The sequence below is a fragment of the Carassius auratus genome, unplaced genomic scaffold (genome assembly GCF_003368295.1).
Source record: "Carassius auratus strain Wakin unplaced genomic scaffold, ASM336829v1 scaf_tig00216072, whole genome shotgun sequence".
Taxonomy (NCBI): domain Eukaryota; kingdom Metazoa; phylum Chordata; class Actinopteri; order Cypriniformes; family Cyprinidae; genus Carassius; species Carassius auratus.
In genome coordinates, this window is record NW_020528393.1 from 2,711 (window position 1) to 117,854 (window position 115,144).

At 36.8% G+C, this 115,144-nt stretch overlaps 3 protein-coding genes across 3 annotated transcripts; all 3 read left to right on the plus strand.

The window, feature by feature from the left end:
- Positions 1-11,651: 11,651 nt before the first annotated feature.
- Positions 11,652-64,094, plus strand: LOC113097031 (NACHT, LRR and PYD domains-containing protein 12-like). Its single transcript, XM_026262266.1, has 21 exons — positions 11,652-11,730; positions 18,501-18,632; positions 19,506-19,562; positions 20,237-20,341; positions 20,937-21,038; positions 22,205-22,309; positions 22,610-22,711; positions 23,109-23,213; positions 23,391-23,507; positions 24,694-24,778; positions 25,236-25,431; positions 25,542-27,381; positions 27,523-27,693; positions 44,432-44,602; positions 58,288-58,461; positions 58,631-58,801; positions 59,177-59,350; positions 59,568-59,741; positions 60,809-60,970; positions 62,164-62,260; positions 63,576-64,094. The coding sequence occupies exons 2-20, from the start codon at positions 18,574-18,576 to the stop codon at positions 62,231-62,233; spliced, it is 4,140 nt and encodes a 1,379-aa protein (XP_026118051.1). The 5' UTR covers positions 11,652-11,730; positions 18,501-18,573; the 3' UTR covers positions 62,234-62,260; positions 63,576-64,094.
- A 21,029-nt stretch (positions 64,095-85,123) lies between these two features.
- Positions 85,124-102,692, plus strand: LOC113097030 (NACHT, LRR and PYD domains-containing protein 12). Its single transcript, XM_026262265.1, has 13 exons — positions 85,124-85,157; positions 85,237-87,061; positions 91,960-92,130; positions 93,804-93,974; positions 94,291-94,464; positions 94,624-94,794; positions 94,957-95,127; positions 95,316-95,486; positions 95,688-95,861; positions 96,744-96,917; positions 98,564-98,737; positions 101,503-101,673; positions 102,470-102,692. Exons 1-13 carry the CDS (start codon positions 85,124-85,126, stop codon positions 102,690-102,692), a joined length of 3,804 nt encoding a protein of 1,267 aa, XP_026118050.1.
- Positions 102,693-102,832: 140 nt separating this feature from the next.
- On the plus strand, positions 102,833-108,243 carry LOC113097032 (ribonuclease inhibitor-like). Its single transcript, XM_026262267.1, has 7 exons — positions 102,833-102,987; positions 103,953-104,129; positions 104,248-104,418; positions 104,599-104,772; positions 104,894-105,064; positions 107,028-107,060; positions 108,237-108,243. Exons 2-7 carry the CDS (start codon positions 104,095-104,097, stop codon positions 108,241-108,243), a joined length of 591 nt encoding a protein of 196 aa, XP_026118052.1. The 5' UTR covers positions 102,833-102,987; positions 103,953-104,094.
- Positions 108,244-115,144: the final 6,901 nt, after the last annotated feature.

A 115,144-nucleotide genomic window follows, 5' to 3' on the forward strand; every position in this document is an offset into this window, starting at 1 on the left:
CAAGCGATAATAGCGGGAAAAAATCTGACTGACTTTAAGCTAAAATCCACGAAAGCTTTGTTGTTCGGCTAACAGTTCACATGAACACTCACCAGCTCCTGGAGTGGTCAAACCCAAGGCAGAGACCCGTTAATGTCCATATTTTGACGGTGAAACGTTCAGAAAAGGGAAAGAAAGGAAAGAAATATGAATGTTTGAACAGTGTCACCACAACTCTCTCTAGCTCTCTTCACAGCATAAATGTGAGGTGACTGCGCGCCGTTCAGTGGCAGCGTTTTTTTTATTTATATTTTTGTTTTAGTTAAACCAAAGATATAATATATTTAAAGTAAAAGAAGTAATATTTGTACCCACCTTTGCATCTGACTGGTTCTTTTCGCATCTGTGTGTCTTGTTTTCTTCTTTCTCCAAGTGGGAAATAAAACTTGATCTGTGATTGGTCAGGTTTCGCGCTCATTTTTCTTTACTGTATTTAGATTTACAGTAAATTAAAAATACTGTAATTTAGTGTCGCCAAGAGGGTATTCCCCAAAATGTAACTTTAAAATACAGTAATATGCTGTATAACTGTATTACAGTAAAATACAGTTCATTTTACAGTTAAATACTGTTAAATTTACAGACATTTCTAACAGTGTATAGCCTTATTTCACAGACTAAAATAGTCGTTTGAATAAATCAGCATCTTCTTTGGCTTCAGATCTCCAAACTGTGCTCTCGTCTTCTCGCCTCGTCGGCGTCAATGCCTCTCGTTTACCAATGAACCAAAACCCTACTCTATAGTATGCTATGGTTATATAATGTTGGTAGCACCTCTTGACAGAAAGAATTACAGTTTGTTGTGACTGGGTCCATGGCTTTTTAATTTCATGAAAGGTAACTATGTAATTAAGATAACAAATAAATCGATGGCAGGGCAGTGTTTGTGCTTTTCATTCATCTGGTAGACTTCATGCCATATGATTTATTCCTAGCACTGATCTATAAAATCCCCTTTCACTCAGAGCACTGTAAAAAGAAAACTGCCATACACAAACACGTCCCAGGATTAATGCTGGTATGGGGACCTATGTTTCAGATCTCTTCACATATGACTGTCCCAGCACTGATCACTGTTGTGTCCTCTGCACATTTTAATGAGGGAATCTGAGCTGTGGATGGAAATTAAGTCATTAGTAAAAAGTGAATCCAGGACAGAGTTTGGGACACCACTGTGGTGCTCCAGTATTCAGGGTCAGATATCTTAGACTGAAAATCTGTGACTGAGTTCATCACTGTGTGTTTGTGTGAAAATGAAATAAGAACAATATCATAATTTAATGCTGTCATCATACTATTTTCAAACCAGTGAACTGCTATCAGATAGATTTCCCCATGAAGGCCTTGGTTCAGACAAATATGTACTCTCCAGAACAGGGCCTGTCCAGACTCTGTCTTTGACACTAAAACACTTGATTTTCAGTTGATCTCAACACTAAAACAATATTATATAATATGAAATAATGAATTAAATTGGTAAATGAATTACCTATGACCACTAGATGATATCCCAACTCCATTTGCTAATTTGAAAACGTAACACATTGTAACTTATGAATGATGTGGACTACTGGCCTCACACGATTTTTACAGAGGTGGCCAAAGTAAATATGATGCTCAGGGGGTCCATAAACCATAGAGGCGCCCCTGAACAGAGTATTAGTAGACTGGTCGGATCAGGGTTAGAATAAGTTGACATACTTGCAAAGTTACTTATAGTCAGTATTTGCTGGGAGACCATCACAATAAAGAGTTAGCAGATATTAATCAAACAGTCTACTAATATTTTAATGAGAGTTAGTTGACATGTAGCTGCAAAGTTACTTATTGTCAAACGAATGCTCAAAAGGGACAATCAGAATGAGGACACTAGAATTATATTGCTGAAGGGAAAGTATCAATAAGTGACATTAAAGTAATATAAGCTCAAGTTTATTGTAAAGTAAATGTAATGTAAAAGTCACAAAGATGCAGGGCTTAAGCAAAGGCATCTAAAGTCACTGATGTCAGTGCTGTTATCTGTTCAGTCTCTAGAGGGAGCTGTAGTTGTGTCATCTGCTTTAGCTGAGAGTTATACCCCCCATCAGACTTCTAAAGTCAAGCAGGCCTACAAATATTGATGTTTTAACAAAGAATCAGTTTTACTTGTTCAGAATAATAATGCTAGAACATTTTTATTAGATTTTTTTCAGGCAGCCCTAATCAATTATGAAACATTTTAACGAAAAACAGAAAATAATATTTGAAATCATTCCATACAGAATAAATACACAACTCAGTCTGTCATTTGAGTCAAATATCGCCTCTACCCTGCACTATTTTGTAAGTCGATGTGTGTTCAGTAAAGTATGTCAAATTGTTTGCTGAGTCCTGCTGTTATTTAACATCCATTAACATGTTTGCAAATCCACTTATGAGCCAGTGGTGAAATTGTAATTTTGTATCTCAATTTTGTTTTGTCCTGTAAATCCTTTTTATTTTATTTTATGTTTTATTTTTTATTTTTTTACAGAACTTCCACTGTCTCCTCAGGAGGATGGTGGTTTTCTAATTTTATCAATAAAGCTTTTACAATCCTTTCTGAGAGTTGTCATGAGTGAACTAATGTTAAAGGATTGAACCTTACTATCTGTGTCAGTCATTAACATGCTGACTCACCCAAAGCTCAATACTGTAACAACTTTATGCAGTTTCCTAAACTTTTAGACCTATTGTTCAATGCAGAACTCAGTTTCTTTTCAATTACATTAACATGCATGTTCACCCTCTCATCTAGACTGGGTCATAGGATCTCTAGAGTACAGAAGAAGAGACTGAGTAGCTGTGTCTCATCTAGGCTGGGTCCTCCGGAGGTCGCATTTTAAGGCTGCATACATCATCAGGGAAGTTTCATTTAAGAAAAGTAACCATTCAATTTCAAAGTAAAAAATAAGTTATAGTATTTTAAACCTCACAAGCAATAACAGTCAATTACTTTTCTTAAATAAGACATATTCAATTATGTATACAGCCTTCAGATGCGACCCTAAATGTTTGTGTATTTGTATGTGTGTGTGTGTGTGTATAACAGATTTTCTTCACTGGGGTCAATGACACATTGCTCTTTTGCTACAGTAGATCTTTTGTTGTGTCAGTGAATCTTGAGTGAACCCAACACTCTGTCACCAGTTTGTGGTTTGTCCCTCCTTGGACTTCTCTTGGTAAATTCACCTCTGCTGACCGGGAGCAACCCACCATCCTTACCGTTTTAGAGATACTCTGACCCAGTCTGGCCCTCTGACCAGCATCTCTTTATAACAGGTGTATGGAGTGTTTCAACAATAATTACATACATGTTAAAACAGCAAAACTGACAATAATCTCAGAATAATTATTTTTAAGTAATTTTAAACATTTCTTTCACAAATAAGAACCGTATAGTATTACACTGATGGGATCAGATGGTAATGCCATGATACTTTGTTGGCACCTTAGTACTTAGATGGCGCTACGATTATACTATGGTACAAAAACATAGTGATGTGATGTTTTATTTTCTGTAATATTCTTTATTATTATTCATTGGTGGCCAGTTGAATTAAGATCAGTAAAACACATTAGACTGGATTCACCTGTTGTCAGCAGGGTAGCAAATATATTTCACATGTTTTTTTATAAATATGTTTTATGAGACAAAACTAGTGTTAAAAGCATTGTTTCACAGACTGAAATTGTGATGGGTATTGAAGAGAGAGGACTCAAATGCGAGGGCAAAATGACAGTCTTTAATTAAACAAAGGAAAGCCACAGGAAAATCCAACTAAGGAGTACAACAGATGAGAACCAAGGAAGACCCGAAGGCTGGGTATAAATAACACAGGAAACCTCTGTGGCTGGAACGACCAGAAGGCTAGCGAGGCGGAGGCTTGACCGGGCTCAGGGGAGAACCGGGGATCAGAGCTCGCAGAGCGGGGCGGTCGCGGCGTAGAACAGCAGGTAAGGTTCTGTGGGGTGCAATGGGTGAGCACAGAGATGTACAGGTAATGATAGCAGAAAACTAACTTAACCCTGACTAGACAGGACAGGATAGGACAAGACCAATTGCTAACGTAGACGCCAAAGGCAACAGCTTCATTCGGAAGTAACAATCTGACAAAGAGACACGGGAACGAGAGGGTAGAAGTAGCCCAAATAACGAGGCAGGATGAGAACCAGGTGGAGGGGAAATTATCTTAATGAGAAGTGAAGACAGCTGTGACACAGAAGCGAAGAGCGAGGGAGACAGGAGGGGATAAACCAGCAGGGGGAGACAGAGAGAGAAAAAGAAAGAGATAGAGACAGGATCATGACAAGACCATGACAGTACCCTCTCCTCAAAGAGCGCCTCCCGGCGCTCCAGCGGGGAAATGCTGGCGAGACCGGAGGAAATCATCAATGAGCGAGGGGTCCAGGATATCCTTAGGGGAGACCCAACTCCTCTCCTCAGGACCATACCCCTCCCAATCGACTAAATATTGGTGTCCACGACCCCGACGCCGCCTATCTATGATTCTGCGGACGGTGTAGACCGGGGAGTCTTCGATACGAACGGCAGAGAAGGACGTGGGAGGGGGGGAGCGAGAGGCCGGTTTAATGCAGGAGACGTGAAACACCGGGTGAACACGACAAAGATTCTGCGGCAACCGGAGTTTGACGGCGACAGGGTTAACGATCTTGATAATGCGGAACGGCCCGATGAAGCGGGGGGCCAGTTTACGGGAGTCAGACTGGAGGGGTAAATTAGATGTAGAAAGCCCTCTGACCCGCGACATAGCGAGGACTCTTGACACGCGATCTATTAGCAGCCACGCACATGCGTCTCTTAGAACGACAAAGTGCGGATCTCACCCTCTTCCAGGTTCGCTTACAGAAAACCTTAAATTCGCCGTGTTTTTATGCCCTTTGGCATGATTAAATAAAGGCGTATAATGTCTCCACAGAGACGCCAGTGTTTGCACACGACACGAACATTGCAGGTTTTACTCTAGCACTACAAGCATGACGTGCATTTATATGGGGTAATCAGTTAACAGCAAGCGATAATAGCGGGAAAAAATCTGACTGACTTTAAGCTAAATCCACGAAAGCTTTGTTGTTCGGCTAACAGTTCACATGAACACTCACCAGCTCCTGGAGTGGTCAAACCCAAGGCAGAGACCCGTTAATGTCCATATTTTGACGGTGAAACGTTCAGAAAAGGGAAAGAAAGGAAAGAAATATGAATGTTTGAACAGTGTCACCACAACTCTCTCTAGCTCTCTTCACAGCATAAATGTGAGGTGACTGCGCGCCGTTCAGTGGCAGCGTTTTTTTAATTTATATTTTTGTTTTAGTTAAACCAAAGATATAATATATTTAAAGTAAAAGAAGTAATATTTGTACCCACCTTTGCATCTGACTGGTTCTTTTCGCATCTGTGTGTCTTGTTTTCTTCTTTCTCCAAGTGGGAAATAAAACTTGATCTGTGATTGGTCAGGTTTCGCGCTCATTTTTTCTTTACTGTATTTAGATTTACAGTAAATTAAAAATACTGTAATTTAGTGTCGCCAAGAGGGTATTCCCCAAAATGTAACTTTAAAATACAGTAATATGCTGTATAACTGTATTACAGTAAAATACAGTTCATTTTACAGTTAAATACTGTTAAATTTACAGACATTTCTAACAGTGTATAGCCTTATTTCACAGACTAAAATAGTCGTTTGAATAAATCAGCATCTTCTTTGGCTTCAGATCTCCAAACTGTGCTCTCGTCTTCTCGCCTCGTCGGCGTCAATGCCTCTCGTTTACCAATGAACCAAAACCCTACTCTATAGTATGCTATGGTTATATAATGTTGGTAGCACCTCTTGACAGAAAGAATTACAGTTTGTTGTGACTGGGTCCATGGCTTTTTAATTTCATGAAAGGTAACTATGTAATTAAGATAACAAATAAATCGATGGCAGGGCAGTGTTTGTGCTTTTCATTCATCTGGTAGACTTCATGCCATATGATTTATTCCTAGCACTGATCTATAAAATCCCCTTTCACTCAGAGCACTGTAAAAAGAAAACTGCCATACACAAACACGTCCCAGGATTAATGCTGGTATGGGGACCTATGTTTCAGATCTCTTCACATACGACTGTCCCAGCACTGATCACTGTTGTGTCCTCTGCACATTTTAATGAGGGAATCTGAGCTGTGGATGGAAATTAAGTCATTAGTAAAAAGTGAATCCAGGACAGAGTTTGGGACACCACTGTGGTGCTCCAGTATTCAGGGTCAGATATCTTAGACTGAAAATCTGTGACTGAGTTCATCACTGTGTGTTTGTGTGAAAATGAAATAAGAACAATATCATAATTTAATGCTGTCATCATACTATTTTCAAACCAGTGAACTGCTATCAGATAGATTTCCCCATGAAGGCCTTGGTTCAGACAAATATGTACTCTACAGAACAGGGCCTGTCCAGACTCTGTCTTTGACACTAAAACACTTGATTTTCAGTTGATCTCAACACTAAAACAATATTATATAATATGAAATAATGAATTAAATTGGTAAATGAATTACCTATGACCACTAGATGATATCCCAACTCCATTTGCTAATTTGAAAACGTAACACATTGTAACTTATGAATGATGTGGACTACTGGCCTCACACGATTTTTACAGAGGTGGCCAAAGTAAATATGATGCTCAGGGGGTCCATAAACCATAGAGGCGCCCCTGAACAGAGTATTAGTAGACTGGTCGGATCAGGGTTAGAATAAGTTGACATACTTGCAAAGTTACTTATAGTCAGTATTTGCTGGGAGACCATCACAATAAAGAGTTAGCAGATATTAATCAAACAGTCTACTAATATTTTAATGAGAGTTAGTTGACATGTAGCTGCAAAGTTACTTATTGTCAAACGAATGCTCAAAAGGGACAATCAGAATGAGGACACTAGAATTATATTGCTGAAGGGAAAGTATCAATAAGTGACATTAAAGTAATATAAGCTCAAGTTTATTGTAAAGTAAATGTAATGTAAAAGTCACAAAGATGCAGGGCTTAAGCAAAGGCATCTAAAGTCACTGATGTCAGTGCTGTTATCTGTTCAGTCTCTAGAGGAAGCTGTAGTTGTGACATCTGCTTTAGCTGAGAGTTAAACACCATCAGACTTCTAAAGTCACGTAGGCCTACAGATATTGATGTTTTAACAAAGAATCAGTTTTACTTGTTCAGAATAATAATGCTAGAACATTTTTATTAGATTTTTTTCAGGCAGCCCTAATCAATTATGAAACATTTTAACGAAAAACAGAAAATAATATTTGAAATCATTCCATACAGAATACATACACAACTCAGTCTGTCATTTGAGTCAAATATCGCCTCTACCCTGCACTATTTTGTAAGTCGATGTGTGTTCAGTAAAGTATGTCAAATTGTTTGCTGAGTCCTGCTCTGTTATTTAACATCCATTAACAAGTTTGCAAATCCACTTATGAGCCAGTGGTGAAATTAAAATTTTGTATCTCAATTTTGTTATGTCCGGTAAATCCTTTTTATTTTATTTTATGTTTTATTTTTTTACAGAGCTTCCACTGTCTCCTCAGGAGGATGGTGGTTTTCTAATTTTATCAATAAAGCTTTTACAATCCTTTCTGAGAGTTGTCATGAGTGAACTAATGTTAAAGGATTGAACCTTACTATCTGTGTCAGTCATTAACATGCTGACTCACCCAAAGCTCAATACTGTAACAACTTTATGCAGTTTCCTAAACTTTTAGACCTATTGTTCAATGCAGAACTCAGTTTCTTTTCAATTACATTAACATGCATGTTCACCCTCTCATCTAGACTGGGTCATAGGATCTCTAGAGTACAGAAGAAGAGACTGAGTAGCTGTGTCTCATCTAGGCTGGGTCCTCCGGAGGTCGCATTTTAAGGCTGCATACATCATCAGGGAAGTTTCATTTAAGAAAAGTAACCATTCAATTTCAAAGTAAAAAATAAGTTATAGTATTTTAAACCTCACAAGCAATAACAGTCAATTACTTTTCTTAAATAAGACATATTCAATTATGTATACAGCCTTCAGATGCGACCCTAAATGTTTGTGTATTTGTGTGTGTGTGTGTGTGTATAACAGATTTTCTTCACTGGGGTCAATGACACATTGCTCTTTTGCTACAGTAGATCTTTTGTTGTGTCAGTGAATCTTGAGTGAACCCAACACTCTGTCACCAGTTTGTGGTTTGTCCCTCCTTGGACTTCTCTTGGTAAATTCACCTCTGCTGACCGGGAGCAACCCACCATCCTTACCGTTTTAGAGATACTCTGACCCAGTCTGGCCCTCTGACCAGCATCTCTTTATAACAGGTGTATGGAGTGTTTCAACAATAATTACATATATGTTAAAACAGCAAAACTGACAATAATCTCAGAATAATTATTTTTAAGTAATTTTAAACATTTCTTTCACAAATAAGAACCGTATAGTATTACACTGATGGGATCAGATGGTAATGCCATGATACTTTGTTGGCACCTTAGTACTTAGATGGCGCTACGATTATACTATGGTACAAAAACATAGTGATGTGATGTTTTATTTTCTGTAATATTCTTTATTATTATTCATTGGTGGCCAGTTGAATTGAGATCAGTAAAACACATTAGACTGGATTCACCTGTTGTCAGCAGGGTAGCAAATATATTTCACATGTTTTTTTATAAATATGTTTTATGAGACAAAACTAGTGTTAAAAGCATTGTTTCACAGACTGAAATACTGATTTGAACACAACAGTGTCAGAGTGTATGGTTCTTCTAAGCTTGTCTCTTAGAGCAGATGACGTTCATGGAGTGCCTCCAATGACTAAGCATTAAAACATATATATTCTGCAACATTCATACAATAATAATGATAATAAAAGTAATACTAATAAATAATAATAAAATGTGCTTTTACTTAATGATTTTTTAAATGATGATGGTCAAATTTAAAATTATAATTATAATGTGTAAGATATTAACGTGTATTTCTTAATATTTTGATGAGTAGTCCCATTTAGGGTCACAATTCATATTTTCATAGTAATCTGGAAAAGTTTGCACATCTGGATCTGGGTGGTTCAGTGTAATGCAGTCCACACATAATTAGTAGACATCTTACCATCTTCCTGATTGGTTGATTGTAAGTTTGAATACTTGTTCTACTTTCTTTTTTCACCGTGATGGAGTCCTGTGTTCCACAGTATGTTGGAACATAAAGATCCTTTTCTGATTTTTTATTTATTTTTATTTCTCCATTCCACAAAGTGTTTCTGTTGTGCGTTCAACAACAACTTTAATGATACTGTTCGCTCTGTTCTTAAAAAGTTTTATAGCTTTAATGTATTAAAATTGGTTTCACAGAGTGAAGAAACTTTTACTTTTAAGTAACCTAGATATCTCCACGATGTGCATGTTTTCATCTGAAAGAAGTATTATTTTTTAGAGCATGTGTTCATTCACAATAGCTTGATCCTGATAAATACTAGACATTTATACAATATCTTTAAGATGTTTATGATTCAGATTGCATGATAAACTGCTTTCCGTGCTTTCTGATGTTTGTCAGATATACAACAGATGTTTTCAACATGAAGTGCTCTTTTGCAAACATCTTGGAGATGTAGGCCTCCGTGTCCTACTTTAAAATATTTAACAATAATCTTGCAATAATTAACAATGTTCATTAGTACAAAACAGTTAATTAATTGAATATAAATTGTATAACTTTCTACAATGCCATTTTAATATCACTATGATTTAGATGATAGTCAATACAAGAATACACATTGTTTCAAAGCAGATTCATAAACGAGAAGCAATTCTGCTGTAAAGCACCTCTAGAAATACATTATTCAGCTCAAGTCAGTTCAGTATTGATTCTGTTCAGTTCAATTACCATGTGAGTTTATTTCACCTACAAGCAGTTGAATTGACCTTCGTTCAGGAAAATAAATTCCATCATTGCGATTTGATGACTTTCCAAAAGAAGAACAAAAACAGAGGGATGGAGTATGGCAGTAAGAAGAAAGAAACATGTCCAAATGACTGTAACTCACTCCCTCAGGTCTGTAATAAATCACATTGACACTATAGCCTAGGCCTATCGTCATGTAATGTAAAATAATAATAATGTCTTAAGCATGCTTTAAATAATAATAATAATAATCACTAGATATAAATGCTGTGTAAATACATAATTGTCTTTGACCATATAACCTAAAAGTAGCTGAAAAAAAACGCAGATAGGACGTTTGAACAGATGAAGAATGAAGACAATAAATACAGTTGTGACTAAATGGTCTATCTCTATTCTTCAAGACATCGCATTGATATTTTTATATGCAGAATGTATATTTATAATGCAATGCTAATCAACATAGCTTTATCACTGTATAGAATATTATGAAATGATTTTGCCTCATTCTGTGATTCCATGTCAGATCAAAAAGAAAGTTATTTCTAACACTGGAGGTTGTAATTAAATTAATTTGGAGCATAAACATCATTAAATGTTTTTAAGAGCACTGTACAGCCCTCGAATGTCATCGGTATGTGTGTTGACTTGGGTGCTACACAGAAATAATCAGTCAGTATTTAACGTCAAAGTATACTGCAATTAGATAGGAAAGCATGCAGAGCTGGCCATTAATATTTATAACTCTACTTCAGTGTCAAACACTGATCTGTCTGCACAGCACCGCTTCAAGTTGAACAGACTGCCTGTTTGACGGGCCTTCACTGTTTTAGGCCTAGCACTATAAAAATAAGATAACTTGACTTTTGCTGTTGGAGCAAATGGTAGCACAAAATAGTTTTTGCTCCTTCATTCACAAAGTTCACCTTATTGCAGTTTACTCCTGAGCACTTTGCATACAATTTGTTTGTGATTATTCACTTTGAGCATGCACATTGAGATTTCAATTTGTCCTCCTTGAAGCCAGTGTTTTTTGCTGATTGGATGACCACATGATCTATTTTAGAGATCAGAAACGATTATAATAAACTGCTTCCCTATTCTTGAAATAAGTTTTTGCATTATTCACAAAGCTTAAAAAGCAAGCTGGCTTACATGTTAAGCTGGACTCATTTGAGGTTTATATAATAGAAACCGAAAGAGTTGAAAGCAGGCGATGAATCCATTCGTAGTTCAGAAATAATGGGTGGAAAAAGATAGATACGTAAAATACATGTTAATGAAGATGATGGCGTGAAATAGGTTACAAAACTGATCCTAGGAAAGAGCAGTTTGGAGGCGCCCATTTCAGTAAATCACAACCAGATGTTCCCACATATTAAAACAAAAACATTGCTGTTTGGTCAGGATATAGCCTACTGTATCAGAATTATAACGTCACATCTCATAGGAAAATGTATTAAGCTGACAGAATGATTTGGTAAAGATCTAACACAATTTTAGTCAAGACTCAAATGTGCTGCATTTTTTGAGCTTCAAAGCAACATGAGAATGTTGAAACAGTCAGTTAATGCCTAACCATGAACAAAGTCTACAAGCAGAAAATACCATAATTAAATGAATTGACATAATCACACCAAGTGACAGGGTCGTAAAGATGAGAAAGAGAAAGCATTCTGCACAGTGTTCTGGCTGCTGAAGACCGTCGTACTACTGCAAGTAAGTTTTAAGACGTCCTTGATTACAGTTAGTGGTATGTGAATGAATAGTTAATTATTATTATTATTATTATTATTATTATGTTGGCTTGGCAACAAGCCAACATACTGTTATGCTATTTAAACTTATTTTTATTTTTTTTATTTTTATGTTGGCTTGGCAACAAGCCAACATACTGTTATGCTATTTAAACTTATTTTTATTTTTATTTTTTTTATTATTATTCTTCTGAGAAAAAAATTCTGAACGCTACTCCTCCTAGGGCTTTAAAGCCACAAGCCCCAAACTCGGCAGACACCTGCGGGATAGAGGGGTGGTGTGTGCTATATCTTTTCAGAGTGATCAGACTTAAAGTTTTTTTTTTATTAATTTTTAAATGTAAAAATTGTCTGAGAAAAATTGCGCCCCTACAGTTGCAATGAGATTTAGGGGAGGGGAGCAGTCAGACGAGAGAAGAATCGCTGCTGCTCAGCTCAGGCTGTCTACACGGAGCCGACAACAAGCGAATTTATTCCTATTTAAGACATTTTAAAAACGCTATTGCACGCAATCCACACGTTAGAACACACCAAGAGCTAAATTGAGATGTTTCTGAACTGTTTAAAGTAATAACATGATATATTCGCGGCAGCCAACTGCTCGCGAGCTGGCGATGTATTTCTCTGAACACTTGAAGTACACATTTACAGCCTTTCACATTAAAACACTGCAGCGAAACGGCACAAAACAATTAGAAGAATATATTACACACAAGAAAATGAGTGTTTATATGTGCTTGTGAGATTTCTCTGTCAGTCTGAACGTCGCAGCGAATGCTCAGCGTTGCATAACATGGTAAAGCAGGGAGCTACACTGAGACCAAAAGGGTCGCAGGCATCACTGATTATTTTTGTACCTACTTATGTGTTATGCTATGATTTAATATGACCATTTATTAAAACAGAAATGTGTATTTTAAGAATATGTTTTATAACGTGCTCCGAGCATTCAACACATCAAGTTGGCTTCAGCCCAGCGCTGCGGGAAACTGATGGCGCGTGTGCACGAGAGAGAGCCGTGCGTCTCGCGGACAGGGACAGCAACACACTGACAAGCTAAACCAACATATGTTAATTATTATTACCCGATCGGATCTCATTAATACATTATGTCTCAGGCCAAAGAACCGAGAGAAAGACGAGAGAAATGAGCACTTCATCAGCAGCCCATATGACAGCGTAATACAGTTTATGAATACTGGAAGGAAAAAAAGTCAGGACAGCCTTTTAAATTAAAACAGTGCAGCGAATCAACACAAAACAATTCTAAGAATATATTATAGAGATCAAAATGAGTGCTTGTGTGATTTTTTTTTTTTGTCTTAGGTGAAAATAACATCCATCTCTCCAGCTTCAGAGGACAGTGGTCGGTAGATCGGTCAAATCAAGTACACGATTACTTCAAAATTCATAATAGCTTGACTTGAGAGTTATTTAGTAATTAATGTCAGGAGTGCAAAATAATAAATCCGTATTATGCCACATTTTGAATAGAAATTCACCACTCATTCATACTCAGTTACATATCTGATTAGTACATGGGTTAGGGCTCATTAATAATTTATTTCTGGGCAGAGAGCAGTAAAAAGGACGAGACAAGAATCACGGCTGATCAGCTCATTGTCTAAACGGAGCTCACAACGAGCGAATTTATTCTTATTTAAGACCTTTTTAAAACATGTTATTACTTTAAACAGTTCAGAAACATCTGAATTTAGCTCTTGGTGTGTTCTAATGGGTAGATTGCGTGCAATCGCCGATATAATTTAATTTGAAAAGGTCTTAAATAAGAATAAATTCGCTCCCTTGGTCGCAGCCTTGGTCTGCTCTGATCTTCATTTACAAACACGTCATTAAAATGAACTGTAACTCCATGAATACACAACGAAGAGACATGAGAGATATATCTATAGAAAGCTTGACATGTCTACTTTTAAACCAAACAAGTGCTGCCGAACAAATATTCTGTGATAAAGTAATCCATATCAAAACAACGCAATGTCCTTTTTTCACGTCTAATGTGTATGGAAGGCCAAGAGGGTCAAATACACGTGAAAAATCAGCGGGTATTTAACGTGTATTTCACGTGTTAAATACACGTGAAGTAAACGTTAAAAATCAGTTCGAAGAGGTCAATGTCATTGCCTGCTGAGGACTTGGGTCAAACCACTTCTGTGAGCTTAGAGGGCTGTACCATTCATAGACAGGCAACCACCATTTAACATGCTATAGATCAGCTTATTCAGCCTTATTATTTAGTCTTTTTTCTTTTCTGTTTTGTATAGCCTATAGAAATAATATATTTAAGTTTCAGTTTTATTAAAAAATTATTTTATAATAAATATTAATAAACATTTTGTGGTGATAGTATAAAGTTTATAAAAGTTACAGTATTTTGTAATGAAACAGGACTTTTTGTTTTGCTCTTGACACGTCTAAGTATACTATATATAGTGTCCCTTCTTAAATTTTTCAGTAATGTGTGATAACTTAAAATATGTTGTCAGTACTATTAAAATAAGATTAAATTGAATGGTATTTAGGAGATTATGGTTTTTGCATGACTTATTTTGCATTCAGCTAGACAACCCTGTCTTAGCTGTTATCATAGCTTAGGCCTTTTATTAAAAAAGAAAACAGCAATGGACCATGGAAAAAGACTGTTGCAGGTGTATTTTTTTATTTACATTACACTTACATTTATTCATTTAGCTGACGCTTTTATCCAAAGCGACTTACAATTGTTATATATGTCAGAGGTCGCACGCCTCTGGAGCAACTAGAGGTTGAGTGTCTTGCTCAGGGACACATTGGTATTTTATGGTATTATTATTTTATTTTTTTGCAGCGGGGCAACTCAAGAATGTTGGGCACACAAGTACTGTGGCTCTTTTGCCCCATGGCCAAGATGGCCAAGCCAACATCAAAGTTAGTTCACTAACTTTTAATTCTAGTTATTATTATTATTCTTCTGAGAAAAAAATTCTGAACGCTACTCCTCCTAGGGCTTTAAAGCCACAAGCCCCAAACTCGGCAGACACCTGCGGGATAGAGGGGTGGTGTGTGCTATATCTTTTCAGAGTGATCAGACTTCAAGTTTTTTTTTTATTAATTTTTAAATGTAAAAATTGTCTGAGAAAAATTGCGCCCCTACAGTTGCAATGAGATTTAGGGGAGGGGAGCAGTCAGACGAGAGAAGAATCGCTGCTGCTCAGCTCAGGCTGTCTACACGGAGCCGACAACAAGCGAATTCATTCCTATTTAAGACATTTTAAAAACGCTATTGCACGCAATCCACACGTTAGAACACACCAAGAGCTAAATTGAGATGTTTCTGAACTGTTTAAAGTAATAACATGATATATTCGCGGCAGCCAACTGCTCGCGAGCTGGCGATGTATTTCTCTGAACACTTGAACAAGCGAATTCATTCCTATTTAAGACATTTTAAAAACGCTATTGCACGCAATCCACACGTTAGAACACACCAAGAGCTAAATTGAGATGTTTCTGAACTGTTTAAAGTAATAACATGATATATTCGCGGCAGCCAACTGCTCGCGAGCTGGCGATGTATTTCTCTGAACACTTGAAGTCCACATTTACAGCCTTTCACATTAAAACACTGCAGCGAAACGGCACAAAACAATTAGAAGAATATATTACACACATGAAAATGAGTGTTTATATGTGCTTGTGAGATTTCTCTGTCAGTCTGAACGTCGCAGCGAATGCTCAGCGTTGCATAACATGGTAAAGCAGGGAGCTACACTGAGACCAAAAGGGTCGCAGGCATCACTGATTATTTTTGTACCTACTTATGTGTTATGCTATGATTTAATATGACCATTTATTAAAACAGAAATGTGTATTTTAAGAATACGTTTTATAACGTGCTCCGAGCATTCAACACATCAAGTTGGCTTCAGCCCAGCGCTGCGGGAAACTGAACTGAGCAGCTGATGGCGCGTGTGCACGAGAGAGAGCCGCGCGTATCGCGGACAGGGACAGCAACACACTGACAAGCTAAACCAACATATGTTAATTATTATTACCCGATCAGATCTCATTAATACATTATGTCTCAGGCCAAAGAACCGAGAGAAAGACGAGAGAAATGAGCACTTCATCAGCAGCCCATATGACAGCGTAATACAGTTTATGAATACTGGAAGGAAAAAAAGTCAGGACAGCCTTTTAAATTAAAACAGTGCAGCGAATCAACACAAAACAATTCTAAGAATATATTATAGAGATCAAAATGAGTGCTTGTGTGATTTTTTTTTTTGTCTTAGGTGAAAATAACATCCATCTCTCCAGCTTCAGAGGACAGTGGTCGGTAGATCGGTCAAATCAAGTACACGATTACTTCAAAATTCATAATAGCTTGACTTGAGAGTTATTTAGTAATTAATGTCAGGAGTGCAAAATAATAAATCCGTATTATGCCACATTTTGAATAGAAATTCACCACTCATTCATATTCAGTTACATATCTGATTAGTACATGGGTTAGGGCTCATTAATAATTTATTTCTGGGCAGAGAGCAGTAAAAAGGACGAGACAAGAATCACGGCTGATCAGCTCATTGTCTAAACGGAGCTCACAACGAGCGAATTTATTCTTATTTAAGACCTTTTTAAAACATGTTATTACTTTAAACAGTTCAGAAACATCTGAATTTAGCTCTTGGTGTGTTCTAATGGGTAGATTGCGTGCAATCGCCGATATAATTTAATTTGAAAAGGTCTTAAATAAGAATAAATTCGCTCCCTTGGTCGCAGCCTTGGTCTGCTCTGATCTTCATTTACAAACACGTCATTAAAATGAACTGTAACTCCATGAATACACAACGAAGAGACATGAGAGATATATCTATAGAAAGCTTGACATGTCTACTTTTAAACCAAACAAGTGCTGCCGAACAAATATTCTGTGATAAAGTAATCCATATCAAAACAACGCAATGTCCTTTTTTCACGTCTAATGTGTATGGAAGGCCAAGAGGGTCAAATACACGTGAAAAATCAGCGGGTATTTAACGTGTATTTCACGTGTTAAATACACGTGAAGTAAACGTTAAAAATCAGTTCGAAGAGGTCAATGTCATTGCCTGCTGAGGACTTGGGTCAAACCACTTCTGTGAGCTTAGAGGGCTGTACCATTCATAGACAGGCAACCACCATTTAACATGCTATAGATCAGCTTATTCAGCCTTATTATTTAGTCTTTTTTCTTTTCTGTTTTGTATAGCCTATAGAAATAATATATTTAAGTTTCAGTTTTATTAAAAAATTATTTTATAATAAATATTAATAAACATTTTGTGGTGATAGTATAAAGTTTATAAAAGTTACAGTATTTTGTAATGAAACAGGACTTTTTGTTTTGCTCTTGACACGTCTAAGTATACTATATATAGTGTCCCTTCTTAAATTTTTCAGTAATGTGTGATAACTTAAAATATGTTGTCAGTACTATTAAAATAAGATTAAATTGAATGGTATTTAGGAGATTATGGTTTTTGCATGACTTATTTTGCATTCAGCTAGACAACCCTGTCTTAGCTGTTATCATAGCTTAGGCCTTTTATTAAAAAAGAAAACAGCAATGGACCATGGAAAAAGACTGTTGCAGGTGTATTTTTTTATTTACATTACACTTACATTTATTCATTTAGCTGACGCTTTTATCCAAAGCGACTTACAATTGTTATATATGTCAGAGGTCGCACGCCTCTGGAGCAACTAGAGGTTGAGTTTCTTGCTCAGGGACACATTGGTATTTTATGGTATTATTATTTTATTTTTTTGCAGCGGGGCAACTCAAGAATGTTGGGCACACAAGTACTGTGGCTCTTTTGCCCCATGGCCAAGATGGCCAAGCCAACATCAAAGTTAGTTCACTAACTTTTAATTCTAGTTATTATTATTATTTGTAAATAATGTATTACAGGTTTTTTTTTTTTAATCCCTCTTTTTTTTATTGATGATGCGATATTGAACGTATTCTTACGAGGATACTCCACAGTTAGGTAAGAATGTGGTGAATGTTGCTTTAATGTCTTTCAATTTGTGTTAAAAGAGAATGTTATAAATCAGCTGTGATTAAATAGAATATTTCAGTTCACTTAGCTCAATAGCCTACATTTATATATTCAGCCATTTTGGGAGCCATTGAAATGAATAAAATAAATTGTGACGTAATGATCCAGAGCTAAATTTTTTTAAATTTGTTACATAAAAGTGAATGCAAAATATAGAAAACTGCACAGAAAGTTCAGTTCCCCCTCTGTAATATGTCCAATGCCGTTTACAGCTGTATATTATGAAGAATTGTCTGAAATACATCTTAACCTGACACTGTTTGGTTGGTCGCCGTGATTTTAGATCAACATAGCTGCCCAAAAATATAGACTTAACCCAATCCCCTACCCCTAAACATATCCTTACCCATAATTATACCCATATACCTGATTAACAAGAGTGTAGAAGCACCTAACCCTGATGACTGTAAGTCTAAAACATATATTTACTCAAAAGTTGTCCTTCAATTCTGATTGGTTGATCCAGGAACATGTTGTACTTGGTGAAATCACGTTCACCCTGTTTTGTTACACTAAATGAAATGTAATATTAACGTTAAGGTTAGTTTCAGAGCCCGGGTTTCTTTTTTTTACAGCTTGTTAGTTGCCAACTCAACATTTGTCATTTTTTTCACTTCATGTCCAGGTTGTGCTGAGCAGCTGAATGTCTTCAACACAAAGATAACAGTGCTGTTTTTCAGCCAAAGTTTAGCTTCAGTATGTCAGAGGAGCGAGGAAAGGACTCTCCATCTGAGATGAGTGTCTCAGAGGAACAGAGGTAAGACTGAGTCTGATTTTAATGAATCATTTTAAACACTACTTAAGTTTTAGTATTGCAGATATTTTACTCTACAGCCAAGTGTTTATCATAAAAGTTCAGAGAGATGGGTGAATAATGGGATAAAATCATGTGTTCTTTTATAATGGTCTATGAAATTCAAACACTTCTCTAGAGTCCAGGGTCCAGTAAAGATGTTGTTTGCAGCTCAGTTACTACTTTCATTTCTCTGAAACGAAAAGGCATTAGTCATGTCACAGCTATGCGGACAGTGACAACAGTCGGTTAGCTGAGGTATTTAAACATTGGGGATCTGCCAGGTCTCGGATCTGCGTGTTGCTTTGGATTAAAGTGTCTGCCAAATGATAATGACATTTCCAGGACAGTTTGGTGGTGATAATGTAAAAAAAGAAAATGAAAAGAAAAAGAAATTCCAGTCAAACTCATAGCAAGACAAGAATATTACGTTACTGCTATCATGTCAAAAAAATAATAAAGTTAAATAAAAAAACACTTAATATAAGTACCTCCTGCCATATTTTTTTTTCTTTCTCTTTCCTCTTTGTGTCATTAGGGAAAGATCAGACTTTGAGGTTCCCTGCTCTGAGTCTGTAAAGAGTGATCAGGTGAAAGATGATGTACCACTTTTCAATGAAGAAACTATCAAAAGGTATTTCACATATTTTTTTATTGTCAGACACACATAGACTGTGTTTGGAAGTATTTATTTTTTTATTTATCATAAAACGTTAGAGTTTTAGTAAAAATATGTATTTTAAACTTATATTTTTTTTTTAAATTGTACTTACTGTAATTAATCTGAATGAAGCCTCTTCAAATGAGACTGAGAAAACTTCTTTGTGTTATTATTAGTGAAAAATTGGGCCTTCATGTGTCCTTCAGTGATGAAACACCATCACAAGCTAAAAGGTATTTTATATGCTTTACATACACTATTTACATTCCTTCTGTCACGAATACGAACCCCGTGAGTTCCTCCAGAGGCCAGCAGAGGGTACCATCACCCGAATACTGACACCTACAGGCATCCAAACACTCACTTACACTGATACTCACTACATTACCCAACAGCCCCGTACCTTGGACTGATCACCGGCCAGGTGTTCCATATCAGAGACTGCCATATAAGCCAGACCTTTGCGTCACCTCATTGCGAAGTCTTGTTTCTAACATTTCTGAGCGTTCTACCCTGTCTTGCTATCCCAGTTGCCAAACCCTTGTTGTTTATCGACCCTAGAACCTTTGCTGCCTACCCTTGAACCCAGATTGTTATACGGACTGTGATACTTGCTTGTTACCCCGACCCACTGCTTGGTATTGACTACGATTCTGATATCTCTATTATACTGTGTTTGCTGATCCTGACCCTTCGCCTGTACGACTACGAGTGTTCTAATAAAAGCTTGCAAATGGATCCCATGTCGAGTCAGTCATCGTTACACCTTCACTGTTGTGTCTGTGATTGAACTTGACTGATTAAACAGAAAACCAAACACAACACATTCATCTGTTCAATAGTCATGAGAATAGCAATGCTCTTAATATGAGACTGAAGAAGCTCTAATAATATTGTCTCTTGTCAGTGAAAGATCAGGTTCACCTGTGCCCAGTTCTGTGTCTATGAGGAGTGACCGTTCAAAAGGTGATGGACCGAACTTCATTGAGAAAACTCCATCATCATCTAAAAGGTATTTTATGTTTTTCTTAATGCTGATCATGCATAAACTGTATGATGTATTTCAATGTTTTTTTTTTTTTTTATAAATAGTTTATAGTCAACAATGAGTCACAGTTGGTTTGTCAAATCTTTTCCAAATGTTTGGTTCACCACAATTTAACTTGCCACTAAGAAAATATTTTATTTAATTAAAAATAATATATAATTTAAAAAAAATCTGTAATAAGACCGTAATAATTTTCTTAAATTTTTGCTCTTGTGTTGTTAGTAAAATATCAGACTCACGTGTATCATTTAGCGAGGAAACACCATCATGAACCAGAAGAAATTTAACACGCTTTGTTACATTCAGTGTTTCATGTCTTTTTTAATGTTTATTAATACACTGTCTGTTATATACTGTATGTTAAAGCCAGAAACAATTTTCTAATGAAGACAAAGTAAACTGAAACCATTAATGTTTTCACTGTGTTGTATGTGATAGAACTTGAATGAATAATACAATGTACAGCTATACTGCATTTAATTACCATTTGCAACTCATCTTCAAATGAGGCTGAAATAACCCCTGTATTTCTTGATTTTTTTTTTCTTTGTGTAATTAGAGTAAGATCAGGCTCACATGTGTCCAGCTCTGTGTCTGTGAAAAGTGACCGGTCAAAAGGAGACGGACCAAATTTTCCTGAGGAAACACCATTTAAAAATAGGTATTTCATGTGTGTTTTTCGAAGCGTTTTACAGTGATCTCTAACATGGTTACTTCAAATGAAACAATAAATCAACATCTAAACCTTAGTTCATTCTCAATAAGATCTTCTGTAGACGTCAGAGTGGTGTGCTAAGACTGCTCTCCTCTGCTCGGAAGAATGTCGGGACCGCTCCAATCTCAAATCGGGGATATCCAACATGTTGGATTTATTTGGCCCGATTTCTTCTCGTGTGTCGTGTCCCCCGAGGACAAACAATCATGCAGCGTGTGGACTGTGGCGTGTAGCCAATCAGAAAGCGAGGTGACGAGGCGGTGAGGAAGTACCGGGAAACAAAATCAAAACAGCCGGCGTATATAATATAACAAATACAAATAAAGTCGATGGGCATAACTACATCCACAACTGCAGTCCACCAGAGTACATGGAAACGAATATATGAACGTTTATTTCAATGGTTATTAATCTGTGTAACAACATTTATATGAGATAAAACAACAACTTATCTCCATATTATGATATAGCAAGTATAGTCCATGCTCGCGTTGTCTCCACCTCTTTGATCATCGCCTTTTCTTGTTTTTCTTATGATTTTTTTTCGTTAAAAACAAAGCACAAACTATGGCCACTGCATCCTCTTCGTCCGCCATGATTGTTTACTCTGAAGTCACGTTTGATCTGGAGGGATTTTGCGAGATTTGCCGTCTGACCTGGGAATGCTCGGGAGTCAAATCGGTTCATGTGTGATGTGTTGATATTGCCGTGTGGCTGCACACCACACACTGAATGACCAAAACTGTTAGACCTGTGATCGCTGTGTGTGGGGTCTCTCAGGTTTGGAAAATCGGCCGACAATTTTAAAATCGTCCCGTGTGAACCAGGCCTTAATTGCTTAATTGCAATGTATATTTTCTTTCAGTGAACTCAACTGAATTAAGTTCAGAGTACTTATAACTGATAGTTTTTTCAACTTAAATGGTTTAAGGCAGTCGTTTTCCTCAAACAATTTGAGTAAACCTAATTTGTCAGGTTTTTAAGGATATCTGTTTACTCACACTGTAAAACCTGACAGGTAACTTAACTCAAACCGTTTGTTATGTGAGTGCTTGGCTAGCTGGAAGAATCTCCTGTAATAGTGTTTTTCTTTTTATTCTTTGTGTCATTAGTGTAAGATCAGGCTCACTTGTGTCCAGTTCTGTGTCTGTGAAGAGTGACCGGTCAAAAGGTGATGGACCGAACTTCAGTGAGAAAAAAACATTACCTTCAAAAAGGTGTTTCTTGTGTTTTACATTATGGTGATGTTAACTAATTCAGTGTGATGCATGTGATGGACCTTGACTAAATACAAGAATAAATCAGAGAGTACAATGTCTGCTTTATTCTTTATTGAATCCAAACTGGAGCTTTATTACAGTAATACAGTTACACAGGCAACCACAAGGAGGAACAAATTAGATCTTGCAACCACTTATCCATTTTATCTAATTTCCGAATCTATCTAATTTGCAACATTAGACTGAAGAATCTCCAGTAATAGTGTTTTATTTCCTGTCTGTTCTTTGTGTCATTAGTGTAAGATCAGGTTCACATGTGTCCAGCTCTGTGTCTGTGAAGAGTGACCGTTCAAAAGGCCACGGACCAAACTTCAGTGAGAAAACACCATGTAACAAGAGGTATATCATCTCTTCCTCCAACCATCTTACAGTGATCCATTGTTTATTTATTACTAAATGAAATCTGTCATCATGCATAACATACTGTGGAGAATTATATTGACTTATATAATTGTATTATTTAAGATTTGCGAAAATATTTGTCATTTGTCTTTTGCATTATAGTCATTTTATTTTTTTCTCATTGTGGTGCATATAACAGAACTTGATTAAATACAAAAATGAATCACAGAACATAATGTATTGCAAACTGTTTAATCTTTAATGAACATATTCGTTTAGTTACACAGGTAGCCACTAGGGTTCATACATTCACCATGGAAGTACAGAACAGTTTGTTTGCAACACAAGACCTCTTTACCTATTTTTATTTTACGTTTTTTTTTTTTTTCATTAGTGAAAGATCTGAATCGCATGTGTCCAGCTCTGTGTCTATGAAGAGTGACCATTCAAAGGGAGATAGACCAAACTTCAGTGAGAAAACACCATCACCTTCCAAAAGGTGTTTCATGTGTTTTATCATAAAACTGTATTTCCCATCAACCAATTTTCTGTGCTTATAAAGTACTGTAGGTAGCAGTAAGCAGCTGGTTTGGCAATGGTTTGATCATATGATATTAACAGCTGTGAACCTGTTATTTTTATATGTGATTTTCTTCTTTTTTTGTGTTTGGTTTAGTAACAAAGGACAAAAGTCCACAGTAAATATTGGTGCAGAAATCACACGGTGGGATGCTCTGAAAGCACAGAAGGGATTGAAGAGTGATGTGGAACTGGCAACTTTTCTTCTCAACAGGTGAAAACACAATATACCACAGTTGTTTTTTTTTTTTTTTTTTTTACAATAAATTACTAAATAAATGCATCTACTTTGCCAAAATTTGTAAAAAATAATAAGTCAAAAAAGTAACAGGTTTTGAATGTAATGTGCTTTTTGAAGCAAATTGATTATGTTCAGTGATCCATATGATCCGTTGGGGGAAGTCGTGGCCTAATGGTTAGAGGGTTGGACTCCCAATCGAAGGGTTGTGAGTTCTAGTCTCGGGCTGGACGGAATTGTGGGTGGGGGGAGTGCATGAACAGTTCTCTCCACCTTCAATACCACGACTTAGGTGCCCTTGAGCAAGGCATCGAACACCCAACTGCTCCCCGGGCGCCGCAGCATAAATGGCTGCCCCCTGCTCCGGGTGTGTGCTCACAGTCTGTGTGTGTGTGTGTGTGTGTGTGTGTTCACTGCTCTGTGTGTGTGTCATCACCTATATAAAGTATAACAACCTACACCTAGGTACAGGTTAACACCTGATGGCATTTCTTCTGGGCTTTTGAGTTACAACAAATGTGTTTTAGAAACACACGGTTATAACAGCCAGAGAAAAGACTAAGACAGAAATCAAGGGTCAAGAGGCCCAACTAAAGCAAACACTGATCTCTAACATGGTTACTTCAAATGAAACAATAAATCAACATCTAAACCTTAGTTCATTCTCAATAAGATCTTCTGTAGACGTCTGACAGAAATAAAGTCAGTCTGGTTATTAATAAGTGGAGCTGGTGATGCTGTTTGTGGGGTTGTTTAATCAGATCTTGCGAGATTTCATGTATTTTATTTCAGTTGATTTCATCTAAGTCTGTGTCTGAAGTCAGTTGTAGTAGTTCTTGTGTTTGTCTTCTTCAGTGATTCTGTTTGTTAACAGCAGCTGTTCATCACTAATGCTCAATCAGCACTTAGTAAATCAATTAATTACTTAATTGCAATGTACATCTTTCAGTGAACTCAACTGAATTAAGTTCAGAGTACTCATAACTGTTAGTTTTTTCAACTTAAATGGTTTAAGGCAATCGGTTTCCTCAAACGGTTTGAGTTAACATAACTTAAGGATATCTGTTTACTCAAACCGTTTGAGTTAAGTTTACTTGTCGGGTTTTACAGTGTGAGCCAATTGTATGGATTTTTTTTTAATCCATCTTTATTTTACTACCAGGGTTCAGTTTGAGAAATCAGACACAAACTACAAGAATTACCGCAACCGCAAGAATTTCAGAGAAAATCTCCTCTGGATCTTCAAGGCAAGTAGAATTTCATAAATACCACAATGAATGAATGAATGAATGAATGAATGATTTAACATACTAATAGGTTATTGTACAAATTCCATTTATTTTTTATTTAAATACTTTTTAAAACTTTACTCAATATAAATATTTTTTCTCCTCACTGATGTTCTAACAATCCCTCATTTAAATCTCAACTCAAAAATAAAATAGAAGACATGTTTCAGCTGTGTGACAAATTAATTTCAAGCACATTAACCAAGATACCAAAAATCATGTTGATTATTGAATTTGATTCATACAAGATTTTTTTGGTATCTCTGTTTGTTTGTTTGCATTCACCAACACTTTACCTTGCTAATAGTTTATTCTGTCAGTGCAGGGAAACTTCATGAGTGCATTGCTTGCCTGTCATATGTACTACACATACATTGTTTATATTTTAATATGTTTTAAATGTATTTGTTTTCAGGATCTTGAGAAAAAAATAATTGCATTTCTGAAGAATGAGCTGGGAAAGTTAAAAAAAATATTAAATAGAGAGAATACACAGTACTTTGTGCAGGACTTTATAGAGGAGATGCGTGATATCAAAGAAGCAGCTCTTGATATCACACTTTACTTCCTGAGAGATATGAAGCAATGTGAGGCTGCAGATGCTCTACAAGGTGAGCGGTTCATAGGCATAACAATTTTTCATTGTCACTAATATATAAAATATAAAATCTTGATGCATATCTTTTTTTTTTTTCTTTTTTTTTTCTTGTTTGTGTGTTAGATGAGCTGGTCCTCATTCATCAGCGACCACTAAAATCAAACCTGAAGAAGAAGCACCAATCTGTATCTGAAGGAATTGCAAAGCAAGGTGACTCCAAGATTCTGAAAAACATCTACACAGATCTCTGTATGACTCTGAGTGTTAGTAAACAAGTTAATACCCAAAATGAAGTAGGACAAGTTCAGGCTGCTGACAGGCGTCATGAATCACGAGAGATTCCAGTTGAATGCAAAAATTTGTTCGAAGCACCTGAACAAGACAAGGAGATCAGAACTGTACTGACAAAAGGAGTTGCTGGCATCGGAAAATCAATCTCTGTGCAAAAGTTTATTGTGGATTGGGCTGACGGTAAAGAAAATCAGGATATTACTTTCATATTTCCTCTTGCATTTAGAGAAATGAACTTAAAGGAGAAAGAGACACAAAGCTTGACAAGTCTTATACATCAGTTTTTCCCAGAGATAAAAGGACTAAACCTTGCAAGAAATGATAAATTTAAATTACTCTTCATCCTTGATGGTTTGGATGAATGTCGTCTTCCTCTGAACTTTGAGGGTAATGAAACATGTCGTGATGTAACCTCACAAGTCTCTCTGGATGTTCTCCTCACAAACCTGATCAAGGGAAATCTGCTTCCTTCTGCTCTCATCTGGATCACCACCAGACCAGCAGCTGCCAGTAAGATTCCTCCCGAATGTGTTGACCGCGTGACAGAAGTACAAGGATTCAATGATGCACAAAAGGAGGAGTACTTCAGAAAAAGATTCACAAATGTGGATCTGGCCAATGAAATTATTAATAATGTTAAACAATCAAAGAGTCTTTTTGTCATGTGCTACATCCCAGTCTTCTGCTGGATTACAGCCACTGTTCTCCAGAACATTTTAGAGGAGAAAAGAAATAATGATGTGAGAAATCAGGCTGATGAAGACTTCAAAACACTGCAGAAATCAAATACTGAAGACACTCCTAAGACTCTGACACAAATGTACACACACTTTCTCCGCTTTCAGATGCTGCAGAGCAGACGAAAATATGATGGACAATTCACACCAGATGTTTCCTGGGATAAAGACGCCATCCTTTCACTGGGGAAACTGGCATTTCAACAACTGCAGAGAAACAATCTGCTCTTTTATGACACAGATCTGGAAGAATGTGGTATTGACGTCTCTGAAGCATCTGTGTATTCAGGCATGTGTACCCAGATCTTTAAGGAGGAAAAAGGGATCATTCTTGGTACCACTTTCTGCTTTGTTCACTTGAGCATTCAAGAGTTTATTGCAGCCCTTTATGCACATCTGTTTCTAGACATCTGCAAGAAAAGTGTGTTTAATCAACATGAATCTACAGAACAAGAAGACAAAAATGAAACCATGATTGATTTGCTCCAGACTGCAGTGAACAAGGCACTTGAGAGTGAAACTGGACACCTGGACCTTTTCCTTCGCTTTCTTCTTGGTCTGTCACTCCAGACCAATCGTCCATTCTTACGAGGTCTGTTGACACAGCAAGACAACAATGACGAGAACTACAAGGAAATAGTTGAGTACATCAAGCAGAAATTAGAAGATAAGAAGATGTCTCCAGAGAGATCCATCAATCTGTTCTACTGTCTGAATGAACTGAATGATCAAACTCTGGTGGAAAAGATTCAGACTCAACTTAGAGAAGGAAGTCTCTCATCTTCTGATCTTTCTCCTGCTCAGTGGTCTGCTGTGGCCTTTGTGTTGTTGACATCAGAGGAAGAGATGGAGGAGTTTGAGCTTCAGAAGTTCAAGCAATCAGATGAGTGTCTCTTTAGGCTACTGGAAGTTGTGAAAATCTCCAAAAGAGCTGTGTAAGTAATATAAGTCATGTTTTTTTGCATCTGGAAAAAACATCACTAGAGTTCTTAATCATTCATTTAAATTTGGTGTTACTATATTTTTAAACAGTACTCAGAATACATTGTATTATGCTTTTTCCTTCTTTCTTTTAGGCTAAATGATTGTAACTTAACAGATGAGAGCTGTACAAATTTGGCTAAAGCTCTTGGATCAGATAACAATCTGATAGAGCTGAATTTGACCAAAAATAATCTACAGGATTCGGGAGTAAAGCAGCTCTGCATTGGATTGGAGAATATTATGTGTAAATTGGAGATACTGAAGTAAGTTGTGAGAACAGACAAATGCCATTATTTTTCTAGATTAGGGCTGTCATGATATTAGATTTTTCATATCAAAGTTATTGTGGCTATAAGAATTCACAATATCCTATCCTAGAAACCTTGGGGGAAAAGATATCAGTCATATTATTTTGTTAGAGTTTTTCTTATTCACCCAATGAACATAAGGACTCTGGCTTATTCTGTCTTCTTTGAAGCTCCTATGAATTAACAAGAGAGAAAATACTGTCAAGTTCAACAGAATGATGAATAAATATTAATGGCAACACTTTACAATAAGATGCCATTTGTTAACATGAATGTATTAACTAACATGAATGAATAATGAACAATACATTTATTACACAATTTAATAATCTTTGTTCATGTTAATATTAATAGTCTTTCATTGTTTATGTTAGTAAACAGTCCATTCATGTTTACAAACACAACTACGCATAATTAAATGCTGAAATTAACATGAAGTAAGATAAATATATGCTTTGGAAATATTGTTCATTATTATTTATGTTATTTATATATGTTAACTAGTGTAATTAACTAATGAACCTTATTGAATAATATTGAAGAATAACCACAGATGAGGCATTAAGTGCATCGCACTGCAAACCAACTTAAAATTTTACAGTTTAATGTTGCAATGTAGTCGTTCAGTTTTTCATGATAAAAAAAAAAAATATATCATTAATTGTTAGATTCATCTTCTGAATTCCTTTGGAGACAAACAGTTGTTGAAGGTCCAGCCAAAACCTTTATAGACGGTTTCATCGGGCGCACGCGCCTGGACCTAAGTTAACTTCCGGTCTGTGTTATATCGGTCAGGCTGCGGTGCCATCTACAAACGCAGTTAAAGCCAAGGTGATTAGTAAACTGAAGTTGGGCTCAGGTGGTTGTGCTGCGGGATGTGTTTCCCATACATTTATTTATTTTTGGAGACTCGCCACAATTTTGAAACTGATCGATTTTCAAAAAGGCTTCGTTAAATAAACAAGAGTAACGTAACATTACGTAACATACTGCATGTTTAATAATAATAATTCCTTACATTTATGTTTAAATATCAAAACGAGGCACAGTTGTTTTTATATCGCTGTATTTCTGAAGTAGCCTAGGACTTGCATGTTATATGCGTGATAAAGCCGCGTGTGAGCGTACCAGCTCTGCTTTGTTTACAGCTGTTACTGGGGAAACCTCTATTTCTCGCGCTTTATGTCTATGCTTTAAAACATCTCCTGCGGGCAAAGAATGAATTTGCATTTTCATTAAGTCCGCCTGATCCACGCAGCAAACATATTTTGTTTGTTATCAAAAAATATCTACTCTAGAGGGACTTGACTGTTGTTATTGATTCTATTTGGAGTCTACCGGAAGTTAAGTTAGGTCCACAAAAGCGCTCACGTGCATTAACGTTTGTTTATGTTGATGCCGTTGAAACCGTCTATACAACTTCACACAAACAGAAAAGATGATCCAAATCTTCAGGTTCATTTTCACAGAAATTAGAGTTTCCTATCGAGACACTACTCGCTGCAGACTGTAGCACAGTGACATTATGTTTACGGCACATGTGCAAAGTGACGTAAGGTATGTCCATAACATGCATGTGCATTAACATGGTGACAGCGCATGCGTGTGTAATTTGCATTGTGTCAGGACGTTAGTTGTTTTCACGTGGCGCGTGCATTAAAACGTATGCGCATACCAAACAGAAAACTCTAATAAAATGTAAAAGTATTAAAGAACATTAAGGTGTAAAAAGATGAAAAAAAAAAACAACAGTAAAATATAATACAGCAAAGAGCACATATCCATTATTTTAACCATGTTTTATCTGAGGTAAAATTATATGGAATTTATTCAGCAATATCTGTGTAGTATTTTATTTACAATATATTAACATTCAGTCGTCAACTCTAATAGTGCAGACGGTGAAATGTGTGTTATTAACAATTTGATGTGCTCGACTCGGGTTCGAATCTGCCTTTTGACAAAGTTTTTTTCCTCCCTTTTCAAATTTCAAAATCACATAATAAAAGCATTCATTTTCAATAAAAATTAAAGAAAAAATCTAAAAGTTGTGAGGGAGGGCTTTATTTTCCCAATAAGTTAGCATACATTTAATAATATGAATTAAATTATAATTTACACTCAATAAGTAATTACTCCATACTGTTTTATAATGTACTACAATACTGAGGTGCAGATAATTGCAACTATTTGCAATTAGTATTATAAATAGCAGAAAAACATGCTATTTTAACATAGTGTAAATATAATATATAGCTAGTTGCAATTAGTGCAGACAGCCACTGACACAGTGTAATAATAAAACCTTCATATTCATCCGGAAGAAGGAGGCGGGAACCAGCGGACAATCAAAATGAAGACTTTAATTACAAAAATAAACACAAAACAGAAATAAAAACCAAAGCATAAATAAAGCCCAGGCCTGGTCCTCTCTCCACTGTCGTCGCTCCAGTTTTATATCCTTCCATCTCCTCCGTGGGACTCGAGACCGGTGGGTCTCGCTCCTCGTTCCCACGTCCCTCGGCCCCGCCCCACTCGTCACATACCCCCATCGCCCCTCGCAGGCCGGGGGTACCCTCGAGACTGCGCTCTACTCCCCCCCTCAATCCAACGAGAGAGGGGAGAGAGGAAAAAAAAATTCAGGTTCCCAGACGCACTGCTGCTCGACCCTCCACCAGCTGGGTGATCTCCTCCACGGTGCCTGGCGGCGGCACTGGACAGCCCTCGGCGGATGGCACGACAGTCCTCCAGCTCCTCCGGTATTGAGCATCCGGCAGGAGTCGCCCGTTCCCTGTTCCTCCAGATACCTTCACGGAGGCAGCAGGCTCCGCCCCCTGGCGAACGGCGCCGACTCCTCCGCTCCCTCACGGATGGCAGCTGCCCCTCCACATCGCGGGCGGCCGGCAGCGAGCTCGCCCGTCCCCGGCAACTCACTCCAGCCCACCGCCTCGAGCGTCCATGGCGGCACACTCCTCGCCTGCTCGATGGCACTGCGGATTCATCACAGCGGCGAGGGTACTTCAGCAGTGCGTCCCTCCTTCTCCCGGGTTTCGGCACCACTGTAATAATAAAACCTTCATATTTGATCCGGAAGAAGGAGGCGGGAACCGGCAGTTCCTCGTTCCCACTGCCCTCGGCCCCACCCCACTCGTCACACACAGCCAGTGATTTTTTTTTTATGTTTTTATTTCAAAGAATATAACATAAAATATAATTACATATACAAATATACATTAAGACTATAGACATGACACCAGAAAGAAATTTCATTCTGAAATTCACCTCCATCACTGATAAAACAATCAGCCGAGGAGTAGCCCTCAAATTCTTTGAATGAATAAAGCCCATGCAGAACTCTCCTCCTGCCATTCCCCATACGCCCAGGTGGGCAGTCTTTAAATATCTTACTGCACCGCAGGCACTGGGTAAGAGAAAATAACACCCAGAACTCAGGTTGTATTGTGCAGACAGTGCACTCCAGTTCCCAGGTTGTCAAGTTCACAACACCCAATTTACATGAAAGGACAGACAATATTAAAACAATATTAAAATAATTTTGAAGAAAGGCAGAAGAGCCATACAAGCAAACATTTTAAATGTCTTTTTAAATATATAATAGGATGTTGTTAGAAAAAGTGTTATTTGCTTTGTCTGTAAAGTACCCAGGATATTTATTTTATAACCAACATTAGCATCAACTAAATTTAATTAGTTGATGTCAAAATTTAGGTCGGCTTGGCTTGAGAAAGCATAGCTTAAAAGTTTTAAGTTTTTTCAATTTGAAAATTTTATATTTGAGGGCAATACTGTCTATAATAGAAAAACAAAAACAGAACAGAATTTAAGAGGTAACACTTTACAACAAGGTGTCATTGGTAAACACTAGTTAATGTATTAATGAACATGAACTAACATTGAACAATAAATGTGTTACCGTATCTATTAATCTTTGATAATTTTAGTTAATGAAAAAGATTAAAATATGATTTTTTTATTTTTTGCAATGCATGGAAGTATCAATGGCATTACTTATATTAATAAAGTCTTTGTGCTCTATTTTAAGACATCTTTAAAGGTTCATTTTAGGTGAAATAAGACTTTTAAATAAGACCAGCACTTTGAATACTATATCATAAAACATGTCTTAAATGTTTGAAATCACACATTTGTAATGACACTCTCTATGATTAAAAGCCATTTACACAAACTCACATTTTTAAGAAAACAAAAGTAATTAAATGATTTTTGACATACTTCCACTGAATATCAAATCAACCATACCTTACGAACATCCGGAAGTGAATGAACCTGGACATGCGCATTAATGCCAGTCAGTACGGCATGCACGTGTATTTACAGTAAATACATATACGTTACTGCGCATCCGTGCATACGTGACGTACATATGTGATGTCACCGCTCTACATTCTGCAGCGAGGAGTACTTGGATATTTCTTGGGCTTGATAGTGACAGTGCTTCATTAGCTGCTTTTCCACTGTCGAGCCAGTGTGAGCCAGTGCTTTAATCGGGCCATGTGAGGCTAATAGCCTCGGGCCAGTAGCAGCGAGGCCAAAATAGCGCTGCGTTTCCACTGTCTTGCCAGAAGCTCCACAGCGCTTCACTAAAACCCGTTCTTTACACGACTCTCTGGAACAACGTCAGGCAACTTCATCATTTCAGCAACAAAGAGAAGTTATATGAAAACTAATAAGAAATAAGTCACTAGAACAAGTGCGATCACAAAACGAACATGATAAAAGTTGCCGTTTGTTTGCATGCTTTGTTAAATATTTAAACCCCAAAACATATTTTTTTTTTTTACTATAATAAATGATACACTGATCATAATGAATTAATTTATCAGGATTGAAAAAAAGTCACAGAGAAATAAACAAATAAACAGAGAGTCTGTTTTTGTTTATTTGAAGTCACATTAACCTATATGCATCACATATTTGAAAAAATGATAAGTTCTATATTTTTATAAAAGCTCCTGAACAAAAATATTAGGTTATTATTTTTTTTATGACATATATGCAGAGCGGAACTCTGGAGCCGAGATTTATGACGGATTAAAAAAAATTCTAAATAAATACACAATTGTGATACAGAATAAGAGTCTGATTTCTTCAAGTAGTCACATTTACCATGTTTACTATGGTAATGTTAATGCCTAGCTTGCAGTCTTTTGCATCACTTATGAATATTTCTGCCTTGTATGATGATTATAATCCACATCGGATCAAGTTATTTCAAGCACTCGCTGCTGACTTATTTAAAAAAAGTTTTAAGCTTAATAGCTGTCAGTTTTCTGAAATGATCTGTGGCACTGACACACTGCAGATGGGGAGAAAATCCACCTTTGTTCATAACCACTCCTCTAGCCCCAGCTGACCCTCTTTGGCCCAAGGTTTTCGTCGGGGCAAAAAAAACGGGCCATTGGCCCCAAGGAAGCACCGACGAGGCAAGATCAAGCTGGAAGTGACCGTGGAAATGCAACTGGCACTGGCAGACTCTAGCATGCCCGCTTTAACCCAACAGTGGAAATGCAACTACTGGGGCCATGCAGCCTGGGTTCCCTTTCAGTCGGTCACTCTCGTCACCACGCCAGTGACCGACTAAAATGGGATATCGCTTCGATAGACCAATCTACTTCGAGTGTAAACTAAATGAGCCAATGCACATTGGTATGCAAAGAAGGCAGCAGGTGCAATGCATACCAACTTATGGCTTTGGAGCCGAGCGTTAGTATCATTCTGCTCAACTGTGTCTGATGTGAACTACGAGTTCAGCATGCTTTCGGAAGCTTCGTGTTTGTGAGACAGCGCTTCAGCGGCGGTCATTCCTGTGTCTAGTGGATTGCACACTTCAGGCTGCACTACCCATGACGTGTTGTAAGCGGCCAATTCCCCTGTGTTCCTCAGCACTAAAAGAGCATTTCCTAAAGAGCAAATTTCTCTAAAAGAGCTTCATGGGTGTGTCTTTGTAAAGACGATGGATCATCCTTATAAGGAAGTTGTTTCACAAATGCGTTTTTGGGTGCGGTCGTTACCTGGCAATGGGTGATGGTCACGATCGCTGCCTCACGTGTCTGGGCGTCGAGCACCTTCGTGGATGAATCATGTTCTCACTGTGGGAAGATGACCATCTCGGAGCTGCGAACCAGGCTCTGCTACCTTCAGGGGGGCGGAGTCCCATTTCCGCTGCCATGATCTGGGGCTTGTTCTGGTGGCCGACAGACGAGAGCGTACCAGCATTATCCAGTGGGCCTCCTCCCGACCAGATGTCGATCTCAGCATCAGAGGGACAGCTGTCTGGTGAAGTTTTGGCTGCGCTGCCACCCTCCTGCAGAGGTGGGAAGTCCAGGGGCCAAAGAGTAAAAGTCCTGCCAGATTTTTGTTCCACCCATGAACTCACCAGCCGATTTCACCAGAGGAGGAACCAAGTCATTTCTTCCAAGTCACAAACGAGTCTTGAGTCAAATCCCAAGTCCTCAAAGAGTTAAAGTTAATGAGATAATTAAGTGACTATTGATTGTGCATTAGTGATGAACACCTGCTGTTATTGAGAATTACGGAGGATCAGATGTTGATGTTTTATTGGTTAAAATGATGCCAGCATCATGGAGATAAGTGTTTGGTTTAATTGTGCTCTTGACTAGGGCTGGGCGATATATCGAGCGATATGATCATGCGCATCTAATCAGTAAAGCTGCTTCCGTGATCACCGCTAAAATCGCCATCTCATAATTGGAGTGGCATTTAATAGACAGCAGAGGTGGGACTTGCAAGTCACAAGCAAGTCTTCAAGTCATATCCAAGTCCTCAAAGGGTTAAAGTTAATGAGATAATTAAGTGACTAATTAAATGATGATTGTGCATTAGTGATGAACATCTGCTGTTAACAATCAACATCACCGAAGTAAAGAGAAACACAAGAACTACAACTGAATTTAGCCACAGCCTTAAACTGTAAAAAAAAAAACACTATGTCACCATAATTGTGGTCAGGGTTTGCTTTAGGTAGTCTCTTGACCCTTTTACTAATTCAAAGCAATTTGGTTCAAAACTATTTCAATGTTGTTTTTGCAACAAACATGTATGCTTTGCTGAATCCAACCTTGTAGTGACAGATAATCTTATGCTTTTTCTGCTTATAACTCATGATGACTTGGACATCATGAGATAGTCTTCTTTGGATTGTTGACTGACATTCAGCTTTTACCAGAGTTGGGACTTTCAAGTCACAAGCAAGTCTTCAAGTCATATCCCAAGTCCTCAAAGGGTTAAAGTTAATGAGATGATTAAGTGACTAATTAAATGATGATTGTGCATTAATGATGAACACCTGCTGTTGTTGAGAATTACAGAGGATCAGATGTTGATGTTTTATTGGTTAAAGTGATGCAACCATAATGGAGATCAGTGTTTGCTTTAGTGGGGCTCTTGACCCTTGACTGTCATGTTAGATCTCTTTATGTAGCATTGCATGAGGTGCTGTAAAGCAGAGAGAAGAAATTAATCTGTATGTGATAAGTGGTCAAATTACAATCAAAATAACATTAATTAAATTAAGCATAATCAACCCAGTAAAACTACACTATGGGAAAAAAAAAATAAAGTAAGTGAATTTTAAATCTACTAAGTGAATACAAAATGTGAAAAACTTTACTCTGTAGACACACACAGACATCAAGAACCAGCATATGACTCTCAACAGTGGTGACAATCAACAAAATGTTGCATGCTGGGTAAAACCTTAGTAAAATCTCCCGTCACGCACTGCAGTATGAAAAATTGTCACCACTGTTGAGGATCGTGTGATAAGTGTGTTTGTCTAAAAACCTGAACTGATTGTCTCGTTTTGTGTCTTTCAACATTGAAGCATCGTGATTTTTTTTTAGTTTTTTTTTTTATTTCAGTTCAGTAATAGCTGAGTGTCAGTCTACTATCCAAAGATAAACACAATTTCATGATGTTCAGTCATCATGAGTTAGAAGCAGAAAAAGCATAAGATCATCTGTTACTGCAAGGTTCAACTCAGCAATGCAAACATGTTTGTTGTGAAAACAATATTGCAATTGCTTTGAATCAAATTGGTTTGAATTAGTAAAAGTGTCAAGACACTACTTAAAGCAAACCTTGACCACAATTATGGTGACATAGTGTTTTTTTCTTTTCAGTTGAAGGCTGTGGCTAAATTCAGTTGTAGTTCTTGTGTTTCTCTTTACTTCGGTGATGTTGATTGTTAACAGCAGATGTTCATCACTAATGCACAATCATCATTTAATTAGTCACTTAATTATCTCATTAACTTTAACCCTTTGAGGACTTGAATATGACTTGAAGACTTGCTTGTGACTTGAAAGTCCCAACTCTGATAGACAGAGCCGTAGATCGCTGACAAGCCACGCCATATCGCGTTCATATCAAAGGCGATTCATCTGCGATAATGAGCGCGATATGGCGTGGCTTGTCAGCAATCTACGGCTCTGTCTATTAAGTGCAACTCCAATTATAAGCAGGTGATGGAGATTTCAGCGGTGATCACAGAAGCAGCTTTACTGATTAGATGCGCATGATCATATCGCTCGATATATCGCCCAGCCCTACTTGCAAGTCACAAGCAAGTCTTCAAGTCATATCCAAGTCCTCAAAGGGTTAAAGTTAATGAGATAATTAAGTGACTAATTAAATGATGATTGTACATTAGTGATGAACATCTGCTGTTAACAATCAACATCACTGAAGTAAAGAGAAACACAAGAACTACAACTGAATTTAGCCACAGCCTTAAACTGTAAAAAAAAAAAAACACTATGTCACCATAATTGTGGTCAGGGTTTGCTTTAGGTAGTCTCTTGACCCTTTTACTAATTCAAAGAAATTTGGTTCAAAACTATTTCAATGTTGTTTTTGCAACAAACATGTATGCCTTGCTGAATCCAACCTTGTAGTGACAGATAATCTTATGCTTTTTCTGCTTATAACTCATGATGACTTGGACATCATGAGATAGTCTTCTTTGGATTGTTGACTGACATTCAGCTTTTACCAGAGTTGGGACTTTCAAGTCACAAGCAAGTCTTCAAGTCATATCCAAGTCCTCAAAGGGTTAAAGTTAATGAGATGATTAAGTGACTAATTAAATGATGATTGTGCATTAATGATGAACACCTGCTGTTGTTGAGAATTACAGAGGATCAGATGTTGATGTTTTATTGGTTAAAGTGATGCAACCATAATGGAGATCAGTGTTTGCTTTAGTGGGGCTCTTGACCCTTGACTGTCATGTTAGATCTCTTTATGTAGCATTGCATGAGGTGCTGTAAAGCAGAGAGAAGAAATTAATCTGTATGTGATAAGTGGTCAAATTACAATCAAAATAACATTAATTAAATTAAGCATAATCAACCCAGTAAAACTACACTATGGGAAAAAAAAAAATAAAGTAAGTGAATTTTAAATCTACTAAGTGAATACAAAATGTGAAAAACTTTACTCTGTAGACACACACAGACATCAAGAACCAGCATATGACTCTCAACAGTGGTGACAATCAACAAAATGTTGCATGCTGGGTAAAACCTTAGTAAAATCTCCCGTCACGCACTGCAGTATGAAAAATTGTCACCACTGTTGAGGATCGTGTGATAAGTGTGTTTGTCTAAAAACCTGAACTGATTGTCTCGTTTTGTGTCTTTCAACATTGAAGCATCGTGATTTTTTTTTAGTTTTTTTTTTTTATTTCAGTTCAGTAATAGCTGAGTGTCAGTCTACTATCCAAAGATAAACACAATTTCATGATGTTCAGTCATCATGAGTTAGAAGCAGAAAAAGCATAAGATCATCTGTTACTGCAAGGTTCAACTCAGCAATGCAAACATGTTTGTTGCGAAAACAATATTGAAATTGCTTTGAATCAAATTGGTTTGAATTAGTAAAAGTGTCAAGACACTACTTAAAGCAAACCTTGACCACAATTATGGTGACATAGTGTTTTTTTCTTTTTAGTTGAAGGCTGTGGCTAAATTCAGTTGTAGTTCTTGTGTTTCTCTTTACTTCGGTGATGTTGATTGTTAACAGCAGATGTTCATCACTAATGCACAATCATCATTTAATTAGTCACTTAATTATCTCATTAACTTTAACCCTTTGAGGACTTGAATATGACTTGAAGACTTGCTTGTGACTTGAAAGTCCCAACTCTGATAGACAGAGCCGTAGATCGCTGACAAGCCACGCCATATCGCGTTCATTATCGAAGGCGATTCATCTGCGATAATGAACGCGATATGGCGTGGCTTGTCAGCGATCTACGGCTCTGTCTATTAAGTGCCACTCCAATTATAAGCAGGTGATGGAGATTTCAGCGGTGATCACAGAAGCAGCTTTACTGATTAGATGCGCATGATCATATCGCTCGATATATCGCCCAGCCCTACTTCAAGTCATATCCAAGTCCTCAAAGGGTTAAAGTTAATGAGATAATTAAGTGACTAATTAAATGATGATTGTACATTAGTGATGAACTTCTGCTGTTAACAATCAACATCACTGAAGTAAAGAGAAACACGAGAACTACAACTGATAGCCACAGCCTTCAACTGAAAAAAAAAAAAAAAAAACACTATGTAACCATAATTGTGGTCAAGGTTTGCTTTAAGTAGTGTCTTGACACTTTTACTAATTCAAACCAATTTGATTCAAAGCAATTTCAATATTGTTTTCGCAACAAACATGTTTGCATTGCTGAGTTGAACCTTGCAGTAACAGATGATCTTATGCTTTTTCTGCTTCTAACTCATGATGACTGAACATCATGAAATTGTGTTTATCTTTGGATAGTAGACTGACACTCAGCTATTACTGAACTGAAGTAAAAAAAGAAAACAAAAAAAAAATCACAATGCTTCAATGTTGAAAGACACAAAACGAGACAATCAGTTCAGGTTTTTAGACAAACACACTTATCACACGATCCTCAACAGTGGTGACAATTTTTCATACTGCAGTGCGTGACGGGAGATTTACTAAGGTTTTACCCAGCATGCAACATTTTGTTGATTGTCACCACTGTTGAGAGTCATATGCTGGTTCTTGATGTCTGTGTGTGTCTACAGAGTAAAGTTTTTCAAATTTTGTATGCACTTAGTAGATTTAAAATTCACTTACTTTATTTTTTTTTCCCATAGTGTAGTTTTACTGGGTTGATTATGCTTAATTTAAATAGAGCTAATGTTATTTTGATTGTAATTTGACCACTTATCACATACAGATTAATTTCTTCTCTCTGCTTTACAGCACCTCATGCAATGCTACATAAAGAGATCTAACATGACAGTCAAGGGTCAAGAGCCCCACTAAAGCAAACACTGATCTCCATTATGGTTGCATCACTTTAACCAATAAAACATCAACATCTGATCCTCTGTAATTCTCAACAACAGCAGGTGTTCATCATTAATGCACAATCATCATTTAATTAGTCACTTAATCATCTCATTAACTTTAACCCTTTGAGGACTTGGGATATGACTTGAAGACTTGCTTGTGACTTGAAAGTCCCAACTCTGGTAAAAGCTGAATGTCAGTCAACAATCCAAAGAAGACTATCTCATGATGTCCAAGTCATCATGAGTTATAAGCAGAAAAAGCATAAGATTATCTGTCACTACAAGGTTGGATTCAGCAAGGCATACATGTTTGTTGCAAAAACAACATTGAAATAGTTTTGAACCAAATTGCTTTGAATTAGTAAAAGGGTCAAGAGACTACCTAAAGCAAACCCTGACCACAATTATGGTGACATGGTGTTTTTTTTTTACAGTTTAAGGCTGTGGCTAAATTCAGTTGTAGTTCTTGTGTTTCTCTTTACTTCGGTGATGTTGATTGTTAACAGCAGAAGTTCATCACTAATGCACAATCATCATTTAATAGTCACTTAATTATCTCATTAACTTTAACCCTTTGAGGACTTGGATATGACTTGAAGACTTGCTTGTGACTTGCAAGTCCCACCTCTGCTGTCTATTATATGCCACTCCAATTATGAGATGGCGATTTTAGCGGTGATCACGGAAGCAGCTTTACTGATTAGATGCGCATGATCATATCGCTCGATATATCGCCCAGCCCTAATCAAAGTACCACATTTTATTTTAAACCATGGACGCTTTTGGATTTAAATATTTAACAAACCATGAAAACAAATGGCTGCTTTTATCACATTCATTTTGTGATCATGCTAGTTCCAGTGACTTTCTGATTACTTTTCTGATAACTTCTCTTTGTCAGCAAAATGATGGGGTTGCATGAAATTGTTTCAGAGAGGCGTGAAAAGGGCAGGTTTTAGTGAAGAGAGAGGGTGGAAATGCATCATGATTTTTAGCACTGTGCTTCAGATCCAAGGCTATTGGCCCTGCCTGGCTCATTTAAAACAATGGCTTGCACTGGTTCAACAGTGGAAAGGCGGCTATTTATGATTGCTTATGAACTAATGTTGATGAATTATGACAATGTTTACTATGCAATATTTATATGGTAATTGGTTTTAGACAGTAAGTATGCATATTTTATTTTCCTTATCTGAACTTGAATGAGAATTTTCGTCGGTCACGGACGTGGCATCTCCATTCCTTCCTTCAGGGAACTAGGGTTCCCTTTCAGTCGGTCACTCATTCAAGAGATTGATGAATGGGATCTCTCAAAATGAGCCAATGGTACACAGAGTACCTTGGTCTGTGGAATTTGCATCCCAAACTCCACCCCGCTGAGTGGGTATGTAAGGAACAATGAATCAACTGGTGTTGGTGGTACGATGTTCCTGCAGCAGCTCCCGCGTTCCCCTGAGCGCTTCAACACCACTAAAAGAGCTATTTCCATTGAGCTAAAAGAGAACGGGCTGAGTTTGCATCTTTTTAAAAATGTAAATTTGCCAGTGTGCTTCTGGGTGCGGTCAATATATCGCTACTCGTGACGGCCACGATCGCTGTGTCACATGTCTGGGCTTTCAGCACGCTGAGACTGCGTTTGTGGATTGGTCATGTTCTCATTGCGGGGACATGACCATCTCAGCATTAAGATCGAGACTTGATTACCTTAAAAGGTATAGAGTCCCTTCTGCCACACCCCTTTATAGCTCCTCTTCTCATAAGGGGGCTACTTTGGCTGATGGTCAGGGTGATCTGAGGGCCACACCCCCCTCTCAAACGCCGCAGCCAGTTGATTTTCCGGATGAGTTCCCTGTACCCTCTCAGGCTCTTGACATCTCATTCGGGGTGCGGGAGGAAGACCTTATGTCAATCGCTGCATCACATCACTTCAGCTAGAGCCTTGTCACGCCTATGCTTTGAAGTGGAACCTCTTCGTCACTTGGTGTTCTTCACGTCGTGAAGACCCCTGGAGATGCCTGATCAGGTCAGTGATTTCCTTTCTTCAGGAAGGGTTGGAACGACGGCTGTCTCCTTCCACCCTGAATGTCTATGTGGCCGCCATTTCAGCTCACCATGACCCTGTTCAAGGTAAGTCTCTTGGGAAGCATGATCTGTTCATCAGGTTCCTGAGTGGGGCAAGGAGGCTCAATCCCCCTCGCCCTCAGCAAGTTCCCTCTTGGGACCTTGCAGTGGTTCTATCGGCACTGCAAAGGGCTCCCTTCGAACATTTGCTATCAGTAGAGCTAAAGTTTCTATCATTGAAAACTGAAATCCTGACGGCTTTGGCTTCGGTGAAGAGGGTGAGGGACCTGCAGGCATTTTCAGTTGACGAAGCATGCCTGGAAATCAGGCCAGCCAACTCACGTTATCTTGAGATGCCGTCCTGGGTACGTGCCCATAGTTCCCACCACTCCCTTTAGATATCAGGTGGTGGACTTGAAAGTGCTGCCCCTGGAGGAGGGAGACCCAGCACTGGCACTGCTCTGTCCAGTATGTGCGCTTCGCACCTACGTGGACAGAACTCAAGGCCTTAGGACCTCAGACCAGTTCTTTGTTTGTTAAGGCCAGCAGAAGGGAAAGACTGTCTCCAAGGAGATGTTATCCCACTGGATAGTGGATGCGATTGTCTTGGTATATCATGCCCAAGACCTGCCATGCCCCCTAGGGGTGAGAGCTCATTCAACTATGAGTGTAGCTTCCTCCTGGGCGCTGTCGACTGGGCAACACCAAACACATTTGCGAGATTTTATAATCTCCGTGTAGAGCCAATGTACTCCTGGGTACTCCCTGGGTCAGCCCTGTGTGGGACTAGGTGCCTCCATGCATTGGTATTCACCTTCTGGGCAAAACCCACGTGTGTATTTCCACAGTAAGTCTCTTCATAGCATGTGTCTTTCCCTTGGCAAGCCCCTTGCCAGCTCGTCGTTGAAACTTCCACCCTGCGGGCTGGTACCTCAGAGTTCATGTGTATCACCACCTCTCGGTTGATACCTGCCTTTGTAAGTCCTCCTACGAGCAGGCAGCATGCTAGCATACGTCCATTTGGAATATGCTACTCTGTATATTCTGTGTCAGCTTAGGCCCTCACTCGTGCTGACCTCACAACAGGGTGCTATCACTCATACGGATCACTGGAAGACAGCCATGTGGCATTTTGTAAGGGACCCCATTCATCAGTTTCTTTCTGACGCAACGTAGAATGTCACCGACTGAAAGGGAACGTCTAGGTTACGTATGTAATCCTCGTTCCCTGAAGGAGGGAACGGAGACATTACGTCCCCTTGCAACATTGCTGTTCCGCTGATCAGCCGGGTCACTGGGCTCGGCATCTCAGCGAAGACTTGAGTGCGAGTTGCTCACACTGCTCCTTATATACCTACTTCAGGGAACGAGGGTTACATACATAACGTAGACGTTACCATACGTAACCGAGACGTTTTTTGGCCCGATGAAAACCTTGGGCCAAAGCAGGCCAACTGGGGCTAGAGGAGTGGCTATGAACAAAGGTGGAATTTATCTGCATCTGAGTGGATCAGCGCCCAGTTCATTTCATAAAGTTAAAAGATAACACCAGCATCAAAGACTTTTAAAATAAGTTGAACTCAATAAAACTCACTTTCAGAAAGCAGGGAGTGTTTGAAACTTTTGTTTGAGATCCGGTGTGGAAACCCAATACAAGGCAGAAATAGGTATTTATAAGCGATGCAAAAGACTATGAATGCCAGTCATTAACGTTACCAGAAAACATTGTAAATATGTCTGCTTGAAGAAATCAGAGGTCAGCTTCACCATCACAATGGTGCATATATTCAGTTAAAATATCTGTCAGTCTCATCTTGAGACTTTCGCTCCACGTACATCATAAAAAAAAGCTCCCCCTGCTACTCAGGTTGTATTTTGATGGAAAAATTAATAGAATCAGACTAGACTGAATAAGTAGGCTTTTGTGAAATATCGGTTAATACACTTTATTTCTGTGTGAATAATTTGCAGTCCTGATAAATTCTTTCATTATGATCAAAGTATCAAATTTTATTGTAAACTATCGAATCTTTTGGATTTAAATATTTAACAAAACATGAAAACAGACGGCTGCTTTTATCACGTTTATTTTGTGATCGTGCTAGGTCCAGTGACTTTCTGATTACTTTTCTGATAACTTCTCTTTGTCAGTGAAATTATGGGGTTGCATGACATTGTTTCAGAGAGGCGTGAAAAGGGCAAGTTTTAGTGAAGAGAGACGGTGGAAATGCATCATGAATTTGAGCTCTGTGCTTCATATCCGAGGCTATTAGGCCTGCCTGGCTTGCACTGGTTCAACAGTGGAAAGGCGGCTATTTATGATTGCTTATGAACTAATGTTGATGAATTATGACAATGTTTACTATGCAATATTTATATGGTAATTGGTTTTATTTTCCTTATCTGAACTTGAATGAGCAGCCTGCAATTGTGCTGTAAAGAGTGCAGACATTTCAAAATAAGAGACACTGTGTATTTCAGGCTTTTTTCCTGGTCCTTATTTGTATTTTTAACTGAAATTATAAAACAAATATATTGTATTTTATATATTTTTATTTCATATAGTTTATAAGTTTTAGCCAAACCTGATATGATAAAATAAGCAAAACAGAAATAAAAAAGTAATGCATTACAGTTTAACTAAACCCTTTAGATTTTAGTCAACTTAAACTAGACTAAAACTAAAACATTTCAGATGACTAAAATATGATCTATGATTTTTCATTTAAAAAGATTATGACTAAAACTAAATCAGAATTTGCTGTCAATATGAACACTGCGTTGTGGTCACACAACTGTGTTAAAACACCTTATAAAAGCGATTTTTGCATAATAGGTCCCCTTTAATTTACATCTTTTGTTTGACCGATAAGGATGTTTAATGATAAAAATCATGGTGGTGTTTTTTTTCCTTTTTTTGTGTGGAAAAAACATGTTTTGTGGCCAGGCTCATATAAAAAAAAAAAACAAGGAATTAGAAACAGAAACATTACCCAACCCAACTAGCTATATGTTAGCCAGTCATAAGACATGTGCGAGACAAGACACATGTGACATGAGAGCATTAAAGACAAGTGGATTGGAAAATTAGTGGCAAAAAAATTATATTTATTGTAGCATCAGCATTTTGCCTAACTGCGGTAAAGTACTTATCTCTACTCACTTAATAATACAGCTGCACTACAACTACAGCAAATTTAAGAATGTCTATACATTTACAAGCTGTTTATTTTCAGGCTTAGTAACTGTGATCTAACAGAAGAAAGCTGTTCAGCTCTTGCTTCAGTTCTCAGTTCAGACTCCAGCAGTCTGAAGGAACTTGATTTGAGCATTAATAATCTACAGGATTCAGGAGTGATGCTGCTTTCTGATGGACTGAAAGATAAATGTAAACTGGAGAAACTCAGGTGAGCTGATGTTTGTTTCTTCACATTTATTCTTTCACTGCCAGCGCTTTTTTTAAAAAGTTGCCAGTCACCTCCAACAGTTTTTTGAACATTTTATTTTCACAATATTTTAATGGCCATTATACTATTTTGGTGTGAATATCACACAACAGAAGTTCTGCTTTTTAACAAAAAAAAATAATAACATTCTGTTTTTATCAACATTTTAAATCAAAAAGCAAACAGTTTAAACAGAATCATGTTTCTGCCAAATAGTATGCCAATGCTACAGCAAATAGTAAACAATGTTTAATGATCACATTATTTTAGATTTGCGTCATATTCTACTGCTCTTATTTGCTTCTGCATGTTTTGATACAGATGTTGAATACTCTTTGAGAAGATGTTTAATAGTGCCACCTACTGTATAACAGTGAATACATAGAAAGCCAAAAAAATTTCAGTAGCAGGAAAGAGGTGTTAAGAAACTAAGAGGAAGATGCATTTATTGTTCAGTTCATTTCCAGAATAATAGATTAATTAGCATAATGGACTATTTTCATTCCTGTTCTAGACTTTCAGACTGCAGTATCACTGAAGAAGGTTATAAAGCTCTGGCTTCAGCTCTGAGATCAAACCCTTCACACCTGATAGAGCTGGATCTCACAGGAAATGATCCTGGACAATCAGGAGTGAAGGAACTCAATTATTTACTACAGGATCCAAACTGTCATCTAAAGACACTGAGGTGAGATGTGATGAAATAATCAAAAATAAATGAAATGCAAATGAATAAATTACAGAAATATGGTAAAGAACACAGTCTGCTTGTTACACCAAAATCTTTCGCATTTTCAAATTGAATTCGCTTCCTCTTCTCATCTGCAGGTTTTTGGGTCCTGCAGCAGAAAAAGCCTGTCAGTATGTGGCTGGAGTTGTGGATCAACACCCATTACTTCTGAGAGAACTGAATCTGAGAGAACATAAACTAGACTTGAATCAGCTCGCTCCTCTACTGCAGGATAAACATTGTAAACTGAACAAACTGGTGTAAGTTTCACCACTATATGAAGATACATTTTAGTTAGTATTTAACCTGTGTTAAGTAAACCTGTAGAGTGTTTTTATCTATTTATTTGATAATTGAATTACCATATGGTGCTTTTATAATATTTCTATCATCCATTTTCATATATAATTTATGTAATAGTAAAATTAGGGTCTAAAACTGAAAATTAGTTTTCTCTTTATGCAGTCTGAATAATAGCTATATCACAGACAAAGATTGTCGTGTTCTGGCTGAAGCTTTACATTCAAACCCTTCAAATTTGAAAGAGCTGGATTTGACTGGGACCAAGCTCAGAGACTCAGGAATGAAAATCTTCTCGACTCTGTTTGAGAATGAACAATGTAGACTGGAAAAGCTTAAGTAAGTAAATCTAAACATATAACAAATGGACAGTGCTGCAAAACAATGGATTTCTGAAAATCTTATTAGTGAATAAAAGTTGTATGCATAGCTAAGATTTTATTCTCTTTTTTGTTCTCTGTTCTACAGGTTTAATAGTATCTGTATTACAAAAGAAGGTTGTGCTGCTCTGACTGCAGCATTTAATTCAAACCCTTCAAACCTGATAGAGCTGGATCTGAGTGAGACTTCACTAGGAGACCCTGGAGTAGCAGAAATCTCCAAACTACTGGGAAATTCACTATTCACACTAAAGATACTCAGGTATGCATGAAAGGCCTTTAGCTAAGAAATCCCTTAGTTACAAGTTTAAAGGTAACCTTAGTGAAACTTGCAATTAAGAAACATAAGGTCAACTCAAGGAACCTTAAGGCTGTCATTAATTATTATTATATAATTATTTAAGTGCTCCCTTAAGTGTTTCTATAAAGTCACTTAGTATAAACCCTTAAGGAAGGGTGACTGTTAAGACCTTTTTGCAACACTCTTAATGAGATCCTTTGCCTCAGGAGTTTTTTTTCCCCCTCTGGGATACCCTTAAGTCAGAATAGGACTTTTATACCTTGTAATCAAACTCTGACATTATTCAATGAATAGTTAATATATTTGGTTGTTTTTGTCTTCCTCAAGAATGTCAAACTGTAGTATCACTGAAGAAGGTTATGTAGCTCTGGCTTCAGCTCTGAGATCAAACACTTCACACCTGATAGAGCTGGATCTCACAGGAAATGATCCTGGACAATCAGGAGTGAAGCAGCTTCTTGATTCTGTAAAGGGTCCAGAGTGTAAACTAAAACTGAGGTAAGATATGATAAAAAAAATTATCAAATCATTCTTATTATTTATATTATTATTTATGGAAATATTATTTATTACAGTCTGTTGCATTAAAAATAATGAAAAATAATACAAAGTTAGCTGATATTTTTAGTAGTGAATTGAATTTAACTTGTTTTATCTTCTCTTCTGTAGGTTTTTGAGTCCTGATGCAGAAGAAGCCTGTCAGTATGTGAATAGACTTGTGGGTAAAAACCCGTTACTCCTGAGAGAATTGAATCTAAGTGGAAGTAAACTTGAAGACTCAAATTTGAAAAATCTTGCACCTCTACTGCAGGATAAACACTGTAAACTCAACAGACTGAAGTGAGTTTTTTATATCATTATATGCTCTGCAAAGCATCTTATCATTTCTAGAGACTGATCAAATGCTGTTATTGCTGTTATTTAAAGTTTTGAGGGCTTTTAGATGAACCATCATTTAGATGTATATTTGTTATTTTAGTTGTTTATGGCTAGAACAAACTAAAGAATGTTTCCTGTTTTTTTTTCTGTTTTTTTTTCTTTCTCTGCAGACTGAATAATAATAGTATTACTGAAGAAGGTTGTGCTGCTCTGACTTCAGCATTTACTTTAAATCCTTCAAACCTGACAAAGCTGGATCTGAGTGAAAATAAACTACAGAACTCAGGAATAGAAAATATCTGTAAACTGTTGAGAAAACCACAATGCAGATTGCAGAAACTCAAGTGTGTATTTTTATTTTCTGAATGTTAATACACATTTGTTAATGTTCCTTTAACCAGAATAATTGAAAATGAAATCAGTGGCTTAAATTTCAGTTTCACTACTTTGTACAGTTTATTTTTTCACACATCACTTATTTTAAATATCGTAATAAAATACTTAACTGAATTATTTACATGTGGTTTAGTTAATGTTGATTTCAGTAGTTTGTTATAATGCATGTTAAATCCGCTACTATCTTTGTCCAAACAAACAATAAACAGCTTATTTTTGTTTAACAGACTCTCAGACTGCAGTATCACAGAAGAAGGTTATAAAGCTCTGGCTTCAGCTCTGAGATCAAACCCTTCACACCTGATAGAGCTGGATCTCAGAGGAAATGACCCTGGACAATCAGGAGTGAAGCAGCTTCTTGATGTACCACAAAAAACAGACTGTAAACTAATACTGAAGTGAGTGTCTTAAAATTATTAAGTTCACTAATTTGGATGGACACTATGAATCAAATTCTCTTTATGCTCAAGGGGTCCTGGACCCCATCAACACCCACCCCCCCTCAATTCAAACATTGGTTAAAGCGCCACTTAGCTGTTAAAGGCAGCAAATACTTATAATGTTGTCACTGTGGGGAAGGCAGTATTGAAAGTATTATTCTGGTTGAGTACCATCTTTACGTACATTAGCTGGACTCTTTAAAGAGGAATCAAGCTACAAAAGGCATACAATTTTAAGATTATGTGATATAAATTGATATTTATTAAATTTTATTTAATCTATTTTGTTTAGATTTTTGAAAAGTCCTGCAGCAGAGCAAGCGTGTGATTATCTCACTGAAGTTCTGGGTAAAAGTCCATTATTACTGAAAGAACTGGATCTGAGTGAAGATAAATTAGGAGATCTGGATGGAGAGAAGCTCTCTGCTCTTTTGATGGACTCTCATTGCAAACTGGAGACAATGAAGTGAGTCAACATTATTTTATACATTATAGCTAATGTTTGTTTATTTATTATTAAATACTGTCTGTCATGTGTGATCCAATATAAAGAGATATTGGTCTGATGTATGTTGAAAAGGTGCAGAATAATAAAAAAAAAATTTTTTTTTTTGTTAAGGCTGAACAATTGTAGGCTGACAGAGAAAAGCTGTTCAGTTCTAGCTACTGTTCTCTCCTCCAAAACCATCCTGAAAGAGATGAACCTGAACAACAGTCGTCTGCTGAACTCAGGAGTCAAAGAGATCTGTGAGGGACTGAAGAATCCTGTGTGTGAGCTGAAGATACTTCAGTGAGTACATTTCACCAAGAGCTACACTCAACACAAAAATCCCATATCACATACTATATATATATATATATATATATATATATATATATATATATATATATATTATTTTTTTTTTTTTTTTTTTTTTGAAGACTCTGTAAGTGTGATCTAACAGAGGAAAGCTGTTCAGCTCTTGCTTCAGTTCTCCGTTCAGACTCCAGCAGTCTGAAGGATCTTGATCTGAGTAATAATAATCTGCAAGATTTAAGAGTGAAGCTGCTCTCTGATGGACTGAAAGAAAACTGTAAACTAGAGAAACTCAAGTAAGTTGATTTCTAACACATTAAAGGTGTCTGGATATTTTGTTTGTGCTCATATTCATATTTTTTTACATTAATTTGTACAAGGAACAAAATTCACTAGCTTTTCTTTTTAGCAGTTATTATTAGTCAAGTCATTTCTAGAATAACTGTTAAATCAGCTCAATGTAACATTTTAATTTCCTTTCTAGACTCTCTAACTGCAGTATCACTGAAGAAGGTTATAAAGCTCTGGCTTCAGCTCTGAGATCAAAACCTTCACACCTGATAGAGCTGGATCTCACAGGAAATGATCCTGGACAATCAGGAGTGAAGGAGCTCACTGATTTACTACAGGAACCAAACTGTAAACTAATACTGAGGTGAGATGTGTTGAAATACTTAAAATGTATGCAGTTCATTTAATTATATAAATATTATTTCAGAAATACAATATGTTGCTGCATGAAAGTTAAAGTGTTGTTATAATAAACTATAGGGGATTTAAGCATTTTTTTTTTTGATTGTCGTTGTACCTTAAAAGGTGAGAGCTGAACTGAATCCTGCTTCATTTTCTCTTCTGCAGGTTTCTGAGTTCTGAAGCAGAAGAAGCCTGTCAGTATGTGAGAAGAGTTGTGAATAAAAACCCATTACTTGTGAGAGAACTGAATCTGAGTAAACATAAACTGGACAGCACACATAAAGTGATTCAGCTCGCTGCTCTACTGGAGGATAAACATTGTAAACTGAACATCATTCAGTGAGTATATATGTGATTTTCATTTTTGTGCAGTTATGTGTCTTTATAAAATATTTTTCAAATGTAATATTCGTTTTGTGTTTCATTTTCATAAACTGTTGATGATTAATTCTTTTAATATATGTATTCATTTAACAGACACTTTTATCCAGAGCAAACTAGTCTCATACATGAAACTTCTGTAAATATAAGAGTAAATTTAGACCAATAATTCTGGCGTTCAGAATAATTCATCTACAATAAAAAAGAAAGTGGTTCATGCAGCTGATTTCATTTTTGTTAATGAATGAAATTTCTGAAATTTAACTTACTGGTTAACTAATTCATTTTGTTATTCTATTAAATTCCTGATCACCGTTTCAGGTGGAGTGAACTATAAAGTTTCAGTTTACTTGTTGTAGCCTAAGCAGTCACTCACCTTGCTCTAGCATCAGTTGTTTTGGCATCTGTCCACTTCCTCAACACCACCAACATAATACAAGTATATTGCAATCCACCCTTATCTTCTAAGCACTAGTAGTCCTGAGCGTATATCAGAGCTTGAGTTGAAGCCACTTTCTAGAGTCACAATACTTAGTGTTTGATACTAAAATAATGTTATCAAAATGCAACGTCATCGGTTCACCAGAAGAAAAAATAATGTTTGGAAATTTTAAACACTATTTACATGTGGTTGGAAGCAGAGAAATACACTTTCATGAATCCAATTTACTTTTATGACCAATTTATTATTTACAAATAAAATTAATTCTGCTTCTGTTTCATGAATGAGGCTCAATGTTATCAGCAACAATCAAAGATGCCATTGCTGAAAAGTAGGTCTTAAGATAAATTGAATAATAATTTCCTTTTTTTTTGGTTTTCTTTCTCTGCAGGATGAATAAAAACAGTATTACTGAAGAAGGTTGTGCTGCTTTGACTTCAGCATTTAATTCAAATCCTTCAAACCTGACAGAGCTGGATCTGAGTGGAAATAGACTAGGAAACAAAGGAATACAGAATATTTGTTTGCTTTTGGAAAATCCACAATGCAAATTGGAGAAACTGAAGTGAGTATTTTCTATTATCCTTTTTTATAGGTGTTTGTGTATTTAAACAATCTGTAAAGCATGAAATCCATGCCAAAGGGAGTTAATCTATCCAGTAGAATATGCCTGCTTGATTAATTGCATCATTACATGGACAAAGGCAAAGGAGTTTAAAATTGTAGATTTTTTTGTAATCACTTTTTGAGAGTAACTCAGTGGGAGCAATATTGAGTACAAATGTTTTTTTAATGCATTGATCAGTTTTGTTAGCTCTTCATGTACTCTAGGGGTTGTGCTTCTATATCTGCAACAATATTTAAAGAGCACTTGTAGCTTTTCTGAGATACATGTGTGAGTATATATTAGAGGTTGAACAACTTCTGATTTTTTTTTAAGTCGACTTTTATGTGAAGAAAGTCGAGTCAAAATCGTTTGTCATTAATGAAAAAATAAGTTTGGAGCTGTAACAAACCCCCTGTGCACAGCTATGGCAAATGACACAGTGCTGCCCACATGGCTATTGCTCCTATAACAGCCCATTTTCATCAGTTCTTTTGCCTTTGGTTCGCTTTATTTCACACAGATTATATCTCACAGTAAAGATTACATTTATATGAATGCATTAGTGAGAGCGATTGCATGTGTGAATTATTTCTACATGGCAGCATCTCTCTAGTAGTAGTGAAATTGTGGAATTTAGTTAAGAAATATATGCTTGAACTTTTATGTTTCAATGCTATTTTATTGAGAAATCAAAGAACAGCTTTGACAGTACATTTCTGCGCTGAATGATTCTGTGCATGAGTGATCTGCGTGTGACATACGAGCTGCTGTCTATAGCCTTCGAGTGTGCATTACAGTGAAGCAGCACATTAGATTAGAACAGCGATTTTTTTTTAGTTAAATTTGAGTATTTTTAACAATGTTTTTCAGTAGTACTGCCATAACTTCTGCTGTGTTCTCAACATCTTTTCTAATGGCTTCTTCTAAAATGGGTGTAAAAAGACGTATAAAATGATTGACACTCTGAAATGTCTCGCACAAGTCATGCTTGTGAATGTGGCTCAAGGTTGATAAGCTTCTTCCTGAGAGTCACTGTCAGACTTGTGCTCGGACTGATATGGCAAAACTGATACCATAGAAAGTTAATACTTTGTAAATGAACATAAAAGGGGCCCTTTAATATACTTTTTTAAATACATTTTTGATTAACTGAAACACTACTACTAGTGAAATGGTATTTTCAATTTATTTTTATTTTTTTAACTACTTATTGTAATCTTTAAATATTGTGTTCAATATTTGAAAATTCAAATTAAACAAGTCTTACTTTAGAATCATTAATAATATTATAATTTTATTACCATTTTATATTGGTATTTATTGTATACTTACCTTTGATATATTTTAATTTTAAGTTATTCTATTCAATTTTATTAAGGTAATTATTCTTTAATTTTACTTGATGCTTATTTTAATTCAGGGAACGAAATGGTTCTAAAAATAAGCAGATGTTATAATGGCATTTATTTTTTTCAGTTTTGCAAATATCAAAATGAAGGCACAAATGCACTTTTTGGAAGTTTTTGTGACAATATATTTTTCTATTTAGGTTTAGATTTTTTTAAAGCAACATTTTGCTTTATGGATTTGTATTTTATTTGGAGTAGAACATGCTGTTCTTAATATTAATCTCTTTTTTTTCCATTTACAGACTTTCAGACTGCGGTATCAATGGGGAAAATTACAAAACCTTGATTTCAGTTCTGAGATCAAGCCCTTCACGCTTGACAAAGCTGGATCTCACCGGAAACTATCCTGGAATATTAGGACTACAGTGGCTCTTTAAATTACTAGGGGGTGCAATGAGTAATTCAATAACAATCAGGTAATAAAAGCATTGAATTACTTCAAGAGACAGAATCCCACATAGCAACATTGTTTTGGCCCAGATCCGGCCCACATCTGGCACCCATGGAAAAAGGATCTGGCCCACATGCAGCGTGGACTGATGGCACTTGGGTGGACCGCTCCTGTTTGCCAGATTTGAGCCACAAGCAGGCCATAGCAATGCCACATGTCAGCCAAGAGTAAAGAAATTAACCAGAACTGGACCTTATCTGAGCCACAAAATCTGTGTATATATTAAATATGAAGTCATTTCAGCCTTAATAAGCCTGTTAACAAGCAGAATTACTGAAGGAAAGAAGAAAACAGAAAAAGAGATGAGCAGAAACACAATAATTACAACTGACTTCAGCCACAACCTTAGATGAAATCAATTGAAGATAAAAGAATACATTAAATATCTGGATATCTCACCAGAGGAGGATTAAACAACTCAACAAACAGCTTTAACAACTTCACTTATTACTAACCAGACTAACTTTATTTCTGTTATACATCTACAAAAGTTTTTATTGAGAATTAACAGAGGTTTAACTCTAATATGTGTCACCATAACAGTGATTAGTGTTTCCATTAGTTGCACTCTTAACTCTTATTCTTTCATTTGTCTTTTTTGGCTGCTGTGATGGTGTGTTTGTTAAACACATTTGCGGCATCAAAGAAAGCTAAAACTTATTTAGGTCAAGTGATGGTGGTTATCTGTTGATGTTTTTATTATCATCATGAAACAGGCTGATTTGCTTTTTTTAATCTAACAGTTGTTTCATTAATATATTCACATCACAAATCATGTGTTTCTGCAGCATGAGAACCAGCAATTTTACAACAATCAGTTAGAAGGTTTTAACGAACATGAAAAACTCAATTTATGATGACACACACATACATCAACAGTAAGAACATGAATCTCAACAATGGTGACAATCAAATGTGCCTTGCTGCAATGTATGCTGGGTACTAGCATAGTACAAAACTCCCAGCATGCATTGCAACATGAATAAATTATGCAGCTGAATTGTCCTATTATTTCATTTAATTCTTAATATTTTCTTATATTATTTGCTGTTGTTTAGTTGTGACTTAGTAGCTTTTCAGTTCTGAATTTATCAGTTTCTCTAAATATTTATCTCTAAATATTTCTGATTGTCACCATTATCGAGATTCATGTGCTGATTGTTTATATATGTGTGTGGCAGCGAAGTTTGATTTTTTTTTTTTAAGCTCATGTTTGTTAAAAGATTTTAATGGATTGTTATAATACTGCTGGATCTCATACGGCAGAAACACAAGGTTTGTAATATGAATGTATCATTGGAAAAACATAACTGTTAGATTAAAAGAAAAAAACATCAGTGAACCAGTGTACTTCATGATGATTATAAAACCATCAACAGATAACAGCCATCACTTGATATCATGTCACTCTAGCTTTCTTTGAAGCTGCAAATGTGTTTAACAAACACACTGTCACAGCAGCCAAAAAAAGACAAAATATATAATAAGAGTTAAGTGCCCAGCTAATGAAAACACTAATCACTGTTATGGTGAAACACATTAGAGTTAAACCTCTGTTTATTCTCAATAAAATCTTTTGTGGATGTCTAACAGAAATAAAGTCAGTCTGGTTAGTATTAAGTGTAGCTGGTAAAGCTGTTTGTTGAGTTGTTTAATTCTCCTCTGGTGAGATCTTGAGTGATTTAGTGTCTTCTTTTATCTTCAATTGATTTCATCTAAGGTTGTGGCTGAAGTCAGTTGTAGTTCTTGTGTTTCTGCTCTTCTCTTTTTCTGTTCTCTTTTTTCCTTCAATGTTTCTGCTTGTTAACAGGCTTATTAAGGCTGAAATTACTTCATGTTTAATATACACAGATTTTGTGGCTCAGATAAGGTCAATTTCTGGTTAATTTCTTTACTCTTGGCTGACATGTGGCATTGCTATGGCCTGCTTGTGGCTCAAATCTGGGAAACAGGAGCGGTCCACCCAAGTGCCATCAGTCCACGCTGCATGTGGGCCAGATCATCTTTCCACAGGTGCCATATGTGGGCCGGATCTGGGCCGAAACAATGTTGCTATGTGGGAAATGTAGTCAGCTGTTTGAAACATATTAAAGGGGGCATATTAGTTGATGTGATGAGTTGCTACAGTCACAAACTTGAATTTCATGAGACTGACAAATTTTGTGACACAAACAATCATTACAGTTTTGATAGATAATTAATTAAATAATTCATTAATTTATTCCCTAATTATGTATTTTCTCAGTAAAACTAAATGGAATTATAACAATTGACTTAAATATTACACTGGACCCATGATGAGGATGGGACATGCAAAAGGTACAAATTATAACAGTTATCTAATCTAAACTTCTCTTCTAATTTCTGTAGCTTTTTGAGTCCTGCTGCAGAGGAAGCATATGAGTATCTCTTCAATGTTCTGGGTACAAATCCTTTACTGCTCAAAGAACTGAATCTGAGCACAATTAAACTTGGAGACCTTGACTGGGAGAAACTCGCTGCACTTCTGCCAGACTCTCATTGCATAGTGGAGAAAATAAAGTAAGGGATTACGATTTTAGACAATACACATTTTCTAATCTATTAAGTGTGTCTCTGCAAACTTCTGTGATTTAAGGAAGTTATGGTAACTAGTGTTGGGCGATATGGTAATTTTTCAAATCATCATATCATGAGCCCGTGAGATCGACGATACACAATATTATTGTGCATGTGTGGAGCAAGAGAGAGACTCTTTGTTCTTGTCATAGTATAACTATTTGGTGTTTTAACCTGCGCAGGTGCGTGAGAGAGAGCCTATGGAATCACCAATAATAGAAAAAATATACTTTGAAACATACTGATAAACTAATGTTAATTATAAAAATACTGTTTTTAAAACAGCTAGTTCATATCGTCGGACACAACTGTCATACCACACGTCCTGTGACAAATGTACCGCATCTGCGCACAAATTCAGTTTCGAGCATCCAGTAATATAATCACACATGTCTTGTGGAGCTTTCGGAGAATACTTTCATTTGTCATTTTAACTGTTTGGAAACAGAGCGTAAATGTGTCCTTCAAACATTTATTATCCTGTTGCGCCCTCTATTCACTTGATAGGTCTGACGTCACGTAGTCCTGCTTCCATGTCCAAACGCTCTTTCAGATACCATGAGAAAACTAAAAATGGTGCTAATAAAAACTCACAATGTGATATAATACTACAGAGAAAGTTATTATCTTAACCTTTTACTCCATTCCAATGTCCCAGATAGCCAGACAATGAATGTGAAACCCCTAGTATATATGACTATCTGATAATAACAAATAATGCTGTTTTTGTGTTCAGGCTGAATAATTGTGAGCTGACAGAGAAAAGCTGTTCAGTTCTAGCTACTGTTCTCTCCTCCAAACCCAACCTGAAAGAGATGGACTTGAACAACAGTCATCTGCTGGACTCAGGATTCAAAGTGATCTGTGAGGGACTGAAGAAATCTAAGCTTGAAATACTAAAGTGGGTACATTCACACATCATGGAAACACAAACCATTACTTTAATGGCAGGAATATAATAATGTAGTACTGTATGATTTAGTTATTTGGACAAATTTGATCAGCACACACACACACACACACACACACACACATATATATATATATATATATATATATATATATATATATAGTTTATTATTTCTTAACATTTTCTGTAGACTCTCAAACTGCAGTATCAATGAAGAAGGTTATAAAGCTCTGGCTTCAGCTCTGAGATCAAATCGTTCTCACCTGAAAGAGCTGGATCTCACAGGAAATGATCCTGGACAATCAGGAGTGAAGGAGCTTGTAAATGTACTGCAGGGTTATTTGTGTAAACTGAGGTGAGTATTCTTAAAATACATTGTAGCAGTTAGAAAATGAAACCATTATAAAAAAAAATACAAATCTATTAAAGCTTTGATATGACTAAAGGGCCTTTTACCAGCTTGGGGAAAAATACTGATTGACTGGAAGCGATGTTAGTGTTTAATCGATTAACTAACCTTAAAAAAAATGATGGCATTGGCTAATTGTACATGGGATTGTTTGGCTTTTAGAAATTCTACTTCAGTTACAGTAGTGTTAAAAAATAAACAATACAAATATGATGGTGGTTATTTGGAGCTGATGAAGTTTAATTTCACATCAGATCTTGCAGCTTCTCTACACTCTTAAAAATAAAGGTGCTTCACGATGCCACCTTTTTTGTCTAAATGGTGCCATAAAGAACCTTTAACATCTTAAGAGTCTTTGTGTTTCACAAAAAGGTTGTTTGTGGCAAAAGAAGGTTCTTCAGATTATAAAAAAGGTTAGAAAGGGGGGTTCTTTAAAGAACCTTTGACTGAATGGTTCTTGGTGGAACCAAAAATGGTTCTTCTATGGCATCGTTGTGAAGAACCCTTTAAGCAACTTTATTTTTAAGAGAGTATTTCTTTCGCTGCACATACAGAAAAATGTACTATTGCAAGTTAAGCAATGGTATATTATTCTTGCGTCTTTGTTTTTCATTATTCTGCAATAATTTAGAGCCTGTATCACTATCCAGTCATAGGCTTTGTTTGACACTATATTGATCTGAACTTGCCAAAAAAAGAATACATAAATATTAAAAAAATTATGAAAACCTGAAATCATGGACAAGCACAAGTTTAGAGAAGTTTTATCATGTGATTTTCCATGTTTATGGAAAATTAAACTAGTTCTAAAATATAAATATCTTATTGCATGTAATGTTACTGTTATTCATCCTATGTTTCCAGGTTTTTACAAAATCCTGCAGCAGATGAAGCCTGTCAGTATATGACTAGAGTTCTCAATATAAAAGACCCATTAACCCTGAGTGAGCTGAATCTGAGTGAACGTAAACTAGAACTAAAGAATGTAGAGCAGCTTGCTGCCCTGATGCAGGATAAACACTGTAGACTCAACAAACTTCAGTAAGTATTATTTCCATTCATTGTACATTTACAATATCTTAAATCAGATGAAGTGTAATCACTGAATGTTGGCATCAAGTACCTCGTGTTGGTAAATTCTCCTCCTGTTCATCATTGTAGGCTGTGTGACTGTGGTCTAACAGAGGAAAGCTGCTTAGTTCTCGCTACAATCCTGAGAGCAAACTCCTGTCTGAAAGAACTTGACATGAGCAACAATAATCTGCAGGATTCAGGAGTGAAGAAACTCCAGAACGGATTAGAAAATAAAAACTGCACACTCAAAAAACTCAGGTGAGTAAAATGAAAATTTGATTTTAATAATTTATTTATTTATTTCAATAAAAGTAAAGTCAAAATCTTATTGTAGCGAACAAAAGAAAGAGATGTTTCTTTTTTGATAGAAAGACTAAATAAAATCCATATGATTTTTTTTTTCAATATAAAACAATTTAGCTATTAATTATAATAATATTTTTCCTGTAGACTCTCAAACTGCAGTATCACAGAAGAAGGTTATAAAGCTCTGGCTTCAGCTCTGAGATCAAACCCTTCACACCTGATAGAGCTGGATCTCAGAGGAAATGATCCTGGACAATCAGGAGTGAAGCAGCTCAGTGATTTACTACAGGATCCAAACTGTCAACTGAAGACACTGAGGTGAGATATGATGAAATGAACAATATACAAACTGCTTGTTTTTTTTTTATATTATTTTTTATATACAATATATTAAAGACGAAACAACGATTACTGGTAGTTTAAGCAGTATTTTACATAACGTCACAAAATATGAGTACTGAATTGAATCCTGCTTCAAATTCTGCAGGTTTTTGAGTCAGGATGCAGAAAGGGTTTCTGAATATGTTCCTGGACTTGTGGGTAAAAACCTGTTGCTGGTAAAAGAGTTGAATCTGAGTGATGTTAAACTAGGAGACACACGAGTGAATCAGATCGCTGCTCTACTGCGGGATAAACACTGTAAACTCAACACGGTGATGTGAGTATTTTACATGGTTTAGTATTGTAACTTTCAGTAGTGTAAACCGCATATTAACCAAAACACAATATAATGAAAAAGATGACAAATTACTGTCAGATATGTTATATCTGGATCATCTTGCCTGTGCCAGAAATGTAAAACTAGCCGAATTCTGACCTATAGCTTTAATTTGCAGGAGTACTGCATGTTATTACTTAGCTGAACTTCTCTATCCACCATAATGTGGTTTGATATCCAAATATAGATATTATTATTTCTGTAACTTAAGACAGCACTAGATTCAAAACTGAAAACATAGATAGGCTATCTAAAAATAAATCTATAAAAAATAAATCAGTTCTGATTCAATGTCTGTTCTCTCTCTGTCTTCAGTCTGTGTGGATGCAGTATTACAGAGAAACAGTGTCTCACCCTGACTTCAGCTCTGAAATCAAACCCATCACACCTGAGAGAACTGGACCTCAGTGGAAATAAACTAGGAGACTCTGAAGTGAAAAACATCAGTGATCTACTGATGAACCCAAAATGCAAGCTGGAAATACTCAAGTATGCAACTTTATGCTGTATAGAAGTTACAGTGTGATTAAAGTTTATAATTCTGTTGGCTATTTGAAACCATTTGAGCCAAAAATAATAGTGTTTATAACACTACAGCGTCTTGAATTTGCCTTTTAGTTTATACTAGCTGTTTTTAATTACATGCTGTAGCACTTCAGTAAGGTGGTCATTGTAGATTAACCCACTTTCCTTTTTCTGTCTTCAGTTTGTGTAAATGCAGTATTACAGAGAAATATTGTCTCAGCTTGACTTCAGCTCTGAAATCAAACCCATCACACCTGAGAGAGCTGGACCTCAGTGTGAATCAGATTAATAAGACAGGGGTGAATCACTTGTGTGACGTACTGAAGGATTCACACTGTAAACTGGAGAGATTGAGGTGAGGAACATTTGCATACAAGACAAAATAAATGTTTGTGGTATTTAAATGAATGAGATTGAAGAGGGTTTTTTTTTTTGTCTCATTGTTCCGAATTTAGCTTCAGAGGTTGTGAAATTACAGATGAAGGATGTTCAGCTCTGACTTCAGCTCTGAAATCAAACCAATCACACCTGAGAGAGCTGGACCTCAGTGGAAATCAACTAGGAGACTCTGGAGTGAAAAACATCAGTGACCTACTGATGAACCCACACTGCAAACTTGGAAAACTAGCGTTAGTAACATTCCATGCTACAAAATAGTAACTTCCTCATTAGTCATATGGTCATAATAGCTAATGCCCAGAAACTTTAGACAGCATTGAATTTCCACAGCCTGAGTTGTCTTCTCTAGTTCATCTGTCAGTGTCCATGATTTACATACAGGAAGAAAAAAATAACTGGAACATGAATATGCCTAGATTTAATTTAAGGGTGATGTTCTTGTCCCTTTATATTGGCTTTAGTCTTTAAGTGCTATTGTAGTCTGGGCTATCCTGGCCATAATTTCTGGTTTGGATCTCTAATCAGATATCAGAGGTATTTGAATTGAGACACTGATCCCAGGCACTGGTTCTGGATGGTTTGGGACAATCAAATCATGAAATAATACCCAAGGTTTAATGATGTATGACACGTGTACTCAAAGATCTGAGCTATTTTTTTTTTTCTTTTTTTTTTTTTTTTGTCTTCAGTCTGTGTAAATGCAGTATTACAGAGAAACAGTGTCTCATCCTGACTTCAGCTCTGTGTTCAAACCCATCACACCTGAGAGAACTGAACCTCAGTGGAAATAAAATAGAAAACACAGGAGTGAATCACTTATGTGACGTACTGAAGAATACAGCCTGTAAACTGGAGAGACTGAGGTGAGGAGCTCTGTATATTAGAGTCAAAATGAATAACAATCAGTTTAAAACAAGATATTTTATACTCAGTATTTTGTGAAGAGCCTGAATTTACAGTGTATTTATAGAAAGTTGTTTATTATTGATATTTCTCTTTCTCTGTCTGTCTGACTCTGTCTAGTCTAAATGACTGCAGCATTACAGATGTTGCTTGTTTGGCTCAGTCTTTGGATAAGAAGACATCATTACGTTTTCTAAAAGAGCTTGATCTGAGTAACAATACAATAGGAAACTCAAAGAAGCAGCTCACTGAGGTGCTAAAAGAATCAGGCTGTGAACTGAGGTGAGTAAACAGCACTTTGTGGGATTAAAGAGATCTACCTATACCTCATACATAGAAAGTCTTCCAAATATTTGTGAAAGGAACATGTTCATTAATCTTGATTAAATCGAGTTCTTGTGTCAGAACAACAATTTAAAATGAATTCGCCTGTTTCACCAAACTAGTAAAGCACAAACCTTGCCCCACAGCTAATTTCATTCAATCCACAGTCACCTGTCAAAATAATTTTGACTTCAGAAAAAATAATAGATGTATTCAGTCATGACAAACAGTAATGCTATCAGGATCTTCTATCAAGGCAATAATAATGGAAATGTTTGGTTTAGGTTTGGGTGTTAGTATTTGTTTAATCTTTGTTAAATAACACTGCAACTGACATAAAATCAGAGTCAAATCATTGAATCAGGCTGGGTTTGTGCTAAACTGGTATGAGGGAAATCACTTGATTAATAAAATGTTGAACACAAAGAAGGTCAGGATAGAAACCATGCAACTAATATACTATAAATAGCTTTATTAAATGTTTTAACAGAAGAAATCATTGTACTGAAGATAGACTGATAATTGTGGGCCGACTGTAGGAAAATGCTGCACTCCTGGTAAAATCAGTGCAGATACTAGGCTCAGCTCACAGTCGTCCACCATCACATGATCAATGTTTCTGTCTTTTCAGTCATGTTCAATATCATTTATTTTACTTTCAGTTACTGTACATTAGAAATCCCCAACACACAAATAGACTCCTTTGTCTAATTAAGTGCATGCTCCTGAGATCACATGTGCTAATAAATAACTTTTCATGTTCCGGCTTAGAGAGTTTTGAGTTCACAAGAGTCGTTTTTATTAGAAGTAACATGTTTTTGCTCCTTGACATTTATCATATGTGACTGTGGGAAACTGTGGGATGTAATATCTGTTTTATTCCTAATTTGTTGGAATAAATGTAAACCATACACTCATCCTTGTCTTTTCCCTTACAAAGACTGGATTTATAGATCTTTTTATAGTCACAATAACATAAAGACAGAAGTGTATGAATGTTATTTGAATCAGTCACTAGTCTGATCACAGCAATATTAATGTTAGTGTAATCTGTTATTCTGCCATTACTTTTCTACAAAAATGTGGTAACGAATTTGCAACTTGTTACAGCCAACACTGATTTTTTTCTGTTATCCGATTCCTTCTTACAGACTAGACCGTGAAAGCTTGCTCATAACTGGTCTAAAACGCATTGGTGGATGGTTTGGGTATTCAAGATGATGTACAAACAGAACCCTTCAACTACAGGTAAGAGATCCTCAGAAGAGCCTCACTATAGTACTGTGTCTATGAAGATAAAGTAATATGTGTGATGTGAAGTTTGTTCAGCATAATCTACAATGTACATAATGTATTCTTTATCTCTATGAGTTTTGTCTTTAAAAAACAGCACTGTGTAAGTTTGATAGGACATTTAAGCAACTTTAAAGGACTAGTTCACTTCTAGAATAAAAAAAATCCTGATAATTTACTCTAAAAACTAGTTTTTTTGAGGAAAGCATTTCAGGATTTTCACCATAAAGTGGACTTCAGTGGTGATCAAAGGGTTGAAAGTCCTGATTGCAGTTTCAGTGCAGGTTCAAAGGGCTCTACATGATCCAAGCCGAGGAATAAGGGTCTTATCTAGTGACACCATTGGTCATTGTCTAAAAAAAAATAAAAAATGAGTAAATTCATATGCTACTTTTTAACCACAAATGTTTATCTTACACTGGCTCTACTTCACGTATTATGTAATCACGTTGGAAAAGTTACTCAAAGTACCAACCCAGTGTTTATAATGTGATTGTGCAAAGAAAGTCAAACCCCCATTACAAAAAAAGTAAAACAATGATGTCAGATGATTTTGAAGTTGGAGGAGAAAATGAGATGGAGTATTTTGCCCTACCTTTCTGAACTGAACTACACAGACAAAGAACTAACCAAGTGTGACTGTATGCGCATCACAGATCTAGTGCGAGACAAACATTTGTGATTAAAAAGTAAAAAAAATAAAAATAAAAAAAAATAATGTTTTTTTTTAGAAAATGACTGATCATTCCACTAGCTAAGACCTTTATTCCTCGGCTGCGATCCATGTCGAGCTCTTTGAAGCTAAACTAGAACACAAGGAACGTGAGGAAACTGGGTGACGGAAAGTAAGGACTCCATGAAACAAACAGGCAGGGTAAATAGGCAGGGTAATGACTATGAAGTGAAGACATCTGAGTGCAATTAACAGGAGTGCAATTACTTTGATGAAGGGACAAGGCCTTGTGGGAATTGTAGTGCCTGAGGTGAGAACTAGTGGACAGCCGGGGAAACACAGACCAGACACCGTGACACATGGTGCTGAGTAAATGAACAGGACACTTTTATTCTGGAAGTGAACTAGTCCTTTAAATTGGCCTGTTTTAACTAATGTAGAGGTTATTTTACAAGCTTTTATTAGTTACTTTTTTATTATTATTAGGTTTAGACCTTCACATTAGACATTTGATTTGTTTTAATGAAACTAAGCTTATGTGAAATTACAGCTGTTGGTTTAGTGTTAATACAAATGGTCATTTTGTTTTATTTACAGGTTGATCAGAGAACAGATGTGTACAGTAAACAGGGGACTGGATCTTTAGTATAAATTCTTCATGAGTCATGTAGTGGACAATAGGATGGTAACACTTAAAATACACCTTCCACTCAACAATGAGGAAAGTTTCATGTCAATGTGATCAGGTTTATGTGGACAGTCAGGCAGTTTCCACCTAGTAATAGGATGCATTTCAAATGTGTCTCAGTTCAAACTTTGTCAAGACTCTCTCTTCTTGTTTCTTCCCCTCTACATCACTTTCACAGCAGTGCTAAGTGCTGTGTGTTAACAGTGCATAATACATAATGTTCATTTATTCAACAATCCTCCTTTATTGTATTTACAGTGTAAAGGGGAAATTCATTAGCTGGTGTGCCAATGTAATTCATAACTGGATACCAATGCTTTGAAATTGAATATGAATTGATATGGAATGTATTTCTATGTATTTCTATGTAAATAAATACTTTATACAAAGTTTTATGCACAGATGCAGCATTGACTTTAAACATTTGGTACAAGACCTGTATGCGACTGAGTATTTAGTGGATTCTTCTGGAGACTAAAGACTAAGAATTTTTAACTTGACACTGTTGTATCTATTATTTAGCGTGTCTCATTGTTATTTATAATTTTATTAAATGGTCAAATGTTATAGTAATTATAGCACTGTAAGCGATTTAATTCTGGAACTGGGCATCGATAAAACTAATGTCTGACCAGTTTTCATTATCAGTATATCGTATTTAGACATTAACATGAGCTATATGTGGCAGTAGGGTACATGCTTTAAAGTAGGAGAAAAATTTGTAGGATGTTTTTAAATTTCTGCGTAGAGTTATATTTAACATCCCTAGGATGTATATTTTTAAATATGAATTGTTAAGGTATGTTTTCCCCAACCTTTGGGGGTGTGGTTATGTTTTGTGTGTGTGTGTGTGTGTGTGTGTGTGTGTGTGATCTCTCTCATTCTCTGATTGATTAGCAGTATAAATTACTCACAGGTGGTGCTCATCAGAGTGTGTTGCAGAAAGTGTTGCTACAAGAGTGAACAGCGCTTGACAAAGCTCACTTCTCCCCTGCTCCAGACCCGTGTTGTGTTCCTTGGTGGTGGTGCAAAGTTAAAATGGTTGTCGGTCAAGTGTTAAGACCTAAAGTGTGTTGTATTTCTGTTTCACTAGTTCACGCTTACATATAATTAGCTGAGGTATGATATGCGTATTTGGCATGCTGTCCGGGGAAGGGCTCCGAGCTTGGGAATTGCCCGAACCTAGAGTACCCCCCCTTCCCCGTATATTGTAAAGTGAACTTGAAGTGAGGAGATGGGGTGGAGGAGGGATGCTGATAAACCGTCAATGGATAGAGGTAAGTCAGCAATATTTATACTGTAGGATTGATTACTTGATTGTGGTCCACCTGTGATGATTAGGCTAAGTATCTGACGCGCTCCTCCCGAATCTTCATTGATAATTACATTTCACTAGTTCACGCTTACATATAATTAGCTGAGGTATGATATGCGTATTTGGCGTGCTGTCCGGGGAAGGGCTCCGAGCTCGGGAATTGCCCGAACCTAGAGTACCCCCCAAAAAGTTTAAAGAATGCCCCCCCAAAAAAGCAGAGTACTGGCGGGGGCTGATTTGGTTTCTGAGAAGTCATCTCGTTGGCAGGCTGGAAGGGCCTACGTACTCCGGAGGGAGCGACTTGGGAGTTGGGAGAGTAGGCCCTACCGGTTGCAGCTAGTGAACTACGTGGTTGTTGGCGCCCGGTCGGTAGAGCTCGGGCCGATGCTCAACTGGAGCTTTTTGGCGTTGGAACGGTGAGCCCTACCGGCCGATGAGGAGGAGCAGTGTGGTTGTGGTGCCCGACCGGGAGGACCCGAGTTGCCTCGACCGGAATAGGTCACGGTGTCGGCGTACGGGCCCTACTGGCTGATAGCCCCTGCTATTCAGTGGGTGAAGGGCCTAACGCTGACCGAGAGGGCCCATGAAGCCTCCGACAGGAGATTGAGACTCAGGATGACGGACGTCTGGGTCCTCTCGGTTTGGCAGATAAAAAGCTTTTGGGCTAGCCGACAAGGAGGACTCTGGCAACATCCGAAGGGAGATCCCGACTCACGGCATCGGATGGATGAGACTCGCTTGCGGCTGGCAAGCATAGGCCCGTCCGGGAGACTCTCGCCAGACGTCTGAAGGGAGCACACGCGACAGACGGGTAAGCCTCGGCGGACGGGGAGGGTTGGAAAGGAAAACCCGACTGGGAGGACTCTCGCAGCATCCAAAGGGGCCTCTAACTCAGAACATCGAACGGGTAAGCCTCGCCAGACGGGGTTAAAAGATGTGAGAGTAGCTGAGGGTAGCTTTTTTTTTTGCAGGATTTGGCGAGAGGACGAGACTCGTAGCGTCGGACGGTTAAGCCTCGCCTACCGTCAAATGGAAAGGTAAGTGCGTGGCCGAGAGACTGTTACCGACGTCCGAAGGGAGCACACACATCGAACGGGTAAGCCTCGCCGACCGTAGAGTGGAAACGTAAAGCAAGTCTGTCCAGGAGGCTCTCGCCAGCGTCCGAAGGGAGCACACACATCGAACGGGTAAGCCTCGCTGACCATAGAAAAGGAAAAGGTAAGGTTGTCTAACCGGGAGGCTCTCGCCGGCGTCCGAAGGGAGCACACGCATCGAACGGGTAAGCCTCTCCGGATGGCGGACAGAAAAGGTAACGATAGGTGGCCAGGAGGCTCTTGCCAGCGTCCGGCGGGGACAAAACTGGGTGAGCCTCGCAGGACGTAGGATGGAAAAGGTAAGTTTGTGTGGTCGTTAGGCTGTCGTCAGCGTTTTAAGGGAGTTTGCTACTCCCGGCAAGAGACGGGTTAGCCTTGGCGACCATAGGAAGGAAGGAGAGTTTATTGTGTGTTTGGTACTTGCAGCATTTGAACAGCTTGCTTGTAGGTTTGTAACCTAAACCACGCGGTAAGGTCGTGGTTGGCTGGCCAGGAGGCTGTCGCCAGCGTCCGATGGGAGCACTCGCATCGGACGGGTAAGCCTCACTGGCCGAGGGTGGAAAAGGTCAGGTTGTCTAGCCGGGAGGCTCGGACCGACGTCCGATAGGAGCTTAGCTCCAGGAATCGAACGGGTAAACCTCTCTGGCTGAAGGACGGAAAAGGTTGTCCGGCCGGGAGGCTCTTACCTTCGTCCGACAGGAGCTTAGCTCCCGGATAGAACGGTTAAGCCTCGCTGGCCAAAGGACGGAAAAGGTAAGGTTGTCTAGCCGGGAAGCTCTCACCTACATTCAATGGGAGCCCTGACTCCGTGCATTGGATGGGTAAACCTCTCTGTACGTAAGACAGAATGGCAAAGCAGGTAGCCGGGGGCTTTCACCTACGTCCGAAGGGAGTGTGAGCTCCTGGCAACGAACGGGTAAGCCTTGCTGGCCGCAGAATGGAAAAGGTGAGGTTGTCTGGCCGGGAGGCTCTCGTCAGCATCCGATGGGAGCTCAAGCTCTTGGCATCGAAGAGAGAAGCCTTGCCGGTCATAGGATTGAAAAAGGTAAGGTTATCTGGTCGGGAGGCTATGGCCAGCATCCGGTGTCTTTTTATTTATTATTTATTTATTTAATTATTTTCTATATTTATTTTTATTTATTATATTTATTACAATTTGCGACACCAGATGGGTAGTCTCTCCAGCCATCGGAGGGAAAATTGAGATTGTTTAATCTGCGAAGAGCCCGTTAGTGTTCGGCGAAAGCGTAACTTGCGGTATTGGATGGGTACATCTTGCCATCGGAGGGAAAATTTGTTTGGGCTGCAATGTACTCATTGGTGTTCGATAGGTAAATGTCGCTTTTTTTTTTTTTTTTTTTTTTTTTTTTTTTGGTTAATCAGACTTTTTTAATCGGGTAAGCTTCGCTGGTGGTCGGATGGAAAGTCCAAGATTGATTAAGTGGGAAAGCATCTGGCAGGATTTTAATACTTGCGATGTCAAACGAGTAAGCTTTGCTGATAGTTGAATGGAGAAGGCAAAGGTTGGTTCAACCGGGAGCCCTCTTGCAGGGCCTGGCAGGGAGTTCGATACTAAGGATGATTTATTTGTCTACGAGGGTAGACGCTGTGAGGCTTACTTGAATAATTGTTTAACAAATCCAATGAGCTGCTTCCGATAATGAGTGCGAAAAAATCTTGGTGCAGTCATAGTATCCGAAATTAAGCGTGCAAAAATAAATTGGATTTCCTGTGCCAGTGTACCCCAAATAGGTTTTTTAACCCATGGGCTCACATCATCCTTTGAGAGCAGGGGCGAGTGGGAAATGCAGTGCTGAGATGGGATAACGGAGCGGTTTGATAGCCGAATTAAGGTAGGCCGCCTAATGATTATTATAAAAAACGTTGGTTGGAGAATGGGCCTAATATCGTCTTGGCTATTGCCGATAAATGATGCTGTCACCGCAACCTCGGATGCATGGCATGCCTTTAGGCGGAGGTGATGTGTGGTATTTATTTATTTTTTATTCATTTATAATTTTTTTTTTTTTTTTATATATTTAGGTGTAGGAAAGGCTCCTGCGGGAGCAGACGCTGCTACAGCAGTGGGGAGAACGGGAAAGGCTCCTGCGGGAGCAGACACTGCTACGGCAGTGTGGAGGTATAGGAAAGGCTCCTGCGGGAGCAGACACTGCTACGGCAGTGTGGAGGTATAGGAAAGGCTCCTGCGGGAGCAGACACTGCGCGGCAGTGAGGAGGTGTAGGAAGGCTCCTGCGGGAGCAGACACTGCGCGGCATTGAGGAGGTATAGGAAAGGCTCCTGCGGGAGCAGACACTGCGCGGCAGTGAGGAGGTGTAGGAAGGCTCCTGCGGGAGCAGACACTGCGCGGCAGTGAGGAGGTATAGGAAAGGCTCCTGCGGGAGCAGACACTGCAGCGGCAGTGGGGAGATACAGGAAAGGCTCCTGCGGGAGCAGACGGAGATACAGGAAAGGCTCCTGCGGGAGCAGACACTGCAGTGGCGGTGGGGAGGTACAGGAAAGGCTCCTGCGGGAGCAGACACTCCTGCGGCAGTGAGGAGGTACATAAAAGGCTACTTGCTTCGGCTGCTGTAGATGTTGGCTGTGGGAAGAGTAAAAAGTGTTAGTAATATTTGATGGGGCAAGCTAAAAATGGATGGGTAGCCTACTGTGTTACCAGCTTAGCAATTTGTTGCCTGATTTGACAATTCCTCAGGCCTTGTCCACCTTATTATGTTCCTGTTGGAAAAGCATCTTTCCTCTCATTTGGCCTCCGGGCTCTTTAGACGGACTCCCGAGCGGATACGTTTGGAACGCTGTTTTCACGTTGTATTATGGACTGTGGAAACAGAGGCTTTTGGAAACGATTGAGCATGTTTAGTCTTGTAAGGCGTTGTACCAAAAGACATTATTATAGCAGTAACGTTAACCCCTTACCAGACACCCCCCATTTTTGGCATGGAGGCAGAAATTATATACCCAAAATAAAGATGTTTCTGTTCATGATTCTTTCTGACTAGATCCATGATCAACATTTGTCCACGAGCTAACACTTTGACGCTTACCGTTCAGGAATAGGAATAGTTTTCCTGAAATGATGGAAAATTAATCACTGGAATTATGTTTTAATCGAAATATTGGTCAAATATAAAAGCCAAAGTCTTTGGACTTCAATTGATGCGCGGTTTATCCAGATCAAGTAAGAGAGTGATGTTTAACATGCTGTGAAAATGAAACATAGACTGGGGCCGTTGGCGATGCTTGCAGCAAATGGGTTAACAGCAGTTATGTGCTATTCGCTTCCAAGTGGTTTCTAAAGAGATTTACTTTCCGGTTTTTTCGTATTACGGTCCTTAAAAGGCGATGGTAATTTTACTCACACTTGCTATCCTGCATCCAAACACGAGGGCAGATGCGTTTTAGATTAATTTTGAGTGATCACGCCAGTGAATGGTAAAATAGGTCCTACCAGAAGACTTGCATGGAAATTAAAATTTTAAATTAAATTAAGCATTTAGCAGGCGCTTTTATCCAGAGACTTACGTTTTTTTTTTTTTTTTTTTTTAACTTATGTCTGTATCATTTCGGCGAGGTTTAAACGTGTGCAGTAAGGCGAATGTAACAATAATAATAATAATAATAATAATAATAATAATAATAATGCATTTTATTTGTAGGAACAAACGCCAAAAGCAATACAACAATTCATTAAAACAGACAGTCTTGAATAAATGTGACTTAATCAACTTTTTAAAATCGCCCAACATAGGTGCATATCTGACGTGCAGAAGAAGTACATTCCATAGCTTAGGGGCTTTATATGAAAAGGCTCTTTCCCCCATGGCCTTTAGCTCACATTATGGCTGATGAAGTGAAAGAGAGTTAGTAGAGCGAAGAGAGCGTGATGGAATATCGGACTGATGAGTTCACAAAGATACTCAGGTGCAGTCCCATGAAGTACCTAGTATGTTAAGATAAGAATTTTAAAAATCAATTCTCACGTTTACGGGAAGCCCGTGTAATTGTGAAAGAACCGGTGTAATGTGTTCGCGAGGAGAAGTACAAACGTGCGGCAGAATACTGAAGCTTGCTCAACGATTTAGCTGGAAGGCCTGAGAACGAGGCATTACAATAATCTAACCTAATGCCTTTGGCTTCGTGGTTAAAAAGTGGCAAAATCATCCGACGGAACTGTGTATCTGTAGTCCAAATCTATGCGGGATCCACACCCCGGATCAGCGGGTGGCGGTAATGCACCTTTACGTTGGTTTGCCAAAACCGCCATAAAACGCTACTAGAAGAAGACGGAAGTTTAACAAAACTTTAGCCGCAAAACTGCTTTTAGATGCAACACTTTGAATGCAAACTGCCGTAAAAATCCAATGAAAAAAAAGAAGAACCTGTTTTTTAGCGTCTTCGCCTGGAAATGTATTAGTCTGCGCCGCTAGAGGAAGCGGCCTCAAACTGCCACTCGGCCGGAACGCCGTGGTGAAAGACTGAGCCGTGGTTGGATTCTTTCTGCTGCAATCCAGCGCTCGACGAGAGCTCGGTCTCGGGCGGCACGATCGTGTATCGAGCAAGACGAGCTCGGAGTTGCACGGTCTATTGGCCACGATGTGTGACTTGGCGAGGATAGCAGCTGTCGCGATGACGCTTAATGCTGCTCAACGGCCGTGTTTGGCTGGGTAGAAATGATCTCGGGTCTGGCAAAAGCAGCAGGTCTTATAAATCCCCTGTGTAGCGCTCTTCGTTGGTACGAAAATTGGGTGTGTGATAAGGTGACTGACGAAGCGAACCAGCATGCTGATAAACCGTCAATGGATAGAGGTAAGTCAGTGATATTTATACTGTGGGATTGATTACTTGATTGTGGTCCACCTGTGATGATTAGGCTAAGTATCTGACGCGCTCCTCCCGAATCTTCATTGATAATTACATTTACCAGTAGTGTGTTGAAACCACAGAGTGTATCACTAATTTATCTTCATTTTATTAAGGTTTTATTAAAATGTACAGTAATTTTACTTTATTTGATTTATGGTTAGTTTTGGAAGCTGTAGGGAGAGGGTGCCATTTTTTTAGCCCTGTTTTTGGTTAGTGAGGGAGTTGAGGAAAGCTTTTGTTTATTTATTTTCTTTTACTTGGATAGATTATTTAGTACTCCTCCTGTTAGTCAGTTGCTGTTTTGTTTGTTGTTTTGGCCAGGCCCTCTCCTGAAGATATTTATTGCTTCCCATCTTGCTTTTCTAAAATTCAAGTGGTCAAACTAAGTGGTGGTTGCATTTTCTGGAGCAGAGGACTAGTGGAGAGTTCTTCTTCCCTTTCTTCTTTTTTTATTAGTTGTCACTCCCTCTCCCAACCCTAGACTGGAAAAGGGGATCGTAACTAGTGGGGGGCTTTAATGATTAATCACACTTATGATTAGTCATTAAATTTCTTATTAACCTTTATTACTGTTGAATGTCTGACTACCTTACACTTGGTAATATATTTTGCAGTTTGTATGCTGCTCTTCACAAGAGAGAGAAAAGGTATGGAGGCTGGGCACCTACTGGCAGGATCATAACCGCGCATATGATTGAACAGACATGTTTTCATTTGTTTAATGTGAATTTTTTACATTACAAAAGACGGCGTCTTCAGAGAGAGGCAGATGAAGCTGGTTAATTAATTTTGCACATTCTTTAAGAAGGATGGTTGTTGGAGTGTCCTTTTTATTATGTGAATTTGAAAAAACTAGTATATACAAGTACTGTATTGGTTACTTACTGTGTGTTGGACCTTCATATTAATACATTTATTTGCAGTGCCAGAACATGCAGCTGTGACAATATATCAGGTTAAAATATGATGGGTTGTAAAAGTGCAAGTGAACGTCACTTGATTGTGCCATCCCAAAGAAGCACAAAGTCACTTTTACAGACTTTTAAATTAAATGTTTCCTCCTGGTTGAATGACCTCTCCAACTCAATCCGGGCAGCTGAGTCCTTAGCCATCTTCAAGAATCTGCTTAAAACCCATCTCTCCCATCTTTATTTGGCCAGTCTACCAGAAACATGGTGGCAGGTATCGGCAGAGTGGCAGGTACTGCAGTCTTACCTCCCCTAAACCATACTGGGAGACCACCAGGTCACCATAAAATACAACATGAAACTTGGGCTCTTCGGCGATATAAAAACTTTGTTAAAATCAATACATCCTTACGCCATGTTACCTTGCTGTTGCACCTGCTTTTTTTGATGAGCACACAAATGCGGTGGAGCTGGTGTTCTACCTCTGAACGTCGGCCTGCTGGTGGATTCATGGAGCCATATCCTATACTCAAGTGTTCTGGATGATGGTCGAGCGAGGCGTGTGCAAAGTGAGCTGCATGGACACTCTACAACATTTGTGTCAACAAAGCGAGGCCCAGCAATGTATTTTGCTGTCTTTGCAGTCTACCGTCCTCCAACTGCCACAAATGAATTTTATGATTGCCTAAATGTTATACTTAAACAATATGGGAAGATGGAAGTTATTATTATGGGTGATTTTAACTTAAACTGGCAAGATAAAGCACGTAGGAAAAAGCTTAAAGATATTGCCAAAACTTTTCAGATGACACAGATGATACATAAGCCCACAAGAATAACAAAGTCTTCCCAAACGCTTTTAGACTTAATTTTCACAAATAAACCAGACAGAATTAGAAAGATTTATAACTGCATCACTGGGTTATCAGATCATAATCTTACTCTGGTCTCCAGAAAATTATCAAAAACACGTTTTAAAAATCAGAACTCAATGAATGGGAAATCCATGCCTTGTATTGCTTCAAAGGACATGGCCCTCATTGAAAATGAAATAAAGCAAATAAACTGGCATGACACCATTGGTAGTTTGCCCTGTGAGCCAGCCTGTGCTGATTTAATGTCGACCATTAAAGGCATTATATTAAAGTACACCAGGAAAAGGGCCAAGAAAACAAATAAAAAATATAATCTACCCTGGTTTAACATAAATCTCTGGGAGTTAATGAAAAAACGGGATGCTTCTCTGAAAAAGTTTTTAAAATCAAAATTAAATACTGATCATCTAATTTTTAAAAGTTTACGAAATAAAGTCACACAACAACTTAGAAAGGCTAGAGCAAATTTAGTGAAGCAAAAGGAAACTCTAAAAAGTTATGGAAGAGCATTGACAAATTACTTGGAAGGGAAATATCAGCAAATAAACATTTAAAACTCATGGTGGATGGCTCTATCTAGGATGATGATAAGATTATTGTGGAATGTTTTAACTATTATTTTATAAATTTGGTACGAGAAATAAGTCTAAGTTCACCAAAAATTCAACTTACACAAGCTTTAACCTGTAATGATTCTGTTTTTAAGGTTTCCCTAATCAACACAGACCCAGCTAGAATTTTTATGTTCTAAAAATATTCTAAGAACATTCCCATGGATTGTTCTAACAATGTTTTTAGCGGGTAGTTGTATTTTTGTTCCCAGAAACTTCTCTCAAAAGATAGGATAACGTTCTCTAAAAACATTCTAAAAATCTTTATCAATAACATTATTAGAACATTATCCCCTAACATTCTAATTAAGATTTAAGCATTCGTTTAGATGTTGGATGTTTGATGTCTGTTTAAAAGTAATAGTTTGGTTTAATGTCACCATGGTGGTAAGTGTTGGCTTTAGTTGTGCAATTTGACACTTACTTGTCAGTGATATTCTTTAGGTGCTGTAATCTTTATTATAGCAAAAACAGCAAGAGGACATGTTGTTAGACAACTCCGTTTTTTTGCTATTGGTTAATGCAACACATATGTGGTCTCGTAGCCCGTTTCTCCCAATATAATGTATAGTGCATATTATTTATTAAAACAGCCTAATGTCTCAAGTGCCTGAGACCCAGCTGAATTTAAAGCAGATTATTTCAAGAATTTAAAAAAATAAAATAAATAATTGCCACACAAAGATCAAGATTTAGTGTATGTATCACAACAATGGCGACATGCTTCATGCTGCAATGTATTCTGGGTACATCATGCGAAACTCATCCATGGCACGCAGAATGCATTGCGGCATGAAGCTTGTCACCATTGTTGAGATTCATACACTAATTATTGAGGTATCTGTGTGTCTAAGCAGTCTCTAGGTCATTAACAATGTCATTTAAAAAGAACAGACAAAATATGATATGCATTTGTAGAATCTTATGCACTGCATCTGCTATAGTCTCTAATATTAAATTAATAGCATAGATTCAACTCCAGATAAAACCGATTGATCAGATCGCTACATGAAAAAAGTTTTAATATCAGCAAGTAACCAACATCACCTGACATCGTTTTTTTTCGCACTGTTTTTGCTATAACAAATATAGTTATAGTGGTTAATTGAACAGATACACTAAAAAAGAGTCACCTAAGTACTGTACTGATCACCATAACGTGATATATTATGATACCTCTAGTCATGATTATAAATAAGTCCTTTAAAGAAAATATTTTTCCCAGTGTATTTAAGCCTGCCATTGTCACCCCTGTTCATAAATCTGAGGATACTCAAGTGGTCTCTAATTATCGACCCATCAGTATTCTCCCAGCTGCATCAAAGTTAATCGAAAAGGTTGTGGCATAACAACTTATAGCACATCTAGACTCTAAGTCCTTTTTCCATCCTATGCAGTTTGGTTTCAGAAAAAAACATTCCACTGAAACTGCATGTTGCTACTTCCTTGAGGAGATTAAAACTAGCTTAGATCAAGGAGGAGTGGTGGGAGCTGTCTTCTTAGATTTACGCAAAGCCTTTGATACAGTTAACCATGAGGTACTGATACACAAATTGGCCAAATACGACATTTCCACTAACGTCCAAAATTGGATAAAATCTTACATGATAAATCGAAAGCAATGTGTGCAAATAAATGGCGCATTGTCTACGTCTCTTGTCTCTACTATGGGAGTACCACAGGGGACAATTCTAGGGCCACTGTTGTTTTGCTTATATATTAATGACCTGCCTTCAGTCTGCAAGGGCATAAATATTATGTACGCTGATGATACAGTATTATATACCCATGGGAGAAGTGCAACAGACGTAGCCAAAAAATTATCAAGTGTCATGAGCAAGGTTAGCCACTGGTTACATGACTCATGTCTTACATTAAATGTGGAAAAAACTGTAACTTTTTTACAAACCGGTTCATACTTAAAACTTATCCGGAAATTTTAGTAAATGGCCAACTTATAAAACATGTAGATAAATGTAAATATTCGGGGGTAACTCTATTCCACACTTAGTTTTAAAGGTCATGTTATGAACTTGTGTAAAAAATTGAAATTTAATTTAGTAAATTTTAGATATATAAGAAACTCCCTCACCACTGAAGCATCCAGTACTTATTTAAATGCAATGATCATCCCCCACTTTTTGTACTGCATTACATCCTGGTCTCAGGCATGTAAAACAGTCATACAACCTTAAGAATCTTTGTATAAAAACTGTCTCAAGATCCATGATAAAAAAACACTTTATTATCATCACTGTCAAATACTCATCAAATATACTTAGCTTTGATAATCTAATAAAACACTCAAACGTGACTTTGCTACATAAAATCATATATAGTGCTACTGCTCCCCCTCTGAAAAAGTTTGTGACACTCTGCTCCGAAAAAACAACCTCATCCCACAATGTAAAACACAATTTGGGAGCTCCTCCTTCTCATGTGTGGCCATGAGGCAGTGGAATACACTTCCCACGGAACATATCTTGTGCACAGATTCTCACACTTTCTCATGCCTGACAAAGAGTTGGTTGCTAAGTAAGCGAGTTTGCACTCAGATAGTATACCTGTGTGTGTGTGTGTGTGTGTGTGTGTGTGTGTGTGTTTGTGGGGGGCCCTTTGTCTCTTTGTCAGGCATGAGAAAGTGTGAGAATCTGTGCACAAGATATGTTCCGTGGGAAGTGTATTCCACTGCCTCATGGCCACACATGAGAAGGAGGAGCTCCCAAATTGGGGGGGCATTGGTATGTGGGTGTGGGTGTGTGCTTAAGATGCTACTGAACTGTTTAAGTGTGTTTGTTGGAGAGAGAGGAGATGGAGAGTAAATGGGTTGATGGCCTCCCTGGTTCTGTTATTTACAAACTTGTTTGTCTGTAATCTCAATGGACATAATTTTATCCATAATTCTGTGAAATTTAAAATTGTTCTTTTTTTTTAAATTTGTCATACCTGCTCAGGGACTACAGGTGGAAATTAGCAATTGTTGCTATTACCTGGCCCAAGACATATTCTCTTGTTTAACAAGTTTAATGTTTATTTGTGCATTGTCCCTGTTTCAAATAAAATAATTTCCATTCCATTTCCATTTCTCTAACTTTAACACTCACTATTCTAATTCTATTCTTAAAAAAATCTAACTACCTTTCTAATCTTTTTGTATTCTATTTTCTTTCATTTATTATGCAATTGTATGTGTGTGTATGTGTAATGACCTCTAACACTAGCTTGCTCTATTCTTTTTTTAATTCTATCAGTTTTCTTTTTATTTATTATATTATTTAAAATCCCATGTTACGTGTACTGTGTTAACCTAACTGAGACTCGTTTTACATATATATATATATGTTGTGGAGTAGCTGTGTGTTTCCTTGTAAAAACCAACTACTTTGTTTGGACTTTCAATAGAGAACACAACTACAAATTAGTGGTTAAGTTGTATTTACAACACTGTTCCAGAACACGTGCACATGTGCTGAGCATTTTATGGAGGATGAGGACTGTTTCCTGAAATGCATCTGGCACAAAGGCTGTTTCTGTAAAGCTGGGCAGTTCAAACTTTAAAAGGACTGTCGGGTGCTTCTGACTCACAGCCTGTAAGTTATTTTTTTTAAATATATTTAAATCAATCAATGATGATTTGAGCAGTGTAGAGTACATTTATTCATTTAGCTGACACTTTCATCCAAAGCAACTCACAATTGCTATATATGTCAGAGGTCACATGCCTCTGGAGCAACTAGGGGTTAAGTGTCTTGCTCAGGGACACATTGGTGTCTCACAGTGGTTTCAAACCCGGGTCTCTCACACCAAAGGCATGTGTCTTATCCACTGCCCCAACACCACCCCAGTAGAGTAGGCTTGTTGTTTCTCCAATCACATGGAGATATGGTTTTATTTGTACACCGTGCAATATGTAACACATAAAAAGACAGTATAAATCATAATCTGTAATTATGTCCCCAAATGCCTCATTTGTAATGGGTTTTATTGGTTTGTCTCGTCTAGAGATGTCTGGATGGCGAACAAATCTTTCTATTTAACCGAATCTTCTCAGTGAATCAGTCTAACCAGTTCACCAAATCAAACTGAAAAATTACTTAAGTTATTCGGTTTATAAACATACATGACACTCTGAATAAACAAGTATCCCAAGTTACTCAGTTACTCCTAACAGTACATTGACTAAACTACTAAAAGAGAACCGATGATGGGATGTGCACGAGCAGAGCAGCTGGACTGAGTCTGGTTCTGCTGGGAGACGGCATCACAGTATGTTAAGGGGTGTAGCATTTTTCGTCACATGCTTGAGGCATTTGGCCAATCACAGCGGACTGGATAGCTGGCCAATCAGAGCACACCTTGCTTTTCAGACTGACGAACTTTGTAAAAACCGATGCGTTTCACAAAGGTGGGGCATAGAGGAGAAACAATAATGTAATAATAATAATAATAACTAATCAGCATGTGTTTCTCTTTACAGTGACTCTTTACAGGTTCTTCTGCAGTCATAATAACATTCAAACATAATTCATGTTTTAAATGGATTATATTTAAAACCCAAATTTTGTTTTAAACGTGTGTGCAACTAATTAAGTAACTAACTTTAAGAATCTTAATTTAATGTGACACTTAATTTTACTTTTAAATTGAATATTCTTTACTGCCAACAATGAATATTTTCCCTTCTGATTTCTCCTTACAGACAGGACTGTGAACAGCTTTTGTTTAGAGCTGCTAAAAGCACACTGGTATACAGTTTACATCCTGGTCTAAATCTTAGAAACCTGTCAAATGAAAAGGAGCTTCATTATCAGATGATGATCCACAGAAGAGCCTCATTATAGTATGTGGATAAATACATATTTGTGATAAGATGTGACGTCTGTACCCAGAATCTATTACATTCAAACATTAACTCTTTTCTTAAACTTCATAAAAAAAAAGACAATGCTTGTAACATTTTCAAAGCTTTAACTTATAGCACTGTGTCAGAACAGGGATTTTGTAATATTTTTCTTATATACACACATTTGCACATAACTGCAGTTAGTAATTTTAATGAAGGAAAGACACACATACACTTTAAAAAGTAATAATGCTACATTATTAGGAACATCGATGTGCATGAATGATATTTGATATTGAATGGTTATTGTTGGATTAGTGTCTCTGTGTTTTATTTTATTTTTTTATTTTTTATTTTTGCTCCCTGCGATCCAGTTTCTTCCTCATGTTGATTGTTAATTTGATTCCAGGTGTGTCTCATTCTTCTCCAATTATCCTGTGTTTATATATGAAAGTCCTACTATATATTCCTGTGTCTCATATGGTCCCCTTGTGATTGGATTATTAAAGACTGTGATATTGAAGAGCTCCTTGTTTCCTTGTCGTCCTAAGTGAGTTGTGACAAAGGTGATAGAGTCAATGGTCAGAGCAGAGAGGATTCTAAATCTTCTATATTAAGCCTACAGTCATAATGATTTTGGGATTAAAGTGGGATTAATGATAATCATAATTCTAATTAGCAAATTTTGGACTTGGATATATGTTTACGCGTATGTATTTTGAAAATTTTGTATATTTTCTAATGTGAGACAAAAGATGTGTTTGCTGTAAATGGAGACATGATATTTGATCTCATGTCAGTTGTACTTGGTGTTTTAAGAACTTTTGAACTAAAGACTAAATTGTGTTTTGTGTATTTTTGTCACTGAAGACCTTGACAACTGTCTGACAGGAACAATGCAGGAACTTCACATAATTTTAAACATTAGCATAAGGAAATCAAATGTTAAACGCTGGATTTGATGTACGTCCCAGAAAAAGTTTTTAAATATTTCAAGTTATCACAGCCACAAGTTGCAGTATATTTAATCATATTTAATCCACAGTCCATCATCGCTCAGCACAGTGGTCATGTACAGTAGGATCATATGACAAATGAGGACGTCAGAACGGTCACTTATCGCTGTTAATCGTTACCAAAGGCTGCTAACACAGCAGTATAACGACAAAAAATCTTTTACCAGAGATTGGACTTTACTTTGGAATCGCACCACGAGACAAACAAGCCTATAAGATAGGCCTACTTCTAAATATCTGCTGTAGTAAACAAGACTGCAGGTTAGGTTTTTTTTTTTTTTTGTACTCAATTTTTTATTGTCTTGTCTTGTTGGGTAACAATATAAAAGAGATGTTGTGACAGTACAGATATATATAGCAATACATTCATCACCCTCCCATCCCATCCCACACACCCCACCCACCCCTACCACATGGGATACAACAAAACTATCAGTGTAGCACAGTCAGTGTTATAGAACAGTTCACTTAGTGTCTTTTCAGTAAAATGTCCTGAACTCTAGCGATTCCATTGCTCCATGTTTGTATAGTCCGAGGTGTAGCGCCGTTGATCTTGGCAGAAGAAAGTTCAAGAAAAAGAATCTCCAAGAACGTATTCAGCCAATGCTTATGGGCTAAGTTGTGGGGTGGGACCCAAACTTGAACAATGATTTTTTTTGGCTGCTGTAAGACCGGCTAACCAAATTTTTCTAGACCTTCCATTCATGTCTTCAAGTTTAGAGTCATCATTGAGAAGATGTACAACAGGGTCCATCAGTCAGATCAGACAATGCTTGTAACACCTTATTCCAAAAATCATAGATCTTGGGGCAGTCCCACATTATATGCATAAAAGTCCCCAAGACTGCAGGTAAGTTTTAAGACATTTTCGGATTACACTCAGTTTTTGGAAAAAAATAAGTATTTATTTCATACTGTAAACTTGATTTAAATATAAAGTTGCAGGGGACCTTTTCTTAGTCCTGAAGTGTTAAAGACTGCTCCAAACTGATGCAGCTCTCTGAAATCACGTGAACAGATATTTTTTATATGTGTGGACGTTAAACAATTAAGAGAAAAAAGGTATTTAAGTATTTTATAAAGTATTTTAAAATGGACATTTAGACAAAAATCGACTATCACTACATTTATTTATAATATTTCAGTGCACATATATTGTATATTTGTCCACACTGAACATAATGCAGGTTACTTTTACTCAATTAGTTATGTTAGGAACATTTCACAATAATGAAATATATTGTAAACATGAAGTAGTGATAAAATGACAAAAAAGTTAATATTCAACTATTAATAAAAAAAATATATGATTGTAAAATTACATTAAAGGGTTAGTTTACCCAAAAAAGAAAAAATCAGTCATTAATTACTCATGTCCCTCATGTCGTTCCAAACCTTTAACACCTTTGTTCATCTTCAGAACACAAAGATATTTTTGAAGAATTCTGAGAGCTCACTGACCCTCCCATATACAACAAGCCTTACATGATCAAGGTCCAGAAGCATAGCAAGGAGAAGAGTAAAATAATCCATGTGACATTTTATGAAGCTACGACTATACTTTTTGTTAAGCAAAAAAAAAAAAAAAAAAAAAGACTTTGTAACTTTGACTTTGACTTTTGCAGATTGTAAATGGCTATTCCCAAATGAGGTTATATTTTGTGCCACCTGTCAGACCACTTGGTTATTCTTTTTGGCAAAATATTTGTTTGTTAACAACTTTAGTTTATATAGTGTATATAGTAGTTTTTTTTTCTCATTATTTTCTTGAATAACTGCCTTGTTACTGACCTCAGTAACATATTATCATATCCAGGTGATACTGATCAGCTGACTACTTTCACAAACCAGTGTTGATGCTTGCAATGAGAGTTTAGCTGAAGTATGTCAGAGGAACGAGGAAAAGACTTTCTGTCTGAGATGAGTCTCTCAGAGAAACAGAGGTGAGACTGAATCTATTTTTAGAGAATCATTTTAAACACTACTAAAATGTCTTTCTTTCTTTTTTTCTTGTTTTTCTCTCTTTTTAAATTTGCAAATACATTTAAACTATACATGACAAACACGGCTTTATGGAGAAGTCAAACTTAATAGTAAATAACTAACATACAGAGCATCTACCACGAATTCAGATGTTTTGGGACTAGAGTATGAATTAATTTTATCAGTGCAATTTAACTGATTTTTGAACATTCAAAAAGTATCCAGTAGATGCTAAACATTTAAAATATGAAAGGCAAAATCATTATTGATGAATTTGCAAAAGTACAAATTTATTCACTCTCTCACAGCATTTTTTTTTTTTTTGGTCTGGGTGATACAATACTAGTGTTATTGGAACAATAAAGTGTTATAATTGTACACAACTTTTTACATTACACTGAATAACATTTTTTTTTTTCATTGATTTGCAAAACCCACATTCAGTCAGTGTTGTTCTTTCCCCTCCTTTGTCTCCTCTGTATCATTAATGTGAGACCAGGCTCTCATGTGTCCAGCTCTGTGTCTGTGAAGAGTGACCGGTCAAAAGATAACATGCCTAACTTCAGTGAGAAATAAAAGTCATCTACCAAAAGATACTTCATGTGTTTTACATTCTAGTATTAATCTACATGGGGTATGTGATAGAATTTGACTGAAGAAAACTTGAAATAAATTATTGACCACTTTATTAATGGCCTTTATTGAGTTTATTTTGGAACTTTTTCAGTAAAACAATGATATGGGCAATCACTAAGAGACATGCATGCAAATACAGCAGAGGAAATAAAGATCATGCAGCTGAACAAGTGTATATATCCATCCATAGTCATAGTAGGATGAAATGCACAGCTATACTGTATCTAATTATCATTTGCGGCATTATAATGTTTAAATTATACTCAAATACATTCTCTTTAATAGAGTTTCTCTCTGTTCTTTGTGTCATTAGTGTAAGATCAGGCTCACGTGTGTCCAGCTCTGTGTCTGTGATGACTGACCGTTCAAAAGATCACATGCCAAACTTCAGCATGAGAGAAAAGCCACCTCCCAAAAGGTATTTCATATATAATTTTTTTAACCTTTTCAGCGGTATGGTCCCACATATGGGATTATTATTTCCGTGCCCCTGGGAGTATGGTCCCACATATGGGATTTAGAACGTTCGGTGATGTCACATAACTGTCAAATTCATTTTCAGATGTTGTCTGGTGCTGAGCCAGAGAGAGACATGCACAGCTCTTGTTATATTATCACATCTATGCAGTTTTATTAACCACATAATGCATATTTTGGGTTTCAGACATTTAAATACACATAAATACTAGTAAAACAATACATTTAGAGTTTGTAAAACACATACATATGTCTATGGAAGCAACAATAACAATCCATTCAAATTTAATTTGCAGATGTTTTTGATTCATATTAGATACACACAGAGTAAGTAACTATAAAGTTCACTCTATTCATCACCCTGTTCACCCGCCAATTATAACTTGTATTTCGGGAGAAATTTATGAATTCACATGCTGTAAATCTGACTGACAGCCAGGACTCTGTGAACTGCAGCACAAAAAAAAACATGATGGCGCCCATCTCAGATTACAGATCATGATCAAGATCATTTAGAAAGGTTTTTATACAACAAAACACACTCATTTACACATATTTGTGAACCGGGATATCAGATTGTTCATGACATGGTATGCAAGTTTGTGAATATTTTAAATAAAAAAAATGAAATAAGTGATCCATCCGTCATACAGTGTTATTGTTGACGCGGTGAGGTTTATCTGGGTATTTAACATTTTCACATACGCGGTTAAAATATTCAAGCAGACCCCCCACAGCCTTTAAAAATTATATATATATATATATATATATATATATATATATATATATATATATATATATATATATATATATATATATTAATATTATTAGGCAACTGTTATTTTAGAATGTATCGCCTTATTGTTTACATATGTCATGCTTGTCACGTGACTCACCGCAGTCCTTCCACAATAGCTGAGAATGAATGATGTATCAATTTTACTTAATTGTTCCTGTTTTATTTAAAAATATTCACAAATGTGTTAAGTATATTATGAAATAACTGATATTCCGATTCTAAAATATGTGTAAGTGAATGTATTTGGTAGTTCAAACACCTTTATGATAACATACCATATTAGTTGATCTATATCGGGTGATGAGTGCTGCCATGTTTCTTTGTGCTGAATCCGAGCTGTGGGAATTACATCACATACTGTAAATTCATTCTCTCTTCCCATCATTAAAGTATGTTTCTGGTGAACAGAGAGAAGAATAGAGTAAACTTTATTTTTAACTAGCTAAACTATGTGTTGTTTAATAATAATAATAATAATAATAATAATTATTATTATTATTATTATTATTATTAATATTATTATTATTATTATTATTATTATTATTATTATTATTATTATTATTCTGAAAGTGAACTTATCTTTTAAAGTAAGGATGCACCGAAAATAAAAATTCTTCACTGGGCCGAAGGTGGAATACCGAACACTGTTGTTTCCATATATTTTGCAATTTTTTTTTTTTACAATTTCTTATATTCAATAGCCAACATTTGCTTTTTACTGTTTTACTTTAGCTTCTCAAAGAAAATTTTTTTATCACAAAACTATTAACATTTTTTTACTTAACACTGATCATTTTTGAACATTCTAGCAGACACTATGCCACCATAGCAAAATTTAACTTAAAATTAATTAATAGTAAAATAATATTTTTTGACCCCCTTCTTGAATCAGTTATGTATTTTTTACTGTACAAATGCAGCATAGCTGAGCAAAAGATAATTCTTTTAAAACACTATTACAAGTTAAAATATTACAGATTCCAATTTGAACACTTGTGTAAATGTGTTATAAGAAATGCATTAGCTGTTGTTATTATTATTATCATTATTATTGTATTTTTATTTTATTTTGAAAATGCACAACAATGTTACTGAGCAGATGACAAGAAACACAGTTTCAGCTCAGATTTTCGACGCACTTTGGACTTTGAACCCTGCCTTACAAGCAGTTCTGCGGAGCTCGTGCAGCTCTGTTTGAATTCATATAATTAGTGCGTGTTTTAGAAATCATAAAGTTCTGAATTTTATTTACTAATTGTATGAGGCCATTATTTGAATTATCATACAGTATCATACATACATTCTCATCGAAGACATGCAATGCAGTACTAGACAGTCTTTCTCTCTCTGTGCTTGTAATGATTTTTGAGTCTTTCTCTGACAGTTTTAAATGCTTCCACACTGCTGACATGTGTGCTGCATTAGTGCGTGCCTCTTTTTGATTGTCACATTATTGTTTAATACAATTTATTCAGTCTTTCCGCTTATTCGGCCAAACACCGAAATAGATATATATTTTTTTTGTTGTTGCTATTTTTGGCCAAAGGATTTTGGTTGTAATATTTGGAGTATCCCTATTTTAAAGCTAATGCTTTTTTCTTCTCACTGTTAAAAATGTTTACAATAGTTTTTTTTTTTTTTTTTTTGCCTGTAAATACAGTATTTTAATTTATTTATTTGTTAACAGGCTTCAATATGAGACATTAAATTCATATTTCCAGACTCACAGGAAGCATGAGACTTTCAAAGACAATCTTCCAGGGATTTTTCGGGTAAGCAAACATTAATGTTTCTAAATGTTATCAAACACAAACAATTTGGTTCAATTTATTTATTTATTTTCGCTTTCTTTGTAGGATCTTGAGAGCAAAGTAATCACATTCTTGAAGAATGAGTTCGAAAAGTTTAAGAAAATCTTACAAAAGGAGAACTTACAGTCTTTAGTGAAGGACTTTAATGAGAACAGATGCATTATCAAAGAAGCAGCTCTTGATCTCACACTCTACTTCCTGAGAGAGATGAAGCAAGATGAAGCTGCTAATACTCTAGAAGGTAAGAGACTCATGACCATCTGTCACTTATGAATCTATTAGAGAAAGTGGACTGAAACTGTTTTTTTTTTTCTGTTTAGATAATCTTATTTTCATTCATGAGCTAAAATGCAGCCTGAAGAAAAAGTATAAGTGTGTGTTTGAAGGAATTGCAAAGCAAGGTGACTCTACACTTCTGAATAACATCTACACAGATCTGTATATCACTCAGGGTGGTAGTGAACAGGTCAATACTGAACATGAAGTAAGACAGATTGAAGTTACTGCCAGACGTCATGAATCACAGGAAATACCAGTTGAATGCAAAAAGATGTTTGAAACACCTGAACAAGACAAGCAGATCAAAACTGTACTGACAAAAGGAGTTGCTGGAATTGGAAAATCTGTCTCTGTGCAAAAGTTTGTTCTAGACTGGGCTGAAGGAAAAGAAAATCAAGATATCAACTTCATATTTCCTCTTCCATTCAGAGAGATGAACTTAAAGGAGAAAGAAACACAAAGTTTGATGGACATTATAAATCAGTTTTTCCCAGAGACAAAAGGACTGAATCTTTCAAGGAGAAATAATTTCAAAGTCATGTTCATCCTTGATGGATTGGATGAATGTCGTCTTCCTCTGAACTTTGATGGTAATGAGACGTGGTCTGATGTAACATCACAAGTCTCTCTGGATGTTCTCCTGACAAACCTGATCAAGGGAAATCTGCTTCCTTCTGCTCTCATCTGGATCACCACCAGACCAGCAGCTGCCAGCAAGATTCCTCCTGATTATATCGATCGGGTGACAGAGATACGAGGATTCAATGATGCACAAAAGGAGGAGTACTTCAGAAAAAGATTCAAAGATGAGAATCAGGCCAAAGAAATCATTGATCATGTTAAAAAATCTAAGAGTCTCTTTATCATGTGCCACATCCCAGTCTTCTGCTGGATTTCAGCCACTGTTCTCCAGAACATTTTAGAGGAAAGAAGGAGTAATGATGTGAGAAATCAGGCTGATGACTCCTTGAGAACACTGCAGAAATCAAATACTGAAGACACTCCCAAGACTCTGACACAAATGTACACACACTTTCTCCGCTTTCAGATCCAGCAGAGCAGACGAAAATATCATGGAGAATATACATCAAATATTTCCTGGGATGAAAAGGCTATTTTTTCACTGGGAAAACTTGCATTTCATCAGCTGGAAAGAAACAACCTGATCTTCTATGACACAGATCTGGAAGCCTGTGGTATTGACGTCTCTAAAGCATCAGTGTATTCAGGCATGTGTACCCAGATCTTTAAGGAGGAAAAAGGGATCATTCTTGGCACCACTTTCTGCTTTGTTCACTTGAGCATTCAAGAGTTTATTGCAGCTCTTTATGCACATCTGTTCCTAGACATCCAAAAGCAAAGTGTGTTTGTTCAAGACTCTATGAAACAGGAAAAACATGGAACCATGATTGATTTGCTCAAGACTGCAGTGGACAAGGCCCTTCAGAGTGACAGTGGGCAGCTGGATCTTTTCCTTCGCTTTCTTCTTGGTCTGTCACTCCAGTCCAATCGGCTACTCTTACGAGGACTGTTAACTCAGCATGACAACAGTGACCAGAGCAAAAAGGAAATAGTTCAGTACATCAAGCAGAAATTTGAAGCTAATCTGTCTCCAGAGAGATCCATCAATCTGTTCTACTGTCTGAATGAACTGAATGATCAAACTCTGGTGAAAGAGATTCAGACTCACCTTAACAAAGGAAGTCTTTCTTCTGCTGATCTTTCACCTGCTCAGTGGTCTGCTTTGGCTTTTGTGTTGTTGACGTCAGAGGAGGAAATGGAGGAGTTTGAGCTCCAGAAATTCAAGAAATCAGATGAGTGTCTCATTAGATTATCAGCAGTCATCAAAACCTCTAAAAGAGCTCTGTAAGTAATTAAAACGTTTTTTAATGTTATGTTATGATTTAATAACATTATTTTTTGGTGAACTAACCCTTTAAGTTCCGTATCGGTTACAAATGATCATTACTCCCCTATAAGGCCCTAAATGGTTTAGCCCCTGCGTATCTTACTAGCCTTATACCACGTAACAATGCATCACGCTCGCTAAGGTCACAAAACGCTGGACTTCTGGTAGTTCCTAGGATAGCAAAATCCACTAAAGGAGGTAGAGCTTTTTCACATCTGGCTCCCAAACTCTGGAATAGCCTTCCTGATAATGTTCGGGGTTCAGACTAGAGGTCTTCACAGTGCACCCAAGACCCATCAACACACCTATATATGACCAAAAACTAAAGAAAAAAATAAGACCATGTTTGTTTGGAAGCCAGTTACATTTTTATTTATTTAATTTTTAAGAATGAAATCATTAACCTGTTGAGTTTGTTGATAGTCTGTGTAGATGGATCACTGAACTACAGAAAACCAGTAAAAATGTCAGTTTGTTTGAAAAAACAAAAGGGAGAGAATAAAGAACCCTAAATTCTAACACAAAGAACCATTTCAGAATGAAAGGGTTCTTCAGAATGCTATGGTTTTAAATAAAACCATTACTGCATGTAAATAACCTTTAAAGACCCATCTTTTTGTAAGTGTATGCATAACAATTAAAATGAGAGCACTATTGTAAAAAAATGTTTTAAATAATTAACTGTCTAATGTCTGACTTGACTCTTAGTAATATATTTTGCCCCCAAAACATATCAGAATCAGAATCAGAATCAGAAAGAGCTTTATTGCCAAGTATGTTTGCGCATACAAGGAATTTGTTTTAGTGACATAAGCTTCCAGTACACAGAGACACCAACACACAGACAAAAAAAAAAAATGTAGTCAAATAAATAAGTGTATAAACAATTGTGCTATAAATGATAATGGGATAGGATTGAAAAAGATGCAGGGATGTACTAGGATGGAGGGGTAACAAATAAATATAAGGATGTTGCACTTTTGTTTGCATAAGCATAAGTGGGGAACATTTAACTGTTCATGAGGTAGATTGCCTGGGGGAAGAAACTGTTTTTGTGCCTTGCTGTTCTGGTATTTGTGGCTCTGAGACGCCGGCCAGATGGCAAAAGTTCAAAAATGGGGTGACTTGGATGTGAGGGATCCAGAGTGATTTTCTGAGCCCTTTTCCTCACTCTGGATGTATACAGTTCTTGAAGGGTGGGCAGAGGAGCACCAATAATCCTTTCAGCATTCCTAACAGTTCTCTGTAGTCTTCTGATGTCTGATTTTGTTGCTGAGCCAAACCAGACAGTTATAGAAGTACACAGTACAGACTCAATGACGTCTGAGTAGAACTGTTTCAGCAGCTCCTGTGGCAAGTTAAACTTCCTCAGCTGGCGAAGGAAATACAACCTTTGTTGGGCCTTTTTTACAATGGAGTCAATGTGATTGTCCCACTTCAGGTCCTGAGAGATGGTGGTTCCCAGGAATCTGAATGACTCCACTGCAGTCACAGTGCTGTTCATGATGGTGAGTGGGGAAAGTGCAGGGGGGTTTCTCCTGAAGTCCACGATCATCTCCACTGTTTTGAGCGTGTTCAGCTCCAGGTTGTTAAGACTGCACCAGACAGCCAGCTGCTCAACCTCTTGTCTGTAAGCAGACTCATCACCGTCCTGGATGAGGCCGATGACTGTAGTGTCATCTGCAAACTTCAGGAGCTTGACAGAGGGGTCTTTAGAGGTGCAGTCGTTGGTGTAAAGGGAGAAGAGCAGAGGGGAGAGAACACATCCCTGAGGGGCGCCAGTGTTGGTGGAGCAGCTGTTTGATGTGAATTTCCCCAGTCTCACTAACTGTTGCCTATCTGTCAGAAAGCTGGTGATCCACCGACAGATAGAGCTAGGAACAGAGAGCTGGGTCAGTTTGGTCTGGAGGGTTGTTGGGATGATGGTGTTGAAAGCCGAACTAAAGTCCACAAACAGGATTCTCACATAAGTCCCTGTTTTGTCCAGATGTTGCAGGATGAAGTGCAATCCTATGTTGATTGCATCATCCACGGACCTGTTTGCTCGGTAAGCAAACTGCAGGGGGTCCAGTAAGGGTCCAGTGATGGATTTCAGATAACCCAGAACCAGTTTTTCAAACGACTTCATGACGACAGACGTTAGAGCCACAGGTCTGTAGTCGTTAAGTCCTGTTATCTTGGGTTTCTTTGGGATGGGGATGATGGTGGAGCGTTTGAAGCAGGAAGGTACTTCACACAACTCCAGGGATCTGTTGAAGATCTGTGAAAAGATGGGGGCCAGCTGGTCAGCACAGATTTTCAGACAGGCTGGTGTAACACCATCTGGGCCTGGTGCTTTTCTTCTTTTGTTCTTCTTGAAGACCTGTCGCACATCATCTTCACAGATTTGAAGAGCAGTAGGTGTGGAACGGGGGATTGCAGGAGGTGTTAATGGTTGTGCAGGGAGATGGTCAGAATGGGTGTTGGGGGTTTCAAATCTGCAATAAAATTCATTCAGGTCGTTAGCAAGCCGTTGATTAGCCTCAGTGCAAGGGGATGGTGTCTTGTAGTTTGTGATGGCCCTCAGTCCTCTCCAAACTGAAGTTGAGTCGTTGGAAGAAAACTGGTCTTCCAACTTTTTAGCGTAGGTCTTTTTAGCCGCTCTGATCTCTTTGTTCAGTGTGTTCCTGGCCTGATTGTACAAGACCCTGTCCCCATTTCTGTAGGCATCCTCTTTGGCCTGACGAAGATGTCTGAGTTTTACTGTAAACCATGGCTTATCATTGTTGAATGTTAAATAAGTCCTGGTAGGAATGCAAACATCCTCACAGAAACTAATATAGGATGTTACAGTCTCTGTGAGTTCGTCCAGATCGGTGGTAGCAGCTTCAAAAACACTCCAATCAGTGAGATCAAAACAAGATTGTAAATCCTGCTCCGTTTCGCTGGTCCATCTCTTCACAGTCCTTACTACAGGTTTAGCAGATTTAAGTTTCTGTTTGTAGGATGGTATAAGATGAATCAGACAGTGATCAGAATTTCCCAAAGCTGCTCGTGGAACAGAGTGATATGCGTCCTTTATTGTGGTGTAGCAGTGATCCAATATATTACTGTCTCTGGTGGGACATGTAACATGCTGTCTGTATTTTGGCAGTTCACGGGAGAGATTGGCTTTATTAAAGTCCCCCAGAATGATTAAAACAGAGTCCGGGTGTTGTTGTTCTGTCTCTGTGATCTGATCAGCAAGTTTCTGTAAAGCTGAGCTCACGTGCGCTTGCGGATGGATGTAAACACTAACCAGAATGAACGAGTGAAACTCCCGCGGCGAATAGAACGGCTTGCAGTTGACAAACTGCATTTCTAGATCAGGACAGCACATCTTCTTTAACACAGTTACATCTCTACACCACCGCTCATTTATGTAAAAGCATGTCCCGCCGCCGCACGATTTCCCCATGGATTGTGATTCGCGATCCGCTCTGAACAGCTGAAAGCCCGGCAGATGGAGCGCGCTGTCCGGTATGGCGTCATTCAGCCAGGTTTCCGTGAAACACAGAGCAGCAGAGTGAGAGAAATCCTTATTTGTCCGAGAGAGCAGAAGGAGTTCGTCTGTTTTGTTAGGTAGAGAGCGGAGATTTGCCAGATGGATGCTAGGCAACGGCGTTCGAAATCCGCGCTTCCTGAGTCTGACGAGCGCTCCCGCTCGCTTCCCCCGTCTGCGCGTCCTGAAGCGTTTGATCAGCGCCGCCGCTCCTCCGATAACAACGTTCAGTAAAACGTCTGAATAATTTAAATCTGGTAAAAGATCTTGTGGTGTGTTCTGCCGAATGTTCAGCAGTTCATCCCTGGTGAAACTGATCGTGTTTGTTAAACAAAAAACAGGAAAAACAAACAAAAACAGTACAAACACTGGAGAGCCAAGCACTGAAGCAGCCATGCGCGGCGCCATTGAGTACCAATATGATTCGACTATCAGATGAATAGCTGCAAGATTTTAAAACTCCAATTCGACTATGAAAATCCTTAGTCAGGGAAACCCCTACCATATACTAAATAAAGAAAAATGTAATTTCAGTATTTCCTCTAGGACTTTTTCCAACTGTGGTGGCCCATGGACCACACGCCCTCCCCACCCAAGAAATACTTGTACTCAAACGAAAAAATTAATTTATTTTAACTAAAAAACACAAGCAAATAGTAAGTAATAAAATAAGAACAAATAAACAAATGGCAAACAATAACAATATACAAATAAAATAATAAATAATACAACAATACATTATTTTTTTCGGGTAGGCCTAACTATAATATTTAGGTACAGAATTACTTCAGAAACTGAATAATCGTCATCACTGGATATAGTCTTCACTTTACAAATAAACAGTAATGACAGACTGCAGCAGGTTTATTTAAGCTGATGTCTCTTTAAGACCTCATGCATAGATCTAATATACTGTTAACGGTTTACATTCACTTGATAGCCTATATTCCAACAATTTATAAAAAAAAAACAACTATGTGTACGTAAACACTTGCCAAGAAGGGCGTTTTGGGTGTTGGCATACAGAAAATGGTCTATAAAAGAGTGCTGGAGCACTGTATTGAATTCTCTTTCACTTTAAATTGGCAAGGCTCAAAACAATGTGCAAATGATACATTCTGTCATCTTCCTGTAAGCGCACCATCTGTGGGAATGAGTAGAACTATCCTAAAATACTAATACTAATATACAGAGATTACAGTTTTTTTATATATATATCTGTTATTGTGGGTCATCATATTCATGGAAAATAATATAAATATATTAATGATAATATTAAAAAAAAGATTGTATACGTTTTACCTAATTCTTTGATGTCATTTATTTCCTCTGTAGGTTAAATGATTGTAATTTAACCGACAAAAGCTGTTCAGCTCTGGCTACAATTCTTGGATCAGATACCAATCTGAAAGAGCTGAACCTGAACAACAATAATCTGCAGGATACAGGGGTGAAGCTGCTCTGCTCTGGACTGAATAACATGCAGTGTAAATTGGAGATACTGAGGTAAGTTCTATGACAACAGACATTGAGTTCAACCAGAACTTACAAGTTGTGTGGCAACAGATGATTTAGATATTTTTACTGTATAAAAATGTATTATTCAGGCGCGATTCGTCTATATCTAATAGTTGAGCTAAAAGCAATTAACTAATAATGATTAAAGTCTTAAAACCAGGCCACATATTACAAACCCAATTCCAAAAATGTTGGGACAAATTGTGAATAAAAACAGAATCCAATGATGTGGAAGTTTCAAATTTCAATATTTTATACAGAATACAACATAGATGACATATCAAATGTTTAAACTGAGAAAATGTATAATTTTAAGGGAAAAATAAGTTAAATTCATTTCATCAATACATCTCAAAAAGTTGGGACATGGCCATGTTTACCACTGTGTGGCATCCCCTCTTCTTTTTATAACAGTCTGCAAACGTCTGGGGACTGAGGAGACAAGTTGTCCCCTTGGAATTATAAGGTTCTATCTGACATTTTTGTCAATTGTGTTATTTACATTTTCTTATTCTGTTTCAACGTATATACATTATGTGATAGATTTTTAATGTTGTGTAATTAATGGGACTTTTTATTTAAAAAATAATAAGGTTCTATCTACACAGTCGAATGGAACACAAAAACTTTGAAGTTCAATATCTCAAAACTACTTCGAATGCAGATACAACCTTATAATTCCAAGGGGACAAAGTTGCTCAAGTTTAGGAATAGGAATGTTGTCCCATTCTTGTCTAATACAGGCTTCTAGTTGATAAACTGTCTTAGGTCTTCTTTGTTGCATCTTTCTCTTTATGATGCGCCAAATATTTTCTATGGGTGAAAGATGTGGACTGCAGGCTAGCCTTTTAAGTAGCCGGATCCTTCTATGCAGCCATGATGTTGTGATTGATGCAGTATGTGGTCTGTCATTGTCATGGTGGAAAATGCAAGGTCTTCCCTGAAAGAGACGACGTCTTGATGGGAGCATATGTTGTTCTTGAACTTGGATATACCTTTCAGCATTGATGGTACTTTCCAGATATGTAAGCTGCCCATGCCACATGCACTCATGTAACCCCATACCATCAGAGATGCAGGCTTCTGAACTGAGCGCTGATAAAAAACTTGGGTTGTCCTTACCCTCTTTAGTCTGGATGACATGGCATACCAGTTTCCAAAAAGAACTTCAAATTTTGATTCAGCTGACCACAGAACAGTTTTCCACTTTGCCACAGTCCGTTTTATTGTAAATTATAATTTGGGTTTTAAACAGTTGCTGTCCTATTGTTTGTTGAGTCAGAATTTAGATCAGGATATATATAGGCCTATTTTTTTTTTTTTTTTGAGGGAGCAGATGGGGATGGTCCTATAGTTGTATTTTAATGTTTTAAACCACTGATTTTTATTTATTATTATTATTCAGTTTTGTCCCATTTAGTTCCAAAGGTTAAATGTTAAATCATTTCTAGGTTGCTTGTATGTTGTGGATCATGCAGACCAAAGACTTTTAGATATTTGAAACGCTGAAACTGATGTTTATACTTAACATATTAAAGTTATCTCTGCCTCTATAGTTTTTACAGCTAACTTTCAATACATTTGTACAACAAATGAAATATAATTTGTATTATTCAGATACTTTTTAGAATAGTTGTAATTTATTTTTGTTTCTGTTCTAGACTTTCAGACTGCAGTATCAGTGAAGAAGGTTATAAAGCTCTGGCTTCAGCTCTGAGATCAAACCCTTCACACCTGATAGAGCTGGATCTCAGAGGAAATGACCCTGGACAATCAGGAGTGAAGGAGCTTCTTGATGTACCACAAAAACCAGACTGTAAACTAATACTGAAGTGAGTGTCTTAAAATTATTAAGTTCACTAATTTGGATGGACACTATGAATCAAATTCTCTTTATGCTTATAAGCTAATCATCAGCACCCACCCCCCCCCCCCCTCAATTCAAACATTGGTTATAGCATCACTTAGCCGTTAAAGGCAGCAAATACCCTTAATGTTGTCACTGTGGGGAAGGCAGTATTGAAAGTATTATTCTGGTTGAATACCATCTTTACGTACATTAGCTGGACTCTTTAAAGAGGAATCAAGCTACAAAAGGCATACAATTTTAAGATTATGTGATATAAATTGATAATATATTTTGTTTAGATTTTTGAAAAGTCCTGCAGCAGAGCAAGCGTGTGATTATCTCACTGAAGTTCTGGGTACAAGTCCATTATTACTGAAAGAACTGGATATGAGTGAAGATAAATTAGGAGACCTGGATGGAGAGAAGCTCTCTGCTCTTTTGATGGACTCTCATAGCAAAGTGGAGAAAATTAAGTGAGTCAACATTATTTTATACGTTATAGCTAATGTTTGTTTATTTATTATTAAATACTGTCTGTCATGTGTGATCCAATATAAAGAGATATTGGTCTGATGTATGTTGAAAATGTGCAGAATAATATATATATATATATATATATTTTTTTTGTTAAGGCTGAACAATTGTAGGCTGACAGAGAAAAGCTGTTCAGTTCTAGCTACTGTTCTCTCCTCCAAAACCATCCTGAAAGAGATGAACCTGAACAACAGTCGTCTGCTGGACTCAGGAGTCAAAGAGATCTGTGAGGGACTGAAGAATCCTGTGTGTGAGCTGAAGATTCTTAAGTGAGTACATTTCACCAAGAGCTACACTCAACACAAAAATCCCATATCACATACTATATATATATATATATATATATATATATATATATATATATATATATATATATATATATATATAAATAAATTATTATTATTTTTTTTATTATTATTATTTTTTTGAAGACTCTGTAAGTGTGATCTAACAGAGGAAAGCTGTTCAGCTCTTGCTTCAGTTCTCCGTTCAGATTCCAGCACTCTGAAGGATCTTGATCTGAGCAATAATAATCTGCAAGATTTAAGAGTGAAGCTGCTCACTGATGGACTGAAAGAAAACTGTAAACTACAGAAACTCAAGTAAGTTGATTTCTAACACATTAAAGGTGTCTGGATATTTTGTTTGTGCTCATATTCATAATTTTTTACATTAATTTGTACAAGGAACAAAATTCACTAGCTTTTCTTTTTAGCAGTTATTATTAGTCAAGACATTTCTAGAATAACTGTTAAATCAGCTCAATGTAACATTTTAATTTCCTTTCTAGACTCTCTAACTGCAGTATCACTGAAGAAGGTTATAAAGCTCTGGCTTCAGCTCTGAGATCAAACCCTTCACACCTGATAGAGCTGGATCTCACAGGAAATGATCCTGGACAATCAGGAGTGAAGGAGCTCACTGATTTACTACAGGATCCAAACTGTAAACTAATACTGAGGTGAGATGTGTTGAAATACTTAAAATGTATGCAGTACATTTAATTATATAAAAATTATTTTAGAAATACAATATGTTGCTGCATGAAAGTTAAAGTGTTGTTATAATAAACTACAGGGGATTTAAGCATTTTTTTTCGATTGTCATTGTACCTTAAAAGGTGAGAGCTGAACTGAATCCTGCTTCATTTTCTCTTCTGCAGGTTTCTGAGTTCTGAAGCAGAAGAAGCCTGTCAGTATGTGAGAAGAGTTGTGAATAAAAACCCATTACTTGTGAGAGAACTGAATCTGAGTAAACATAAACTGGACAGCACACATAAAGTGAAGCAGCTCGCTGCTCTACTGGAGGATAAACATTGTAAACTGAACATAATTCAGTAAGTATATATGTAATTTTCATTTTTGTGCAGTTATGTGTCTTTATAAAATACTTTTCAAACGTAATATTCGTTTTGTCTTTCATTTTCATAAACTGTTGATGATTAATTATTTTAATATATGTATTCATTTAACAGACACTTTTATCCAGAGCAGCTTACAAACTAGTCTCATACATGAAACTTCTGTAAATATAAGAGTAAATTTAGACCAATAATTCTGGCGTTCAGAATAATTCATCTACAATAAAAAGGAAAGTGGTTCATGCAGCTGATTTCATTTTTGTTAATGAATGAAATTTCTGAAATTTAACTTACTGGTTAACTAATTAATTTTGTTATTCTATTAAATTCCTGATCACAGTTTCAGGTGGAGTGAACTATAAAGTTTCAGTTTACTTGTTGTAGCCTAAGCAGTCACTCACCTTGCTCCAGCATCAGCTGTTTTGGCATCTGTCCACTTCCTCAACACCACCAACATAATACAAGTATATTGCAATCCACCCTTATCTTCTAAGCACTAGTAGTCCTGAGCGTATATCAGAGCTTGAGTTGAAGCCACTTTCTTGAGTCACAATACTTAGTATTTGATACTAAAATAATGTTATCAAAATGCAACATCATCGGTTCACCAGAAGAAAAAATAATGTTTGGAAATTTTAAACACTATTTACATGTGGTTGGAAGCAGAGAAATACACTTTCATGAATCCAATTTACTTTTATGACCAATTTATTATTTACAAATAAAATTAATTCTGCTTCTGTTTCATGAATGAGGCTCAATGTTATCAGCAACAATCAAAGATGCCATTGCTGAAAAGTAGGTCTTAAGATAAATTGAATAATAATTTCCTTTTTTTTTTGTTTTCTTTCTCTGCAGGATGAATAAAAACAGTATTACTGAAGAAGGTTGTGCTGCTTTGACTTCAGCATTTAATTCAAATCCTTCAAACCTGACAGAGCTGGATCTGAGTGGAAATAAACTAGGAAACAAAGGAATACAGAATATTTGTTTGCTTTTGGAAAATCCACAATGCAAATTGGAGAAACTGAAGTGAGTATTTTCTATTATCCTTTTTTATAGGTATGTGTGTATTTAAACAATCTGTAAAGCATGAAATCCATGCCAAAGGGAGTTAATCTATCCAGTAGAACATGCCTGCTTGATTAATTGCATCATTACATGGACAAAGGCAAAGGAGTTTAAAATTGTAGATTTTTTTTGTAATCACTTTTTGAGAGTAACTCAGTGGGAGCAATATTGAGTACAAATGTTTTTTTAATGCATTGATCAGTTTTGTTAGCTCTTCATGTACTCTAGGGGTTGTGCTTCTATATCTGCAACAATATTTAAAGAGCACTTGTAGCTTTTCTGAAATACATGTGTGAGTATATATTAGAGGTTGAACAACTTCTGATTTTTTTTTAAGTCGACTTTTATGTGAAGAAAGTCGAGTCGAAATCGTTTGTCATTAATGAAAAAATAAGTTTGGAGCTGTAACAAACCCCCTGTGCACAGCTATGGCAAATGACACAGTGCTGCCCACATGGCTATTGCTCCTATAACAGCCCATTTTCATCAGTTCTTTTGGCCTTGGTTTGCTTTATTTCACACAGATTATATCTCACAGTAAAGATTACATTTATATGAATGCATTAGTGAGAGCGATTGCATGTGTGAATTATTTCTACATGGCAGCATCTCTCTAGTAGTAGTGAAATTGTGGAATTTAGTTAAGAAATATATGCTTGAACTTTTATGTTTCAATGCTATTTTATTGAGAAATCAAAGAACAGCTTTGACAGTACATTTCTGCGCTGAATGATTCTGTGCATGAGTGATCTGCGTGTGACATACGAGCTGCTGTCTGTAGCCTTCGAGTGTGCATTACAGTGAAGCAGCACATTAGATTAGAACAGCGATTATGTTTTTTTAGTTATATTTGAGTATTTTTAACAATGTTTTTCAGTAGTACTGCCATAACTTCTGCTGTGTTCTCAAAATCTTTTCTAATGGCTTCTTCTAAAATAGGTATAAAAAGATGTATAAAATAATTGACACTCTGAAATGTCAAATGAAAAGTCATGCTTGTGAATGTGGCTCAGGATGATAAGCTTCTTCCTGAGTATCACTGTCAGACTTGTGCTCGGACTGATATGGCAAAACTGATACCATAGAAAGTTATTACTTTGTAAATGAACATAAAAGGGGCCCTTTAATATACTTTTGTAAATACATTTTTGATTAACTGAAACACTACTACTAGTGAAATGGTATTTTCAATTTATTTTTATTTTTTTTTAACTACTTATTGTTATCTTTAAATATTGTGTTCAATATTTGGAAATTCAAATTAAACAAGTCTTACTTTAGTATCATTAATATAATATTATAATTGTATTACCATTTTATATTGGTATTTATTCTATACTTACCTTTGGAATATTTTAATTTTAAAGTAAGGTTGTTTTAGCAAACAACAAATAAAATAAGTTGAAGTTTTCTATTCAATTTTTTTTTTCAGTTTTGCAAATATCAATATGAAGGCACAAATACACTTTTTTGGAAGTTTTTGTGACAATATATTTTTCTATTTAGGTTTAGATTTTTTAAAAGCAACATTTTGCTTTATGGATTTGTATTTTATTTAGAGTAGAACATGCTGTACTTAATATTAATCTCTTTTTTTCCATTTACAGACTTTCAGACTGCGGTATCAATGGTGAAAATTACAAAACCTTGATTTCAGTTCTGAGATCAAGCCCTTCACGCTTGACAAAGCTGGATCTCACCGGAAACTATCCTGGAATATTAGGACTACAGTGGCTCTTCAAATTACTAGGGGGTGCAATGAGTAATTCAATAACAATCAGGTAATAAAAGCATTCAATTACTTCAAGCTGCTGTTAATGAGTAGAATCACTGAAGAAAAAAAAACATAACAAGACAAACACATGAAATACAACTGACTTCAGCCACAGCCTTAGATGAAATCAACTGAAGATTTAAACGATCAACAAACAGCTTCACCAACTTCACACATTACTAACCAGACTGACTTTATTTCTGTCAGATCAGAGAACAGAGATCAAAAGATCTTATTGAGAATTAAAGAGATTTAGATGATAATGTTACTGTTTCGTTTAGCGTCACCATTGTGGAGATCAGTGTTTGCTTTAGTTGGGCTCCTGACCATTGACTTTTGCACTTTAAATTTTGTTTTATTGCTGTATTTGTATCTTTATGATGCATCTGTTACAGCAGTATTAAACTGACTTAAAGTGTTGCTATAATAATCAAATATTAATTTGGTGTTGAAATATTTGAGTGAATGACACTTAAATTTTGTAAGATTGAAAAGTAGTGTGATAACCAGTATTTATGGATTTAACGACTAGTTTTAGTTAAAAAGTATTTCGGGCAGCAGTTCCCACAACACTCAAAGAGAGAAATCAACAATCAGCATATGAATCTCAACAATGGTGACAATCAAAAGGTTCATGATGCAATGCATGCTGGGTACCAGCACAGGATAAAACTCATCCATGATTCCCAGCATGCATTGCGGCATGAATAAATTATGCCCCTGAATTGTTCACTTATTTTCTTGAATTCTTATGTGCTTATAATTTTGCATTTGTTTTAAGTTTTAGTAGCATATGTTGTGATGTTCAGAACTGATCTGTTTATTTATTTTGTGGATTGTCACCATTGTTGTGATTCATATGCTGATTCTTGATGTTTCTGTCTAAAGTTCAGCAAAGGTTTTTTTTTTATTATTATGAGTGAAATTTTCTTAACAGTCTTTCATAACTTATGGCTCAGCAGTGTTCCTTCTCATGCTGTAGTTTCAATAAGAGAAGAGACACGGGATTAGATCAGAAATAATAGTATTTGTTCTTGTCAATCTATAAACAACAATATCAGATTTTTTTTCTTCTGTGTACTTTTGTTTTGCTATAACAGGTTCCAAAGGCGCATTGTTACAGCATGAAAAAAAAAAAACCTTAGTTGTTGAAAAGTCACGTTCAAGAGCCCAACTAAAGTAAACACTGATCTCCATCATGGTAGTGAAAAAAACACCTAAACCTATTTAACTCTCCATAAATTCTTCTGTAGACATCTGACAGAAATAAAGTCAGTCTGGTTAGTAATGTGAATCTGGTGAAGCTGTTTTAGTAGTTGTTTAATCAGATCTTGAGAGATTTTATGTATTCTTTTATTCAGTTGATTTCATCTAAGGCTGTGGCTGAAGTCATTTGTAGTTCTTGTGTTTCTCTTTCCTTCAGTGATTCCGCAGGTGTTTATCACTAATGCTCAATCATCAATTAATCACCGAATTATCTCATTAACTTCACTGATTCAGTGTTACTCTAACACTCTGTAGTGTGCACACATTATAAGTGTTCATTTAAAACTGAGGATTTTCTTGTGGGGTTTAAAGGGTTAAAGATTTAAGATGAAGAAAAAACAGCATGAAACATAATTTAACAGTAATAAACTGTAATTAATTTACAGGAAACAAACTGTAGAAAAACAGTTATTTACTGCTGTCAGTAAATAACTGTTTTTATACTGTTTCTTGCCGTAAATTAATGGTTGCCAGCAAAACAAAGTGTTTTCTACAGTTTTTTGCCGTCAAGTCAAGGAAAAACAGTAATATACTTTAAAATGTAAACGTCAGATTTACCAAATGAAAAAAAAAGTTAATTTAACTAAAATATTTGTGAACATTCATAGAAAAAAAATTAGGCAAAGTCATACACTGATAATGAGAGTAAATACTGAACTTGACTGTATTAATATGTGTTTGCACAAGAGAGATCGTTTAGTTTAATGTAGTTTTATTGTTCACCATTGTGCTGTAGAGTAGAGCTGGTGCTTCAGTCAATGATGAGCCACAAATTCTGATTTTCTGCTGTTTTATATAAAGGCAGTAAATGTGGAGTCGCTGATACAGTGATGATCTCTGTGTTAAGTACTTCAGCACATACATGTGTGCTATAGCTGACAATGAGCTGCAGTGATTTGAGTAAAAGTCATGTATTTAGTTCCTTTATTACTGCACATTAAGTGTAAGAAATATTCCTTCTCAGTGGACTCAAATGAAATAAGTTCCTAGTACTAACATCGTAGGAATGCTAGTTTTAAAAACTCGAACTGTTTGAAGCAGTGGGAGTGGAGTTAATTTCCATGGTAGAATTTACGGTAAAATACTGTTAAAAAATAAGAGTGGTAAATTAATGGTTAAGAGCTGTAAATTAACAGTACTTTACTGGCACCCCTGCTGCCAGAAAATTACTGTTATTTATCGGAATTTTTTTTTACAGTGCATATTAAAGGGGGCAGATTAGTTGATGTGAAATTGAATAACAGGTAGAGGAGTTGCTACAGTCACAAACTTGAATTTCATGAGACTGACAAATTTTGTGACACAAACAATCATTACAATTTTGATAGATAATTAATTAAATAATTAATTGATTTATTCCCTGATTAGGTATTTTCTCAGTAAAACTAAATGGAATTATAACAATTGACTTAAATATTACACTGGACTCATGATGAGGATGGGAGATGCAAAAGGTATAAAATTATAACAGTTATCTAATCTAAACTTCTATTCTAATTTCTGTAGCTTTTTGAGTCCTGCTGCAGATGAAGCGTATGAGTATCTCTTTAACATTCTGGGTACAAATCCTTTACTGCTCCAAGAACTGGATCTGAGCACAAATAAACTTGGAGACCTGGACTGGGAGAAACTCGCTGCACTTCTGCCGGACTCTCATTGCATAGTGGAGAAAATAAAGTAAGGGATTATGATTTTAGACAATAACATTTTCTAATCTATTAAGTGTGTATCTGCAAACTTCTGTGATTTAAGGAAGTTATGGTAACTAGTGTTGGGCGATATGGTAATTCTTCAAATCATCATATCATGAGCCCATGAGATCTATGATACACGATATTATCGTGCATGTGTGGAGCAAGAGAGAGACTCTTTGTTCTTGTCATTGCATAACTATTTGGTTTTTTAACATGCACAGGTGCTTGAGAGAGAGCCTATGGAATCACCAATAATCGAAAAAATATAATTTGAAACATACTGATAAACTAATGTTAAATATAAAAATACTGTATTTAAAACAGCTAGTTCATATAGTCGGACACAACTGTCATACCACACGTCCTGTGACAAATGTACCGCATCTGCGCACAAAATCAGTTTCGAGCATCCAGTAATATAATCACACATGTCTTGTGGAGCTTTCGGAGAATACTTTCATTTGTCATTTTAACTGTTTGGAAACAGAGCGTAAATGTGGAAGTCCTTCAAACCTTTATTATCCTGTTGCGACCTCTATTTGTTTGATACGTCTGACGTCACGTAGGCCTGCGTCCATGTCCAAACGCTCTATCAGTTACCATGAGAAAACAAAAAATGGTGCTAATATAAACTCACAATGTGATATAATACTACAGAGAAAGTTATTATCTTAACCTTTTACTCCATTCCAATGTCCCAGATAGCCAGACTATGAATGTGCAACCCCTAGTATATATGAATATCTGATAATAACAAATAATAATGTTTTTGTGTTTAGGCTGAATAATTGTGAGCTGACAGAGAAAAGCTGTTCAGTTCTAGCTACTGTTCTCTCCTCCAAACCCAACCTGAAAGAGATGAACCTGAACAACAGTCGTCTGCTGGACTCAGGAGTCAAAGTGATCAGTGAGGGACTGAAGAAATCTAAGCTTGAAATACTAAAGTGGGTACATTCGCACATCGTGGAAACACAGACCATTACTTTAATGGCAGGAATATAATAATGAAGTACTGTATGATTTAGTTATTTGGACAAATTTGATCAGCACACACACACATATGTTTATTTATATATATATATATATATATATATATATATATAGTTTATTATTTTTTTTACATTTTCTGTAGACTTTCAGACTGCAGAATCACTGAAGAAGGTTATAAAGCTCTGGCTTCAGCTCTGAGATCAAATCGTTCTCACCTGAAAGAGCTGGATCTCACAGGAAATGATCCTGGACAATCAGGAGTGAAGGAGCTTGTAAATGTACTGCAGGGTCATTTGTGTAAACTCAGGTGAGTATTCCTAAAATACATTGTAGCAGTTAGAAAATGAAACCATTAAAAAAAAAATCTATTAAAGCTTTGTTATGACTAAAGGGCCTTTTACCAGGTTGGGGAAAAATACTGATTGACTGGAAGGGATGTTAAAGTTTAATCGATTAACTAACCTTAAAAAAATAATGGCATTGGCTAATTACACATGTGATTGTTTGGCTTTTAGAAATTCTACTTCAGTTACAGTAGTGTTAAAAAATAAACAATACAAATATGATAGCGGTTATTTGGAGCTGATGAAGTTTAATTTCACATCAGATCTTGCAGCTTCTCTAAACTCTTAAAAATAAAGGTGCTTCACGATGCCACATTTTTTGTCTAAATGGTTCCATAAAGAACCTTTAACATCTTAAGAGTCTTTCTGTTTCACAAAAAGGTTATTTGTGGCGCAAAGAAGGTTCTTCAGATTATACAAAAGGTAAGAAAGAAGGGTTCTTTAAAGAACCTTTGACTGAATGGTTCTTGGTGGAACCAAAAATGGTTCTTCTATGGCATCGTTGTGAAGAACCCTTTAAGCAACTTTATTTTTAAGAGTGTATTTCCTTCACTGCACATACAGAAAAATGTCCTATTGCAAGTTAAGCAGTGGTATATTATTCTTGCGTCTTTGTTTTTCATTATTCTGCAATAATTTAGAGCCTGTATCACTATCCAGTCATAGGCTTTGTTTGACACTATATTGATCTCAACTTGCCAAAAAAAGAATACATAAATATTAAAAAAATAACGAAAACCTGAAATCATGGACAAGCACAAGAGAAGCAGGTGTTCTGTTTATGTTGAGGAACACACGTTACATGTCTGTTACTAATAAACGTCTGTTTGATCATGTGATTTTCCATGTTTATGGAAAATTAAACTAGTTCTAAAATATTAATATCTTATTGCATGTAATGTTACTGTTATTCATCCGGTGTTTCCAGGTTTTTACAAAGTCCTGCAGCAGTTGAAGCCTGTCAGTATGTGACTAGAGTTCTCAATATAAAAGACCCATTAACCCTGAGTGAGCTGAATCTGAGTGAACATAAACTAGAACTAAAGAATATAGAGCAGCTTGCTGCCCTGATGCAGGATAAACACTCTAGACTCAACAAACTTCAGTAAGTATTATTTCCATTCATTGTACATTCACAGTATCTTAAATCAGATGAAGTGTAATCACTAAATATTTGCATCAAGTACCTCGTGTTGGTAAATTCTCCTCCTGTCACATTTTAGGCTGTGTGACTGTGATCTAACAGAGGAAAGCTGCTTAGTTCTCGCTACAGTCCTGAGATCAAACTCCTGTCTGAAAGAACTTGACATGAGCAACAATAATCTGCAGGATTCAGGAATAAAGAAACTCCAGAACGGATTAGAAAATAAAAACTGCACACTCAAAAAACTCAAGTGAGTAAAATGAAAATTTTATTTTAATAATTTATTTAATTTTTAATCAGAGTCAAAATCTTATTGTAGCGAACAAAAGAAAGAGATGTTTCATTTTGATAGAAAGACTTAAAATCCATTTGAGATTTTTTTCAATATAAAACAATTTAGCAATTAATTATAATAATATTTTTCCTGTAGACTTTCATACTGCAGTATCACAGAAGAAGGTTATAAAGCTCTGGCTTCAGCTCTGAGATCAAACCCTTCACACCTGATAGAGCTGGATCTCAGAGGAAATGATCCTGGACAATCAGGAGTGAAGCAGCTCAGTGATTTACTACAGGATCCAAACTGTCAACTGAAGACACTGAGGTGAGATATGATGAAATGAACAATATACAAACTACTTGTTTTTTTATATATTTTTTTTATATACAATACATTAAAGATTTAAGGAATTTTACTGAATTGAATCCTGCTTCAAATTCTGCAGGTTTTTGAGTCCGGATGCAGAAAAGGCTTCTGAAAATGTGCCTGGACTTGTGGGTAAAAATCTGTTGCTGGTAAAAGAGTTGAATCTGAGTAATGTTAAACTAAAAGACACACGAGTGAATCAGATCGCTGCTCTACTGCGGGATAAACACTGTCAACTCAACACGGTGATGTGAGTATTTTACATGGTTTAGTATTGTAACTTTTAGTAGTGTAAACCACATATTAACCAAAACACAATATAATGAAAAAGATGACAAATTACTCTCAGATATGATGTTATATCTGGATCATCTTGCCTGTGCCAGAAATATTAAACCTAGCCGAATTCTGACATATAGCTTTAATTTGCAGGAAGACTGCATGCTATTACTTCGCTGAACTTCTCTATCCACCATAATGTGGTTTGATATCCAAATATAGATATTATTATTTCTGTAACTTAAGACAGCACTAGATTCACAACTGAAAACATAGATAGGCTATCTAAAAAATAAATCAATAAAAAATAAATCAGTTTGATTCAGTGTCGGTTCTCTCTCTGTTTTCAGTCTGCGTAGATGCAGTATTACAGAGAAACAGTGTTTCATCCTGACTTCAGCTCTGAAATCAAACCCATCACACCTGAGAGAACTGGACCTCAGTGGGAGTAAAATAAATACAGGAGTGAATCACTTATGTGACATACTGAGGCATTCACACTGTAAACTGGAGAGACTGAGGTGAGGAACATGCATACAGAACAAATATATATATATATATATATATATATATATATATATATATATATATATATATATATATATATATATATATATATTTGTTCTTTATGCATGTTCCTCACCTCAGTCTCTCCAGTTTACAGTGTGAATGCCTCAGTATGTCACATGTTCCTCACCTCAGTCTCTCCAGTATATATATATATTTGTTCTGTATGCATGTTCCTCACCTCAGTCTCTCCAGTTTACAGTGTGAATGCCTCAGTATGTCACATAAGTGATTCACTCCTGTATTTATTTTACTCCCACTGAGGTCCAGTTCTCTCAGGTGTGATGGGTAAAGATAATGAGTTTTATTTTAAACTAATTTCTCTGAATCTAGGTTCAGTGGATGTGAAATGACAGATGAAGGATTTTCTGCTGTGACTTCAGCTCTGAAATCAAACCCATCACACCTGAGAGAACTGGACCTCAGTGGAAATAAATTAGGAGACTCTGGAGTGAAACACCTCTGTGATCTACTGATGAACCCAAAATGCAAGCTGGAAATACTCAAGTATGCAACTTTATGCTGTATAGAAGTTACAGTGTGATTAAAGTTTATAATTCTGTTGGTTATTTGAAACCATTGGAGCCAAAAATAATAGTGTTTATAGCACTACAGCGTCTGGAATTTGCCTTTTAGTTTATACTAGCTTTTTTTAATTACATGCTGTAGCACTTCAGTAAGGTGGTCATTGTAGATTAACCCATTTTCCTTTTTCTGTCTTCAGTTTGTGTAAATGCAGTATTAGAGAGAAATATTGTCTCAGCTTGACTTCAGCTCTGAAATCAAATCCATCACATCTGAGAGATCTGGACCTCAGTGGAAATCAACTAGGAGACTCTGGAGTGAAAAACATCAGTGACCTACTGATGAACCCACAATGCAAACTTGGAAAACTAGCGTTAGTAACATTCCAAAATAGCTACAGAATAGTAATTTTGCACTTCCACGTTAGTCATATGGTCATAATAGCTAATGCCCAGAAACGTTAGACAGCATTGAATTTCCACAGCCTGAGTTGTCTTCTCTAGTTCATCTGTCATTATCCATGATTTACATACAGGAAGAAAAAAATAACTGGAACATGAATATGCCTAGATTTAATTTAAGGGTGATGTTCTTGTCCCTTTATATTGGCTTTAGTTTTTAAGTGCTATTGTAGTCTGGGCTATCCTGGCCATAATTTCTGGTTTGGATCTCTAATCAGATATCAGAGGTATTTGAATTGAGACACTGATTCCAGGCACTGGTTCTGGATGGTTTGGGACAATCAAATCTTTCTCCATGAAATAATACCCAAGGTTTAATGATGTATGACATATGTACTCAAAGAACTGAGTCTTTTTTTCTCTCTCTCTTTCTGTCTTCAGTCTGTGTGGATGCAGTATTACAGAGAAACAGTGTCTCATCCTGACTTCAGCTCTGAAATCAAACCCATCACATCTGAGAGAACTGGACCTGAGTGGAAATAAAATAGAAAACACAGGAGTGAAGCACTTATGTGACGTACTGAAGGATACACACTGTAAACTGGAGAGACTGAGGTGAGGAGCTCTATATATTAGAGTCAAAATGAATAACGATCAGTTAAAAACAAGATATTTTATACTCAGTATTTTGTGAAGAGCCTGAGTTTACAGTGTATTTATAGAAAGTTGTTTGTTATTGATATTTGTTTTTAAGATTTCTCTTTCTCTGTCTGTCTGACTCCTTCTAGTCTAAATGACTGTGGCATTACAGATGTTGCTTGTTTGGCTCAGTCTTTGGATAAGAAGACATCATTACGTTTTCTAAAAGTGCTTGATCTGACTAACAATAAAACACTAAACTCAAAGACGCAGCTCACTGAGGTGCTAAAAGAATCAGGCTGTGAACTGAGGTGAGTAAACAGCACTTTGTGGAATAGAGATCTACCTATACCTCATACATAGAAAGTCTTTCAAATATTTGTGAAAGGAACATTTTCATTAATCTTTATTAAATTGAGTTCTTGTGTCAGAACAATAATTTGAAATGAATTAGCCTGTTTCACCAAACTAGTAAAGCACAAACCTTGCCCCACAGTTAATTTCATTCATCACAGTCACCTGTCAAAATAATTTTGACTTCAGAATAAATCATAGATGATATTTAGTCACGACAAACAGTAATGCTATCAGGATCTTCTATCAAGGCAATAATAAGGCAAATGTTTGGTTTAGGTTTGGGTGTTAGTATTTGTTTAATCTTTGTGTTGATAATTAACACTGCAACTGACATAAAATCAGAGTCAAATCATTGAATCAGGCTGGGTTTGTGCTAAACTGGTATGAGGGAAATCACTCGATTAATAAAATGTTGAACACAAAGAAGATGAGGATAGAAACCATGCAACTACAACAATAGCTTTATTAAATGCTTTAACAGAATAAAATCATTGTACTGAAGACAGACTGATAATTGTGGGCCGACTGTAGGAAAATGCTGCACTCCTGGTAAAATCAGTGCAGATACTAGGCTCAGCTCACAGTCGTCCACCATCACATGATCAATGTTTCTGTCTTTTCAGTCATGTTCAACATCATTTATTTTACTTTCAGTTACTAATGGACACTAATGGACTATAGTGCATGCACCTGAGATCACATGCTAATAAATAACTTTTCATGTTCAGGCTTAGAGTTTTGAGTTCGAAGGATTATGTTATTATGAAAAAAAATATGTTTTTGCTCCTTGACATTTATCCTATGTAAACTGTGGGATATAAGATCTGTTTTATTCCTAATTTGTAGGAATAAATGTAAACCATACACTCATCCTCGTCTTTTCCCTTACAAAGACTGGATTTATAGATCTTTTTGTAGTCACAGTAACACAAAGACAGAAATATATGAATGTTATTTCAATCAATCGCTAGTCTGATTATAGCAATGTTAATGTTAGTGTAATCTGTTACCATTTTTGTAGAAAAGTAATGGCAGAAATGTGGTAACGAATTTGCAACTTGTTACAGCCAACACTATTTTTTTTTTCTCTTATCCAATTCCTTCTTACAGACTAGACCGTGAAAAGCTTGCTAAAACGATTTGATGGATGGTTTGGGTATTAAGCTCAAGAAGCTGTACAAACAGAACCTGTCAACTTCAGGTAAGAGATCCTCAGAAGAGCCTCACTATAGTACTGTGTCTATGGGGATAAAGTAATCTCCAATGTACATGATGTATTCATTATCTCTGAGTTTGATGTCTTTGAGAACAGCACTGTGTAAGTTTACTTACTTTACTTTTCACTAATGGAGAAAAATCCTGGAATATTTCCCTAAAAAAATTTTTTGTGACGTGAATGAACAGGATACTTTTATTCTGGAAGTGAACTAATCCTTTAAATTGAACTAATGTAGAGTTTATTTTGGCAAGCTTTTATTTGTTACATTTTCAAATTATTAGGTTTAGATCTTCAAATGAGACAAATTTGTTTTAATGAAACTAAGCTTATGTGATTGAATGACAGCTGTTGGTTTAGTGTTAATACAAATGGTCATTTTGTTTTATTTACAGGTTGATCAGAGAACAGATGCGTACAGTAAACAGGGGACTGGCTCTTTAGTATAAATTCTTCATCAGTCATGTAGTGGACTGTAGGATGGTAACACTTAAAATACACCTTACACTCAACAATGAGGAAAGTTTCATTTCAATGTAATCAGGTTTATGTGGACAAACAGGTTGTTTCTGCCTCTTACTAGCATGCATTGCAAATGTGTCTTAGTTCAAACATTGTCAAGACTCTCTCTTCTTGTTTCTTCCCCTCTACATCACTTTCACAGCAGTGCTAAGTGTCGTGTGTTGACAGTGCAGTAATACATAATGTTCATTTATTCAACAATCCTCCTTTATTGTATTTACAGTGTAAAGGGGAAATTCCTTAGCTGGTGTGCCAATGTTATTCATAACTGGATACTAATGCTTTGAAATTGAATATGAATTGATATGGAATGTATTTCTATGTAAATAAGCACTTTATAGTAAATTTTATGCACAGATGCTGCATCGACCTTAAACATTTGGTACAAGACCTGTATGTGATTGAGTATTTAGTGGATTTTTCTGGAGACTAAAGGCTAGGCATTTTTGTATCTATTATTAGCTTATTATTATTATTAAGTGGGTGTTTGGTCAAATCATGACGCATGAGATCCTTCTGTGCATAAGTGGTATTTGTAATTAACAGGTCTTTGAGTTTTAAGTAATGTTGTGATTGTTTTATTGTGAAGTTGTGGTTCCTGCTTTCACTTTGTTGAAGTTTCTAGTTGTTTTTGTGCATGTTCATGATGCTTAACTGTAATCTCTCTGTTCATTAAACATGTCCATGACGATTACAAGGGAAATATTCTGCCTCAAATGATTCTCCTCAGGACTGAGTGTTACTAGTCAAACTGAGCTCAACAGTGTTAAGTAGTTTATACTAAATTATATATTAACAGTTGTTCATATACATATTTTAGACTGATGATTTTAAGGACTTTAATTAATGACATAAAAATATGAGATCCTGTCATTGTTATTTATAATTTTATTAAATGGTCACATTTTATAGTAATTATATAAATAGATATATCTGTACTATATAATCTATCATTTAACATAACTCTCAATTATGACTGTAATTTTAATAATAAAAGATGCAGATATGAAACAGGTCAAGTAATTCTCTACTCAGAATAGACCGTGATATTGAATATGTCGAGTGGCTTCTCTGTTCTGCTTCTGTTACTTCAGAAAGTCCATAGTCTTTTTTTTCTCATTTATTTGAGCTATGACAAGGTCTTAAAGTCCAAACATCCACAGTATCAGATAATGTGTCTGTCCTTTAACTCCAGTGTGTAGAGAGACAGAATCTCTCTCAGTCAGTGACATTGACTTGACTTCATCAGAAACACCTAATAAAAGGAACCGTTTTAATTTGTCTATCTCGGTCAGTAACCGAATTAGTTTGAGGTTAGTGAATATTTTAACAGTCTGTTATCAGTGTGTTGAGTTGCTGTGAAGGTTTTGGAGATCTTCTGGTTTTATGTCTTGATTTTTTGTTCAGACTTGTGCTTTTATTTTGAAGTCTTTGGTCTCCTGCCCTGTATTTTCTGTAAAGGCAGACTCTTACTGCAAGGAAAGACAGTATGAAAAGCAAATGAAGTGAGAAATTGTCAAATCAACTTATTTATATTTAATTTTTTTACACTCTAAAAAGACACACTAAAACTTTTTTCATTAAATATTAAAATGGCGTAAGTGTATTGTAGAAAATAATTTGTTTCAGGAATACAGTGACACACATAATGATATTCTGGTATTTGTGGGGCTGTTCGGAGGGAATTTGTTTTTACTTTGTTGGATCAGAAGCTATGCTAATGATGTCTCTGTTTGTTTCTCTGTTTTCCTGCGGGATTTACATCCCCTGTTAACAAGGATTTACACAAGCTCCAGTCTGGATCCAGAACACCTGAGAAGAGATGATGCTGACCATCAGAGGACCCCAGATGATGCTAACCCTGAATCAACAAACAGAACTAACAAATATTGCTACAAGTGTGACTGCATCATATAATAACTGTTGTTAATTATGTTCATCGTTTGGCTTACTACATCTTGTATTAATTTTTCTGAAAAATCCTGTCATACGTGCACAAACTGACAGTCACCACTTATAAGCTACTACTAAATATTGTAGAAACGTAATTTTCTGTAAAGTTGCTTTGTAATGATTTGTATTGTAGAAAGCGCTATACAAATAAACTTGAATTGAATTGAATGTGCAACAACTCCCTGCAGAAATACTGTACATATGACTGTCATTTCCAGCAAACACAACCACATCATTATTATTTATTTATAAAGAAATGTTAAAATGACAGTGATGGAATCAAATATAGTCTAGTCTTGACATGCGTGGTACATTATTTTCTACAGTAGCTTATTGAATGTTTGACTCTCTCTATCTCTCTCTCTCTCACAAACTTCACACAGAAGCAACACTCTGTAGAGCAAGTTGACAGTCTATTTCTGGTCTTCCAACTTTTAAAACCAATGGCAGTAACGGACAGATACTGACCTCACAACATCAGCCACAAACAGAGCAAAGACGAATTAGAACAAGGTTTTTTGTTTGTTTGTTTTTTTTTTTTTTTTTTTGGTCAGTTAAAACACCCCAATACTATAACAAAACTGTTTAAACTCTTTTAAAGGTTTTTAGTAGTTATAGCCTTATTTCACAGACTAAAATAGTAGTTTGAATAAATCAGCATCTTCTTTGGCTTCAGATCTCCAAACTGCTCTCGTCTTCTCACCCCGTCTGCGTCAATGCCTCTCGTTTACCAGTAAACCAAAACCCTACTCTATAGTATGCTATGGTAATATAATGTTGGTAGCACCTCATGCCATAAAGAATTACAGTTTGTTGTGACTGGGTCCATGGCTTTTTAATTTCATGAAAGGTAACTATGTAATTAAGGTATCAAATAAATCGATGGCAGGGCAGGGTTTGTGCTTATCATTCATCTAGTAGACTTCATGCCATATGATCTATTCCTAGCACTGATCTATAAAAAAAAACCTTTCACAAAAAGCATTGTTAAAAGAAAACTGGTTTGGGGACCTATGTTTAAGAACTCGTTTTTCACATATTACTGTCCCAGCACTGATCACTGTTGTGTCATCTACACATCATTTTAATGAGGGAATCTGAGCAGTAAAAAGTGAATCCAGGACAGAGTTTGGGACACCACTGTAGTGCTACAGTATTCAGGGTCAGATTTCTTAGTCTGATAGTCTTTGACTGTTTTCATCACTGTGTGTTTGTGTGAAAATGGAATAAGAACAATATCATAATTCAATGCTGTCATCATACTATTTTCAAACAAGTGAACTGCTATCAGATAGATTTCCCCATGAAGGCCTTGGTTCAGACAGAACATGTACTCTCCAGATCAGGGCCTGTCCAGACTCTGTCTGTGACACTAAAACACTTGTTTTTCAGTTGATCTCAACACTAAAACAATATTATATAATATGAAATAATGCATTAAATTGGTAAATGAATTACCTTCTTGTTGAAATGACCACTAGATAATATCCCAACTCCATTTGCTAATTTGAAAACGTAACACATTGTAACTTATGAATGATGTAGACTACTGGCCTCACACGATTTTACAGAGGGGACCAAAGTAAATATTCTGCTCAGGGGGCCCATAAACCATAGCGACGCCCCTGAATAAAATATTAGTAGACTGGTAGGATTAGGGTTAGAATAAGTTGACATACTTGCAAAGTTACTTATAGTCAGTATCTGCTGGCAGACCATCACAATAAAGAGTTAGCAGATATTAATCAAACAGTCTACTAATATTTTAATGAGAGTTAGTTGACATGTAACTGCAAAGTTACTTATTGTCAAACGAATGCTCAAAAGGGGCAATCAAAATAAATACACTAGAATTATATTGCTGAAGGGAAAGTATCAATAAGTGACATTAAAGTTATATAAGCTCAAGTTTATTGTAAAGTAAATGTAATGTAAAAGTCACAAAGATGCAGGGCTTAAAGGGTTAGTTCGCCCAAAAATGATGTCATTAATAACTCACCCTTATGCTGTTCCAAACATGTAAGGCCTCCTTTTATCTTCGGAACACAGTTTAAGATATTTTAGATTTAGTCCGAGAGCTCTCAGTCCCTCCATTGAAACTGTGTGTACGGTATACTGTCCATGTCCAGAAAGGTAAGAAAAACATCATCAAAGTAGTCCATGTGACATCAGAGGGTCCGTTGGAATTTTTTGAAGCATCGAAAATCTCCCTCTGAGTTTAAACAAACCAATATCCTGGAGTAATTCATGTACTCAAACAGTACATTTACTGAACTGCTGTGATGAACACCGAGCCGAGCCAGATAACGAACAATACACTGACTCGTTCACAAGTGAAGAACCATTTCTGTCAGACGTGTCCGATTCGTGAACCGAGGAGCTGATGATACTGCGCATGTGTGATTCAGCGTGAAGCAGACCGACACACAGAGCGTCTGAACTGATTCTTTTGGTGATTGATTCTGAACTGACTCTGTGCTAGTGTTATGGGTGCGGGTAAACCGAAGGCTTGAATCAAGGGCAATCATCGCCAATGACGCCATTACGTCGAGCGCAAAAGAACTGGTGAACCGTTTTCTTCAACCAGTTTATTGAATCGAACTGTCCGAAAGAACTACTGGTGATCCGAACACCGATGCAACTGGTTCTTCACTCGTGAACGAGTCAGTCTATTGTTCGTTATCTGGCTCGGCTCGGTGTTCATCTTCACAGCAGTTCAGTCAGTGTGTTTGAGTGCATGCATTACTCCGGGATATTGGTTTGTTTGAACTCAGAGGGAGTGTCAGCCACATTAAAAAAGTTAACAGCTTAAGTCATTTGTGGATTAATGGGTATTAGAGATGCGAACCGTTTAAAACGATTCAGTTCGATTTGGTGAACTGAATGATTCGTTCGCGAACCGGATATCCTGCTTTGATTTAAACTCTCTCTCACACAGAAACGGAAGAGAAGACAATGCTGAATAAAGTCGTCGTTTTTGCTATTTTTGGACCAAAATGTATTTTCGATGCTTCAAAAAATTCCAACGGACCCTCTGATGTCACATGGACTACCGTACACACAGCTTCAGTGGAGGGACTGAGAGCTCTCGGACTAAATCTAAAATATCTTAAACTGTGTTCCGAAGATAAAAGGAGGCCTTACATGTTTGGAACAGCATAAGGGTGAGTTATTAATGACATAATTTTCATTTTTGGGCAAACTAACCCTTTAAGCAAAGGCATCTAAAGTCACTGATGTCAGTGTTGTTATCTGTTCAGTCACTAGAGGGAGCTGCAGTTGTGACATCTGCTTTGGCTGAGAGTTATACCCCCCATCAGACTTCTAAAGTCAAGTAGGCCTACAAATATTGATGTTTTAACAAAGAATCAGTTTTACTTGTTCAGAATAATAATGCTAGAACATTTTTATTAGATTTTTTTCAGGCAGCCCTAATCAATTATGAAACATTTTAATGAAAAACAGAAAATAATATTTGAAATCATTCCATACAGAATAAATACACAACTCAGTCTGTCATTTGAGTCAAATATAGCCTCTACCCTGCACTATTTTTTAAGTCGATGTGTGTTCAGTAAAGTATGTCAAATTGTTTGCTGAGTCCTGCTCTCTTATTTAACATCCATTAACATGTTTGCAAATCCACTTAAGAGCCAGTGGTGAAATTCAAATTGTGTATCTCAATTCCCACATAGCAACATTTTGTCGGCCCAGATCTGGCCCACATCTGGCACCTGTGGAAAGATGATCTGGCCCACATGCAGCGTGGAATGATGGCCCTTGGGCGGACCGCTCCTGTTTGCCAGATTTGAGCCACAAGCAGGCCATAGCAATGCCACATGTCAGCCAAGAGTAAAGAAATTAAACAGAA

Coding starts and splice junctions, on each gene's coding strand:
- LOC113097031 (XM_026262266.1), top strand. CDS start 18,574: ATGTCAGAGGAGCGAGGAAAGGACTCTCCATCTGAGATGAGTGTCTCA. Junction 21,039..22,204: donor GAAACACCATTTAAAAATAG/GTATTTCATGTG, acceptor TTGTGTCATTAG/TGTAAGATCAGGCTCACTTG. Junction 27,694..44,431: donor TGTAAATTGGAGATACTGAA/GTAAGTTGTGAG, acceptor GTTTATTTTCAG/GCTTAGTAACTGTGATCTAA.
- LOC113097030 (XM_026262265.1), top strand. CDS start 85,124: ATGAAGCAAGATGAAGCTGCTAATACTCTAGAAG. Junction 92,131..93,803: donor TGTAAATTGGAGATACTGAG/GTAAGTTCTATG, acceptor TTTCTGTTCTAG/ACTTTCAGACTGCAGTATCA. Junction 94,795..94,956: donor TGTGAGCTGAAGATTCTTAA/GTGAGTACATTT, acceptor ATTTTTTTGAAG/ACTCTGTAAGTGTGATCTAA.
- LOC113097032 (XM_026262267.1), top strand. CDS start 104,095: ATGCAGGATAAACACTCTAGACTCAACAAACTTCA. Junction 104,419..104,598: donor TGCACACTCAAAAAACTCAA/GTGAGTAAAATG, acceptor TTTTTCCTGTAG/ACTTTCATACTGCAGTATCA. Junction 104,773..104,893: donor TGTCAACTGAAGACACTGAG/GTGAGATATGAT, acceptor CAAATTCTGCAG/GTTTTTGAGTCCGGATGCAG.